This window comes from Paralichthys olivaceus, chromosome 14 (genome assembly GCF_024713975.1).
Source record: "Paralichthys olivaceus isolate ysfri-2021 chromosome 14, ASM2471397v2, whole genome shotgun sequence".
NCBI classification, from domain to species: Eukaryota; Metazoa; Chordata; class Actinopteri; order Pleuronectiformes; family Paralichthyidae; genus Paralichthys; species Paralichthys olivaceus.
The window spans coordinates 22183751-22324136 of NC_091106.1; the positions used below are offsets into that span (position 1 = coordinate 22183751).

Sequence of the window (140386 nt, forward strand, 5' to 3'; positions counted from 1 at the left end):
GTGTCGGAGCCTAATCTGCTGCAGGTAGAATCAGAAGAAGAAGAAGACTGAAGGCGGAAGGAGGGAACTTCAACAGATGTAAACAAACCCGCGCGCGTCACCAACACGATACTTTATTCAAACTTTATTCTTTGTTTTACTTCTCGGAGCTTTTCACCGGAGATTAAACCAGAGGTTCGTATGACACCAGCGCCACTTTGAGATACAACAGCTAACGGAGTGAATTCATATCAGGTCCAATCAGACTCAAGCTAATGTCGAGAGGAAAAATATTCAAGGAGATAAATCAAGACGTTTCACAGTTTGTGTGTTTAGTTAATAACATATAATATGTGTTCCAGTAAATATCGTGTTGGTCGTAGTGTCGTGGTTGTTGAATGAACGTTAGTGGCGAATACACTTTTCATGTTTAGATAAATTCTCTATTTTTACAGAAGCTCGATGATTTTCAGTCTTTTTCTCTACTTCTTACTCTGTTGATTGTTTTAGGAAACCAATGAGTGGAGAGGGATCCGGTAGAGGCTCCTGGAGGGGGGGTGGTGGAGGATGGAGAGGAGGAGGAGGTGGTGGTGGTGGAGGAGGAAGTAGTGGAGGATGGAGGGGAGGAAGAGGAAGTAGTGGAGGGGGAAGTGGTGATGGTGGTGGAGGAGGTGGTGGAAGATGGAGAGGAGGAGGAGGAGGATGGAGGAGTAGACCATGGAGAGGAGGAGGATCAGGGGGAGCAAGAGGTTCAGGAGGAGGAGGGTGGAGAGGTGGAGGATCAGGGAGCAACAGCCTCAGCAGTCAGAGAGGTGAGTTCCATTCATCTTTTCATTTGACACATATCCAGTAACTGTGCTGCTGGTTGGTGCAGATGAGAAGTTCTGAGCTGAGCTGAAAACAAATCAAATAATGTGATATATTAAAACTATAACATTATTGTATGTATATTGATATTTGATTGAATGAAAATGAAGTTGAACATGACACGATCACTGCTAACTGACTGTCCCCCGTCTCCTCAGCTCTTTGTCAGACCACTCTAGATGCATTGTGTCCGTACAAAGGGTGGACGCTCTACTTCATAGAAGGTACATGATGATGTTACATATTATGGTCGTGATCATGTTATTGTCTTGTATCCATGATGTGTCTGTGTATTAATATGTTTGTTTTACGTGCAGGTTTCATAGAGAGCTCCCCTAGTGTGGGGAAGATCAAAGTGTTTGAGAAATATTTTACTTCCAAGATTCACCTGTATGACAAGGTCTGTCTGCCTGTGCATTTTTTATTATTCTATAAACTCACTTTTGGGTTATCATGTCTTAATATAGGCTACTATATCGACTGCTTACCTAAATACTCACGTATCTGTCTCATATCCAAATCTTCATGACAGTCGACTGGAACTTTTTATTTGGGTGCCAGTCAAAAGGAGTATTCCTTTGTGTACAGGATGAGATTGAGCGTCAGGGCAGTGTTCTGGTTGATTATGCAGACTTGATTGAAGACAAGACTGTACGTAAAGCAATTCCTGATCTAACCACAGAGCTGAAGGAACAACCAGAGTTGATACTCAACTGTTTGGGGATGGCCATTCACCAGGTACGTGCAGTTTTTCAGAATGTTAACATACCAGGAATCTTTAATAAGCAGCCTTTTGATAAATTCATATTTAATGTTAAAATGTAAAAGCAAAACTAGTTCTTGACATGCTTTTACTCTATTACATAATATTAGCAACTCTCTTTAAATATAAAAACCAAGTGAAGCCAGTCTGTCTGTCTGTCTGTTTGTTTGCGTGTCAGGTGTTGGCTATAGATTTGGAGAAACAGGCGGCTGAGTTGCAAGAGGAAGAACTTCCTGTTGCTACACCAATCATCAACATCCCTCATATTAGCGCAAGGTAATGCACACAGTGATTCACAAGTACTTGTTTGTATGACTAATGTATGACCACTACAGACTGAGTGAATGATGTTTTTGTGTTAATCATCCACAGACTGTACAACTATGAACCACTGACTCCGCTGCGGATGTTGCGTGCCAGTGTGTTTGGACGGCTCGTGTGCGTGAAGGGAACAGTGGTCAGAGTCAGCAATATCAGACCTCTCTGTACCAGGATGGCGTTCAAGTGTCAGAGCTGTTCGCAGACAATGTCTCTGCCACTGCAGCACGGGAAATACGCCACACCTACCAAAGTACATACATCTACACACTGTCTTTCAACCTTCTGTCTCTATAGTTGTATTTCCAAAACTTATGATACAAAATTAATACTGTATACTCACATACTTTCTCATTTCAGAATTTGAATATGATTATCTTTGACTGCATTCTATTATGATGATTTCAATTTGTGTGTATTTGTATATCTCTTTTATTTGATGAAGTGTATCCAGCCGGACTGTCGCAGTCGTTCCTTCACCCCCAGCCGGAGTTCTCCTCTTACACACACTGTAGACTGGCAGATCATCAAGTGAGTATATCATGTGCACATGGATGCAGTCAAGAAATAGCCAACTGAAATCCTAGTAGCAGTTGTCTGTGTAGGGCTGGACTGAACAAACTTCATCAGCTCCAGCAGTGATCTGAAAAAAGTAATTCTTTATGAGGAAACTCTAGAAAAAACTGAATGAAATGTCTATAAAAACTTGTTCTCTGATCATTAGATACATTTCTCCCTTGTTTTTTTATTTCTTTGGTAAATAAATAAATGCAGCATTGTGAGCGGTCAAGCTTTTACCGAAATATATTCTGTTGTAAAAGCACATCTTCAACATTTGCTCTGTTTTGCATTTCTTCAGGGTGCAGGAGTTGATGAGTGGAGAGCAAAGGGAGACCGGACGAATCCCACGTACCGTTGAGTGTCACCTGACCTCTGACCTCTGTGACAGCTGCGTCCCTGGAGACGCTATCACTGTGACTGGGATAGTTAGAGTTACCAACGATGGTAAAAACATATGGAGAAGCTAACTATCTGTTTAACTGTGGTATAAACTACAGTATAACTATGGTATATAAACTACAGTCAGGAGGAAGGACACTGACCACAAACACAAATCACCCACTTACTGTTTGCAGGTACTTCCCGGGGGAATAAGGATCAGTGTATGTTCCTCCTCTACCTTGACGCCACGTCAGTCAGTAATACTAAAGGTACTGTTGCACGCTTACCCTTTTTTGACTTTTTAATGCAACAGAGCAATGAAGTGTCTTCTTCACGTGTAGGTCAGCAGTCCAAGTCAGGTCAGGGATCAAGAGGGTCGCTTGAAGATCGTTCTGCGGGGGAGGAGTTCACCCTGAAGGAGCTGTACGCCATCCAGGAGATCCAGTCGCAGCCTCACTTGCTGAGACTCATAACGCAGTGAGATATTTATTACCTACAGTTCCACCAGTTTACTGTGAAAACGTTTTCAACCTGTAGATTTAATGGATTTAATGATCTAAATAGTTAGTTCATTTATTTTAACACTGTTGTCTTAACTCATACAAAGACTAAACTCTGCTCTTCTTTCCTCTGTCAGCTCTTTGTGTCCTGTCATCTACGGCCATCTTGTGAGTTGTTCAACGCAACGTTCCTTTTGACAAACTTAGGGGGAAGGACAGGTCGTTGTCATAGAGACAATAAATGAGTATTACTCTTGAATGTATCCTAAATCCAGTTCTGTCTCGTGTGTCTCTCGAGCTGGTGAAAGCTGCCCTTGCCTTGACGTTGTTCGGCGGCAGACAGAAACACACAGACAAGAACAGTGTTCCAGTTCGAGGAGACCCACACATCCTGATGGTGGGAGACCCTGGACTGGGAAAGAGTCAGATGTTACAGGTAACAGACGGAACGCAAAACACTTTGAATCTAACAAGTGATGGTTTGTCAGTTTGTGATCTTTTAGCTGAGGTTGTAATTTTAATTCATTTCTGCTCTTCAAATTGTGGATTTAGCGCTCTGTTTGTGTTGTTCTGTGTAGGCAGTGTGTAATGTGGCTCCCAGGGGAATTTACGTTTGTGGCAACAGTACCAGCACCACAGGTAACCTGTCAGCACCACTTCCCCTAAATTCTCTTGCATATGCTCACTCACATATTGTGATATTTAGATCTGTAACAATATAAAATGGGATTATGATATTACCTTCCTTTCTTTTAGGCTTAACTGTGAGTTTATCCCGAGATGCAGGAACAGGGGATTATGCTTTGGAGGCTGGAGCCTTGGTGCTGGCTGACCAAGGTAGGACAGAGCATCAAGTCTCGGTGGAAAGTCTATTTGTCTGTGTATATAAGTCATGTTAATGGATTTATTGTGTCTTTGATTACAACATTCAGAAATATTTGTTTGAAGTTGTCTCAGTCCTTTTCTAAAAAGATTTGATAGAAATCTTTGTTAATGTTTTTATCAAGAACTCCCACTTGAATAGTTTGGTTTTTAAAACGACTCAACTCAAAAAGGAATTAAAACAAACCATTAATGAACAGTCTCGTGCATGTTTTTGTTTCTTTCTCTGATTAATTTTCTTCCTCTTCTCTAGCTTTTGTCCTCCTCGACCGTTCTCATTCCCTTGTTATTCTCTTTCTCTATCTGTTCTCTTTAGGTCTGTGCTGCATCGATGAGTTTGATAAGTTGGGTAACCAGCAGCAAGCTCTTCTGGAAGCCATGGAGCAGCAGTCTGTGAGTCTGGCTAAGGCTGGAATCGTTTCCTCCCTTCCTGCCAGAACGTCAGTTGTGGCTGCAGCGAACCCAGTAGGAGGACATTACAACAGAGGCAGGACTGTCTCTGAAAATCTGAAGTAAGTTCGCTCTGCAGTCGCTCAGTAAATTTACTTTTGTTTTGGCATTGCTGCAGGTCTACATACTGTATGTCTGTGTAAGTAAGACTTACAGTTAAGTGTTCATCTCTTTAGATTGGGCTCAGCTCTGCTTTCTCGCTTCGACGTTGTCTTTCTCCTCCTGGACATCCCAGATGAGTCACATGACCGCCGCCTGTCGGAGCACGTCATGGCAAATAGAACTGGAAAAGGCAGAACGAGCAGCGCCACGGTCACCAGGGCCGACAGCGGGCTGAACACCTCCATCCTCCTGGAACACTCAGACATGCCACTGTCTGAACGTTTGCAGGTAAACATAGATCATCTCAGCGCTGTGCAAAAGATTTAGAAACAGTCAAAAAATCTAAATTAATATTTATGCATTAACATGTGTACGTTTTAAGATCCCTGCAGGTGAAACTGTAGACCCCATTCCAGCCTGCTTGTTAAGGAAGTACATCAGCTATGCTCGTCAGTACGTCCATCCGAAGCTCTCTCCTGAAGCAGCAAAAATACTTCAGGTCTTCTACCTGTCTCTGAGATCTCAGGCTCACACTGCGGACTCTACACCCATCACCACACGGCAGCTGGAGTCTTTAATTAGATTAACCGAGGTAGGTTTGTGTCTGTGGCATCTGCTTTTCATGCTGTAGTTTCAGGCGAACAGAACAAAGTTTTCCACCGGTGTTCCGGTACTTACAGTATGTGGTTGGATTCATTTTGTGTAGGCAAGAGCCAGGTTGGACCTCAGAGAGACGGCTTCCAAGAGTGATGCTGAGGATGTGGTGGAGATCATGAAACACAGGTGGAGTCTATGGTCCAGAAAATGTCTATTTCCAAAACCTATGATGAATTCATGATTTTCGTTTTGCCGTCACACAAGACAAAGCAAAGCAGCGAGTGATTTTGTCAGAAGCTGGAAGTGGTGTTTCCCTGGAAAAAGGAAGGAGGACTACACAGCACAGAAAAATTATGATCCTTGCAGAATAATTAATGTGACAATCAACAGAATGTTTCAGCAGCATTTAAGTGTCACCTCAAAAAAGTGAATTCAAGGAGAGGACACTTGGAGGAAAGTCTTAGTAGTTGTGTTGCTCTGGCTTCACTGTGGGGTGTAAATGTTTCTGTGTGTGTGTGTGTGTGTGTGTGTGTTTTGCAGTATGGCTGATACATATTCAGATGGTCTGGGCAATCTGGACTTTGAGCGATCTCAACTTGGCTCGGGCATGAGTCAGCGTGGCGCAGCAAAGCGTCTGATCAATGCGCTGCACTCTCACGCACAGAGGACCAATCAGAAGCAGTTCGACATGCAGATGCTTCGAAGTGTGGCCGACAGACTGAACATCAAGGTGAAAGCATTTAGATTCACTGAAATACACAAAATAAAAACCTCCAACACTTCAAAACCCTCATTTACCCAGTCGGGGACAGGGACTGTCTTCAAGGGTGTAGATCAACAGAGCCTCCAAAACTAGAATATTACTCCTCCGAGGCCCAACAGTGTCTTTAATTCACTACATACAGATGTTATACACACTGATCAAAACCTCTCTCATCTTTAGGTGATGGACTTTGAAGGTCTGGTGAGTTCCCTGAATGAACAAGGTTTCCTGCTGAAGAAAGGAGCCAAACTGTACCAGCTGCAGACAGTGTGATCCCTGACCTCTGTAACAGAGCCAGAGATCCTGCCCCGCTCTGCAGACCTCACTACGAGGTCAGTGTGTGGGATCAATGAAAAGGAAAAACAGTACCTGACGACTGTTTCATCTGTAGCTAAATCTTTCAGAAAAATTCAGGGGATATTTCATTGGTGAGAGTTTTGGACATTTTGTTTTCCACACAGGTGACTTTATATTATATTTATTTTTTACAAAATACAGTTGTAATGTACTATTTATGTGTGGCTTTTTTTATGTATGTTATATTATATTTGTGTAAATGTGTGGTATTCAGTAGCTTTCTGAACATCAACTTTTTGGGGACAGCAGCTTAACCTGCAGGTTCAATTCTGGACAATTGGAACAGGAAGCTTCAGACAAGGAAAAACTTTGTCTCTGGACATTTTGAGTCTCAAGAGTCCAGTATTTCTTGACTGTAGTGATATAAAAAGATGCACATGTACAATACTAGCTTCTCAGTTTTGTATTATACTTTGTTTATGATTTGCACTTTATTAGTTCACATGAAATGTTCAGTGAATAAATACATTTATTTTTATGTAAGTAGCAGCTTTGTTTTTTACAGTATTACAAAAACAGGTTTGGCGGTAAAACGTTTATTTCACTTAAATAAAATTACAACAAAACATGAAATATTTAGGTAAAACTTGCATTTTAACAATAATCATCCAGTAATGTCCGAGGACATTCACCGGAACAAAGTGGTGTAAAACTAAAGTACTAATTGAACTACAGCCTGGTTCATCTCTTTATTTGGTCCCCTGGAAACATTGCAGGTGTCGTTTGCACTGTTGCGTTTCTTATTTACATTTTTTGTGAGTTTTTGCAAAACAAGTTGATTAAGTAGTTTTCTTAGTTTGCACGTGTTTTTCTATTTGCGTGTTTTTCCTGTTAGCTTGTTTTTTCTGTTTGCGAGTTTTTTCTGTTTGCGTGTTTTTTCTATTTGCGTGTTTTCATAATGATCAGAGCTTTGATCTCTCTCGGACACCGTACATTGGATCCTTCAAAATAAAAGTCCTCAGATTGTGTTGCTGTTGTGAAGGAGAAGCCTCGTTGTCGGTTTTACGACGTCGTGCGTCGTGTCGGTTTCCGGCAACATGGCAGCCGGCTGTGCCGCTGTGTGATCCTCCCTCCTCTGACCGTGTCTCTCTCTAACTTCACCATGGAGCCGGACACCGGCAGCGCGAGGCCGGTGGCTCGGTAACGGAGGCTCGTGCATGTGCCGGTGAGGATGATTTGTTGTCGCGGGATCGCGAGTTTCCGCTGCGTGGTGTCCGCGCGCTGTGCGGGTGTGTGCGGACTCGAACCTGCGTCATGGCGGCTCTCACTCACACCTGTCACCAAGTGCGCGGGGCCGCGGCGGCCTCAGGTGAGCGGCGCGGGGCTCGTGAGGCTCCACGTGACGGACAGCCGCGCGAGCCGCTGGACCGGGCTCCTGCAGCCGGTCACGCCGAGCCTCCGGTACCGGCCCGGGGCCCCGTGTCTCCACCGGGGAGGTCAGCAGAGGTCGGCGCTGATCTCACTGTCCGCACCGCCTCCCGAGGCCCGGGGGCTCTGCACCGGGAAAGCGAAGGAGACACCGGACAGCCCCGCCGCGGCGGACCGGACCGAGGCCAGCACGGTACCGGGACAAGGACTGTTCAAGTTCAAACAGCTGGTGAGCTCACATCTGTCCCACACACGTGAGGACAACTCCACAACAACAGAAGAATGTCCTCCACCTCAGATCAGTTCTTGTTGAGTCTCTTTATACATTTTTGTTTTCACATCTTAAACAAATGCATTTGATCCATAATTGAATCGAGAAGCTTTCAGAGTTTAAATCATCGTCCTGTGATATGGTTCATACTTCGGCTGGTGTGACTGTCACTCACGTGTCGATAAAGACAAAACGAAAGTATTGAAATAAACTCGGTGAACTCTGCAGACAAGCCGAGTGTGTGTCAACAGTCAAAAGTAAAGCATTGCTGTCAACACGCGCATTTAGAGCAACATGGAATTGATGTGCTCGAGTAGTGAAGTCAATAAATTAGCCTCCAGAGTCATCAGCTGATATCAGCCCATCAGAAAACAAGACAGACATGTGAGACATGATGTGAGGGAATTCAGAAACAGTTGCTGTTACATGGTTTGTCCACTGGAGAGCACTGACAAGTTAGAAGTTTCCTTCTGTGTCTTGTCTTTGTTTAATTTTTAAAAAATACCACCAGATGTATCATCAGCATTTTCTCAATCACAGACATCAGTGTTCCAAGTGTTTTAAAAAATAAGTTGATTCTTTACCAACCTGCTGCATCGTGTGTTTGTGTTGATCTGCAGTAACACGTGTATTTACATTTTTTTTTCCTGCAGTACGAGAACCCGTGGACGATCCCCAACCTGTTGTGTGTGTGTCGTATTCTGCTGGCTCCGTATCTGGGTCACCTGATCATCCAGCAGCACTTTCACCTCAGCCTGGCTCTGTTTACGCTGGCGGGGGCTACTGACCTGGTGAGATATCTACAGCTGGTCCAGCAAGGAGGCTTCATGTCTGTGCTCAGGTTTCCCCTCAGCTGCACGAGTTCAAATCATTTTCAATATCTTGTATAAACTTTTATAAGAATCCAGTCTGGTTCTTAATCAGGTGCAGAATCCAAACTGGTGAAATCATTCATTTGTAAATCAGCACACTCACCCAACTCTTTTTATTTAATTGTCTCTCTCTCTCTCTCTTTCTCTCTCTCTCTTTAGTTGGACGGTTACATTGCCAGAACGTGGCCCACTCAGAAGTCGGCGTTGGGCAGCGCCCTTGACCCGCTGGCTGACAAAATCCTCGTCAGTATTTTATACGTCAGTCTCACCTACGCTGACCTAATACCAGGTACTGCACTGAATGGGTCTCTTGTTTTAATTCTCTACTTGTTTATTACTTTATTTAATTAAAAACAGGGAATCACGGGTTTCTTTTGAAAAAAAAGTGTAAAATCCAATAGTTTTCTTTATACTGATCTTCTCATATGTAGCTGCATTTTTAATTCTTTTAGTGTTTTTCTATATTATTGCATTTCATTGGCAGTTGTGATGATAACAGATTCTAAATTAGTTCTTGTTTTCTTTTGTCTTAGCTCCATTGACGGCTCTCGTGATCTTCAGAGACGTTGGTTTGATCGCTGCTGTTTTCTGGATCAGATACAAAACGGTTCCTCCACCGGTGAGACGCTTGAACTTTCTCAACTCACATGGACGCGTGTTTGTGTTTCTTTAATTGAACTTGTTTGAACACTGAGGCTTGAAGTTAGTTTGCACCAGACTTTTTAAAAAGTTCTTTACAAATGTTTTGAATTTGTTTTTTTTTTTTTTTTTTACAGGTAACGCTGGGTAAATTTTTTAACCCTTGCTACACAACAGCCCAGCTCAAGCCCACACTTTTCAGCAAGGTAAGAAACCATCGCACACTGACACACACACACACACACACACAGTGCCGTGAACTTTGAACTAAAGAGGAATTACGGCAACACTACAGCCTGTTTGTGTCGAGCAATTTCTTTCTAAGTCACTGTCAAAATGTTTCTTCTTCCACCGGGATCATGAAGAATTTGATTTGAGTATTTACAATAATCTTTGTGTTTTGCTTTAGCTGCAAAAAGCTCCTGGGACGTGTGTAACAAGTCTGTTATTCTGACTGTGTGTGTGTGTGTGTTTGTGTGTGTGTGTTTGTCAGGTGAACACAGCCATCCAGCTCCTCCTGGTCGCATCTTCTCTGGCTGCTCCAGTCTTCCAGTACACAGACTGTGTCCTGCTGCAGTGCCTATGGTAAACCACAGTCTATTACACACACACACACACACACACACACACACACACACACACACACACACACACACTGGAGCTGCTCTCCCGACCTTAATATCCATAATGTTCTCGTGGTTCCAACAAAGACATGTTTATAACGTGGAGGGATTTTGAATGCAAATGGTTTCATCTCAGTCAAGCACATAAATGCTGTTTGTTCCAGCGGAGCGTTGAGGTTAAGAGCGCTGACTCATTTCAGTCTACGACGCAGAGCGTTGAAGTGGAAATCAGACTCGGGACAAACAGTTTGCGGCGTCACGGTGACCCACATTTTTATACAAATCTACCTCGGCAGATTGTTGAACCGACTGACACGTGTCTTTGTCTACATTTGAACTGATTTTCAACATGTTTACTGTGAGAATCACAATTTAATGTTGGTGGTGAAATTTATTTCAAAACTGTAAAGCTGAGTGTGGTACATCAATGGATGCTCTTATTGCGTTCATAATGATAATGGCCTTAAATCTGTGAAACAACAAATATAAACCTGCTGATGATGGATACATGAAATTAAAACTTTTACGGCTCAGAACATTTGTTATTTGACCATTTTTCTGCAAAGCTGCCGACACAATCTGCTCGTCATTATTAATTCATATAAATTTAAATTGCACGATTAAAGTTTGTGTTTGTAATTCACACGAGTCTAAAGAAGGATTAACAAACCAGTAGCAGGAGGATTGAATAACTTCTCACTCAACACAATATGTGGTGATGATGCTTCAAAAGTCATTTAGCAAAACTCTAAAAGTCAATAACGACTCTGACGTTCCTTCTGTCTCATACTAGACACAGGTCTCAGATCTGCATTGACCCTGGAATGAACAGTGTATGTTTCCATTGCAGGTATGTAACGGCGGTGACGACAGCGGCGTCGGGCTACAGCTACTGGCATTACGGCCGCAAAACCGTCCAGGTGCTGAACACCAGGTCGCCATGACAGCCGCGCCATGAAACGGCCCGAAGGCAGAGCGAGGCAGAACAAAAGCAGCGAACAGCCGCTGCACAGACACTGATCGGCCGTGGCCAAAGTCGGACAGACAGCTGGACGACTGCCAGGAGCACTGAAACAAGTCGCTGTGACAACCATTAACGGGTCGCCATGGGAACGACGCATGCAAACCAAGCGAAGGTTGGAGATGGTTTTTACTGCAACACACACTACAGGAACACCTCTGGAGCGGCTGTGGACACGAGACACACGCTCTGATAGAAACGGCAAATACCAACGACGACCGTCCGCATGGTTCACGTCAATTCATCTAGCGAGAGCTTTTATTTTAGCTTTTCAATCAGGAGCCTTAGATTTCATCCCAATCAGTCACATGATTGTCAGTTTTGTAAACCAATGATTTATGATTAAAAAGAAAAAGAAAATCTCCTGGTTTGTGTTTTATTTATTTTTTTTTGTTTTATGCACGTGACCGTTTTGGATGCAGACACAAATGTTTTATCTTGCGAGACACAAAACTGACAGCAGATCCATTTGTAATCAGCAGTCAGAGGATTATTATTCTGCATGTAAAGAAAAGAAAAGCTGACCAGGGCGAAACAGGACAAGCACGTCCTCCTGATTCCACAAGAATAATGCTAGGACGTCTAAAATGAATGCTAATGCTGACGTCCTGAACAGTCTGGTGTCTGCACTTCAAAATGATCTTTTTAGCAAAATCACATTTGCATGACACTCAATAACTTGAATAGAGCCCAACAGAGCTCTTACCTCCGCCAAGGCCCAGTTGTCCTCTTCAGTCCTCATCGTGCTGAACCTTTAATATACACGTTTTTTATTTATCTGGAAAATGTCAAACAAATCCCGTCACTTTTAACGTTAGAAAATATAAATCTTTTTTTTCTTGTTTACAAACCAACATAACTAACACAACGTCGGCTGAGCTCATCAAACCCGAAGCTGCTCAGATATAAATGAATTATATGAATTCCTCACAGATTTGTAGTTGTGTTAAACCAACTACTTCTGCTGAGAAGAAAGTTTGAAGTGAATGAGGATCTCTGATGTTCCGTAAATCATCTGTCAGTGAATAATCTGTGAAATTATTAATCAGTTTATTGTTTCAGTGATGCTGATGGTCCATGACTCAGGTAAGAGAATCTTTTTATTTCACTGTTAAAGGAACCTGAAGCGCTGCGGAGCGTCTTTCCACTTCCTCCAGTCTCAGGATCAATCAGCTCAATAAGCCACAGGTTATGTGGAGACTTTTTTGGAGAACGTGAATCGAACCTACCAGCGACTCCGCTGCTTATTTTCTCCCTGAAGAAAACTAGTGCGACGAGGATAAAGCGAAGCAGCGTCACCTTTTCAACTGCTCCGTTTATTTGCCGGCGGTTTCCTGCACCACTTGGCTGATGTTGTTTCATTAGCGACTGTGTGCCGATGACTGCCAGGCTTTGTGTGAGTTGTTTTCGTGGCCCTGTGTGGGACGTCTGCTCATTATCTCTTCGCTGAATCGTATAAAGAGTCTCGTTCTGAAATGAGAAAACATTCATCGGGAACAAATTTGTAGACACGCTTATTAATGGACTGTTCAAATAAGTTCTGGGCTGTTTTTTTTTTTTTCTCTTAAGTCCATAATTGATAAAACAAAGTGTTTAAGTGTTGGGTGAGTTCTCACAGGCTGCTCCTGTACGTGTTTGGGAAAAGGGCTTTAATCCTCTTTTCACGCTCACAGTGGTGAACTGGTGAAAAATGAAATATCCCAGAGTCCCTTAAATCTGATGATTCATTTTCATCAAGATTGTTCTCTGGGAAATTGATGAAAATATCCAAAAGAAAGTCCGGACCCACTCCAAACATTAACGAGTTCTTTCTCATCCTTTCACAAAGTTTGGTGGAAATCCAGAGACTCGTTTCTGCGTAATCCTGAGAATATAAACAAATCCACGAACAAAATAATCTCTGCCTGGGTAAAGCTGAAGCTGCTGTTAACCACAACTGTGGAAATTCATCATTCACTCTTGTAGAAATTCTTCCATAGTCTAAAATCATATTAGGTCGTAGTAATGAGGAAACCAGGGGCCACACAGATCATAGTAAAGTTCTTCTCTGGAATCTGTGCCCTCGTCTCAGGAAACGACTCCCACTCGCCTCTTCATGTTTCTGTAAATTGAATGAAAATGAAGTGGAAGGGAAAACGGATGAATTTCTACAAGCTCTGCTGAAACTGTACGACTCCGACCGGGATGATCAGCATGTAGCGTAGATAGTACATAACGTGGGTACCTGTAAATACTTACAACAAGAAATACTGTGAAGTAATATGCAGTTGATTTAATTATAAATGACACAGAAACGTTGATTTATTACTTGTTGTAAAAACGTTTAAAGACATCGATTATCTGCTGAATATCAGCGAATGGCGTCAACGTTGCGTAATGCGACAGAGGCCACGTTGTATATCTTTGTTGGTTGTGTTCCTGATCTGTGTCCGTTTCCAACACTGCGAACAAAGACTCCAGAGACCAGCGTCGTTTTGAAGAACATGAGAAAACTGTTGTTCTTCTTCAGCTGCTGCAACAACAAGCGGTAAAAAGAATGCGTGTGACCGTGATACAGGTGATTTAGTGTCGGAGGCGAGAGCAGCCAAATGGGCCTTCACACTCCAGAACCCACAGACGGGGCTGAATCACACTAACAAGGACGAACTCTGTGTCTGAGAGACAAGATATAGTTCATATGCTTCTGTTCTATAAAGATGTTTTTTTTTCCAGCTCACTCTCTGTTTCCCCAGTTAACTTAAACCAATCTAATTTGGACGTCTGTTACCTGGTTACCTCCTCAGATCAGGTTATGTTCTCACCCCTGTCCATTTGTTTTCCTTGTTTGACGGTTGCTTGGTTTGATTTTCGGCCGGGTCCAGGGATTCTGTTCTTACTTTCTTTAATATTGTGAGGTAGCACGCAGGGAATGAGAAACTGATGAGGACTGGAGTTGAATAAATCAGAGGAATTCACAGCTCCGAACAAGTATATCAACAAAACGTGTGTTTTCAGACTCTGTGCCCATTGTTCTGTATAATCCACAGCGTGGAAACACTTTCTCTTCAGCAGGAAGTCGTGCAGCGGCCGTTTAAAAATGTTTACAGGAAATCCAATGTGCTTTTTTTAGGGGAGAAAACTGCAATTAAAAGAAAGTCTTTGGAAAGGCTCTCATCAGAGCCGCTGGGGAACGGACGCTGCTGCCACAACATCCGGGTGCACTTGACATTGCAGCAAGTAAACATGTGGGCATTTCCCATGTTGCCGTGCAGCTCGACGGGATTGCAGCTTTTTTAAAACGAGGGTGTGACTGAACACGACGTAGGCACAGAGGCGCTCCGAGCTGCCAGAGGTTCTGAGCCAAGCTTCACTTTAAACTTGACTGGTTATGAAACCCACTGATTCAGAGTCCTTACAGTCCTTCCAGCAGGCCCACACACACACACAGCACCAATACAAATCCATATGGGTGCACTTTCCATGCACGCACACACACACACACACACACACACACACACACACACACGTACGTCTTTTCTGGTCCTGAAATAGCTCTCAGCCTCCCACTCTCCCTTATATAAGCTGGCTCCCAGCACGGTGATCTGCTGGTGAAGACTAGGGTGTGTGCAACTCTGTGTGTGTATGCATGCATGCGTGTGTGTATGCATGCATGTGTGTGTGTATGTGTGCACGTGAGCACCTCTGTCTGTGTGAGTGCCAGTGTGTGGGCAGTGGGAGTGTCTTGAGTCGTGTGTTTGTGTGGAAGCGTGTACGTCTCATCAACGTGGAGCTGATCAGTGAAACACGTTCACAGGTTAAAAGTGAAGGACAACACATTTTGATTATAGTATGTTTATCCAGGGCGGCACAGTGGTGCAGTGGTTTGTCACGTCACAGCAAGAAAGTTCCCTGTTCGGATCCCGACTCGAGGAGTCGGCTTTGAATGTTCTGTGTGGGGGGGGGGGTTCTGTGATGTCAGCTGATCGGCTCCAGCTCCCTCAGAAGAATACGCGCTATAGAAAATGGATGGATGGAAATGTTTCTAAAGCCCCGTCTGTATTTTATGAAATCATTATAATTGAACATTACATTAGGATTTGACAGTCATTAAAAACACGTTTGACATTTTTGCGCTCTGACCTATTTTGGGTTTTTTATTTCAGAAAAGAATATTTGCTGCATTTTTCAATTTTCAGAATAAGGTGAAATCCCCTGATTGAAAATTTGTGCAGCTTCGTCTGGGACATCGTTGAGTCTGAGCTGTTCTGTGTTTGAACGTTGGCCTGGATTTCTGTGACCTTCTGTCTTCTCACTGCAGCTCAACAGTTTGTTCTGTCAGGCAAAGACTCTATGGTTCTATGATTAAACTGAATTGTTTATTTTTATTGCACAACCTGTCTGACATCCTGAAACAGACAGAAGACCCCAGGTGTGATTGTGATATTTGTTCTGTATTTTTACTCATTAAATTAGTCTTAAATTATTCAGGTAGAAAAGAAATCAGGAGGATTTCTTTGCCCTGAATCCTCCATAAACAGACAGTTCTTGTGTTTACCTCGTTCATTGGACTTTTCTCTGCTAATTCAGAGGGAGCTGGTGAACTGAATCCCTCAGAGACCAAACCCTGCTGAGCTCCTCGCTGCCTCTCATCTCACCGTAACACAGAGAATCTGAGATGTTGAATCCTTCCCCGGTGTTTACTGAAGCGAAGCACCTGCTCTGTTTATCCTGTGAGGTCTTTTCTTCTTGAACGCTCACACTTCCATCTTTAGCCTTTAATTAAATGTTCATTTAGGATGTTTAACTGTATTTGGGTTCTTGATGAATTTGGCTGTGGCGCTGACCAACAGTAGCAGGTATGAACTCATAGTATCATGGCAACATGAGTTTGCAGTGTGAGAGTGTGTAGGAGGCGGCAGGCTGATGACGTGGGCCTGAGAAGAATGTGTATCAAAGATGTGGTGCAGTACATCTGTGAGGCAGAAGGTCACAGGGTCGTTCTGCTGGAGTACTGTGAGCTCTTCTGCCTTCAAAAGTATAAATGTGGGAATCTGTTGTGCTGCAGAGTGTAAAGGTGTTTATCCAGCAAGAGCCAAAGTGTCTCTGCTTTCAGCTTTCACATTATTTACATTTATAGTTTTAAATAACTGAATTGTTTGTGTTTGGATTTTGGACAAAGTTAGTTGAACGAAACAAACTCTTTATATTATATTATTTTATTATATCATATTATATTATTGGCGTAACAATCAAGTAATTAATGTCAAATTGTGCTGCCACTTGAAATAGATTTCAAGTGGACATTTGGACTTTCACAGTTAAATTTATCAGATATGAAGTAAACGATTTGGATTTGTTACCTCACAGTTATGATTCCTTATTTGTCTTTGACATACAATTATTATTTTCCACCTGTAATGTAATAAATGCAGTCGGAGACGGTTTTACAGAAAGCAGCTGGATTGAAATGTGACCGTCAGACACAACACACGGCGTCGTGTCCTTTAGAGTCTGCATCTCGTTCCTCTGAATCATTACACGCAGACTCTCAAGCACAATAAGAGAACGATTGCTCAGAGCGTTGTGTTTGTTCTTTTACGATATTGTTCCAATATCCAGTTATTCAATCTCCACTGTCTCGCCCACTCTCGTCTTTCCTCTGCTGTAATCGTGTTTGTAAACATGAAAGAAAATGATGCCAGTCTGGATCATTTAATTTACGGCCAAAAGTATGAGGACAATCCTGTACAAGTGACCACAGTGTTTAGTGAAGAGACATCAACTGCACACGATGATATGATGGATAATAGAGGGACTAATAGAATAATAAGGGTTGGTGATGATATCAACTTTGGGTTTATTCGTCTGCAGGATTACGCGAAAACTACTAAATCAATTTCCACCAAACTTGGTGGAGGGACGGAGCCTGGGCTCGGAATCAACCCATTCAAATCAAGTGCACTCTACCAAGTGCCGCTCAGGTTATTACCTCCGCCAACGTAAAGTCATCTCTGTCTGTTAGTCAGCAGGATTACGTAAAAACTACGCCAACAGTTTACCACAAAACCTGGTGGAAGGATCCGTGAAGAACTCTTTTCATTTTTGGTGCAGATCTGGATCCGGAGTGGTTCCAGGAATTTCAGATCCAGGTAGAAAATCAGCATCGAGAGAATTTAATTGTGGTCTGATAATGGGACTGGTGTGTCTTTAACGTTTTATTATGTCGGGAGAATCATCCATCATCTTTACTGCTTATTGTTTTCGGGTCACAGGGAGCCAGTCCCGGCTGACGGGGGACAGTCGTGAATTATCGCAGGTCACAACGTTAATTGTCGATTGTTCATCGTGCATGTTTTCTGTGCTAACAAGGTTGTGATAAACGCACACAACCGCAGCAGAGAAGCAACAAGTCTGTGCACTAACAGGATGTGATTCACACCCATGTGATGGATCGTATTGATGCTGGAATCAATACTGGAAACGAGACAGCATCACCGATTTGATCCTTACAATCCGACACATTCGTTTCCCTGTCGATGTCCACCTGCAGCCTCGTTGTCATTAAAATCTGATGGAAAATCTGAACTTGCTCTGAACCAGGACGTTAAAGCAGCAGATCAATGCAAATAATGAGAGTTGTGTAATTTTTGGTGTCCACATACTTTCGGCAATGCGGTGTCTTTATTCAAAAGTGGCCTAATTTGACCGTAATCCTGGTTTGGTCTGATTCAGCCTTCACTAAATCGCCCACACTCTTTCCCTTTCCCTCCCACTCACTCTTTTTCTCTCTCTCTCTCTCTCTCTCTCTCCTTTTCCCTCTGTCCTCTTCTTCACTTCTCATTTCTCTCCATCTCTCCCACTCTCTTCTTTCTCTCTGTCTGTCTTCTCCCCATCGCTCTTTTCTCTCTTATCCCTCCCCCATCTGTGGGAAGCTGCCATTGTGCGCATGTCGCCGATGAGTCAATTTGTAGAGGCAGTGCACACACACACACACACACACACACACACACACACACACACACACACACACGCACATGCATCCTGTCTCCCACGAAGGCATCTGTTTCAGTCTGTCTCTCTGTGAGATGCAGAACCAACTGAGGAGCGAGGGGGAGATGAGCAGAGGGAGGGAGGAAGAAGGGAAGAGTGAGGGATAAGAAAGAGGAGGGAGACATAGCAGAGAGAAAGAGGAGAGAGAAGAAGAAGGACTGACATTAGAGAAAGAGTGAACAGAGGAGGGGGAGGACGATGCTGCTGCAGCCGAGCATCACTGCCTGACTTCTGCTGGAGTTTGGAGCTGGACATGACTGAGTTGGAGCATCCAAGTGTCTGAGCATCTCCAGGTTGTGCATGTGAGAGTGTGTGTCTGTGTGTGTCTGTGTGCGTGTGTGTGTGTGAAGCCATGGCGAGCGCTCAGCCAGGGGTCCATGCATTGAAGCTCCAGACTCCGTCTGTCTCTCACACACTGAGGAACGGAAGCAACTTCATTAAATGGGACGAGGTAAGGACGATGATTTTTCCTCCAGTGAGCAGAAGCCAAACATCTTCTATTATTTTTATTTCATCTGTCACTGATTTTCGTCTTTTTTTGCGATCCATACATAAATTCTGGCAACAGAGTGAAATTCTCATCGTCGTGTGTATTTGAGTGGAGTCCAGTTAAATTGAATTGCAGCGAGAGACGAAGAGGAGGAAGAGGAGGAGTGTTGCCATGTTGTCAGACGTGTTTACTATTCATCTGTTGATTGAGCTCTGGCAGCGAAGTACCTGTGGATTAGACGCCAGCATGACAGCGAGCTCACAGGCGATGCATGTGTATGTGTGAGTGCGTGCACGTGAAACGCCATCGTGGTCAGTTTCCATATTGCCACCTGTTGGTGCAGAATCCAAATGCATTGTGTGTGTGTGTGTGTGTGTGTGTGTGTGTGTGTGTTTATCAAACGTGTACCAAAGACACACATGCACATCTCCTCCGAACATGTGTCTCATCCAAAGCATAATTGTAGGTTTTTGCCGAGTTGTGTGTCTGTGTGTGTGTGTGTGTGTGTGTGTGTACATGCACAGGCTGCATGTGTGTGTGTTGGTATGCCAAAGTACGGAGCCCTGACAATGAGAAACATGCTGTCCGGTTGCCATGGTAACTGGCATGGTTACCACCACCTAAACAGATCTGATGTGTGCAAAAAGAGCAGATGTTTCTTCGGCTCTGTGTGTGTGTGTGTGTGTGTGTGTGTGTGTGTGTGTGTCATGAATCTTACATACTGTTCAAGCTACTTTGTGTGTTTGGATATTTGAACGTCCACATTAGAGCTGAGCTTTATGAAATATAGAATTGGTTGGTTGCCATGCCAACAAGTGACAACCAGGGATTGCGTTAACCGTGCCTTTATTCCATGGATGTCGGTTGCTGTCAGTTGTTGTGACGGCGCCTCGACGAGTTGCTTCGCTCGTGATTCGTTCCGCTAATTTTACACGTTAGATCATTGTCGCATGTTTAATTGTGACAAAAAAAAATGGAGCGCTGGTATTTTTGCATGATTCTTCTGGTCGAACCTCAGGGAGTCAGGATTAGAAAGACGTTAACGTTGAGCACATTTGCGGTTGATTACTGAATGCATGTCTGAGCCCAGAGCATTTCAAGAAAGTGTTATCCCCCCAAAAATATGCAGAAACTACATACAACAAAACATGTTTTACATTATTAATAAGGTCAAGTAACATTACAGGGAAACCATTTGTCGATATTGTATTTCCCAGGATAACAGAGTGAAGACAACGAGTACGAGCCAGTCCGAGTACAGCAGGTTTACGCATCAGAGGAGATTCAGATATGAGTAAACGCATATATGCCGTGTTCCTGTGTGGACCCTGCAGTGCATCATGGGTCACACTCGTCAGAGGGAAACAGCTCAGACAACAGAATCCACGACATTTTCAAACACATGCAACAAAGTGGGACCCCTCGCGGAAATAATGAAACCACCAAGCACAGTGGTGGACAAGATACTGACACGTGAAAGCTGCTGTCGTGATTGTTGTGCTTTGTGGTTTTTTACCGGTTCCACCTGTGTCTCCTCAGGATCTGTCCACGGTTACTCCAGTGACTCTGTACGTGGATCCACATGGATTCTATCTCTACTGGACGGACCAGACCAAGGTGGACACACACTCCGACACTGATCTGAGTCACCTCCACATTTAGATCTGCTGTTTTGTTTAATGGACAGATGATGAGGAACAAACTTGTAAAAATAAAAAAATAAAAATGAAATCTTTCTCTTGACTGAAACCTGAAGAGGGGAGGTTCTTATTTTGGTTCAATCTCCCTGAAATTCCTCTGGAGGCCAAATTCCAATTTGAATTTCATTTAATCAGCTATTGACATATTGGTAAAAATTTACCAGAGCCATCATCATTAGTTTCATTTATCATTTATTTAAAGTCTTACTTTTCAAATTTCTTTCTTTGTTTTATCTCGTGTAACTTTGAAAATGTGTCATGATGTAATTAAAACATTTTCTTACTTATTGTTTTATATGAGGATGTAACTGCACAATTTACTCGCAAACGCTCTTCTAGTATTCTGATAAAACATGACCCGGATGTGTGATTGTGCGTAAACGTGTGTACCTGATGAAAGTCTGCAGGAACTACTTCGAACGGGGGACGTGTGCAGCAAAGACGACATGTGATCAATGATTGTCACAAACACACCAGCTCACTTCCCATCTTCCTCTGCAGGTGGCCTTAAATCCGTAGCTGGAAACCGGATGGAGTGTTTAGATAACAGCTGACTGTGTGTGTGTGTGTGTGTGTGTGTGTGTGTGTGTGTGTGTGTGTGTGTGTGTGTGTGTGTGTGTGTGTGTGTGTGTGTGTGTGTGTTGCACGTGTTTCCTTTAGGACACAGAGCTGCTGGACCTCACCCTCGTAAAAGATGTCAGAACGGGTCGAAGCACCAAGACACCCAAGGTACGGTCCCCTCTGTTCTGTCCTCGCCCGGTGTGTAGTGTGATATCTCCGTCCAGCAGTAACACTCCCCTTAGAGACGCTAATCTATTCTCCAGTTCCTCCCCCGTGACCTCGTGACCTCTCACTGATGGCGGCTCCTCGTATGCACAACAGCTAACGTTTGGTTTTCACTGTTGCATTAGTTTGTCTTGTATTATCTCCTCTAGCAGGTGTTAGTCTTTAATTGTGGATTTGGCTTTTTTTGTTTTTTTTAGCTAATTGCTTGAGATGTTCATATGTTTCATGTTATTGTAGATTAAACAAGTTGATTTCTTTTTTTGATTTAGATATATGTTTCTGCCTGGATGAATATGCCCCTCCTCACGTTGCATGTTAGAAATACAACCTGTTCACACAGGATGGAAACTTTGATTGTCTGTGGGACATGTTATTTTTCTCTCCCCTCGTCTCGTCCGCCTCTCCTCTCCGCGGGCGTCAGCTCTCTTTCTGTGTCGTCCAATAGGAGGCCAAGCTGCGGGAGCTGCTGGACGTGGGAAACCTGGTCGGCCGTCTGGAGAACCGCATGGTTACCGTGGTTACAGCTTCAGACCTCGTAAACGTCAACCAGCTCAACTTCATCGCTTCACAGGAGGACGAGGCCAAGGTGCTGAACCCTGGTGATGTCAGGGACGGATGAAGATGATGATGATGATGATGATGATGATGATGATGATCTTATTTTGGCAGGTGTGGTGTGAGGAGCTGTTTTGTCTGTCTTCCAATCTGCTAAGCCACAATCTTAATAGAGACCGCAGTCTGCTGAAAGCGTGAGTACACACACACACACACACACACACACACACACACACACACTTGTGTCGCTTGAGCTCTTTAGAGTTTGATCGTGGAAACAAAGATTTGTTGCCAGATTGGTCTCATTGTTTTTCACTCTGTGTTACAGGTACGTCAGGTTAACGCTCCAGCCCAACGCAGAGGGGAGAATTCCCATCAAGAGGTAAGTAACTGATTTCTTCCTTCCTCGTTTTCAATCGGCGGTTCTGTCTGAAAGTTAACTTTGAGGCACGTGTTACAGTAGACGGCAGAGGATGTGAGAAAATAGCCCAATGAAATCTGCAGAGACGCGCACAAACTTAAACTTTACTCTTTCCTGTCCCTCGCTTCCTAAAATAAACTTAATTCCATGTGCACTTGGGAAAGCAAAAACAGGGACAGGATTCGCGAAGGTGCTTAATTCAGCACTGACCTGGTAATCAACCACTGCCGGAGCATGAGACGGATGAGTCAGTTATGATGGAAAGCTGTATTTTAGAGGGAAACCAGGAGCTGAATCAAGGTCAGTGGATGTGTGTGAGCAGGGAAGGCAGAGGTCTCAGGATGGAGCGATGAGCTGACGGTTGCAAGGTCAAAGGTCAGGGTGAGGGGTTCATTGACAGGGGGAGGTGTTTTAAGAGGTCACTAGAATTACCGCCCTGTGGCTGTGCGCCTCCACCGACCAGAACAGTTTCAGTCTGCATACACTTATTTCCCAGACTCTTATGAGGTCGTTGTGACCTTTGACCTCTGAAAGCGAAGCGGTTCATCTTTGAGTGACAACCAGTCAGATGTTGAACAAATCCCCTGATTCAGACCTGAGATATAAATTTTAGTTTTGTGAAGCCACTGTGACCTTTGACCTTTAAATTCTAATGAGTTCCTTCTTGAATCCAAGTGCATGGTTGTGCCAGATGTAAACAAGACCATGAGGTCACCACGACCTCGACCTTTGACCTTCTACCACAGAATTCTAATCAGCTCATCTTTGAGTCCAAGTGAACGTTTGTACCAAATTTTGAAGAATTTTCCTTTGAGGGCTTCTTGAGATATCGTGTTCACATGGACGACGTGAAAACAGATTTCCTCCGTCCACGCCGTCCCTGCACCGGAGGCATGAGAACGTAGGTTTGTGGTTCAGGACGAGCTGATGACGGTTGTGATGTCGTCGTCTGTTGCAGCATCGTTCGACTGTTTTCATCAGAAAGGAAGAAAGTGGAGAATGCCTTGGAGAACTGCAGGCTGCCCTACGGACGGGTAAACTTTGTTTTATCAGTAGCGGCAGTAATAGTACACACACAGAAGAGTATTTGAAAACCTTTCCTCATATTTGACACACGCAGTCTTTTTCAACTTTATCCTTCTTATCTCCTTAATTTGCCGTTCAGGCTTTTATCTGCTGTAGTTTTGTTTTTGTTCGGAATGAGTCACAGTGCACGGAGGGGTGAAACCAGCTCAGATATCTGGGTCATCAATTTTTGAAGCAACCAGTTGAAAGCGGGAAAATGCAAAGACTGAATCTTACATCGAATATTCCTGTGAGCAAAGAAAGTTTTATTTGAAGAGAGAAGATTTTTTTTTGTTTTATAACTTTTTTTTTTTTTTTTTACAGCAAGTAGGAGGAGGATAAAAGAGGAGATGCTGGAAGTTCAGAGGACGTCTCTGACACTGTCGGTTTCAGTTGTTAACCATTTTATTTTTATTTTTATTCGTGCACACATGAAATCACGTACAAACACACAAAACAAACTCTTCAAACTCATCTTCATAATTGTGTTTTTCAAGATTTAATCCCTCTAGAGGCAAAATTGTGAATAAACTGGAAATTTGCTTCTTCGTCCTTTAAAAGGCAAATGTCTTCATCTATATATATATATTTATTTATATATGTCTTTATGTGTATTTGACAGGGAGACAGTATCAAACTGGAGGACTTCACACACGAGGTCTACAGGAGTTTTCTGGACAGTTTGTGTCCTCGTCCTGAACTCGGCAACATCTTCAAACTGCAGTGAGTGTTTTAAAAAGTCCTTCACCTGGTTCACAGCTTCACTGAACGTCTCATGAACTCGGAGACTTGTTACTGTTGAAGAAGCCGCTCCGCTCAGTTAGTTTTATTCTTAAGTGTGTTGTTGTTTGCTTCAGGCCAAGTTTCTTTGATATCAGAAGAATGATGAAGAATGATGAAGAGCGATTCATCGCGTGTCCCACTTGTTCCCAGCAGACGATTAAAGAGAGAAGCTGTTTGTGTGTTAAAGTGTTAATCAAAGTCTTGACTCTATTATGTTTTGTTGATTAATTAATGCTTTATTTTTAATTAATAAGTCGGACGAAAGAGACAAATTGCTTTCACACGTTCTGACTCTAATTTGTCGTATTCTCTTTAATCATTTCTGTCTCAAAAACATTTTTAAAAAACTACGGTTGTTTTTGTGATTTTGATGAATTGACTGTCAACTGCATGATTCATTGTTTCAGCTTTAATTTGAAAAGCTGTGGTAATTAAATAAATTGATTTTTATTTTAATTTGGAAAACAGCAGTTTTATGTTATTTGACTTCAAGCTACGCTTTGCAACTCTTCAGCCTTGAAAGTTAAAATTGCAGCTTTAAAATAAGTTGATGGTTCACTTTCTTTCCCGATCACACTGGATCACACTCCCACAAAAAAAAACGTATAGAACTTAATTTAACAGTTACGTGCGACTAACTTTTACTTGTATTGACGTGTTATCTTGCTCTGGCTTCACGCGTCACTAGAGGAAATGAAAGGTCTCCTCTGGTTCAGGAAGCAGGGGATCATGGGTAATATCAAGCGTATGATCGCAGCAGAATGAATCACCACGTGCGGCTGCAGGGGGCGCTGTAGCTCAGTTAGAGTTACGAAGTGATGCTTTAATTTGAAGTGTTTGATGTGAAGCGGTTGTCGTGTTGCCGTCCTTCACTGGTAAAGATCTTTCCTCCCTCTGACCCTGACTCCTGCTCTGTTCTGCAGAGGAGGGGATGATGGGAGTTTGTCAGTCGATCAGATGACAGAGTTTATCAACAACAAGCAGAGAGACCCGAGGCTGAACGAGATCCTCTACCCGCCGCTCCGTCCGGCACAGACGCACACTGTGATGGAGCGGTACCAACAAGACCAGGCTCAGCTCAAACAAGGTGCACACGCACAAAACACGCAACACACACACACAACACACAATAATGCTAATGCTAGTTTTCCAACATGTTCCCACAGGAGTAAACGTGTCATCAGGTTGTATTGTCTGTTGGTTGATACTCTTGTACCCACAAGTTTACAATAAAAGATGTTAATAATTGTATTTTAAGTCCTAAGGGATGTTAAGGAATCAACTTATGACACGTTTGAACTGTCAGATTTAAACTCTAAACTGTTTCGCTGCCTCCGCGCCCTGATATGTTTCCTTCTTTTATCTCTGACGGATGTTTTGTGTGTCTGTGTTGCACAGGTGTGATTTCTCTGCAGGCGTTCTCCAGCTATCTGTCCTGTGATGACAATGGAGTCATTCCACCAGAAAAACTGGATCAGTCTGAAGACATGAGCTTCCCCCTGTCGCACTACTTCATCAACTCCTCACACAACACGTACCTGACAGGTAGACACACACACACACACACACACACACACACACACACACCACATTAACACAACTCCTTCTCTAGCTCACGGCCAGAAACGGATGCTTTACTTTCAGTGAACAAACTGATCCAACATCTGTCGGAAACACTGAAGAAGAACTGAAACGTTGTGTTGTGTACATGAAACAAATACAGTCGGAGCAGACAAGCTGTTGCTCTGTGTACATTTCATGATTGTGTCTCCACGTGTCAGCGGGCCAGCTGGCCGGCAGCTCCTCTGTGGAGATGTACAGGCAGGTTCTCCTGGCCGGATGCCGCTGTGTGGAGTTGGACGTGTGGAAAGGACGGACGGCTGAGGAGGAGCCTGTCATCACACACGGGTTCACCATGACGTCAGAAATCCCTTTCAAGGTGAACACAGACCGTTTTCATACCGAGTTCTGATTGGACCTTCACCTTCATCATCCTGTTATTTACTGGTCTCGGTTGTTTTTGTGTCCGGTTCTCCAGGAGGTCATCGAAGCCATCGCGGAGTGCGCCTTCAAGACTTCGCCGTTTCCCGTCATCCTCTCCTTTGAAAACCACGTTGACTCGTGAGCATCTCTGTCGTCAGTTATCTCTTTATTCATCAGTGTGAACGGATCCAATAGAAGATGTTTGTCCGTCTGTCAGTTTGAAGCAGCAGGCCAAAATGGCGGAATATTGTCGGTCCATTTTCGGAGACGCGCTGTTGATTGACCCTCTGGACAAATACCCTGTGAGAACACACACACACACACGCACAAAAAATGAATAAATATGTATATATTAAACATGTCAACATGGCAACCTGCGTGTAACTAGTCGAATAAAACTATTGTGCTGCCATGTCCATTGTGTGTGTGCGTGCGTGTGTGTGTGTGTGTGTGTAGCTGGAGTCTGGCGTCCCTCTGCCCAGTCCTCAGGAGCTCATGGGAAAAATTCTCATCAAAAACAAGAAATCGCACAAACCCCCCAACAACACGGACACCAAGAGACTGACGGACCAACCTGCCAATCAGAGCGTCGAGCCTGTGTCTCCTAGCAACAACACGGGAGGTAAGACACAAAGACAAAGAGGACTTCTTCTTCCTTTTTTTTTTTTCCAGCCTAGAAATCCATGTGAGATGTGTTCAGCTGTGACACTCGGGCGCTCTTTGTACCAAAACACAGAACAGACGGTAAATAATTCTGTCTGACTCAGACGAGGCTCCGTATGGCTGCAAAATATTAATGCAGAAGAATGTTCAGCCTCCAATTACAGAAGGAACGAGTTTTTCAAAGTGTCTCCACACGGTACCGTCCACATGTGGATTATAGAGACACAGGAAGTCTTTACAAAACCAGTGCAGAAGAAAAGAGCAGCTGCAGCAACGGACAGTTTGAGGAAAATTATGTTTTCAGAAATCTCCTTAAAAGTCATATTAACATATTTCAAATGAGTCGAGTCACAAAAATTACTGTTTATATTTAATGAATTCAAAAAATTCAAATATAATTTCGGAAGACGAGAATGTTGACGCTCCCATAAACTTCTTTTACCGTCCAGCTGTCGTTTCCTGTTACGTACCTGGGAGGTTAAATAAATAATTTAGTCGGAGCATCACTTCTCGTCTTCTGATTTCCGTCTCCTCTGGTTTATCAAGTTTGAATGTGTGTGTGTGTGTGTGTGCATCCTGACCTCAGCCACAGTGTCAGGTCCGTTCACGCTGGATTTTGCTCTGCAGTCGTCTGCACCTCATCAGGGACGTGTCAGTAATGAGCGGCACATCCCAGAAGAGGTTGGCAGCTAAGAACAGCAATTACACAGCAGTGCAGGGGGAAATTAGAGATCCTTATTGACATGCCTGACGTGCAAATCCTGGAAAACAGGTCTGGGACTGAGAGTCTGGCCTCAAACACAAAGATCAGCTGCTCTGACGTGCACACACACACACACACACACACAGACTGTGGATTCCTGAGTGGGCTGAATAATCACCTGCAGAGAGTTAAAGCAGCGGCTTATTTACAAAACCACAGGATTCTGTTCGCTACATAACAACCGCTGCACAAATTTGAGTCGGTCTGGTGTTGCTCAGATATCGTGCATGATAGTCCACCGTTTAACTTTCGCTGATTGACAGTAGAGCACATTTCTTGAAAGTAAACGTAAATAAGAAAATATATGTGAAGTGTTTAGTTGCATTTTAATTTACTAAAGTGTTTTACCAAACGTTCTTGAGCAGAAAAGATAATCAGTTCATGTGTTTTCCTCATTTCTACAGTTGTACGATAGGATTTAATATCTAATGCATGATATGTGATTGTCGGTTTGTGGCTCAGACAGGTTTCAGTGCATATTTCTATTCTTCCATTATATGAGATATTGGTGAATGAGGCTCATTGACTCTTCTCCGAGTGTTTTTTTTTTTTTTCTGGTCTTTGACATTTTGCGGGGGAATCAGATGAGGTGATGAAGAGACGAGCGGGATGAAGACGTGTTTGACTTTAATTTTAACAGAGATGGAGGCTGAGAGTGAGGAAGACGATGATGACGAAGATGATGATGGTAAAAAGGTCAGTGGTGACGTCACTCGGAGCCGAGGGTTGTGAACGCACTCTCACCGCCGTCGCCATTTGTTTCTGAAGTTTCTTTTCATCGTTTTTTTTCTTCATGCCATCGTCAGTCTGGTTCTTCACCCTGAATGTTACTGCTGTGTTTTCTTTTGGCTGTTATCTCTGCAGTGTTGTCGTTGTTGTTGTTGTTTATTAATGTGAACTGTTGATCTTGTTTTTCTTGTCTTTAACGATCATCATGACTTCAGCTTCAGTCGCTGGGTTTTTATTAAGTTCATCTGTACAATATGAACACAGTCAGCTGAATGTGGGGGGGGGGGGGGGGGGGGGCAATAAAACCTCAACCATTTAATGAAAATGTGTCAACGCACAAAAATAAAAAACATAAACAGATCTCGAACATTCATCACAGAAAGAAATCACAAATGTTACAGAGGCTTTACTGGGACCTTGCTGCGCACTCATCTGTTTTACTATTTCATGTTTGTGCTGAAAACTCTCGGCTTCAACATGTTGGATTTCAGGCCCGAGACGATTAAAAAACGTCTGTGTGTCGACTCTGCTGTGATTCCAAACACTCGCCCTGTTCACACGATCTGGAGACGAAGCCTCCCTGACTCCGTTAGACGACGGAGGAATCTGTGCTCTCAAACTTCACTCCTGCCGTCGTCTATTTCAGGGCTCAGCAGAGCGCGAGGCAGTGGCCACGGAGGAAATGTCAACTCTGGTAAACTATGTCCAGCCGACCAAGTTCAACTCCTTCGAAGCATCCAAGAGTAAGTGAAGCGGATCAGAACCCGACACTCTGACACCCTGACACACACACACACACACACACACACACACTGTCTTTTCCCTGCAAACAGGTTCTCGTCGTAGCGCTCACGTCACAGAGCGGCAAGATCCGTCATCGCCATGTCCAATGTTTCATCTTCAGGATAATAATGAAATAATGATAATGAAGCTTTGTTCTTAAGATGAGAATGTTTGAACGTGTTGTGGCAGGAGGAGCGGAGAGTTTGATTATGAGGAAATTATCTGAAAGGGAGAAATTAATGTCTCGAGTAGGAGCAGGAATCATGTAACAGAAATAATTGATCTGAAATGTGTGTGTGTGTGTGTGTGTGTGCAGAGGCAGCCCGCTGTTACCACATGTCGTCTTTTGTGGAGACCAAAGCTTTGGAGCATCTCACAAAGTCACCAGTGGAGTTTGTGGAGTATCCTTGGCAACGGTTACCACAGCTACTAAAACGTACCATGGCAACTGCCTCCATACTTTCTGTTCTTTTCTGTCTTTTGATGTTTTCTTCTGTCCAAACCTTAAAAAAAATAAAATAAAAGGAAATCTCAGTCACCAAGCAACTTCCGATATGAATTTTAATTCACGTAACAGCGTCTTCATCTTTGATGAAACCCTCTAGGGTTGAAAACATCTGTACATGAAGAAGCACGTGTTCGAACAACGAGCGACCGGAAATGTTTGAACTAACTCTGACCAGTTGTCCTGAACTTTTTATTAACCAGATATAATAAATCCCAGCTCAGTCGTATTTACCCCAAAGGAACCAGAGTCGACTCGTCAAACTTTATGCCGCAGCTCTTCTGGAACGCTGGATGTCAACTGGTGGCGCTCAACTACCAAACCATCGGTAACACGCTGCGGAAATGTGTATTTAAGGGCTTATAACACAAAACAGTTCAAACGTCCTGGAACATTAATTTAACAGAGATCTGGTTCTAAATTTTAAAACAGGAAAATCATGATTTTTTTTTTGAAATATCTCGAGCTTTCTCTTCCAGATTTGTCGACGCAGCTGAACCTCTTCATGTTTGAGTACAACGGTCGCAGCGGCTACAGACTGAAGCCCGAGTTCATGAGACGGCCGGACAAACACTTCGACCCCTTCACAGAAAACACGGTGGACGGCATCGTGGCCAACACGCTCTCTGTGAAGGTACAACCGCAGCAGAGTCCTGCGTGTGGATACGAGATGAGGTGATCCTCTTTCGTCCTCTTCCACTCTGTCTCTTTCTTGTCCTGCAGGTGATTTCAGGCCAGTTCCTGACTGAGCGGCGGGTGGGTGTGTACGTGGAGGTGGAGATGTTCGGACTTCCCGCAGACACCAGGAGGAAGGCGCTGAAAACCAAAACCTCCCAGAACAATAACGCCATCAACCCGGTGTGGGACGAAGAGCCCATCGTCTTCAAGAAGGTGAGACGGAGAGACGAGAGGGAGCAAACAAGTCAAAACACGAATGTGTCCTTTAACATTGTGACCTCGCCTCTGTCACAGGTGATTCTTCCCACTCTGGCCTCTCTGAGAATCGCTGCTTTTGAGGAAGGAGGAAAGTTTATCGGTCATCGGATTATTCCAGTGTCGGCCATCAGACCAGGTACCTTAGTTTATCTGATCCTGATCCGTCTGTCTGTGAGGTGGCCAGTTTTTCACATGTGATAATAATGATAATAATAAATCACCTTTCAAAAAATAAATGCAAAGATAGCAACTCGTAGAAAAGTGCAGAAGATGTTCACTTTTCTTCACAATGTGAAAAAAGGATGTTTTGCAACATTTTCATTTATTTCCCACTGAATCATTAATTTATAAGCGTTTGAAATTTTATGCAGATCCAAATAAAAATCCTGATCTTGTGAATTTAAATGTATGAGACGATTGTTGATGAAGATCTAGTCAGTGTGTTTATTCCAGTAGTTTGAATTTCTACGAGGTTTCATAAAAACGTTCCTCATAACTTTAACTTGAAAGATGAATATGTGCATGTTTCTTTTCCTGCGTCGACTGTAAATCCACCGATGGATCCCTCACTTTATTCTCCGCTCACCCCCCTGGGAGACTCATCCGGTCGCCCACCCGTGTGAAAAACCCATTTCAAACAGCTCGCACAGACACGCTGCCGCTTTCAAAAAAATGTCATTCACCACTTTGAATGAAATAACTGGTAATTTCTCCTTGAGAATCTTGCAATTACGTGACGTGCTTGAGAGATCTGCGTCCTCCTCTCTTGTAATTTTCCTGACAGATTTATTTTCACCCTGAATAATTCAAACAAAGGTCACATCCGACTGTGTGTTGCTTCATGTTTCCTGTAGGGTATCGTTACATCGGCTTGAGGAACGAGAAGAATCAGTCTCTGATTCTGCCGGCTGTGTTCGTCTACATCGTGGTCAAAGACTACGTCCCGGACACATTTGCGGGTACGAATGTCGGACATTTTGTCGCCATCTCTGGATGTGGGAGGAATGTTGTGTTCATGTGTTTCTTCATATTTCTTCTCCAGATGTGATCGAGGCTCTGTCCAACCCCATCCGATACGTCAACCTCCTGGAGCAGAGGTCCAAACAGCTGGCGGCTCTGACGCTGGAGGACGGGGACGAGGACACGCAGACCGAGGTCACTCCTGCTTCTGCAGTTTCTTCAGTTTCTGTCTTTGTGAACACGTGACTTTAATTCACGGTCGGTCTCGTTCATCAGGACGAAGCTGACACCTGCACCGAGCGTAAAAACGACGTGAAATCAGCTCCGCTGGAGAACGGACTCAGCCCCGCCTCTGGTCCTGCCGGACACACCCCCGTCGCCATGACGCCCAAAGCTTCCGCAGCAAATCAGCAAGCAGCTACTTCGGGTAGCATCCACCTGTTCGAACAAACACTTCCACTTTCACTGTCGGACGTTTTGCCAGATAGTTCTCAGAAGTTAAGTCTGAAAGTTTTTGACTTTTGATGTTTTCTTTCCTCTCTGTATTTCAGATGCAGCAAAACCAGCAGCCAAGAGTGAAGACCTGGTTTCCAGTGTTTTAATAGGTCAGCAATGACCATGATACTTTATTAATTTACTCACGTGAAGACTTTATTAATTTACTCACGTGAAGTTGATCAGTACTTCCTGCTCTAACCGATATTGAATACCGTCACGTTTGAAATTATGTTTTAAAATCATCAATTTGCTTCAGTGAAAACAAAACAAACATGTTCTGTAGAAAAATTGGGGGAAAGATGAAACCAATTTAGAAACGAGTCGTGAAAGTACGAGAAGAAGGTGAAAAGTACGTGAACAAAACAACACGTTATATTAAAATCTATGAAAATAAGAGTCAAAGTATTTATAATATGAGAAAATGTGCAGTATGTGACTTTTATGGATGAATTGTAAGTTTCAACCAGTTATATAATTACACATCAAAGTTTTGCAGGAGATTTAAGTAACTTTTCACTGGTATTTGCCTAAAACTTATATTAATAATGTAAAAAATAAATGACATTCATAAACCTCTCGGTGACAGAAGTGACAAAAAAACTCGAGTGAAAGACGCCAGAGTTTGAAGTACTTCTGATAATACTGTCTCTTAATATTCTGTCTGCACACTTGTGGGAACAGACGTCCCAGTGTGCACGGTCGACAGTCTGCAGCAGTCCAAAGTTTATCAGAAGGAGCAGAGACGTCAGTTTAAGGAGCTGAAGGAGTTGGTGAGGAGACACCAGAAGAAGACGTCCGAGCTGCTGCGAGAGTTCAACAACAAGTACAAGAAAACAGCCAGACAGTGCAGCAAGAGCCGGTACTTCGTTATTTCACTTTCAAACTCACAGGAAACATCGAATTGTCATCGTGATTTAAATTCAGGAGAAAAATCTGTAATTTTCCTGTTTCTGTTTTTATCAGGGGTTCACGTTCGGACGGCGAGAAAGACGAGCGTCTGCAGCAGCTGAGGGACGAGCAGCAGCAGCAGCTTCTGGCTCTGAGGCAGGAACAGTACTACAGTCAGAAATATCTGCAGAGAGAACATATCAAAACGGTAACGTCTTCGTTAAACCTCCCACCAACAAATAACTACAATTACTATCATACATTTTGATTACAGTCAAATCCCAGCACTCTTTTGTTTTTACAACACAAAGTTTAGTATTTTGACTGTTTGTGTTTCCTCCAGCTGACGGAGCGACTCAGCAGTTTGGCCGAGGAGAGTCACAACGCCCAGATGAGGAAACTCAAAGACATCTGTGACAAGTAAGAAAAACTAAAATGAGGGAAAACTCGATACCGGGGTCGTGAGCTGTAACCTTTCTCCTGCTGCTCCAGGGAGAAAAAAGAGCTGAAGCGACAGATGGATCGAAGGAGAACGGAGAAGATCAACCAAGCGAAGACCAAAGAGAAACATCTGGCCGAGGAGTACGATCCACAAACACACAGATATTTATCCACCGCACCCTCGACTCCTGACGTCTACTTCACAAATTCACGCAGCTGGTTTAATCAGACTCAAATCTTAACGGAGCTCAACTCCTCTGTGTGTTTTCTCAGGGAGAAGATCGAGATCAATAAGTCCTACGTCAACGAAGTCGTCCAGAACATTAAACGGGTGAGTGGAGGGTGATAGATCTGGATGAAACAAATTCTTTATGGGCTTTTATTCTATACACTGAAAACCACAGAGGAGGAGAGAGATATTTTGATGAATAAAGTTGAAATGCGAAGAACAAATATGCTTCAAACATTTATTCTTGACATTTCGACTTTATTCTCAAAAAGTAAAATCCGCTCGGCCCTGATAGTTTTCTGTTCCTCATGAGACTCTTTGACTTGCGTCTCCAGCTGGAGGAGACTCAGACGAAGCGTCACGATCAGCTGGTGGAGCAACACAACGAGCTCCTGCAGGAGATTCAAGACCTCAAACCAAAGGTAAGTCCTGTGTCTGACTTCCCATCATTCCCTGCTTCTGAAGTCCGTTTGTTTCTAGCCCTGATCCAGCTCCTGCTCTGAATATTGTCCCTCTGGGGCGTCTCTTTTTCTTCTTCATGCATTCACATCGTCCTCTCGTCCCTCTCCAGCTGCAGGGCAACGTGGAGGCGGAGTTCCAGGAGAAGTTCCAGTGTTTGCCGGGAGAGATTCGAGACTTCCTGCAGGACAGGAAGACGGAGGTCAGAGGTCACAGCAAGTCCCGACCGTCGACCCCTCACGAAGCTCTGTCAGAGGAGGACTGAAGAGGAGGACACATGACGAAGGGATGAGAGCAGGGAGCGAGGGAGGAAACAAAAGAGGAGAAATCCAGATGAGAAAGACTGTTACTTTTCTTTTAATGGAAGAATGCTTTAACGTTTTTTATTTCCATCCTCGCATGCACTTTGTTTTAATCAGCTTTTAATCAGAATCCATTTAGTCTGCAACTGAAATCCAATTTGTACTGCATGACAACCATATCTATCTATCTATCTATCTATCTATCTATCTATCTATCTATCTATCTATCTATCTATCTATCTATCTATCTATCTATCTATCTATCTATCTATCTATCTATCTATCTATTTATCTATCTATCACTCTTTCTATCAGTCTATCTATCTATCTGTCTATCAGTCTATCTATCTATCTATTTATCACTCTATCTATCTATCTATCAGTCTATCTATCTATCTATCTATCTATCTATCTATCTATCTATCTATCTATCTATCTATCTATCTATCTATCTATCTATCTATCTATCTATTTATCTATCTATCACTCTTTCTATCAGTCTATCTATCTATCTGTCTATCAGTCTATCTATCTATCTATTTATCACTCTATCTATCTATCTATCACTCTATCTATCTATCTATCTATCTATCTATCTATTACTCTATCTATCAGTCTATCTATCTATCTATCACTCTATCTATCTATCTATCACTCTATCTATCTATCTATCTATCTGTCTATCTATCTATCTATCTATCTATCTATCTATCTATCTATCAGTCTATCTATCTATCTATCAGTCTATCTATCTATCTATCTATCTATCTATCTATCTATCTATCTATCTATCTATCTATCAGTCTATCTATCTATCTATCTATCTATCTATCTATCTATCTATCTATCTATCTATCTATCTATCTATCACTATCTATCTATCTATCTATCTATCTATTACTCTATCTATCACTCTATCTATCTATCTATCTATCTATCTGTCTGTCTATCTATCTATCTATCTATCTATCTATCTATCTATCTATGAGTCTATCTATCTATCTATCTATCTATCTATCAGTCTATCTATCTATCTATCTATCTATCTATCTATCTATCTATCTATCTATCTATCTATCTATCTATCAGTGAGCGTACATCCTTCCTGTCTCGCTCATTTTATTTTGTATCCGTATAGAAACATGTTAAATATCCAAACTACACGTTTTATCTTCTTAGTCACTAATAAGACGTGGTCACCATGGCGACTGGGTCTACAATCGTAGAAACCCAGCAAAGGCGGCGTTGTTGCTCAAGGGCAGCGGCAATGAGGGAGGAGCGGGCGCTGCTCGTTCATCCGTCTCATCTCTCTCTTTCAAATCTGAGAAGATGAGGGAACATTTCAAATATTGTTGCACGTAAAATAATACGGATACTTCATACTGTTAATGGAGTGAGAGGTTACTCTGAATATATCTACATGTATATGTATACATGTATATATTCAGAGTGGGGACGTAAACTCCATCACCTTCTGTTCTGGCTCCCCTGTCTTCCCCCTCACTCTCTCTCTCTCTCTCTCTCTCTCTCTCTCTCCATTTCACACCTTCACTGTCCCGTCAGTGGTTTTTATATTTGTTTTATTTTATTCTCTTGTTTTCACGCTTCTTCGATATGTCTAATGTCATGTGATATTTCAAGAAGACATTATCGAGCCCTGTATCATTTTCTTTCTCTATTTTAATTTATTTTGCACTCTACCTTTAGTTTGATTATTCATTGGTCACATCCACACAACGAGTCATGTTCACAATATTTATGCGAGAACGTTGGAAGGAGGAAAAAAAAAATCAGAACGAGTTTAATGTGATGAAGTATCCGTCTGTTCTTTACCAGATTTGAAAGATTTTACAAAATTCATTTCTCAAGATGTCTGGTCAAATGTATTCTCACTAGTTTGATTATGCACTTTGTTTTATTTAGTTGTTTATTTATTGAGGAGATTTGAGGAGAAAATATATCTCAATGGCAGATTCTGTTAAGTTATTGAAATCATATATATATATATATAAATATATATTTATCACAGCATGCCAGTTAACATTAGACTTTTATCGATTTATGCATCATCAGACTTCCAATATGTTTCGAGAAAATTTGAGGATTTGCATCGATTTCATGAATCAGTATTTTAGTTAATTAATTAATTTGTTATTTCTTCTGAAACCAGTAGCAGCCACATCCCAAACGTTCCCTCGGACTCTTGGTTCTCACACTCGTTCGATGTGAAGGAGCCAAAGTTTCTGCAGCCTCTGCATGATTTCTTCATTTTGATGTGAAAGGTGTTTCTGCACATAATAATCTCTCTGATGGATGTTTGTTTATTTATTGTTATATTGATGATCACTAAGCAACAACAGCATCATTTATAAAAACTGTCTCAGAACGAAATGAGTCGACTTTTTTGTAAGAAACTGTAAAATGAACGGAGCTCGTCACTCTTTGCACAGTGATCTTCCAGAAAATTACTTGTTGGAAGCTTTTCCCTTGTTTTTGTTTTTCCTCTGATACTTAAACACCTGAAGCTCGAGCTGCGTTCAACAACCTTTTTTCAGAGAACCTTATTTATCGGGACTTGACCTCATGTGAAAAATATTAGCTTACACCACAGCAAACTCTCAATGTTAACTTTAAAGTACCTCATTATTCTCTAAATGATCTGCTTAGAAGACGCTCGTGTGGTTCTCCTGCAGAACGTCTTGCTGAACGCAGCCCAGCTTCAGGGATTAAACTGAGCATGCTTTTGTTGTCTTGGATTTCTCCACAAATTGTTCAACTGTTTCTTGGTTTTGCTGAATGCTACTTAAAGACTGAACGACTATTAAAATATTTGACCTAAGAATTAGACGTTATCGGTTTATGTCCCTGTGAGATCCGAGTGTAAAGAGCTCGGTGTGGGAAGATGCGAGGCGAAGGAGAGTGAGGAGGAGTCTGGGAGTTTGAGTCTAACGTGTAATTACTGTTGTCAGCCGCATCGTGAGGAACCCACAGCGCTCGTGTTTGCTCTCTGAGAGTCTTTTCTGCGTGTTTGGATGATGTGGGTATTCACACAGAGACAATGAGCTGTATCTGTCAGGCAGGAGTGTGGAGGAGGCCTCTCCAGCTGTCAGCTTCTCTCATTACAATGAAACACACAGTGGAACAACTTTCTGCCTGAAGGGTGTCAGGATCTCCACACACAACTAATATCTGAATCTGATTTCCATGAAAATTATTTGTTTGTTTGTTTGTTTGCAGGATTACGCAAAATCTGCTTCGTGGATTTCAGATTTTTATTTAGATTTCGACCAAATTGCACAGACACAGAAATAACTGAAAAATCCATGAATCCCCAAGAGATGAATAAAGAAACCAGATCACACATTGTTAAAGAAAGAAGACAAACTCCTCGATGCTCCTCTTTGTCCAGATGTGCACGAGGTTCTTCTTGTGGTCCATTCACTGACTTTAATGGAAATCTGTTCAGTGACAAACAAACAAACTGGCAGTTTATCTTATATCTGAAGAAACAATCACCACGAACAGATTAAAGACATGAACTCAAACAGTTTAAATCATGAAAACCAGAATTCATCCTTCTCAAATTTCCATCTCTGCTATGATAAATAAATAAAAAAACTCAATAATATAATTAAATGTTCTGAGAATTCATTATATTTGTTAAACTTTGTGGGTGAATTTAGGCTCTATAAATTCGACATATTCCAACATTGGCTTTAAACATTAGATCAACATATTGAACCTTACATTTCTTTTTATTACAATTCAATCAATCAACGTGCAAATATAACAAACAGGTTTAATCCTGTTGACTAGATTTTGCTAAATAAACACCCACCCCTGCATCACAGTGGTGAGGAGACAGAGTGAATTTACGTTTTTCTCCCTTTAATCTTGATTTATTTTTTATTTTACTTGCACTTCCCTCTCCTGTCCAGCACACGGAGGCATCGAGCTGCAGATGAGCTTCCTCTCTCTCTCTCTCTCTCTCTCTCTGCAGAAGAAGAGCCGCAGCCTCTCAGCATCAGCACCAGACATCATCATCATCATCATCCTCCTCCTCTTCCTCCTCCTCCTCTTCTCTCCTCCTCTCTCCACTGCGGATCCTCGGCCTGTTTTCTCCCGGACCTCCTCCAGCGGCAGACCCCGGCTCGTCATGGACAACTCCGGCAAAGAGAAGGAGGCCATGCAGCTGATGGCTGAAGCCGACAAGAAAGTCAAGGCGTCCGGATCGTTCCTGGGAGGAATGTTCGGGTAAAGGATGCTGTCCGTGTCTGTGTTTACCCGCCTCTGCCTCTCTCTGGTGGGGGAGGGATTCCTGCAGGGCCCGCCACTCTGCTTCTGCTCTTCTGCACCGACTCAACGCTAAAATACAAAAATCCCCATCATGCGTCTGCAGCATCCAGCGATGAGCTGCAGGGTTCCAGTGTTGCATCAGTAGAATTTAATATTTTTAATATTCACATCATCTGTGTTGTGTATGTGCTGTGACATCATGTCCTTCTGAAGATTATTCTCAGGATTGTCGTTGAGCCTGTGGCCGATAAGGAAGAGTAATGATAATGTGGCCTGCGTGTCGAGGCCTGTCACGCAACACAGATGTAAACGTGGTGATGCGGGATGTGTGCGGGCTGAGCTGCAGCGTGAGGCCGCGCCAGGGCTGAGGGGAGGCGGGCAGCGCAGCGCAGTTAGAGACGGTGCGAAGGAAACAGTGATGATGATGCGGGGGCTGCGTGTGTGTGCGTGTGTGTTTGCGTGTGTGCGTGTGTGTGTGTGTGGGGGAGGGTGAGTGTGCGTGTCTGTGTGAGCGTGTGTGAGTGTGCGTGTGTGGGAGGGTGATGTTTACAAGTAAAATGGAATCATGCAAACAAATTAGGATTTATTTTTTTATATTTATATATTTATTAATGAAGTTAAAGTAAAACTGTGCAGCATCTTAAAAACTATATATTTATATATAAAAATATATCAAAGGAAGAATCAATATGTCGTTTTATCATTATAATCAATAATTGATTCCTCAATTATCAAAATTATTATTTTGATAATCATTTCAATCATGTATGAAGAAAGATTAGTGTTATATATATATATATATATATATATAAAACAAGCTCACAGACTGGAAGTAAAATTACATGACAGTGTAGTTTGTTTTTTTTACCTTATTGATACTTGAGTAATGCTGACTAATGCTTTAGGTTTTATGAAATATTATCAGATGTCAAATCTTCTTCTCTGCCTCCATGTTCAGTCTTTTTCCACATTTTGGAATCCTCCTCGTACGAACTTCTGTGTTATAGATTATACACACACACACTTTTAACTATAATCTGTGTCCTCAAACCCAGAATGGCTCACATCTGTTTTCACCCCACGGGCGGCACCATGTTTATTTAATGAGCCTCAGCCTCAAGTTAAGAGATGAACTAAATTCATTCAGGGTCATTTAGTGGCTCAGTGGGTTGTTGATCCACATATTTTTATTTTTATTGTAGAATCTGTAAATTATCCTTGTTTGGACATAGATTAGAACAATAAACTTCAACACATGGAACCTGGAGATATAAATACAATTATACAAATACTTTGTGAACTAGTTCAAGCTGCAGTCACATGACCTTGAATCTGAATATAAGCTCGATCAAAAGCAGATGCACAAATTAACACAAGTCAGTTTTGATACAGAAATGAAAACTGTGAGAGTTCACAACATTAAAGTAAAAGCTTAGAAACATTGTCAAAAGACAAGTTTTCTGCTTTTTAAAAAGACGTCACATGTTCAAAATTTGATAAAAAGAAAAAGAAATAATAAAAAATGTTTGTTTGTGTAACAGGGGGAACCATAAGGTGGAGGATGCTTGTGAAATGTACGCCAGAGCAGCCAACATGTTTAAGATGGCAAAGAACTGGAGTGGTAGGTGACACACACACACACACACACACACACACACTTATCAGAACATAAATGATTCACCAGCTCACAGAGAATATTTTATGACCATGTTCAGCAGCAAGAGCTTTAAAAAAAACACAGGCACAGTGAATTTAAAAATGAAGCGACACACACGGGAAGCAGCTGTGATCCAGCTGTGCCAATAATAGCTCACACCGAGCATCTCGATCTGTGATCATGTTTCCAGATGTGAGTGTTGAAAAAAAAAAAACAGTCACGACTTTTGTCTGAGAGAAAATTAAGGAAACAGGATTTTGGTTTGGTCAAAAGGTAGATTCAGAACCGCTAGAGACAGAATGTGGATTATATTTGCATTTGTTAAAGCGTGTGTGTGTGTGTGTGTGTGTGTGTGTAGCTGCAGGGAATGCGTTCTGTCAGGCCGCCCGGCTCCACATGCAGCTCCAGAACAAACTGGACTCTGCCACCAGCTTCGTCGACGCAGGCAACGCCTACAAGAAGGCCGACCCACAGGGTGAGTGAGCACTGCTGTCCCACAGACACGCACGTGAATGTGATGCGACATTACACAGCATAAAGTAGAAGTACTCGAGTTAAAGTACAAGTATCTGAGTAAACAGTACGAAGTCACTTCTCACCACTGGACTCAGAATAAACGACGTGAGAGAATCTGGAAACTGACAAATTAAAATTGATTCACGCTAATCTGCTAATCTGTCCATGAGATCTTTAGCTGTCAGTCAGCTGTGGTGATTCCTGCCTCGTCATATATTCGGACACGTTGATCCATCAGATGATTGATTATCGACTAATTACTGACAAACGTTCGCTCTCAAACGCTCCGTCCATGTTTTCTGGTGACGAGGTGAAAGGAGAAGCTTCTCAGTCGGGACCCAGAGGAGGTGTTTCTTTCAGGATTAAACTGTGTCTCGGATTTGCTGGAGGAAAATTGATATTGTGGGTTATGTTTCATTGGATCTCCTGCCCCTCCTGGGAGGAAGCCGAGAGTGAGGACTTTTAATTTGGCTCAGTGAACTCAGACGGCTTCAGCTCAGGTGGTTTTTAATTTCGGTTTCCTCGTAACAGACGTTAAAAAACATCTTATCTTCTGTTTCCAGAGGCCATCAACTGTTTAAACCAGGCCATCGACATCTACACCGACATGGTGAGTTCCGGCTCCACCGCCGAGCTGCTGCCTCCGACCTTTGACCTTTGACTCTGCCATTCTCACCTTATCCCCTGTGTGTGTGTGTGTGTGTGTGTGTGTGTGTGCGTTTTACAGGGTCGTTTCACTATTGCAGCCAAACATCACATCACTATCGCGGAGGTTTATGAATCTGAGCTGGTTGATATCGAAAAGGTAAAGTGAAGCACAAAATGATTCCCTTTTTTTAAATTCATTCTTATTCTGACATGTATTCTTTTTTTTTCTTGGATGAATTGAACATGAATCAGATGTTTGAAACATCTTCTACAGTTTTATTCTGTGCGTTACGTTCTGGTGTGTTTGTGTTTTCAGGGCATTGCTCACTATGAGCAGGCAGCAGATTACTACAAGGGAGAAGAATCCAACAGGTAAATGAAAACCAGCGCAGTGTGAAGGCTTCCTACGAAACCTCAGCCTTGAAGAAATAAATGTTTTTACTCTGAGGTGTTGACGGAAACGAACACGTCGGACCTTCACTCGTGTGTTTCTGTGTTTGTTTCAGCTCAGCCAACAAATGTCTCCTGAAGGTCGGACACTACAGCGCTCAGCTGGAGCAGTACCAGAAAGCTATCGAAATCTATGAACAGGTAACAGCTTCAGTTAATATTACTCATTTAATATTCAGATATTGTATTTATACTTATATTCACACACAGTACTGTAATGCTTGTGTGTGTGATTCAGGTTGCCATGAGCACCATGGACAATCCTTTGTTGAAGTACAACGCTAAAGAGTATTTCTTCAAGGCCTCGCTGTGTCACTTCATAGTGGACGAACTGAACGCCAAGGTAACACACACACACACACACACACTCTAATGCATCCTGACCTTAGTGTTTCTAACTGAACGAGTACGTGTGCACTTGTGTGTTTCAGTTGGCCATCGAGAAATACGAGGAGATGTTTCCAGCTTTCTCCGACTCCAGAGAGCTCAAACTGTTAAAGGTACCTGATGTTTTCTATCTGCTGTCATCACGAGTCTGTGGTCATGTTGAGTCTGTCACTGTGGTCCAGGCTGAAAAAAACGTTTCTTAAAATCTATTGGATGGATCGTTATGAAATTTAACTTCACTGAGCTGCTCCGTCTTATTTTTCTGGTTCTCTTCATTTCTTTTCTCCCACTCTGTAAATACCATCAAGCTCAGTTCAAAGTTCCACTTCAATATAACCAGGGAAGATAAAAAAAAAACTTCAATCACAAAAAAAAAAAATCAATGTTTTTCTTTGTCAAATGCGTCTTGGACCTTATCGAGGTCATCTGCCTCTCCTGAGAAGAAACCTCTCTCTCCTCTGCTGGTAAAAAATATTAATCTTTACATTTCGTTGCATCAGAAACTCCTAGAAGCCCACGAGGAGCAGAACAGCGAGGCGTTCACGGAGGCCGTCAAGGAGTTCGACTCAGTGTCTCGTCTGGACCAGTGGCTGACCACGATGCTGCTCCGCATCAAAAAGACCATCCAGGGAGACGCCGGGGACCTGAAATAGACAAATTTAACGAGGGGGGGTAAGGAGGGAGGGAGAAAAGGGGGAAGAGAAGAAAGACAGAAGATAACGGCACAGGGGGGTTGTTAATTCAAGAAAAGGAAGGGAGAATTATGGGTAAGGAAAGACGTGAAAGGAGAAGGAAAGATGATTCTAGAGGTTTAAACGAGGGACGGTGTGACTGAGGGAGTTTACAGTTGTAGATATGAGTCTGCATGTGACCCCCAACAAACTAAGCATCACCTTTAAAACCACCTCGTGTCCCCCGTCCCCCTGCAGTATTGCTCTCGTAACACTGGACAGAAATGTACGCAAGAGAGAATGGTCAGAAAAAGGTGTGAGTGTGTGTGAGAGAGAAAGTATATGTTGAGATTTAAGGATATATGTTATTGATAAAGGGATAATAATGTTATTTATGAGATCATTGATATTTATTGTCAATACTGAAAATATTATTTATTGTATATTATGGTGCTCAGTGTTACGATTTGTCTTAATATTTTAGGTATTAGCCCCTCAGCTCTCCTCTTCTCTTCCCCTATACTCCCTCTCCTCCTCTTCTTCCTCTGTCTTCCCTCGTTCCTCTCCTCACCCCCCTCGGTCCCATCAATTCAGTGATATCACCCATTTGTGGTTCTTTGTGTTGAGGCCAATCGTTGGTCGGTGCAGTTTGCCGCCAGCGCAGACGCCCCGTCACTGCCTTGTTTGTGCATGTCTGTTGTCATGTGGATTTAAGTGTTCTACGTGTATCGTGCTAACGTGTGAACAACATACATGTAGCCTGGTATCATTTGCGTGAACTCAGTAAATATGTACCTCAGAGTTGAAATAAAAACACCATCGCTCCAGATGTGTGACTGATCTGTTGTGTTCTCAGTTGTAAAACATGGCTGCATACACACGGTGAGAAAACCAGACCATGATATATTTATTTTCAACATGGACACAGAACATGCATCATTGACTCCAATAAATCTCCATGAAATCAGTGTTCATTTGAAATAAATCAACTAATTTAGCAAGACTGACATACATAGTATATTTCATAGTTTGCAGCTTTGAACAAATTAAAAATACAGACTATAAATGTACACAGATGATTTGACTGAGCAGATTTCCACTTGAACACACGATAAATGAATTCATCAAAACCTTGAATCGTTGCTGTAACTGAAGACTGATGAATGTAAACAACAGTTCATGTATTTATTCATGCTTCAAGAGTGCAAGTAGATTCCCAAACCCCTCGAGGACGCTGTTGCATTTCTCTTGTCAATGAGGTTAAATATAAACACGCGGACACATTAAAAGGAGACCGAGATTATTAGAATTAGATTAAGAAGATGTTTGTGTGTGAATCACTCACAAAGACACCAGATTTGTGCGACAGATGGAGAAAACTCAGCTGATTAAAGGCTCAGGCCACAAAACATGTTTTAATCATAATACTTAAGAAATTGACAAACATTTAAAAGCTATAAACTCAATTCAGTGTCTCCAAAGCGTCGTCTTTCCTTTATATATATTTTTATGTGTGCATTATTATTCACAGATAATTAAACATCATCTTTTGGGACTTTTTAACTTTTTTATTTAAAAGTAGAAAAACAATCCACTCGTAGATTCAGGTACCGGTGTTGTGAAGACGTTTGTTCCCCCATCGAATGTATGTTTACCATCCCTTCGTTAGGCTCCTCCGTGTCTTAACAAGTCGGTGATTTAACATCAGAAAGTTAACTGGTTGAATTTTAACCAGTTCAATTAAACACGTGTCTTTTTTTAACTAACTGGTTTAGTTTTTAATCAGTTCGCTAAGTTTAAACAGCGACACTAAATGACGCTGGGGACGAATCTCGCCGTAACACCTGCGGTATATTGCCCACAATGCACCTCGGCGGATTGAACGCTGCGACACCGGTTTCCGGCGGAAGTTGCTTTTGCACGTCCGTAGCTGCCTCGCGTCTGTGTGGACGCCGTCAGTTGTTTGGTTTAGTTTGTTGTCGGTGGAACTCTTCCACTTTATCGTGTCTGTGGAGGAACAGCGGCAGAACCGACCGCAGACATGCCGCGCATCATGATTAAAGGAGGAGTGTGGCGCAACACCGAGGTACGTGTTGACACGGCTAGCCGCAGCTAGCGCCAGGCTAACCAGACACTGTAAAACCTACGGGTCGTGGCTAGCATGAGGCTAGCAGCTAACCTAGCATTGTTTGGCTCCTCGGTGGCGCCGCCGCCAACTGCTTTAGTTTTGTGGAAACGAGATCATGTCGAATCGAAGCTGAACTGTAATTATCAACATGAACTCAGGCTCCAATAATGAATCTGCTGTTCACTCCACATTATTCTGAGCGGTGGAATTCGATTTACTGCAAATGTGTCAGAAACAAACTCGTGTGAAGTCCAGCAGCGTCTGTGGTTCGTCGGTTAATCGAACTTTAGTGATCACACACTGTGGGATTCACTGGTTACTGCAACAGACAAGAGGACACACACACACACACACACATATATATATATATATATATATATATATATATATATATAAAGGCAATACAAATAAAAATGCAGCAAACATATAGATGATATGCATCATTCACTACAGACAGAATATATTTGAAGAGAAAGATACTTGAGTAGGGACAGAAGATTTGCATGGGGATATATACAGTTTATGTGTAAAATGAGTTATTGAAAGAATCCTTAGCTCACGTGCACATGTCCAATCTGAATGTGTCATGATGATATGTATGTGTAAGATGCAGTTATTGTTATTCTGTCGCTCCCTGTCCCGATGTGTTATTTTATTCTGTCTGCCTAAAATAAACAAGAAGAACCTGAATAAACAAATTGATTGGAATAGGTTTTGCCCTCAGAGGTTGATACATGTGAAGCGTTGGATCAGAGACGTGTGAAGATGACTTGTGTGTTTTACTCGTTATTAAAATTTGATTATTTTCCCAGGATGAGATCCTCAAGGCGGCGGTGATGAAATATGGGAAAAACCAGTGGTCTCGTATCGCTTCCCTGCTGCACCGCAAGTCCGCCAAACAGTGTAAAGCCAGATGGTGAGTCTGATACGGAGATGTGTGACGGCAAAATAAATAGAATATATAGAAAGCATCTTAAGTGTAAGTCTTAAACTTGGTAAACAAACTTTGTTCCCTTATTAATAAAAAAAATTACAACAGCTCTAAAACCCTAAAGGATAAATTAAAGCTGTTGTTTTTATTTACATCTCTAAGAACTTTGGTTGTTTCTTGCTGCTTTTTAATGTGCCCGTTATTTCCTCTGTGAGGAAGTTTGCTTTGCACACAAGATCAATGAGATAACTTGATCTAAATGACGGTGATTCACCTTGGATGTGTGTGTGTGTGTGTGTGTGTGTGTGTGTCTGCAGGTACGAGTGGCTGGACCCCAGCATTAAGAAAACAGAATGGTCCAGAGAAGAGGAGGAGAAACTGCTTCATTTGGCAAAACTGATGCCAACTCAGTGGAGGACCATCGCTCCCATCATAGGACGCACTGCCGCCCAGTGTCTGGAGCACTATGAATACCTGCTGTAGGTTTCTATACGACCCGACACATATTTATACATATGCTTAACACTTACAGTTAAACTCTAAGTTAACATGATATATTCCACACAGACGCTTGACCTCTATCATTGTGTAGAGCCGTCTGAATCCTTGTCTAGTAGCTAAGTTTAAAATCTAGTTTTATTTGTGTGTGTGTTTAGAGACAAGGCAGCACAAAGGGACAATGAGGAGGAAGTGGGAGACGACCCCAGGAAGTTAAAACCAGGGGAGATCGACCCCAATCCTGAAACCAAACCTGCCAGACCTGACCCTGTGGATATGGACGAAGGTACATTTTATATCGTCACAGTGATGAAGAGACTGATGTTTCCAGAAAGCTTATTTTAAAAACTGAATTATTTTCTGCAGAAGAATTTTGAGTGTAGAATCATCTGGAAGCTTGTATTGTTTGGAAGCTATATGAGACAACAGTTTAAACCTGACACTTGTGTCTATAAGATTAAATCAGTTGTGTTTGTTTGTCTGTAGATGAGTTGGAGATGCTGTCAGAGGCCAGGGCTCGACTCGCCAACACCCAAGGCAAGAAAGCCAAGAGGAAGGCCAGAGAGAAACAGCTGGAGGAAGCCAGGTCAGACTGAGTCCATACATTTCTGTTTGTTCGTTTGAAAATACTTTCTTGATCAGCTTTTACTAACCTGCTGTAAAAGTTACCACAGTTAACTGTTTAATTCACATCCTGCTGCAGACGGTTGGCCGCTCTGCAGAAGCGTAGGGAGCTGAGAGCAGCAGGAATCGATATTCAGAAGAAGAGGAAGAAGAAGAGAGGAGTGGACTACAATGCTGAAATTCCCTTTGAAAAGAAACCTGCACAGGTAGTCGGAGCTTCATTTACTGTATTATTTAATAATATTAATATTTGTAATTGTTGTTATATAACGGAACAGAATCCACGATGTTGGCTCATTAACTTATTGTGACTTTTGATTTTAAGGGTTTCTATGACACCAGCATGGAGGAGTACAATGCTCAGGAGCCAAACTTCAAACGACTCAGACAACAGCACTTGGACGGAGAACTCCGCAAGTCAGTATCATTATCCTCTGTGTCTTACACACACACACACACACACACACACACACACAGAGTTAAGTAACAACAGCACATGCAAGAAACCGACACTAACAGAAATACAGTTACTACACAGTTATTTTAATACTTTACAACTTCATACTCACAAAACTGAAACACTGCACACCATGACTTAAATGTATGATCTTGATTCACAAACCATGTTGTTTGTTTGTAGTGAGCGTGAGGAAAGGGACAGGAAGAAAGACAAACAGAAGATAAAGAAGAAGAAAGAAAGCGATCTGCCGTCTGCCATCCTTCAAACCAGCGGGGTTGCCGAGTTCACCAAAAAACGTTCCAAGCTGGTTTTACCTGCACCACAGGTACCCGCTCTACTTCACCCTCTCAGACACGTGGAGTCAAAGTACACTCCGTGATTTATTTGACCAGATACTTTATCTATTTATATTTTACTTCACAGATCAGCGACGCTGAGTTGGAGGAGGTGGTTAAGTTGGGTGTGGCCAGTGAGGTCGCCCGTCAGGCCGCTGAGGAGAGTGAAAGTGGAAACTCGGCCTCGTCCACCCTCCTGTCAGAGTACAGCCTCACCAACACCATGGCAACAGGACTGCGTACCCCACGCACCCCTGCTGCCCAGGACAGGATACTGCAGGTAACGAAGATTCACACACTGCATGTGTGCGCAGGGACGCTTCAGTTTCATGTATTTTGTTATTTGCTCCATAATAATATATTTTTCAATGATATTTTTTGTTATTCTGTTTATGGCAACCCGTCACCGATTAATTCAACCTTTATTAAAAGCTCAAAGTGTATTGAAGCTGATTTTTTGTGCAAAAACAAAATGTGTATTTTTGTTTTCCTAACAAATATTAGCAAGAGTAGACATCTTGTTTTCTGTAAAATGTTCATCCTGCACAGTTTCCACACACAGCTTTGGATATTGATCTCCTTTCTCTGTGTGTGTTTGCAGGAAGCCCAGAACCTGATGGCTCTGACCAACATCGACACTCCTCTGAAGGGAGGCCTCAACACGCCGCTGCACGAGAGCGACTTCAGTGGAGTGACGCCTCAGCGGCAGCAGGTTCAGACGCCCAACACTGTCATCAGTACACCATTCAGGTTGGCATTGCTCCACACCACACATGCAAATGATAAACCAGCTGATTCTGTAAATGTTAACGTTCATGGACTTGTTGAACAGAACTCCTGGACCAGGTCAGGGGTCGGAGAGCATGACCCCCCAACCCGGAGGAGTGATGACTCCACGTGGGGCCACAACCCCGGGTTTGACCCCTGCTCGTACACCTCTGAGAGACAAGCTGAATATAAACAGCGAGGAGCAGCTGACTGACCCTGCATACGCTAAACACATGGTGAACTCATTACACACAACACACGTGTTAATATTTGGAATTTAAACATCAGTTCAAGTTTTCTGATGCCAGACTGTGTTTTATATGAACTACAAACTAACTGTTGTTGTTCTGCTCCACACGCAGCAAAGGGAAAGCCTGCAGCAGCTGAGGCAGGGCCTGATGTCACTTCCTGTTCCCAAGAACGACTTTGAGATCGTACTTCCAGAAAACGCAGAGAAAGAACTTGAAGAAACAGAGGCGGAGAGCGGGTTCATAGAGGACTCCGCTGACATAGAGGCGCGCAAACAGGTAAACAAGCACTAGTGTTGTCTGTGGGGGGGGGGTGATAGGAAGTGTTTATAAATATCTCTGTGACATGAAATCAAATTTATGCTCCTATAGTTTAAATAAAGTTTCCAACCCGACAGTTTAACGTTGGTGTTTTTGTGTTTCAGGCTCAGCACGATGCAGAAAGAGAGAAGGAGCTGAAGCTGCGACACACGTCTGTTCAGAGAAGTCTCCCCAGACCCACTGAGGTAACAAACACACACTTCCTGAAGAGATTAAATATGAGTGTCGTGTTCTTTAGACAAAAATTTTAGGATTTTGATGATGTCGCCACTCGTCTCCGCAGGTGAACGAGTCCGTCCTCCGTCCCGCCTCCATAGAGCCGCTCCCTGACCTCCAGTTGGCCGAGGAGATGATCAAACAGGAAATGATCACCATGCTGCACCACGACTGCCTGCACCACCCGTCGGCCAACGCAGGGAACCAGCTTCAGCGCGGCAAAACCAGAGGCCCCACGTCCACGTCCAACAACGCGTCGCACATCGCTTTCCTGGAAACACACCCCTACAAGCCCGTTAGCACAGAGGATATGGATCAGGTAACACTCACAAACACTGATTGCTTTAGTTTGAGTTATAAAAATATAATGTGTGTGAGACCGGCACTAGAATGTTGACAGAGCTGTATGAATCTGTAGATGTCTGTGCACTAGAGGTGCTTGTTACTGATGACGTGAATCTGACGTGTTAACAAACAGGCTAAAGTGATACTGGCAGCAGAAATGGAGGTGGTGAAGATGGGAATGGGCCACGGTGACCTCAGCATGGAGGCCTACAGCCAGGTGTGGGAGGAGTGCTACGGACAGGTGAGACCGAATCCAAACGTTTGCTCTTTCCCTGCGGCCTCGTAGACACGTCATGTCATCAGCCTTCGTTCTTGTGTCTCCCTCTTTCTGCAGGTGTTATATCTACCTGGTCAGAACAGATACACCCGAGCTAACCTGGCATCAAAGAAAGACCGAATTGAAAGCTTCGAGAAAAAACTAGAGGTGAGGAACCAGAGTTCATTGTTCATCTGTTAAAACTCCTACTGAAATCACTCCAGGAGCAGAACACAACACAAAACCTTTATCAAATCCTACACAAAAACTCAAAACACTGACGTCCGTGTGTCCGTCTCCCTTCAGATGAACCGTGGTCACATGACAGCGGAGGCCAGGAGAGCGGCTAAGCTGGAGAAGAAACTCAAAATCCTGCTGGGAGGGTTTCAGTCCAGAGCGCTGGGGCTCCTGAAGCAGCACAATGAACTCTGGGAACAGGTACAACAAACACAAATGAATAGAACTTATTCTGCACTCTGCGTCATATTTAACTTGAAGATGGTTTATTTCACTTTTCACATTTTCATTTCATGTTTGAACTCATGCCGCTTAGCAGGAGTCACAGCTGCTGAGACGACTCGTGCTACACACACGTTATAATATGAAACTACTAAACACTTCACACATGAATGTTTTATTTCGATTTCATTTGACAGAACATCTCAGTTGCTTTTTATTATTTGCTAAAAGATGTATTATTGATATCTGATAAACAGATTCAGTTAATCGATAATCAGTATTTTTAAAATGATCAGTTCCCTTTGCAGACTTTTAAAAGGATTGTGTTGACTTTTATACTGTAATAAAAAAAATAATACCCACGTGGTGTCCACTAGGTGGAGCAGGCAGCCACGGAGCTCCAGACCTTCACTCAGCTGAAGAAACAAGAGGATACCGCCATCCCCAGGAGACAAGAGGTAACACGGTTAACGTGCACACGCACCAGAACAAGTGTAAAATCAAGTAGTTGACGCCGATTAATTTAAGACGTTTATCAAACAAGAAATACGCGACAGCTTTTGTTTTTCGAATTATGTGGAATTCCTGTTCTTACTGGGTTTTCTTTCACGTGACATTTTCTTTAATTCATTGACTTGAATTCTAAACAGACTAGAGGTTAATGCACCTGGTAAATATTGTTGCTATCGGTGTTGATAATTAGGCAGAAATGTAATAAGATTTAAATGAACTCCACTGTAGAAACACAAACAATGACCATGAGGTTCAGTTCACACCTATAACAGTTTAACCAGGGGTACCCAACAATATGCTACCTGAGTGCAGATAAGATAAGTTTTATAGTATGTTTGATGAAACAGTTTAAAAATTATGAAATAAAATGCAGGAGTATTAAACCAATCATCGGTGCTGTAGGGCCCCCCTCCCCCCACAGCCTTCTGCTCTCACCCCTCGAGCGGGGACTTTTTGCACCGTTGAAGAAAAAAATTCCCTAAAACTTAAATTAGACCCTGATCCCTGCGGTGGAAACGCATGAAGTTCTTCCAAAGGCTCTTAAGTTCCTGCAGCAAATTCCTGCGGAATTAGAATTTCTAAATGACCTCGAGTGACTTAATCTGAAAAAATGTTTTCTTCATAATGGACATTACATGTGTCAGTATGTCTGCAAACGATCAATGAGTCACTGTTAAAGTTCTGTAGCTTTGTGACGACACGGTCTTCAGAGCATGAATGGCTCATTTCATTAAAACCATCGATTATCATTAGAACCATCAGAAGATTCAAATTTGTGTGAACTCGTACAAAATCTAATCATCACACTTCTCAAGATGATGCTGTCGGATAAACTTTTGTTGCAATACTGTGTTGATGTAGCGTGACCAGGGCCTGATCAATATCTGACTCTGTGTGTGTGTTGCAGGCTCTGCGGGAGGACGTGGAGAGGCAGATGGAGAGAGAGAGGGAGCTGCAGCAGAGATACGGAGAGTTGCTGATGGAGAGAGAGTCGCTGGTCAACAGTGCTCAGAAGTACTGAGCAGCACACACGCTAACACACATTCACACAAAGTACACACGTACAAACACTGATGTCAGAGCGACAGCAGCGTTCAGAAACAAACAGAGACGTCATGATTAACATTTGTCATTTTCAAATTGTTCAAACATTATGGCAGTTCCGTGGATTAGCCCCGCCTCCATGTGCTCATGTTGCTATGATGTCACGAGTCGTGTTTCTGTATTAGTGACCAATAAAGTTTCTTTTCAACAATGACAACCTCTCAGTGCGTTTTTCAATCTGGTGAATTTTTACAAAGACTTAAAAACAGGTGGAACTGAAAACTCTTTATTGAAGCAATGGAACAAAAATAATCTGTGCAGGCAGAAACGTGTCTGATGATGATCCTCAGCAGGCGAGGAACGCCATCCCATTCCTCCTGTAGGAGCTCTACGGGACAGGAGTCGTTATATAAAATAGTTTCATACACAGATCTGACATTTTATAACAAGTCTGAATCTTTCTCCCACAGATTTAGAGATAATTTAGTTGCTGGTAATAATTTAAATCGGGAGGTAAAATCAAAACACTGAGACGAATAACGTGGGAATGTTTGAAAGGGGAAATATTTTTAGAGCAAACTGCTCGGAGGTTCGTCGACAGAACAAAGAAAAGTCTAATTTAAGTCTTGATGGTTTCTAGCCGGGAGCAGCTGGTGGTGATAGTCACTCACTGGCATTAACTTCTTAACTTCAGGTCTGAAGTCTGATGTTAGTGCTGATGCTGCAGCGTAAATACAAATCTTAAAAGTTTGGAAGATTTCAGCTAAACTTTGGACAGTTGGTTTAGAACCGAAAAAACATTTAAGAAAGAGAAAGTTGTGCACGTACTGTGTGTTTGTAGTTGTATCTTCTTATGGCCTCTCTGATGTGACAGGGCTGGATGGCTCCGCTGGGAGGTTCCACTGTGGCCGGACAGCTCTGAAACACAATCCAGCATTTAAGGAATGAAACAAGGGAAAGTACATCAGGTGTAGAAGTGACGACTCATCCCACAGCGTACAACTTCACATGACAGCTAAAGAAAGTCCTGAGTCAAACCTAAAAACAACTAGCACACAAACCTTTTTGCGTTTCCTTTGTCTCGCTCGTCCGTCCAGACTGCCGTTCCCCTGTGGGAGGGGTTTTGATGAGTGGGAGGAGCCTGGAGTGGAGGGTGGAGTTGCCTCAGGTGAGTCTGGATCCTTTTTGACCTGAAGGAGAAACAGACGGTTCAGCACAGACATTACATGGTGCCGCAGTGTGTGTGTGTGTGTGTGTATACCTCTGTGTGTGTGCTGTAGTGAATATAACTGGCAGAGATCACATGACTGATGGGATTCGTCTTTGCTGCCATTTCCTGTTTTACCAACAGAGACAAATCCACGATCTGAAGGAAAACAAAAGAGAAGTGTTTGATAAATGAAGCGACGCAGACACGACACATAAAGACGACATGAATGAACACGTTACCTGGGCAACCGTCTCATAGGCCAGGTATGACACGATCTCCATGGCGATGTTGTTTGGCTTCAGCTCCAAACCGCTGCAGTCGAGCCAGTCCCGAAACTTTGAGGCTTTCTTTGCTGTAATCACGTTTACACGCAGACACGAGCAGGACATCAGGATTAGCTCAGTGGAGTTTAACTCCGGTAAGTAGGTCAGACGTGTCCCGAAAAGATTTTTTTAAGAACCACAAAGAACAACTTTCATACTATTAATCTGGTTAAATGACTTGATTTAAATCGCACCAAAGCTGAGCTGTCGACTCTCACAGAAGTCCGAGTACTGGGCCTGGTCCATCGATCGAGTCTGACGCTCCAGACGCTGGAGATACAAAGACAAAACACACGGTTAATGTTAATCAGTTGTAACTAGCATAAGTCGATAAGAAGATGTTAAATGTGTTTTGTGTTCACATGGACGACTCCTTTGACTTTTGTTTGTGAACGTTTGTACCAGATTTGAAGAAAACTCCCTCAAGCTGATCTTAAAATATTACAATTTTCTTCAGTAAAAAATCAATTTGTGACGGACACAAAAAACTGTGAAGAACAAAGTGAACTGAAAACGCGAAGATGACCTCTGACCTCCATCCTCTCCTGTTTGACGGCGTCGACTTCTTGTCTCTCAGCCAATGACAGGAGTTCACCGGTCTGATCCATCCACACCAGAAAGTCCTGGGCCAATCGCTGCCTCCGCTGGTTACCGCCGGCAACGCCGCCTGCAGCTCCTCCCTTATCTCCAAACACAGCAGATGAATAAAAACCACCGTCACCACAGTGTTCGATTGTGTAAATGTAGAAAATTTAACAGAAACAAAGATGAAAGCTAAGGGAAGAAACCTGTTTCCTGCTGCGTGTCGTCGTCCTCTAGAGCTTTGAGTAGTTTGGATTTATAATCTCTGAACTGAAGATATTTTAATAATCTCCCCACCTTCTTCTGTGAGAGAGACGCAAAGAAAGAGCAGAACAAGAAGGTAAATACATTTTAGTTGTAACTCAAAGGGGTTCCTGATATTTATAATATCTTAAAATACTTGAAGGACTTGAAGTTTTGTGAATGTATTTGGTTTTATCTTGTTTATTTATTTTTTTGCGTACCTTGTCTCTCCTCATCAGGAACAGGATGTCCTCAGCAGAAATGACCCTGGACCCTCGAAGAGCCGCCCCCTCGCTGGCCTGATGCAGCTGATCAATAAACCAATCACATCAGAGAATTTAGCATCGCAGAGCATTTGTTAAATTAATCGTTATATTAATGTTCATTCACTAATTTCTTCTGTTGAAAATTCAATAAAAATATTTTAAAAATCCCGATGAAGGTCTAGATTTTGAATTTTCAGTTGATACAACATCGAATGTGCAGAATCATATAATGTAATATTTAAACATTCAATTATTTATGAGTTGTTGTTGTTTTGCATTTGTTTTTTCTATTTATCAGCTCAGCACTTTGATCAACTTTGGTTGGTTTAAACTTCCATTAACATAAACTCTGACTGAAGAACTGAGTCCAGTAAATATAATTTACATTTAACTTGCAAAGTTCCCATTTTGTATTTTTCTGACATAAAGATAAAAACAAAAATATGTTAAAATCCCACAAACATATGTAAAACATTTGTAAATCTTATAAATCCTAATTTGTAGATTAAACAACGGGTTTGTCACTGAGCATTTTTTTTAATTCTAATTTTTATTATGAGCACCATCGTGTCTGCGTACAAGCATAGGTTACCATGGTAACGAGCTGTGTGTGAACGATATCCTCCACCAGTGCTGCGGTCTCGTGCAGAGGCCTGCGAGCGTCTCCCAGAGCGAACCTGGACAACACACACACACACAATAATAAAATATTAAGAGTAACGCAGAGACAACAAGTCAATTAACTGATCAATCCCAATAACAATTAACAAAATATACAGATAATAAATGTACGAGAGTATAAATGATTTAATTGTTGTAGATTATTATTACTTTGTTTACATATTCTTTGAGTTACTGACTTTATTGAAAATTCTCATGATTTTAACTGGATGTAATTTGACTTATGTGCAGCAGCATGTTGCATTAAAACAACATTTTAGTTTGAGTTTTTTCTTTTGTTAAAATATAAATACAGAAAAACAAGTTTAGAAAGAGAATGAAATGCATCGTTTCAGCTTTACTTTATTCTTGATCCACACTTAAGTTAAGTTTGTGATCAGTTAGTTATTTAGTGAATTGACATAACATCCGTGCACCCAACCTCCTGCAGCTCAAAACAGGAAAACATCTCTTTTAAACTGATTAATACAATTTTCGTTAGAGTCAGTGTTGAAAACTTGAATGTGTAATATCTCAGGCAAGACACAGACACACACAGACACACACAGACACACACTGACACACACAGACACACACAGACACACACTGAAGTCGACCGGACACACGCACTTAAACCACAATTTGGTCAAACCCCAATTTGCATTTCCAGAGAAGCCACTTCCATGATGACTAACTAACCTAAAGCCACATCCTGAAGCTCTTTCCTTCTCTCATTCCGTCTCTTACTCTCCACCCCCCCCCCCTATTCTCTGTCTGTCACATACAAACACCTGACAACCCCCCCCCCCCCCTCTCTTCGGAAGCAGCTGATTGGCTGTCGGTCCCACAGGTGAGACTGGCTTTGGTTTGAGGTTGTGGGAAGGTCGGCTTCAGGCTGAGCGTTGGTTTTAGGTTTTGGGGTTTAGTTTGGTTTCAGCCTCTCTGACCACTGACATCACGGCTCTGCAGCCCACACACAACACAAGGTGAGTACCCCAAAGCACACACACACACACAAACACACACACTTGTCGACACGTCACGGCATTTACGCAGCCTCCATCTAAATGTTACTAATTTCATCGAGTAAACAGTTAATTTTTTTGCCCGTGCAGATGAAAACAAACAAATCTTGACACTTGCACTTTGTAAAAATACACATTTCATTAACTTCCTGAATGTTCTGTTGAAATAACTGAAATTCTGCCGCTGCCTTTGAAGAGGATTTGTGACTAATCCTTTTTATTTTTTCCTCTAATGAAAATGTTCGATAACGGCTTTGTGAAAACCGATTTCCTCTTATTACCATTCGGTAATTTTAGTTTCCTCTATTGCGAAGGGGAGCTGAAGTTTTAGTTTCATGAATGATAATGATTCTTATTATTTTCTGAATGAATCGATTCATCATCTGATTTGGAAAATGTCTTAAAGTGTTGGAACATGTTGACCAATGATTCCAACCATCGTTCCACACTCAGGTCGCTGTGACATAAGATGAAGAAAAGCCCAAAGTCCTCATAACTGAGAAACTGGAATATGAGATATGGAACAATAAAATACAAGCTCATCTTTGTGTGAAAAGATAATAAGTCATTAACAGATTATTAAAATAGATGCAGATGAATTATAGACAAATTGTTTCAGATAATTAACTTCATATAAATTGCCTTTTTGAGACAGAGTCCTCTTCTCTGTTGTTAAAGAATTTTAAGAATAAAAATGCAGATTTTATTGAACATATGTTCTCGTTCTTTCAATCTCTAAATGTTGACTGATATTTGCAATTTGCCGTGAGAACCCCAGAGGTGCAGTGTTTTCACTTTTGTTATAATTTTCTTATGTTTTAAACACTAAAAAGATATATTTAGTACTTCAGCTAATATTCTGCAGAGTAAACAGACTTTTACTCTTATTCTTAATGTGGTTTTAGTCAAAACACGTCACCCAGTCTGGTTTATTGTGTCATTCTGTCGTTTGTTCAACAGGTTTCTATGGCTTCAAACAGTCTGTTCAGCACCGGCAGCCCCCCCATGCTCTACTGGGGTGAGTTTCACTCTGTGTGTGTGTGTGTGTGTGTGTGTGTGTGTGTGTGTGTGTGTGTGTGTGTGTGTCTCACATCATGCTCTGTAGCTCTGGGATGAAACTGGTCCTGGAAACTGGACGGTCTTTAGAGCTGGAGGCCATGGGACTGCTCATAACCACTCACACCTGATGACGATGTGAACAAAACAAAGAAATAAAGCTGCATTAATTATTTTTCTTCAACATCTCATGTTAATAATCTTTTAAAAATACTTTTTACTTATTCCACACATAAATAAAACACACAGATGCAGACAAGACGCATTTATACCAGCTTCAGTCTCACAGTTCACTCTCAGAACAAACCTTCATAACGTACATTATCAATAATATAACAGAAATCTGACTACATTCTCTGATCCTGCTTTTTAATATTCTGGTATCAGCTGTGATTTCCTCCATAATAAAGACCTTTCTCACTCTGTGGCTTTGACCAGGAGACTGGAGTCATTTCCTTTGTGATAAAAATCCAGATTTTTAGATCTGATCTTCAGGTTGTAACACGCTGAACAATGTGAAACTCTTGAGTTTGATCCCTGGAGACAAACACAACTTTTTTCAAACAAACAATTGATGTATTATTATTAATTCATAAAAATATAGAGCTTCATTATTATCTTCATTCATCTGCCAATTACTTTTACTTCTTCGGGCGCTGGTGAGATTATTTTCAAACCACGAGAGTTTAGTGTCACGTGCGACAAAGAAAAGCAGCAAAGTCAATGAGGAGCTGGAACAACGGAGAATAAAATAAAACTTAAATAATAAAGATTTCAAACACCGAAGAAGCGAAGCAACAAAAACTGAGTCAGACGGAAACAAACGATCATTAGAGCTCAGATCAGAAGCTGAAATAACAAGAGAGCAGGACACACAACACACACACAGAGACACACACACAGAGACACACAACACACACAGACACAACACACACACACAGAGACACACACAGAGACACACACACAGAGACACACACACACACAGACACACAGAGGCACAACACATACACACAGAGACACACGCAGACACACAGAGACACACACAGACACACACACAGAGACACAACACACACACACAGAGACACACACAGAGACACACAACACACACAGAGACACAACACATACACACAGAGACACACAAAGACACAACACACACACACACACAGACACAACACACACACACACAGACACACACAGAGACACACACACAGACACACAGAGACACACACAGAGACACACACAGACACACACACAGAGACACAACACAACACACACACACAGAGACACACACACAGACACACACACACACAGAAACACAACACACACAGACACACAGAGACACACGCAGAGGCACACACACAGAAACACACACACAGAGAGACACACACAGAGAGACACACACAGAGAGAGAGAGACACAACCACACCACACACACACACACACACACACACACACACACACACACACACACACACATACACACACACACACACACACACACACACACACACACACACAGGTGGGCTGACCGCAGTACCTTCCGCTCCGGCAGTGACGTGAATGAAAATATTCAAACACTGCGGTGAATAACAACAAAGAAGAAGAGAAGAGGAGGAGAAGAGGAGGAGGAGAAGAGGAGGAGGAGAAGAAGAGGAGGAGAAGAGGAGACAGACGCAGAGAAATAGTTTAAAGAAATCAAACTCACCTCCGTCGTTGAGAAACATGCGACCGCCTTCACTACTTCTCATGTTTTGATCGATTTCCCGCGCGATTTGATGACGTATTATAATCTCAGACCCGCGGCTTTGTGGGGCTTGTAGTTTTTTCAACCTTTCCGCTCACTCGTGTTTTTAGGTGAGAGGCTTCCGGGTTTATTTCGATGACAAACTTCACACAGGAGAGAAAAGATGGATCACAACTTTTAAATAAGTTCAGTAACTTTAAACACCAACATCAGTGTTCTGTCCAGTCTTTTTAAACTGACTCCAAATTACATTTTTTATAAATTAAACATGTATTATTATTATTAGTAGTAGTAGGATTAATGATAATAATGATATTTATAAAGGTATAAATATAATTCCTGGTGTTTTTTAACTCCATCAGATCCTGTGGTGAAGCGTCGGCCGGCACCATCGCCCCTGGACGACCAGGACGTGCGGTCCCTCCAGCAGCACAGCACAGCGCCCCCCAGAGGCCTGGTACAGACTGACAGCCCTAACTTCCTCTGCAGCAGCGTCCCGCAGCACTGGAGGTGCAACAAGACCCTGCCAAGAACCTTCACTGTAACCAATCACTCACGTCACCACCCGTCCATCTGTCCAGCAAATGTCTTCTGCCATGAGGACCGACCCAAAAAACTCTCTCCTTCTTCCAGGTGGTTGCCCTGGGCAACGACGTGCCAGATGGCGTGGTTGTCACGGTAATGGCCGGCAACGAAGACAACAGCAGCGCTGAGCTACGCAACGCCACGGCAACCATGAAGCAAGGCTGTGCCCAGTTCAACGACCTCCGCTTCATAGGCCGCAGCGGGAGAGGTACACGAGACAGATACTGTACAACGTTAATATATTCTGTTATATTATACTACAATATTTATACACGTGAGGCCTGAGATGACATCAAATCCTCCTTCACACAGAACTTGTGTTTTCTAACCTGCAGTTTGAGTTCTACTAACTCATATTTGTTGTTGACTTTAAATTGATGTCTCTATAATTTCTTCTTTTATAAAATGTGGTTGTTTTTTTTTTTCCAGGTAAGAGTTTCAACCTCTCCATCAACGTGCTGACGTCGCCCCCCCAGATCGCCACCCTGCACAGAGCCATCAAGGTCACTGTGGATGGACCGCGACTGCCGAGACGTGAGTCGACACCAGAGGTCGTGATGTTTTCTTTCCAGGCTTTCAGTCGGACTCATGCTCTTCTTCTCCCTCAGGTCAGAGACAGAAGGAGGTGAGGTCCGGGGCGTTCAGGTCTTCTCACAGCAGCACAGCTCCCTCAGGTACGAGAGGCATGGAGATGTGATCCACGTGTGAAGATAGTTGTTAAAGACTGGATTTGTTTCCTCAACAAACCACGTCAGTATTAACTTTCACTTAAAGGGTTTAAAACATAAAAACATAAAATAGCATTAGTATGATACACACTCAGTTTTCTGTGTTAGGATTTATTATCCTCTACAGTTGTCAGGTTTGTTTAAAAGTTAAAAAACCAACACGACTGACCAGAGAGCTGAACAGGTTTAAAACTAAAATAAAATAATTAAAAATTAATGTGTAAAAAAACGAGAATTAACAGAAAGTTTCTTTCTCTCAGCTGACTGCAGATCCTTCTCCTCCGCTCTGTGGACCAATGAGCCGTCGTTCTTGGGCCACATGACCTCTCTGACCTCCTCCTTTAACCCAAGTCCCAGAATGCACCACCTCCCTGGCCTCCACTTCTCCAGCCAGCCTCCCCCGTACAGCTCCTACCTGTCCTCTCCTCCTCCGCCTCCTCCCCCCCAGCTCAGCCACAGTGGGGCGTTCCAGCCCGGAGGTTTCTGCTACGGGCCGAACCATCCTCTGCCAACCGCGGGGGAGGACAGGAACGTGGTCGCAGCACTGACCAATCACATCGAAGGGGCGTGTCTTTCAATTAGAGGAGATGAGCCTGTGTGGAGACCTTATTGATGATTGGATGTGTCTTTTTGACCAATCAATCAATCAATCAATTAAATTTCCACTTTAGTTTTTTCTGCGTAACGTCTTCGTACTGCAGTGATTCTGATGTTCTCATGTACTGGACTGTACATTTATTTATTTATTTATTGTTTTTGTATATAAACCTTATTAAACCTCCGCTCCTCTTGTCTTCCTCTTCTTCTCCTCCTCCTCCTCCTTCTCAAACATCCTCCTCTACCTCACGCTCTCCTGAAATAAACATGTCACAAGTAAAAACACATGAGGGTGTGTGTGTGTTGATGTATCTGAATGTGTGTGACTTCAGACCCAGTTTCCACGAGTGCACACACACTTGTTACACTCCGACTTTGAGCTCCATCTTTAAGAACGAGACTTATTCTAACCTGAGCCATAGTTACTACTCGGCTGATCCTCATCTTGACCTAAAAACACCTTCAAATGTAATGGTTTACATTAAAGGGATCTGGGTTTTGAATAATTAATAATTAAAGCAAAGTCGATGCACTTTACCATTATATAAAATCACATTGTCGTTCAGTATTACTGCATTTAAACTTATTTTATTCATTTAAATTTGAACATACGACAAAATAAAGCCTGTCTGAAAACTCTACCACACTGAGGCTCTATTTGTGTTCGAGGAATCTGCGTCCTTTGTCATATGACTTCCAGACACTGGTTTATTCTCACATCCTGTATAGATGGTTTACAGTTGACCTTTAACGTGCTCTGTGGAAATTTAACAGCTCATGTGGTTTATAAATAAGTTCACAAGTATTAAACCTACATTTTTAAAACACTCTTCACAGGAGGTCACAGGTTTCTGCATCTCTCAGTCAATCACAAGATACGCGACTCAAAGCACAAGATGACATGTTTCTAACTCATTATACTTTTAAATATTGTTTACACGATGGATTTCGTTGAGAAAAAAAATGTTTCCTTTATAATTTGGTTGCGTCTTAATGATTATAATTGAATAAAATCTGTATAAACGTCTTCAAATTCTTTAAGATATAAATTTAACAAGAAAAGTGAGACTTTAGATGTCTCGCTTGGAAAAATCCCCTTCAAGTCCAGCACAGCACAAAGTATCTTGATATAACACGTGAGAGTGAAACATGTAAAATTAACCTTTGATAAAAATGACTCCCTGAGGCAGAGTCTGAAAACTGTGACACTTTAATAGTATATAAAAAATGAAAACTCCCATTGCTCCATGGTGAGTTACTCCAGATACGTAACAGATGAAATAGTTTTTTCAGCTGCGTTGAACAGAAGCTGCTGTGAAAATCCATTACTGCATTATTATATAATACAATAACACCAGTAGACTTTGGCTAACGTTATTATTATTAATAGTATATATATATATATATATATTAATGTATTGTATATTGTTTGAGTTTCAATTTACCGAAATCAATCTATTACATATGACTCAGTAAGAGAAGACATATTTTAGTTTTTATTCACTAATGTTTATAGAAACATAAAATGATTTTTAAAAACTTTTAATAGATCATTCTCACAAAATGACAAATCTTTTCCTCTGAAACATCCTCACAAACACATTCATGTTTTATTAATCTCAACACAACAATGTAAGATCTTTATTGTTTTCTTGCCTGTGCAAATAAAATAAAGTTACTAGGAGGACGCTCCAAATGTAACGCCCCAACCCGATATCTGTTCAGTAACGTTTGAGAAAATCTGCTGACAGACAAACAAACAGTGATTAAAAACGAAATTCGAGGTAATTAATTAAAACAAAACAGAGAGAATCTGATGCTTAACAGATAAGTGTTGGTTTCCTAACAAGTTTTGATGATCAATGAATGTCAAGAATCAAACCGAATGATTTGTCATGGATCAGAATCGAATTACGACCACGAATGGGAAAGAGAACCGAGATCAGATAAGATAATTCTTCATCAGTGCCACAACAGGGACATCTTCAGTGTCAGGGCAGCAGAGCAAGGTCAAGAAGTAGACCTCATTAAAGAAATAAGGGAACATGCAGTATAAACTCATCTCAATGATAAGCAACTCTTCCAAAAATGGACCAGACTCCCACTTTAGATTGTTTTTGTTGCTCAAATGTTGTTAAATCTGCACAATCACAGTCGAAAAACACGAAAAATTAAAGTCTCGTAAATCAAATCTTTTCAAATTCGCCAAAATTCACCAGACAGCTCTGAACAAGGTTTGGTTGTGATGGTGTTGGAGGATTTGGCACAAGCTCTCATCACCTGGAGCGGTTTGGAACAAGCTGAAGCCTTGTTCAACGTTTTCTTTGGTGTCACGCAGACTCTGTGCGGAGCCCAAATCACTGTGTAAAAGTTCAGCTTTGATGAGAAGGTCATGTGTTGCAAAAATAAAAACTCTTTGACCAAAATCAAAAAACCAAGTTATGGCTCCGAGAAACCAGGGTTTTTATTATCCCTGCTGAATCCACAGACGAGTCATTATGCTCACATCAGGTCATTGTCTGAGAACGTCAGCGTTCGGCACCAATTTCACCAAAGTCCTCGTGATGTGGAGCTGAACGGCGTCCCGTCACCTCGCACGCAGCACAGCAGTCGTTTCGCTCACTGTCGCTGCGAAACCCGGACGGGAAATGGTTCAGCTCAGATTCTCGTCCATTTGGTGGAAACTGAAGCGCTCGTGGTCGTGCAGCTGTGCTCACCACCATGTTTTTAAGTGTCACATGGTGTAACCACTGCAGCACATTAATGAGGGGAACTCTGCTCCTCACAACACACACACACACACACACACACACACACACACACACACACACACACACACACACACACACACACACACACACACACACACACACACACACACACACACACTGATATTGGCCTGGAGGAAACCAGAGTGCATTTGACACTATCACAAGGTCTCTGGAAAAATCACACAGCCTCGACTAATTTCGACAAAATACATAACCCCTCTGTCATCCTGCAGTCACTGCTGGTGTCGCTTCACTGTGCGGTACCACTCAGGTCTGGGCCGACATGAAGGGCTGCGTAGTTTAGTTTAAATTGATCTTATTACTCTGACAATGTCACTTCACGAGTTTCAGGCAAATAGAGGTCACTTAATTGATCTCGAATTCACATTAACAGAATTGAATCGAACTGATTAAACTTTCAAAGCCAAAGAAGCTGGAACACAAGTTGCTGCTGGGAAAACATCTGTTTTCACATCAATATCTATTTCTCTTTTTTTTTTCCCCCCACAATAAAAGCTCTGTGTGATTCGCTGCAGTGTCAGTGAAGACGAGATGTGATGAAGACGGACAGGAGCGGGACTTCTGGAACAGAACGGGACGTTAAAGGAGCTGCTTCTCACTCCTGTCCGCTGAAACCGACTCAGCTCGGTTTCAATGATAAAAGCTCGGGATCCAAAGCGCTCGGTGCAAATGCACTCAAACTTCTGCAAGTTTAACGAGATCTAGATGTTTGGACGTTGACTCTTAATGAGTCCGATCTCCTGACGTCTCAGCCAAGGAGCTTTTGTTTTCATCAACATGTTTGTGTGTCTGTTTGTGAGCAGGATTACACAAGAACAACTAAACAGATTAATGAGAAACTTGGTGGAAAGATGCGGTAGGGGTCAACGAGGAAGCCATAAAAGTTTGGCTTGGATCTGGATCAGGGGGACGGATCCAGCAGTTGTTGTCTTTTTCTCTTTAAGATTGTCAGATAGGACGATTTTCGATGTTTTCACATCTGATATCTGGGCTTGTTTGGAATTTGGTGCAGCTTGATTGAGCTGAAGGGAACAGTTGGGCCTTGTTGGAGATATGAGCTCTACTGAGTGACACTGAATGTAAATGAGGTTGATTCACATGCAACAAACCAATCAGAGCTCTATCTCTCATTCCCGTAAAAACAGACGAGCTTTCACCTTTGCAAATAGAACAGAAATCTCACATGACAAAGACAGTTGAAACACACAGGCAGAAATATACATATATATATATATATATATACACAATTGTAATTCCTCTTCTCTGGGCAACAGATAAATCAATAATTGCGTCATCTGTGTGTAACAAGCAGATTGTATCCACGTGGTAAACTGATGCATGTACACAGCGCTTCATCACATCGAGCGCTCAAAGTGCTTTAGGTCACACTCACCCGCTTCTCTCTCTATCACTACCTACACATATACAGGCTTCACACTGTTCTCACACACTCGACGGTTCGGTGTCTCGCAAAAGGTCATTCCGGCCTGAAAAACTAAAGTAGCCGGACAAATAGATAGATAGATAAATAATATTAAAATGATTATTATCTTGATAATGTTTCCTAAAAATAGAACAGTAACTTTCCCACTGTTTGTTAATCGATGATTAGAATTGGAATGGAAACAACGAGCTATTTACTGGCACAGGGTGGTTTTAATCCACTCACAGCACACGGACGTATTAACAGTTGTTTGTGGATTTAACTTTGTTCTCACAATGGAGTTAAGTCACTGATTGGAGAGCGAGAGAGGGACAAAGAGATTGATGGAGAAGAATAGAGTGACATGGAGGAATGCAGGACTCAGACCTGCAGCCATTGTGTCCTAGTACAATATCTGACTTCCTCTAGATGCCAGACACCACAAACACATACATGCACATACATGAGAGCTGAATAGAGGAGGCAGGCAGCGGGGCACCAGGCCCACTTCCTCTGGAGATGGAGACTAGGGAGGGAGGAAGAGAGAGAGAGAGAGAGAGACTGGAAGAGGGAGAGAGAGAGAGAGAAGGAGGCTGGTTCAAACTTCAGTCTGAGACGTCTTATCTCCCGAGACTCAGTCTGTTCTCTCGTCTGTTCACTGGTGATCTGACCGTGTCTCTGACTCTCTCAGTTCAGCTGGACAAACTCATCCGTTCCTTCATCTGTCTATTCGACTCTCTCTCTCTTTCTCTCTGCTGAGAATCTGAAGCTCTCTCAACTTCAGTTGGGCTTTGGACACAAACTGGTGACTAGACAGCAGCCGAAACTACTGGAAGAGTCTTTACAGCCACATCAGGAGCAGACTTCTGCCGCCACCGGCTGCTGAGGATCAGTGGAAGGGGAAAAGGTGCCTTGCTCAACGGGACTTCAACAGCAGCTGCTGAGGAAGACGAGAGCGCCGACTTTGCAGCGACTGTCTTATACATTAGCTCGGCAGCTCCCTGCCTCTGCATCCTAGAACAGGTAAAGTGAGTGTAGTACGTGTTCATGACTTGGTTTTTAACTTTTAAACTTTAATTCTAAGTCAAATATTTACAAAATCATACATTTCAAGTGATTGTATTTTATTCAGTTTTCATCCTTATGCATTTTATCCCCCCAACAATGACGCCTCTTCGAAAGCACTGTTTTCTCGTGGTTCGGTTTCAGGCCAAGAGACTTTTTACCCCAAAATAAGTTTGCAAACACACGAGGAAGACACAGCCCAATATTCTCTCGTTGTGATTCAACGTAAATTAGATGAATCTCCAATATCAGATATTTCATTCAAAATCAAATTAATTTACAGTTAATTAAGACGGTGACACATAAGTAGATGGAGTTTCACATGATTTAAAAAGTTAAATAAAGGCTCCATTAGAAAGTCCTCAAAACTATGTGGAGATTAATTAATCTTTGTTTCCATCAATTTACCAATGTTTCTGGCTATAGTGTAAAATAAACCGTTTATTTCTGTGTTTATAAAAGTGTGTAAAGAGCATCACAGGTTCATTTTCACAGCTCAAACACTGTAAAAGAAGAATTATTATAGTTAACATTACATAAAAAAACAATAGAAGAATCAGTGTAAAAGAGTCTTAGTCTTTGATTCTCCTGCTTTTGATGTTGACAAAATAGTAACAGTGCACGTTATAAATAAAGTTTATTATCAGATTAAAAACATCCTGAGGTCTGAGCGATGTCAACGAATAATCATTTATTATGTTAAAACCACCAGTGGTGTGTGTGTGTGTGTGTGTGTGTGTGTGTGTGTGTGTGTGTGTGTGTGTGTGTTATCAGCGCAGGATGCAGAACAATACTGAGTGCTGGATAATGGGTGCATACACAGAGACACACATTTGTCTGTCTTTAGATGTGAGGACACTGATGTGATGCGTTCCCGCTCCGTTACACTAACCATCATAAACTTAACACTGACCACGAGCCTCGAACCTCAACCCCAGGAAAAAATAGTATTTGATGAAAATGATGGTTTCAATTCAAAGTGTGTCCTCAACAATCGAGAAACATGCACACACACACACACACACACACACACACACACACACACACATACAGTAACACAAAGGTCAAGTGAAAGTCTATACAAGGAAGTAATATTGTTATTAATGATGCTGGGAGCACTTTAAAACAATGTAAATACACACACACACACACACACACACACACACATACATACACACACACACACACACACACACACACACACACACGCACAGAGGTCGGAGCTTTTTGGGTTTTACAAAAACAGGAAAGGAGGGGCATTTAATGGAATATACTTTAGAATAAATCTGTGATCTGATTTAAAAAAAACTTAAAAACTGTGGTTTTTCCCTGAAGGCAGATTTTAAGTTCAGCATCTGAAATTTGGGGCAGTTTGCACCGAGCGGCCTCTGACACCGGGTGGGATGATGATAAAACACGAGATGATGTTATTTATAAATGGAATGGACATGAAACAGACAGAAGCTACAGGCCGGAACAGTGAAACGATGAGTGACACGTGCTCTGTGGTTTGAGAAATGACGAACTCACCCTCTGCTGGAAATGTGTTTCGCTTATTGTGACTGTGTCAACTGGAAGATTGACCTTTACCAGTATAATCATTTTCCACTGGCTTACGCAGCATGTTACGACCCGTTAAGTTTCATGTAGCTGAATAATATTATTGCATGTTAGCTTTACACTGGTTTGGATGAAAAAAAAAAAGTTGTTAAATCCATGACACGATGGTCAGAGTCGTATCAAAGACTCCGTCTGGCATGACGGTAAAATCGCAGAGGTCAAGTCAGACGTCTGTGCATCGAAATATCAGGAAAATCTTTTTATCTCTTGGTCCTAAAAAAAAAGGACAATAATTACCTTGGTGCTCAAGCGGGGAGCAGCCTTTCTGAACCGTTAAAAAAAGACATGCACTCCAGAAAATGTTCCAAAGAATTGGGTCAGCACATTTCCCGAGGTTTGCCGTTCACGTGAAGAACGCAGCGGTAGATTTTCAACTTCACAACAACAGGAAAATATCCGGAACATTCAGGCGAGGGACAGTGACTGGGTTGGAGATCTTCATCTTCTTTTCTCAACTTTGACACAATGTGAACGTCAGATTGTTGATTTCAGAAAGTTACTAAACTTTTCAGACACAACTCTTCATGATCCAACGTTAGAAAGACACAAGATTTCATTGAGGGAGTTTCTCGTTGACGACTGTTTTCATCAAAAGCCCTTGAATCTTTGTTGTCATCTTCCGTGTGTGTGGCTCCGTCACGCGTTAGACATGTCATCAACACGCCAACTCGCTCGCTGTGAATTTTACGTGGATTTTCCTGCTGTATTTTCATGTGGGCTCAAACAAACATTTGTCCACACATGGAAAAGTTCTGGAAAATGTTGACGTTCTCACCCCCTGCAGGAAAAGTTCAAGAACATGTCCAGACTATTGTGCTACTTCAAGTTACTACCTCAAGCACCGAGGCGGAACATTAAAACTGATTCAGCTCAAACGTCTGTAAAACAGACTCTCATTATCTCAGAGGCGACATTAAAAGAGCACATTTTCCTCGGGGTAAAAACAAAGTTTGTCGCTGGATCTTTTTTGGTCGCGGCAGCAAAGTGAGCTTCAAAACGTCTGTTTGTTGTCAGGAACAATGTCGGAGTCTTTGCTCCAGATCAACATCAGCACCTTTAGACGTGGTTAGTTCAGCACGAGGAGTCACTTTGAAGCTGATTACTGTGTCTTCGATTTTACACACGTTCAGTGGGAGAAGAGAGTCATTGCACCAAGATGCTAATTCATCAACCACAGACTTGTGATGCTGTGCCACCGCTTCAAGGAGACTGAAGAGTCATCTGAAAGGACAATACCGTGTCTGTTACTGTGGCTGCTGCGACAGTCGGTGATGTAGAGAGACCAGGGGAAGAGTGCAGCCGACTGGAAAACAACTGAAATGTCTAAAAACCAACTTTTATCAAAGATGAACGACCTGATCATCTTTAGAATTAGGGATTTAATGCTCAGCAGCCAAACCTGGTGGATCTACTACGTGTCGTTCTACTTTTAATCTGAAAATTCCACTATGTTTGACCTAACCTTCTCATTGGTGGGTGTAGTGAACACTGTTGGGAGTACCAGACGCATAGTCTTGTTTGTACTATTTATATATGAGTGTGTGTTTGTGTGTGTGTGTGTGTGTGTGTGTGTGGTAGGCAGCAGTGTTTACAGTAGACGTCTACGTTTTCCTTCCCCAGAGACAGACTGAGAGGGAGTGTGGGAACTGAGAGTGAAGCCAAACTGAGACGTGGGCACAGACATTTTTATTAATGGGGTCAGGGCCGTGGTGCAGGGAGGGTCACAGGATCACGATAAGAGACACACAGACACACACACACACACACAAAATCAAGATTCAGATTCTTCTCTGGTTTCCTTTATGTAAACGTTTAGTGAAAACTACATACTACTACAAAACTGTTGTTCAGATCGAACAGGGGTAAATAATAGGAGTTGGGTGCAGTGGGTGATCCTACGTCTCTTATCGGATGCCAAGTGTCATAAATCACCTTTACGTTACGTTCAAACATAAACTTATTTGAGCGAATGCACCTTTTTTCCAGATTTCGGGGGATTTTCATGCAGCGTTTTTTCAAAGTGAATTGAATGCAAACAAGCTTTGAGGTAGAATCTGTTCTCTGAAAGAGGTCGTGTGCCGTCTGCTCCTCAGGTGAGTCTGGCGTCTGTGTTCTGCTGAGAGATCATCGGTTGGGAAGTAAAACAAATCTGTGCTGATCTATAATCGGTCATGGCCGACTGGAGCCTACTGGGAAACTTCCTGGAGGAAGTACAGGAGCATTCTACCTCTGTTGGCAAGGTATGACACACACACACACACACACTCCACATGTTTAAAGTAGAGTTAGACAGACATATACACAGTCAATATAAATAAAACAAAGAGCAAAGAGTCAGTAGAGTCGCTCTGACTTCTCTGAAAGAAGGGTAATCTTTTTAAATCAAAGTAAAATGTGCTCAACTTTTTCTGAGCTTAATTTAAAACTTCCTGTATAAAGTTAGATCCTTCAAATTAGAATGATCTTCTATCCCATATTGTCGGATGTGACAGCTTGATAAAAGTCTCGTCTCCGCAGGTGTGGCTGACCATCCTGTTTATCTTCCGCATCCTGGTACTGGGGACGGCCGCTGAGTCGTCTTGGGGAGATGAACAGGAGGATTTCAACTGCGACACTGAACAGCCCGGCTGCGAGAACGTCTGTTACGACCGAGCGTTCCCTATTGCGCACATACGATACTGGGTAATTTACTACCCGACCTAATGTCAGTCTCTGCCAGTGGCTTTTTGTTTCCCGGTTGTTCGTCCATTCTTGTGAACAACAGACACAGAGATTCAGGCCAGTGTGGACAACAATTAACTCAAATTTAAAATACATCGTCTCCAGTGCCGCGTGCTTTATTCATGTTTGTGGATATCTTGACTTTATCCCAGTAGAAATATTGGTTGTTGACGTGTACAGTGTGTTCTGTTGGACTTGTATAACATTAGTTTTAAGATTCATTTGCTTCCTTTCCTGCAGCCACTGGTTTCTGATCATTTCGGGACAGTGCTGTTTTTTTCAAAGTTAAACCTGCAGCTAAGACATTGAACTAAACTCACTGTCCCCCTGGAACAATAGAAAATGGGGATTATAGTTAATAACCTCATGCACTAAGGTTGGGTTGTTCCTTTAATTTTGGTGTCAATTGTAAATGTGGTTGATCTCCTCCCAGGTGCTCCAGATCGTGTTTGTGTCCACTCCCAGTCTCATCTACATGGGCCACGCTATGCACACTGTCCGCAGAGAGGAGAAGAGGAGGAGCAGGGCGGAGGAGGAGGAAGATGAAAGTGATGGAGACGAAGACCCGGGAGGAGGTGAAGGAGGAGGAGGAGGAGGAGAGAAACAGAGGGGTCGAGTAGAGAAGGAAGAAGAGGAGGACAAAAGAGACGGTCCATTGGCGGGTCGAGTTCGTCTGAGGGGAGCGCTGCTACAGACGTACATACTGAGTATACTGATACGAAGCGTCATGGAGGTAAACATTACTTATTACTACTTTATCTTGGAGCTTTTAAGACTCTTCTAGGTCATTGTTGTGAGTTTTCTGTCCACAAATAGCTACAAATAATAATTAATGAAGTTTTAAATGTGCCTTGTCAAAGTTTTCTTCTAAAACACATTCCAGTTATGTTTATATTGTGTGTGACGTCTAAGAAAAACCTCCCGACTGCACTTTTTTCCTCATAAAACACCAACAAGGTTCAATTTTAAAGTGTTAAAAAGAGACGTTTGAAATTATCAGCTGATTACAGACATATCTTTCATAAACTCTCAGCATCAAACTTTATTCCTTTACTCACCGAACACTGTCTCTTTTTTCCTTCTGCCATAGATAAACAATAAACCACCATAGAAATGCAGTTAGTCTTTAATTACTTAATCAAATAATGTTGTTGCAGAAATAAAATTACGATAAAATCAATTATATATAATAATAATTAATTGGTTTACATATTAAGCTTAATTCAGTGTAAAGTGACGAATTCTGCTTTCAATGTCTTTATAGATGCTTGTTGAAGAATTGCCTTCTGTGGCCTAATATGAAAATATATCACACTGCATGATTTACTATGATAGTATTTAACTATGGAAGAGCTGTGTATTTCTACTTCTCATGGATCAGAACTCACTGTGACTGTTCTCCACCCAGGTGGTGTTTCTGTGTCTCCAGTACTTCCTGTATGGAATCTTTCTCAATCCTCTGTATGTCTGCAAGGTAAAAACACAAACCTGAATCAGTTTGATTTAATTCTATGATAAAAACACATTTAAGCCTACACTCACTCCTCCCTCCCTCACTCCCTCCCTCTCTCCCTCTCCCCCTCCCCGCCTCTCTCTCTCAGGCGTGGCCGTGTCCACACCCCGTGAACTGTTACGTGTCCAGACCGACAGAGAAGAACGTCTTCATCGTGTTCATGCTGGCTGTGTCGGCCGTCTCTCTGGTCCTCAGCGTGCTGGAGCTGCATCACCTGGCGTGGAGACACTGCTGCAGGTAGGAGCGTTGTGTACTCACACACTCACACACTCACAAACCACTGAGGGCACACAAGTCTTTTCCAGCAAGTTAGCTCTGGTTCTTGAGCTGGTTCTAGTCAGGAACCAATCAAAACATTGTTGACGAGGACGTTTTCTCAACGTTACACAACTTAGGCAATATGGAAGTAAACAGGGGCATCACTTCACTCTGTTGTTGTGTTGTGCCCACGTGTGTGTTTTTTTTTCAGACTGTGGCCCCGAGAAGTCATGGGCCCTGTAAGGTTATGCATTCAGTAACAGAAGCATGAAGTCAGTCTTTGTATTACACAACATGAGAAGTACAATTGGATGTGTGTGTCGCTGGCAGATCTTTTTAAGTCAGATAAAGTAAATCTGATGATGTAATCAGGGTTATCTTAGACTTGGGCTTGAAGACATAAACTCAGAACAGAACGCCTGTGTCACGAGCAGGGAGGACCGACAGAGAACATCGAACAAATAGGTATATTGATTTTAACTAGTTCTGCAGGAGCACATCACACAGTTGTTCTTAAATACACTATGACGTCTTGATTCAATCTGTATCTTTCAACTAAAAAGGCTCAAACTCTGTGTTTTAGGCGGTTGCGCTTCACGAGGAAGGCCATCACTCCAGCTAAAACCTCTCTGGCCCAGCAGCTCTCTCTGTCTCCTCCACCGCCGTCCACCCCTCTTCCAGACTTCACCCAGTGTATGATTGGCTCCTCTCACTTCCTGCCGCTGCCCTTCCCAACACACCGCCTGGCTAACCAACAAAACTCGGAGAACATGGCCACGGAGAAGAACAAAATTGCTGCCGCGGTGGAGGAGGTGAACATGCTCCAGATGAGCTGCTACTCGCCCGGGTGGCAGCCGGCGAGTAAAACTCAGAGCCAAGATGGAGGATACCTGAGGGCCGACACTGACTGCTACAGCCCCGGGAGCAGGGACATGAGCTGCCCTCGCAGATTCAGTAAAACCAGCGGAACAAGCAGCCGGACGAGAGCAGACGACCTCTCGGTTTAGAAAACAGAAACAGACAAATTCAACTTCTCATAAACCAACAGATATATTTGAAACCTGCTACCACGCTCGCCATACACTAGCTTCTCATACAGAACAGCTGGAAGAGTCAGAACCTTCCTGTTTACCGTGAACATTAAGTCTGTGTGTTTCTGCTTTGTCGCTCAGATGAGAGAGACTTCACTCTGAGACTATCGGACCTCGTGCTGCGATTCAAGTCCGAAACAAACCTGAAAACTAACAGAAATCTGCAGACGTTTGACAAAAGACACGTAAAGATTGTTTCTAACGATGTGCACAGACAGACAACGTGGACAATCTGACGAGAACATCAACTGGGTGAGATCCTGGATGGACACGTGTGGACAAGATGACACACGATTCCTCCTTCTTTACTCAAATGTCGTCATTGGGAAACACACAAGTGACGTCTCTGTCGAAATCTTCACGAGCGCGAGCGACTGAATCTGAAGACTCATGTTTTAAATATGTATATCACACACACACACACATGACTTGACCTTTAAAAATACTCCAGGAAGAAAGTTTCCTGAGAAGAATCATATGATTTACGACAAAGGCTTCTTGACAGAGCGCTTCATATTATGAGGCTCCTAAAGTCACGACAGGAGATTTTTCTTTAGCTTGTGAACAAGTTATGTTAAAAAAGATATGATGAAGATAAGATAATTCTGCATTTAAAGATATTAAAGATATCTTAATGATCTTGAGTTATTACTCATCACAGTTCAAGTGAAACCTATTAAATGTTAAAGGATTTTCCAGAGTCATTGCTGATGTTGTAAATCAAACAGTTATTTCTCGGCTGTTTGGTTAAATCTGATTGATTTACTTTTCACCTTCACAGAAGAGATTTATCATCATTTCCACAAGGTTTAACTGTAGTAATATCATTTTTCAGTGGATATGAATCATCGAACAATAACTTTCATTCAGTTTTAAAGAGATGTTTGACTTCCTCTTGTGTGCTACGACGTTTTGTGACAGTTGTGATGATGACAGTGAATTTCTACTTGACTGTACTATTTCTCCTAAGGTCCCTGGACATCACTGAAGAACAGGAAACTACAATCTACAGTCTGAAATGAGGGTTTTCATATTGCAATATTTACAAAACTGATGTTTATTACTATGAATCCTGACTTCAAATCGTTTTAATTTCCTATATTGTGGTTTTATATTTATTATTCAACTCAAATAATGAGAATGTGTTTATGTATAAAAAAGCTTTGCAGATAAAATAATACAAAAAAACCCTGTTTGTTCATTCTGTCTCTGTTTATCATTGTAAACACAGAAATGCACTGTTCATACGATCGAGTTTAGCCTTTACTAGCTTTATATAATCGATAAAGTACATTATTAACTTAGCCGAATTTTCCACAAGCAGTTGCTGTTTTTAAAATACTACTGTTTGAGCTTACAACTATCAGAGTATTAACGTAATGCCGAGGAGAACTTTAAAATCTGATAATTCACAGGCAGGTTCGGGGGGTCTCAAGTAAGGTCTACTTTCTACGACTTCTACGCGGGTTTCTTGCGCATTTATTCGCAACGGACATCGGAGAAAACGACGCGTAACTCCCCCTGAATGTAAATATGTGTGTAGCACGTCTGTGCGTTGAGATATGACCGAGTGAGGAAGCTAAATGACAAACCTGCACGTCCTCCACAAGAAGCGCGTCCGCCTCTGCTGCGCGTTTAAAAAGCCAAAAGCACCTGCTAACTCACTTCCTGTTGTTTTTACAGTCAGGTGATTCAGTCCAGTGGTTGCCATGGTGACAGGGAACTTCAGTGATGGCGTGTGTAAATGAAGATTTGGACAAAGTCATTCTGGGAAATAATAAAAATAAATCCTGCCTGGTTCCCACGGTGAAGTTTTCCCCAATGAGATCATCTGAAAATATCAGGAATGTTTGGAAACTGAAGCACTGGAGGTTTTTTTTTTTTTTTTCTGGATTCTTTCTCAGCCACGTTCAGACACACACTCGTGTTGTTTGTCTGAGAAATGAGCTTTATAATTTTTTAATATGTTTAATAAATTAGACCTCAAAGTAAATCAAATCCGAAAATCAATTACATAGTGACAAGCGTATAAATACGCGCGTGTGTGTGTTGTACCATATTTTACAGGCTGTGTTAGTCTAATGCACAACTTCTGTATTGTTTCATTTATTTATCTTCAAATCTGTATTTATATTTAGTTGTGTGACTGCAGAAGAAAAGAACAAAAAGAGATGGCGATGACCAGGATGAGCATATTTGGAAAGGTTTAAACTTAGAACTGAAGTTGATCAGATTAATGAGGACATTTGCAAGAGGACATTTGAAAGACAACAATCTCCAACTTAGTAATTGAATGAGGAATTTTTGAACAAGTACCTCAGTGAGATTAAAGATTCAATGAAAACGTGTGCTCTGTGCTGCAGTGGCTGAAAAACAGGATCCACTAAATGTCAAAAACTCAACTATACTGAGGACAACAGTTCTCTCTTGTGGCCAAATATATTATTGCAACCCTCCAAGATCCAGGATCAACACGTAGTATATCTCTCTCTCTCTCATATATAGTATATTCTGTTTATACCTCAGAAGACCTCAAACACATACTGAGGTCTGTGTTGTCAATGCAAACTGTGTCATGTGACTGCACACACACACACGCACACACCTGTTTATCATTCAGACATGTTTCAGGATCATATGTCAGCTGTATTTATATCTCACGGTTTGCACATGCGCATGTGTTCGTACTTGTCTCTCAAACTTTGGTATTAAACCATCGTTGTGAGGACATTTTGACCAAGTGGTGACGACATGTATGGACTGACTGATGTTTCAAGCTTCGGGTTAGAATCAGGTCAAGGTGCGGGTATATATTTGGGACGGTTAAGGTTTTGGTATGTGTCACTTTCTATAAATGTCCCCATGTTATGTATTGTCGTTAAATTCCACGAGTTTCCAGCACAGATAACTTCATGTCCTCGGCTGTGTGTTGTTAGAGACGCAGATTCAGGTCTCAACAGGTCTGCTGACCGGACTTTGATCGAAGGCAAACGTGACACGAGCACGAGGCCTGAGCTGCCCTCAGCCGCTTCACTTCCTAGAAAGACTTCACGAGCAGCAGAGGACGATTATGTAACACTGCCACTATATCACTACGCGACCTGGAGTGGCTGTTTGACCCGTCAGCCTCAGGTGATGAAATCTGCTCCACATTGACTACGTTTACACACGAGGGCAGAAAATATCCAGGACGCAGCAGCGAGCGAGACTCAAAGTGTTTTTAAACCGGAAGCAATGAAGACTTTAAAGTGTTTTGTCCTGAAAACAGACGTTAGAGGATCAGTTTTACCTCCTAACACTGAAAAAAACATGATGTGATTTCTTGAGGGGGGGTCTCTGAGCACCATTCTGGTTCTCTAGGAGATCAACAAAAATATAGAAAAACTACAAAATTTTGCAACATTTAAGAAAGCTTAAAAACGAGGATCCTCACTAACATTTAATGTTTTTTTCTTCGGGTTATGTCCGACCCCTCCACAAACTTTCATGACAATCGGCGGAGCAGTTTGTGCATAGTCCTGCTAACTGTCAAACAGACGAAAACAGAACCTCCCTCACAGATGCTCAGCACTTTGTGTTTCCCCAATAAATACAAACATCGGTTAAAAGATGTCGAGAAATATTAGTGTTATTAACTGAATCTGACTATTTAAAATATTTACACAAACAAAAACTCAACCAGTCGTGTTCGCATTTCTGAACGTCTGCATTTAATTGATCCTCCATCCATCCTTTCCACAGCCACACAAAATCACTACCACATGGTCATATGTATGTGCATATACAGTATATTGCTGTGCGTACACTGACAGGAAGCAACCTCATTAAAATACTTTACATATTCAGGTCTGTCAGGTTACAGTAAAATAAGTTAAAACAATTTCCTTCAGGCCTGTGAAACCAGGTAAATAACAAAATCCTTCCTTCGCTCTGGATGTTGACTTTTCCAATAGAACACAGTAGCTCCACAACATTTGTTCGGCACGGTGATCGTATGCCGGCTGATTTCACACAGCAGGTATCGCAGCACTGTGGGGGTGGTTTTAAAGAAATCAATATACACAGCATTTATATTCTACAATTCTTAGCTGTAAATAGTTTCATCTTCTAGGGGATAAAATGTTGAATCCTTGGAATCTGGGGAGAATTCATGGCAAGTGGGAGTTTCTGACAGCTGCGGTTTAAGGAGAGACAGAACTGATAAAATTCATTCGGTCATTGTAAAAGGTCGGAAACTCCACCTACCACGAATACAGGGGGGGTAGAACAAGTGTCAGCACCAGTTTAGCAACAAAACCTCAAGTTTCCCTCTCTTTATCACTCTGATGATAATCTTAGATGATTTGTGAGTTTCAAAAATTGAGTATGGTGGGGGATGGCTCTGCTCGCATGAAAGTAACATATATATCATTTCATGGCAAACAGAATGAGAGACAGACCAGGCGACTGATCTTAGCTAGCAAATTTAAATAGTTAATAATTAGTTTTAAGTTAAGCTTCGATTCACACAGAAAATAAAATAAAAACAAGAAAAGTTTTATGTTTTGTCACTTGAACAATTAACACCTGTTGTGAATTCACTGGCTAACAGGAAGTCCCACTTTTCTAACTGTACACAACATAAAATAGGTTATTGCAAATGACACAACATAAAACCATTTTTCAACCATGGGCAGGCCTACAAATGAACAAAAAGACATTAAAATGGCATTAAATATTCTGATTTTTGTGACTGGTTCATGACGTCGCAGATTTCAGGTATGCAACGAGGTCCTGGCGCTCTCCTTTCTTCTTGATGCCAGCGAAGATCATTTTGGTTCCAGGAATGTACTTCTTGGGGTTTTCCAGGTACTGCATCAAGGTCTCTTCGCCCCACACGATACCTGGAGAAAGACGGACAATCAGTGATGACCAGGAACGGGATAAATTATTCATTCAGGGTAACCAGAATCAGAATACTTTATTGATATCAGGGGGGAAATTGTGTTTGTTACAATTGCTCCAAGTAAAAGATAAAAATATAGCATATAAAAATAAAATATGAAATATATACAATATATGGTGAGTACTGTTCATTGAATATTTAGTGCAAATGGATAAGCTTGTAATGAGTCCAGTCTGTTGACTGGGAGGAATTGTAAAGTAGGATGGGCACAGACAGGAATGACTTCCTGTGGCATTTTTGTGATCTAAGAGATCAGAGAGATTTAACTAAGAGAGACCAGAGCTCGAAGTGAGGAGGAAACAGATATCAGTGGTGGAAGTTCAACTAATTGGCACTTTTAAAGCAAACGAGTACAAACTGATAACGTCAGTGCAGAAATGAAAGATCTAAGAGCAGGACTTTAAACAACAAAGTTTGTAACTAAAAGTAATCAGGTAACATTTAGCATCTAACATGGCAAACATTAATTAGGTTCAGCTTCTCATTGGTGAATATAAATATATAAATATAAATCGTCAAGTGCTGTGTTTGAAAAACAATTCACTATCATGCCTCATCTTTGAGCTGCTACAAACAACAAATGTCACATGTTGCTTAAAAGACTTAATTATAGATTATCAATTAATAGTTAATAAAATACTGACTACTTGATGAGCTAACTTCATCATAAAGGTATTTTAGAGATGTTCCATAGTTAGTAGTTTTCATTAATTCACAGCAAATTAAAAAAATCTTTAAGCCAATTTCAGACGATGCCTTCCTCCTCTTCACTCGCTCCGTTTCCAGGAGATAAGTGGGTTATTCGTGTGAACTGACCTTTACTCTTGTTGGCATCTGTGTACGAGTAGCCCTCTGCCTGGCCGGTCTTGCGTCCGAACAGACCCCAGAGGTTGGGGCCAACCTTGTGCTTGCCCCCGTTCTCTACTGTGTGGCACTGAGCACACTTCTGGACGAAAGCCTTCTTTCCCTTGGCAATGTCTCCCATTGTCAGCTGGATGGAAACAGAAAGATTAAAAAGATTAAAAAGCAGAAATGAAAAGTGTGCGTCTATTATTCATAGAGCCTGGATGAGACAGGAAGCTCCTCCACTGCTGCAGTTTGACCGAGGCCTCGCTGTGAAGGTCGTTTGAGGTGAAGACTTTATCTGCACCTGTAGCTCCACTCTCTTTACTTTCAAACACTCCTGACTTTAACCTTTGAGCTGGTTGGCATCAGGCAGAGGTCGTTTCAAAGAAAGGGACAACACCCTTACCTTCTTACCTGCACAAAGGAAAATGCTCGAGTGGATAACAGATTTAAAAAGAGGGAATATGTGTAATGAGCAGCTAACACACAAGTTTAAAATGAGTCATGACAGTGATATGAGTGTTACAGTAAAACATGCTCCCCCTGCATAGTCTGTCCTCACGTAACCTTAAGTATGACTCATCTGCTATGTAATGAACCTGCACTACGTCAGCTTGTCCTCCATCTACACTCCCAATGTAAAATACAAATAAAAGAAAAGAGAAAAGTGTAGTTGGGGAGTTCAGATGGGTGATGAATTACATAAGAGGGACCGTTTTAGCAGGGGTACCGGTTTTCGGGCTCAACACCACCTGAGTGTCTGTCTTCTCTCGACCTCACCCGCTGCAGGAGGACGTGACACACGACACGAGAGGAGCCCTGCGTCTGAAACCCGTTCACGACACGTTTCATACGCAGAAGACGTGTTTTTAAACACGTCTTCATTCACACTGAAGCAGCCACGGAGCTGCTAGCACGCACAGAGCTAACGTCAGAGTAGGAAAGCACCACCATGAGCCCCCCCGCGCTCCTCCTCCTCTCCGTCTTAACATGGCGGGCTGCTCCTGCACCAAGGACACACAGCTTCTCCTCCTCACTGACTGACAGCAGCTGTCACCGAACTCTGATTCACACACGTGGTTCTACACGGTTTCTGTTCGACGCGGCTAACGAGGCTGGAGGTGGGGGTGGGGGGGGGGGGGGGGGGGGGGGAAGCTAGCTTAGAAACCCGCCGCCGTTAGCCGGGGGATGTGTCACCCATCCCGGGGTCAAGGATGCCTCAATGACGGGGTGTGGATGTCGCTCCTGCTTCAGCTTCACCGCGTCCGAGAGGACAAATAAGTTGAACTAGGTTTAAACACACAAACCCCGAAGAGGAGGAGGAGGAGGAGGAGAACAACGACTCAATTAGATAACGAGCTCGGAGCGCAAACGGAGCAACCGAGCTATTCCCCAACATGGCCGTTAGCTCCCACTGCGGCGCTCCAGCATCGTTTCCGGGCGTGAAAGTCACAAACCCTCCGCCGGCAGCCGGAGAGGAGGACGAGGAGCTCACCTGTGAGTTAGACTCGGTGTCGGTGAACAGGCTCCGGGGTCGAACGGCGGCTCCTCTCTGCGGCTCCTCTCTCCGTGTGACGGTCGTAAAGAAGGTCACTGCGCTTTACGCTCACCGGCTCATGACGTCATCCGCCGGTCACGTGCCGCGCGCTCTCCTCTGCACCGTGACGTAGAGCACGTAGTCACCGCGTCTCAATTCTGTGAAGACTCGTTCCCTTCTCTCTCTCTCTCTCTCTCTCTCTCTCTCTCTCTCTCTCTCTCTCTCTCTCTCTCTCTCTCTTTATATTAATTTAATGAGCGGATCAATGAACTCCAGGAGATTTAACCCTCGAGTGCACGTGTCAAAGTCAAATCACTGAACCTCGTGTTTCCTTCCTAGCTCTGAGGGAGCGGAGTTAGGGAGCTAGGAGCTAGGGGAGAAGGTGCCATGCGTGTTTTGGGACGCGTCCCCGCTTCTCGTCGCGTGACCAGCTTCCATTGAGAAGCAAAGGACACCTGCTGAAGTGGCCTTATAAGGACGCACGTGAATACTTTAAGCTTTTGTAACTGGTATTATGAAAAATATGAAAGTGTACACAATCTTTAGTTCAACAGTTTCTTTTATTCTATATATTTCACAGAGTCTGGAGATAGAATAGAATAGAAAGCTTTATTGTCATTGTGCAGGATACACTCAGATTGACAGTGCTCCTCCAGTTTAGTTTCAGTTGAGTAAAGGATGTGCTTAAATACAATATTTGTACAATTATACAATAAGACCATAGTTACTGTTCTATTAGTGGAATACATCATCTTTCACATGAATATTTATAGGTGAAGTACCCTCATAACAAACAAGTCACAAGACTCTGATGATAAATGTCCTCACATGAACCGTGAAACTTGAGCTTCCCTAGTAACAGTGACAAATGACAATCATACTGTACATACGTCAAATGTGCATACCTGTCGTCTAAAGAGCACATTGTGTTTATATTTTTTACACTGATCAATACTTTTATATGTTTGTATTTATTTATTTGGGTGAATTTGGGTAATGTGGGACATTGGTTAATATTGTGGGACACCTAAGCTTTAGTCTAGTGTATTTCCTGGTTGAACAAAATCTAGTCGACAGAACTTTGACTATAGTTTAGTATCATGTGACTGAAATCAATGTGGTGATGTCACAGAAGCGGGCAGGGCAAGTATCAATCAGAAGTCCCGCCCCTTGGCTCTGCATGACAAGGTCAATGACATAAGATTGTGACGAGATTAATGTTGAGGATAAAAATCTTTCATAAATAAGACAATGTTACTTATTGACCTTGACATGCATAAAGGAAGGTAATGGAGACCTTTTTTTAAAACCCTGATATATGTGTCCCAGTTTACAAAGTGACCTGTCCAAGATTATTTGATTCAGACAGAATTTTCTTTTTTGGTACAGAGAACACTAAAAGCTTTGCCCTGTCTGAGAATGATATCTGCATTCTATCTTCTGGTGTGGTCAGTAAACATCTTAAGGATTACAGAAACGTATGATATGTTGATCTAATGTCCAAAACAAATATTGGAATATGTCGCAGAAGTCAAAATTGCACAAATGTCCCAGGTTACCAGAATTCACCCGATATGTTGTGTTTATGCTCAAACATAACGCAGCAAATTCCTTGTATGTGTTAACCTACTCGACAATAAACCCAGATACTGATTCTGATTTAAATCATTTTTCTTCAGTAGGTTTTATTTTCGTCTCGGCTTATTGTATTCTATTTTAATGAGAGTCCGGTTGCTTTAGTTGGTGATTTAATCATAGAAACATCAGTGTTTATGTGTTCATTTTAAAAGATCTGTATTTATATTCACAAACAAATCATTTTCTTAATTCAAGTCCTACATATTGGGTTGAATGTGTGTAAATAAAGTTATTTATAATAAAGTTAATCTGTTAAACATCAAATGTATGTATCTTCTCCGAAGCATCCTTGTGCATTGAGTACTCCCAGACACTAGATGGCAGTAAACGTTCCCTCTCTTTGCAGTTTTTCAGCTCTAACTATTGAGTGTGTTGACTTAATATTAACCACAAACGATATAAATAAATAAAAAATAACAACTGAGTGATTAAAACCCGCTTTAGGTTTTTTTCCCCTGGTTGTTTTTGATGATTGTTAAAGTGAATCACCGACCACAGGAAACAGGAAGTGCCGGGGAGCAGTTAAAGGCAGCACCGACAGCCGCGGCTGCACCGAGCTCAGACAGGAAACAAACATGGAGGAGTACCCGACCAAACAAGCCACCGAGAACCTGGACGACCCTCCCAACAGCCGCCTGTTCGTCGTCACAAGCCGCTCCATGACGGAGGAAGCGCTGCGGGACGCGTTCTCCGTGTTCGGGGACATCCAGGGGGTCTGGGTCGTGAAGGACAAACAGACCAAGGAGTCCAAAGGCATCTGCTACGTCAAGTTCGCCAAGTCCTCGCAGGCCTGTCTGGCCATGGAGGAGATGCACGGGAAGCAGCTGGCGGAGTCGTCGAAACCCGTCAAGGTACCGGACACTGTGGATTAAAGCAGTGGGATGCTAATGGTTAAAAAAAAAAAAAAATTTAAATCTCCGTTAAAACCCATGGAGAGCAGCTCGTTAGCTCGTTAGCATGTTAGGCTAGCTGCGCTGGAGAGAGGAAGCTGTGTTCGAAGTGTGAGTTCACTCCTAATCCCACGTGTTCACGTATAATCTACTGGCGTGTTTAGATTACGTGTGTGTGTGTGTTGTTGGTGTGAAGGTGGATTTAGATTCTGATGAAAACTCCTCTAACGACTTGTTTTTAGTAGAAACTGGGTCCCAGGGTTTCTCGTTTGTCCAGTGACCCCCTGAAACTTCAAACAGTCCCCGAGAGCCACAGCTCGGGAATGTGGATTATCTCGATGATCCAGAACAGTGGAGAAAGTCCTGTGTGTCTGAGTTACTGCAGATTTATTATCTTCCATTCTGGTGTCTGAGTATCAGAAGCAGACAAGCAAAGACATGTAAACTAAGAGAGAAGTAAAAGTTGCTTGTTAAATCGTTCTCTCCTGCTTAATATAATATATAATAACTTTATTTGTATAACACATATCTAAACAAGAGTGCAATGTACCTCACAAAATCCATAGCTGAAATGAATGAATACAAATTAAAGGTGTTCAAGTTAAATTTTAAGCGTCAAATCAAAACTTGATTTAAATGTTAGAAATCAAGGTTGGACAACAAATAAATCATGTAATTGTTTGAAAATCCTTAATTCATTGTTGTCTCACTGTGAAGGTCTTAATGTTTTCCCTTTTAAACTTGTTACCAAATGTTTGTACCGGTTTTGTTTCTTCTTTTCTGGTCATTCAGGTATTCATTGCCCAGTCACGGTCGTCAACAAGACACAGAGATGTTGAGGATGAAGAGCTGACCAGGATCTTCGTCATGATCCCTAAAACCTTCACAGAGGAGGACCTCAAAGACACATTCAAAGTAACGACACCTCCCTCTCAACTTACTTGTTCTGTGCCTCATCGCTGTCATTAGCTGTTTCCAGACATGAACTAAAGAAAAGTATTTCCAGAGTTTGTCTTTCACATATGAAGGACAGCAGGTGATTCTAGAACATTAAATGGGGTTAGGCTATAACTGCCCTCTCTGTTTGTCTTTCAGGATTATGGTGATATTGAATATTGCGTGATCATCAAGAACAAGTTCACTGGGGAAAGTAAAGGGTTGGGCTACGTGAGATACTACAAACCCTCCCAAGCTGCACATGCCATAGAGAACTGTGACAAAGGTGTGACTCCTTTCATTATTTGCAGAAGAAACAGTAGCAGGACATTTACTGAGATGTCTAAGAAACATTTAACAGAATGTTTACTGAGTTTCCAGGTATGATCGTCCCTCTCTGTAAACCACATGTTTCTCATTACTGTGATGATGTCATTAGCTTACAGGGCGATCCTGGCTGAACCTCGCACCAAGGCTACAGCGTCAGAGGATTACAGTGGGGGATCCAGCAGAGGGGATTACATGGGCGGTAATGACACCATGAACCAGTACCCCGTCCCAATGGGTAAACGCTTTTTGTCGGTGCTTGTTCTGTCATATTTGTGTTTAGGTGTTTCAGCACTTTACACTAGGAAATAAACACAGCACTGACACTCAAATCAGATTTTTAGAACAATAACACAACTGTCATCTTTGTTGTTAGAGACTTTTCTATTCTGATTCTTCAAGTGGTTGTTTCTTTCTTCCTGTATTATGTGTGAACTGTGTATCAGAATTGTTAGAACTGTTTATCAGGGTCTGTGACAAGAAGTTTAGTCAATCCAGGATGAGGTGGATTCCAAAGCGATCCAACCATCTGACAAGCATTTCAGACAGAGACACTGGTCCAGTTAGTGTGTCCCTGTCTTCCTGCCAGTGGTTTCACAGGATCCCACTGATCTGTAGGTGGCAGCAAAGCACCATGTGCAGGGTAAAGTGTGTGGAGGGAGGCAGGAAGTCAGTTTTATAACATATATTCGATATCTTCCAGCTTCCGTAGTGTTGATAAAGTTGATGTTTGTCCCTCTACAGGTGACCCTGGGAACTACCAGGCCATGGACTTCCGCTCCGGTGACTTCACGCGGAGTCTGATGATTTCAACGCGGGCCGCACTTACACAGGAGCAGATCTTTCCACTGTTCGACATCATTCCTGGTATGGAGTACTGCGAGCTACAGAGAGACGCTTATGGAATGAGCAAAGGTTAGTGATCTAATACTGTTTAAGGGATTTAAAATAAACCTGATGTGTATTTTATCTAGCAGTCTTAAACAAGTTTTGTTGTTGGGTCTCATGATTCCCTCTAAGTTAGTTACAGAACACAACAGGATACAGGCAAAATCTCTGGAATTCATCTCATCTGTGATTGTTGATGTGTTCAAATTGTTGATTTTTGAATTCAAAGAATAAGCTACATATTTTATAATCTATGCTTTCGGCTGTTTGTCTGCTTCCTGCGCTCTCAGGTCACGCACTGATTCGTTACAGTAACTTGGGATCAGCAGTTTATGCCAAAGAGAAGCTGAATGGATTTGAATATCCACCTGGAAACAGACTGGTGGTAAACTTCGTCGATGATGGAGAGGACCGCAGCAGGTACAGACACACACACATGCACACACTACACATGTCTATCTACTCAATACACAGGACCAGACGTTAATGGAGGCATGAAGCAGAAGTGTCCTTCAAAGTTAATATATCCATTAATTTAAGAACTGGGACCAAAAATGTTAGACCGCTGTTAGTTCTCCAAAGATTTAAAATGACCACAACAACAACCAATCTTTGAGCTGCAAAATGTGGACACATAGTGAAACAGTGTGTGTGTTTCTGTGTTTGTTTCTGTGTGTGTTCTGTGTGTGTTCTGTGTGTGTTCTGTGTGTAGTCCTGTAGGTCGGATGGCGATGCAGTTTGTCGCAGCACAGATGATGTCTTCAGTGTGGAACGGACCCTCCAACAGTCAAGTGATGAAACCTCCTGTAAGTTCAGGAAATCAATGCCTGAGTTATCAACTCGTTTAGATCGACCCGCTCGTCACTTTGAGTCATTTTCCCACTTTTTCATTTGTCACTTGCATCGTCTTTGCGTAAGATTAACACTCACAAACTCCTCTAAAAGCTTTTTTTAATGAAAGAAAATGAGGTTTCTGCTCATTGCTCTTGTATTTCAGACATTTATTGAACCCGCTCCACAGGAATTAACAAAAAAAAACTGCCTGTGCAATTTTTTCAATCTGAAAAATTTTATATTTTATTTTCCTTCGGGACAAAATCAAAACTTCAGAAAACGGCTCACCCTGTAAACAACATTTCAAAGTTAATTACTGTTCTGGGTAATTATTCCCCCAGGCCTCTGACACTTATGACATTTTGCAGGGTGAATAATTGATGAAATAAAGTTGGTAATTACACACATACTTAACCTTGGATGTTTTATACCACCAGGTATAAAAAATAAAACATATTAAAGTTGGTGGGGTTTCTTTTGTATCCCCCAGGGTTTCTCTGCCGTCTCTACAATGTCTCGGGTTCAGACAGACGTCAACTTGCCCCCGCCGAAGAAGCTCGCTCCACCTGACAGCAAAACCAAGGAGCGCTTGTTTGTCGTGTTCTCCCCCTCCCAGCTGCCCCCGGATGTGCTGGAGGACGTTTTCTGGTCAGTTCGTCCTGCGTTGTCTGTTAATTTGAACTATTTGCTCATCAGTAAAATTACATCTTGTGTATATATACGCCACCCAATGCTCAGAATGATGGTCCATTAACCAGAGGGTCAAAGGTTCAATCGATCACAACTCTTAAGCACAGTCAGCGCAGATTTGTCGGGGGCATCAGGCTAAGTGCTCTCTAATAACGCAGCAGACAATCAGCATTAACAAATGTTCCTGCAGTTCAATTAAATGTTGTTTCTTCCCATGGCGTCTCTCCGTCTGTCACTACAGTCGCTTTGGTTCCCTGATCGAGGTCCATTTGGTTCCAGGAAGGAAAGTTGGATACATGAAGTACGCAGAGAAACAGGTGAGAGTCGGGACTGAAGCTGAAGACAAACCAGAGAAAGACACGAAGAACTTCATGAAGGAAGCGTTGCAGCAACAAAACAAACATTGTGCTTTAACTTTGAGGATAACTTGTTAAACACAGACCAGCACCTGTTCTTTCTGTGTCTGTGTCTCGATATGTTGAAATGAAAATTATCGGATTATTTTTTTTTAATGAACCAGGTTCGTGTTAAGTTTGTCTCCCTGAATGAATCCCGCTCGTCTCCCCTCTGTCTGTCCGTCCCTCAGTGCGCAGACGAGGCCATGGCAGCGCTTCACGGTCGGGTCGTTAACGGAGTGAAGATGAAGGTGATGCTGGCTGATCCTCCCAGAGAGGAATCGCACAAACGCCCTCGTACCTACTGAGACCACATGACAGAAACGACCGGTAAGTACCGTGTTTACTGCTTCAGGGACCAGAATGAGTAACAGGACGTGTGGTACCAATGTTACATCTGATATTAATGTGTTTTGGGTGATTTATGATCAGATAGAGCTCAACCGCATGAAAGTACAGATTTAACCCGAGACTCATTGAGGACAGATTGTAAGTCAGGTTTACAATACTCTATCTTTTTTATTCTTTAATAATTTATTTCTCTTTGGCTGCTCATGCAGACTCATTGCCTCCTTTTTACAATCCTCCATTACAGTGACAAAGAAAGCTGGTTAGCATGTTAGCTTGTTTCCTCACCCCTACATTTATATACTTCTCTATCCTCAGCACTTCTTCTTCCATTAGAGGCTGTTAGATGTTCATGAAATACAAAGTACAATCTTCTGCTGATGAAATTGCTCCGTAGTCTGATAAGAAGTCAACAAGTAACTGATGAGTTCTTTCTCTTCCTGTGAATAACACTGCAGCTTCTTGTTCCCTAGGCGACTGTTGTCATGACACAATGACACCTGACCTGACAGACCGACCGACATCAAGACCTCCTCCTGACCCCTGACACGACCTTTGACACCTGTCTGACCTTGCTCTACGTTACATGTCACTTATCTGACGCCGTAATCCAAAGCGACTTAGAGTTGGTGCCTCTGGCTGCAGGACGACCGCTCTGCCCCCTCAGCCTGATACAACAAGAGCACAGGGAGCGTAAACCTCCCAGTGTGTGAGTAGTCGTTTGTCACCAGTGTCAGGATTTTACGCTTTTTTTAAATTTAAGTTCACAGTTTCAGCCACGACTTTGGGTCTGATCAACTCGACTAACTGATGAACAGTAGAACCACAGCAACAGCAGCACCACTTTTTTTTTTTAATCCACAGAAGAAAACATTTAGTTTGGCAACGTTTTGTTATTGAGAAAACTTAACGCAGGTATTGTAAAGCTGGATATAGACAGTTTATCCCAAGAGGTCCTTAATTTTCCTCTGTTGCTATGAACTGTAATCTCATGTTGAGCAAGTGTAAAATTTCCTTTTTGCCTTGACACAAATAAAAATTAGTTCCAAACACCTTCCTGTCCGTCTCACCTCTTCTTCTGGAGCCGTCTGATGGATAACTGGTCCGTTAACTGTTGTTTTATCAAGATTTTCATTATGTGAAATATAAAAAAAGCTTAGTTTCAGGGTTTCTTTAGAGGTTTTAGTTGCTGTAGTTTTTCCTCCTGTTCATTAGGTAATCAATGTTTAATCATTATTTCAATAGTCATTGTTTCAATGTAAGATAATATGCAGCTTCATCATCACAGTACCTGGGCAAACAGGGAATTTCATAAGACTCATGTGAAAGGACATAATAAATCTGACAACTCAAAGTATTTTAATCTTCATATCTTATCTCTATATCTATAATCTTTTTTTTATTGCTATACATTACATGCAGGCATTTGGCACCACTCGACTTTGTTCCTGTTAAATTAGTTAATTTTCATCTTTTCAAATGTGTTCATGTGATTTAATTTCCTAAATGAAAACAGTATATATATATATATATATATATAACCCCAGACCAGTGAAGTAGTGCTGGTTGGTTTCTGTCAAACCACTATAAACAACTTGTGTTGTAATTGTACATTATCCAAGAGGAGACACAGACACACGCTGGATGTACAGTAATCTTTTATTTCTTCAGGAGGAAACTCATGAGAACAATATTTACAAACCAGGATGGTGATGGGATCTTTTGGTTTATCACATTAATCTGCTCTCAGAAGAAACAGCCACTAGTTTAGAAGCTATGTCTGAACTTTTCCTTCAAATAAAAATTCAAAAGAGCTGTAACCTCAGCAAAATCAATTAGTGGAAAAACAATCTCCACCAGAATTAGAATGAAAGTGCTTGAACTACAGCTTTTATTTTGGTACGAGAGCCGGTGACGCCGTGAACAGATTCATTTGACACGAGCTCTCTCTCGACATCCATCGGTAATGATACTAACTTTATTGAAGCTGTTTTGCTCTCAGTCGTGATGCTTTCATTTTCAAACCCTTATATTCAAACTCAGCGGATTAACTATTTATCTGATCAGCTTGAGATGTGCTCGAAGCCTCATTCATCAAAAGTTCAGTTTAACGTCGAGCAACAGAAACTGCACAACAACAACAGCAGCCCAATTCTGATGGTAGAAACGGACACAGGTGACATTCATGTGGAGTTGGCCCTGGTTGATGCTGATTGGCCCTGCTGTGAAAATTTGGACACCCGGTGGACAGAACGTCTGGGAGGCAGAGGGATGCGAAAGGGGCGATAGAGAAAACGGGGCGGAGACGGGCAGTGATGTCATGATATGATCAGGCTTTATTATTGGAGTCTCTGAAATGTTAAAATCATTCAAACATCTGGTCTCTTTGTTGTGTAGCTCCATGCATCCATCAGTCCGTCCCTGTGACACATAGTCCTTCCCAACCTCCACCTCACGCGCTGCCGCTCAGTCCTCCAGGGCCAGTGTGTTGAGTTCCTCGTCAAGCTCCTCCAGGTCTTCACCCGTGAACAGGTTCTCATCCACCGGTACCTCCTCTTCCTCCTCCTCCTCCTCTTCTTCATCCTCCCCTCCCCCCTCTGCGCCCGAAAGACCATTGGCCTCGGCACCGCCACAAGCTTCGTTCAGCTGCTCCTCTACACGAGCGGAGGAGGAAAGAAGAAAGCGATTAAAGTTGGTTCATATGTGCATCAGAAATACTTCATTTGCTCTTAAAGGGGATTTTTCTTACTGGTGTCCTCTTCTGTTGGTTCCAGCTTACTCCGAGAGGTGAAACGGTCCGTGGCTGCCACGGTAATGCCTGTGTTGTCGACCTCTTGTGGAACAAAACGAGATAAGTCTATGTCCTGGATCTGTGAGGTATCAATCTGCAATAAGAAGATAAACAGCAGGTTCAGACAGAGAACGACACAAGAAATCTTTATCAATGTAAAAAAAGAAATTGAATTGGTTCGACGTCTATCTATTTAATCATCACCTCTTCCTGATCATCTTCCTCGTCGTCGCTGGCGTATCGAGTGTCATCGGCCTCAGCATCGTCATCGTCAACCAGCTCTGGGTGGAACTCGAACACCTCACGTCCACTCACCTACACATACAGATATCTGGTTAAATCCTCCATCATTGAATGAAAATGATTTAAAAATATATATATATATCGCCGTCAATCACACGAGACAAAACGTGAACAGGAATCTTTTCAAGAGACAGAAAACAAAGAACTTACTATGAGTGATTTTCCAGCCTTGAAGTCAGCCTTCTTCTTCTCCATCTCCTCCCTCGCTTTGTCCACCTGTGAAACAACAGCAACCAGTCACATCGTTTTATTTCATCACATAGAGATTCATGATTCAATCACGAAGACGTGATTTCCACCGGTTCCCACCTTCTCCTGCCTTTTCCTCTTCTTCCAAGCCAGGAAAGTCTCCAGGGTGATTCGAGTCACGTTGGGACCCAGAGCTGCTCGCTGCAGGAGGAGAGACAGACGTCAGCATGAGCACAGTTATGTTGTCACACGGAGGATTAAAACCACATGTGACAGATCTGGGTGGCAGCCGTGATGTAGCCCTTCACCGTTTGAGCGGTAATAATAAACGGTTTGTGTTTCTTAACATTTGTCCCAGTATAACATTGTTTTCAACTGACCAATGATCTTTCCAGTATTTCTAAGCAGAGAACTTTTCTAGAACTTCTACGACTTGTGTGTTTTATTTTTCCAATTGAATTTCTGCCTCATGCCTCCTTTACCTCATTTTCTACCAGTTCTTCCAACGAAATTTCCTCCTCTTTCTCCTCCTTCTTCTTGTCTTTCTTCAGGACGAAGCCGGGCGGCAGGGCATGTCGGTACATGCATTCGCCGCCGCCTCCAGGGCACATCCAGAACCATCCGTACTTATTGTTCTCTATGGCGTCCAAGAAGTATTTACACACCTGCAGAACACAGAGAGGACGGCATGTTACATACAAATCTATAATTTATTTATCTAATGTTCGTTTTCAAGTATTAAAACAGACTCACAATATGTGTTTTGGACTTTTTCTTCTCAGCTTCTCCGTGTTTTTTGTTGACCACCTCCTCCAGCTTCTTCTCATCCCAGTTATCCATCGTATCTGAGCAGAACACAACAGAAACCACATGCTCAGTGAGCGGTAGGTTGGATTAGCAGCAGGGTGATACTGAATTTTTAAATGACGTTTAAAGTACAAGTGATGATGATCTTCCTTGTTCTCTCGTTTTACTAAAGATGAACAAATTAATTCCATTGACAAACTGGTTTTAATTAGAAATGAAGAGAAAAAAGAAGCCGAGCCGACAGGAAACATGCTTATGTTTGATAATATCGTCTCTCCGCCCGAGGTTAGGTTTTCAGCTCTTTCAGTTTGTTTGAAATTACACCAAATCTTCTCAAATTATTTCCACGAAACTTGGAAGGGTGGGACACGAGCCAAGAAAATAACTTTTTACGACTTTCTCTGACATTGTGGGATGGTGGTGTTTTGACATTTTCACAAATTTCCCAGGGACTAATTCATGGATCTTAATTTACAAAAGACACATTTAGGGGCTGATATCTATGACTGTGTGAAATTTGGTGCAGCTTCAGTGAATGTGAGGGGCCCTTGGCAGGGGTGCTGTAGTCACACTGTGCACTAACCTTTCTCGAGGTCTTCATCTCTTTCATCCACGTAGAGGCTTCTCTTCTCACATTTCCTCTCCATCGACAGGTCGTGGCTGAACTTGCATTTGTCGCCTTTAGTGCACTGACCCTGCTTGAAGAACGCACACAGCACTGACTTCGGGTCGACACCTGCAGAGAAGAGGGGAACGGGTTTTGATCATCTTTTCAGCAAGATTGTTGAAATTCAACAAACACACACAAGAACAATCAATAAAAACACAATGTATGATTAGTTAATAAGTTGATGTTGTGTCACAGCCGTGTGTTTGTTACCTTTGCTGACTTTCTGGGCAGCGACTACAGGTTTAAACAGCTCGTTGAGTTCGTCCAAATCTTTCTTCTTATCAGCTTTCTTGGTGGTTTTATCTCCCTCCGTCTGGGTCATATCACACGGACACACACGTTAAATGAGCAATAAATTGTTGGGCACAGAGAGCAGAACGCACATCAACAAACCAGGTGACTAAAAACTCATTACACTCCAGTCACATTAGACAAGGTATGATCTATAAGGGATGAAGGGGTGGAGAAATGGATGGAGTTGCTTTAACCTTTGCACCCTGTTGTCCATGTTTCACTTGCTGAGTAACATTCTTGATGAACTTCTGCTGTTTGGCCCCCTTCTTGTTCTTCAAGCCAAATGTCTTGTCCTGGGGAGGGGGCGGGGAAACAACAACAGGTCAATTAATCATCAGTTTCATAACTTGACCAAGAAATAACCCAAAAGCAAAGAGATTCACCCGAACAAGACTTGTTCTCCTTCGTTATTACAAACCAACCAAAACCCAGAGGATGAGAGGAAATCTATTTATAGCAGCGCAGAGCTCGGAGGCCTCCACATTGTCTGATCAGCCTCAGATTAAAGTTGACCTGTACATTAAACATTTAAGGGAATCATTGACCTTGATTATTAATCAGTGCTCTGACATCAGCTTTTTAAAATGTAAAGTCTCAACATAGACTCCTTTGGCTGCACATGGAACAAAGACATCGCAGGTGCTAAGAAACAAAACAGTGCGATTTACAGCTGGAGCACCAGTGTGATGCAACGCTGCGATTCTACGTGGTCTCTCGTGTCCAGTAAAAACCACGTCTGCATTAAATCTCACTTTGTGATCTCTGTAGCATCAGTACTGTGGGCAAACTTTATATAAAAGGTACAGCCACGATGGCTCATAATGGTTTTTTAAAGGCAGGATGAATATGACTCTCGTGTCACACTGATATAACATGATAAGAATATCCACTATCACAATACACATCTGTCACAGCAGTTGACCAAAAGTTGTAATAAGTCCGAAGTGACCGTCTTCCTGTTGATTTTCCTCCTTGAAACTTACTAATTAATAACATGTACAGACTCTCATCTCCATGTTCCACTTAACCATGTAGTTATATTCAATTAAAACCTGATTATACTTCTAGATAGAGTCCAACCTGAGCCTGTGCAGAGCTGACAGGTCTGTGTGCTCCCACTCTCAGGAGGGTGTGAGTGTTTGATGATGAGCTGATGATTCCTGAGGACGATTCAACTCAGGAAACTTTTCTGAACGCTTAACTTTTTCCTTCATTGTCAACTCGGGCGCTGGAAGCTAATTCCCTCATGTGTCCCGAGGGCCGGTCAGAAACAGGCCTCACTTAGCTCCGGCTCCTTCACTAGACACCAAACCACCAGGTTTGCTTCAGAAAACAAGAATCACTGAGTGAAGACCACGCTTCTTGTTCTAGCCGCAGACGTTAGGCTCGTTAGCTTCACCGGGGGATCAGAGCCTCTGTGGCGGCTCGGCCCTGCGAGCAGCTCGGCCTCCTGTCAGCTGCTAGCTCGCTAAATGCTAACTAACAGTGATTCAAACTTCTACCAAGAGGAAAGTGGATTGATGATAAAAGTTATAAAACACGTGACAGCTGCTCAGAAACCGTCTCTGACTTCACGGTTCACTCGTCAGCTCCGCTGTTAGCCTCGGCCACAGAGCGGCGAGCTAGCTGCCCGGCTAACGCCGACATGCTAACTCGTGCAGTTTCCGTTTACCTCAATGATCTTTTCCTTTTTCTTCTCCTGGGTCTTCTTGTTTCCCGCGACAGGGACGGGCTTCTTCGGGGGCATGTTGGCTCCGGTTCACCTGCGTTCAACCAGCCGATGTTTATTCCAATGTGCCGTTTCTGAAGGGACGTCGCCTCCACATTTAGCTCCTTTAGCCAGACGTTGCTAACAAACCTCCGCCGAGCAGCTCCGACCACACATGTGAGCCGGTGACGTCCTGCGGCGCCATGACGTCACCCGAGAGGCACGACGGGTACTGTAGTCTGTTCTGGGGCCGTCTGCAAAACACTGATGGAGCTGATTCTCATTTGTTCTTTCATGGAGCCTCAATTCAGATTCTGATCCAGATTCAGATCCAGATCCAGATTCAGATTTAGATTCAGATTCAGATCCAGATTTAGATTCAGATTCAGATTCAGATTCAGATTTAGATTTAGATTTAGATTTAGATTCAGATCCAGATTTAGATTCAGATTCAGATTCACATTTAGATTCAGATTCAGATCCAGATTCAGATTCTGATCCAGATTCAGATTCACATTTAGATTCAGATCCAGATTCAGATTCAGATCCAGATTCAGATTCAGATTCTGATCCAGATTCAGATTCTGATCCAGATTCAGATTTAGATACAGATTTAGATTCAGATTCAGATCCAGATCCAGATTCAGATTCAGATTCTGATCCTGATCCTGATCCTGATCCAGATTCAGATCCAGATCCAGATTCAGATTTAGATTTAGATTCAGATTCTGATCCTGATCCTGATCCTGATCCAGATTCAGATTCAGATTTAGATTCAGATAAAGATTCAGATTTAGATTTAGATTCAGATTCAGATTTAGATTTAGATTCAGATTCAGATTCACATAAAGATTCAGATTTAGATTCAGATTCAGATTCAGATTTAGATTTAGATTCAGATTCAGATTCACATAAAGATTCAGATTCAGATTCTGATTCAGATAAAGATTCAGATTCAGATGACACACACACACACACACACACACACACACACACACACACACACACACACACACACACACACACACACACCAACTCTCGGAGTTTGTTACTCAGGATTCTATGTGACTTCTTTGCAGTTCTGGTGTTTGACCGCTGGATGTCAGTGTTGCAGTGTCTCTCAGAAAGAAGAACCAGAGTTCCAGTTTATTTCCCAGAGAGCTCAGAGTCAGCATGAGAAGAGAAACAAGAGCTTCTGCTAACAAGTGTTTTAACAAGTCAAGTTGACAAATGGTTTATAGAGAGACAAGTGAGACAAGACAATGTTTGTCATAGTGAAGTGTGGAGTTATGAGCATGTGATCATTAAACAGCCACTTAATTCCTTAAAATGCAGAGGGTGGCGACTACCAACTATGTCAAGTTTCATGACATTGTTCTTTGTATCGACATGTTAACGATTGATTGATTATACAGAGAAAATAATAATATAATCTTAATTTGTACAACACCTTCACAAACAGGGTTTACAAAGTTGCACAGACGCATTCTCACTAATAGGAAGAATTAAGAAATAAAAGCAATAAGAAGACAGCATGGCGTAAAAAGCAATAAATACAAATAAAAAGAATAAAAGCAATAAAACTTAATAAGACAACATCAAAATGTAAAAACTTGATTCAACGTGCGGCCGGAAACTATGACAAAAAAGCAGAAAATCATTGTCCTGAGCATAAAAGGTTGTTAGAGAGGCAGCATCTGGCCACTGCACATAAGGCCGCTCTTATTGCCTCTGTTTAACAGTCTGATTGTATAGGCTGCCGGTCAATTAAGATGCCCCTGGTCGGACTTTTATTGCCTGAGTATTGGAGGAAATTTTTGACCTATCCCGAAACCTTGTGGGTTGTTTGTGCTTTGGGGTGGAAATTAGGGGGAGAGCAGAGGATAGAGCAGCAGCAGCAGAAGCAGCAGGGCTGCAGTCGTTTGCAGAACTTCTATTAAGAAGAAAAAAAACCCTTTTTTATACCAGGAGCGTGAGAGCGTGTCACGGCTGCAGGCGCTCAGACGACCAGCAGGGGTTTCACCGCTTCAGCTGCTGATTCAAGTTGATTTCATTAGATTTCATTTAAGTTACTAATGTGATTTCATTTGGCACATTTGACATGTGTGGCCTTCGTCCATATTCCGCTTCGGTTCATCGGCCAGTTCAGGCCGTGTGTGTGTGTGTGTGTGTGTGAACAGTAAACTTTGTCTTTACTGTCACACTATGGGACTAAAGCAAGTCCCCATCATGTAGATTATAACATTTTAAATTGAAGACATGTTTTAAGATTAGATTCAGGTTAGGATTAGGTTGAGTTTAGGTCAGAAAGTTAGGTTAAGGTTGTAACGACGATTAAGGTGAGACCAAGTCTCCAGGAAATTTATGTAAATTAACATAATGTGCTCTGAAGTCATGGAGACACAACTCTCTGTGTGTGTGTGTGTGTGTGCAAACTACTATACGCAGTCACGAGCCAAAATGGGTCACACACGCCTGCTCCTTTCAGGCTCTCATTTGCTCTTGTGTGTTTTAATGAGCTTTGGTTTTTTCGAGGGTATAAGCGACAACAGTTACTGCGTTTTGGTTCCCAAATAATGGCCGTACTAGTGAGCGTGCTCTAATGAGTCCCACAGTGAGACAATGAATTTACCCAGTATCCTCGGCTGCAGACGTGTTACCAGGCAGCGTATCAGCTCGCTCTCTTCCATACAGCGATGTATATACAGTTTTATTTATGACACATTTGTCATGCACGGCGAACCTTCCACTTTGCAGCTCACTTACTTACAGCTGACACATTTGAGTGTGTGTATACTAACCTACATTGACACGACTCCTGACTACATGGCTGAAGGCGAGTTTTAAGACAACAGAGGTGGGTAATATCGCCTGGAGCAACTTTCTCACCGCTCCTCTCTGTCTGTGAGGGCCTTTGTGTGTGTGAGAGCAATTCTAATAAATCACTATCTCTGCTGCAAGACCATTTTTCCCCCATAACCGCCTCCTTCATATAGTCACAAACATCGATCGTTTCTGCAGAGGGCATGCATGTCATGCACACACACACACACACACACATACACACACACACCTGCAGATGGAGAGAAAACACCTCCTGCCTAATTAGCAAAGCACAACAGTTGATCTTCATCCTGTGGTATTGGAGAAAGCTTGAACCTCATCCAGTCCAATTTCATCTGAGGCAGTAACGGAAGGCGTCCTTGTATCTCGTCCTGCTCGTCCTCGTTCAGTTTCCAAGGACAAACTGCAGCACCGTGTCTGTGCCGCTGACGGCTGAGCAGGTCTTCGGCTGTCAACTTCTACCCATCAACCAGAGATCACCTCCAGCCAGGCCCGCCCAGGCCACTGTGGATGGAAAACAAGACCTCCCATCAACTCCCCCTGCACGCCACAGAGATCCCAGCCTGATGGTCCTTGAAACCCAGGAGTTATTATCTGCACCAGTTTTCATTGGCATTTGTTTGTTAGTAAGCAGCATTCCACGAAAACTACTCAACAGATTTCCACAAAAGCGTTTGAGGAAGGATGTGGTACGGGTCAGGGAAGAACCCATTAAATATAGATGTGGATCCTAATCGGGGGGATCCAGGGATTTATTTTTTCACTCACACCAGGAGTGTCATATTATTTTCAGAGCTGCAGAGAAATGCAGGCAAATAGAAACAACCTGCAAAAATATTTCATCAAAAATAAACAGGAGGTGGCAGGAGGTGACATAGAACTGAAACTAAAAGCAGAGCAGGAGACACAGGAGCTGGACCGAACAGACGCGACAAAGACAAAGAGAAGCACAGAGGCTAAATCCTCCAGGGAGGCAGGGATCGTTGAACACAGGTGAAACACATCAGGAACAGGTGCAGACGATCACAGGGGCGTGAAACAAAGAAGCTTCAAAATCAAAATCAAAATGCAAACCAAGGTAAATCAAAAGATCCTCACAAACAAACCAAGAATAATCAAAAAGTCCAAATACAAGAGTTCAGTTTTGAGAAGTAACTTGTTCCTCTGCGCTGCTGTTCTGGAGAAGAGTTTGGAAAGTCCAGAACTTGTGAATTTGAAGTGGTTTCATTACAGGACAGTTGGGCCTTGGTGAAGAGATGCACTCTGCTGAGTGAAGTTCTGGTTTTATTCTGAATTTGATGTAATTCCCTCTTTAATTTCATCCCCACGTTCCCCTCCACCTGCCTTGTCTACATTTGCTTTACACGATTTCCCACAACTCCCAGAGAACAGGTGTGTTGTATTTAGCTTTGAGTTTCATGTTGAGGTAATGAGCAATAGCAGGCGAGGTAGTGATACCGACTGCGGGAGAACACGCTTTTCTCATCTGAGAAAAGGCGGAATCGTATCCTTTTACTGATAACGCAACACAACTCCGCTGGATGCATTGTACTGCAGGTCCCTGGAGGCGACTGTCGGTGGAAAGATTGTTATGTACTCCTCCTCGCCGGGTGGATTTCTTTCTCCTCGTGTGATGGTTGAAAGTCTGAGGAAAATCAAGAGCAGCGCTTTGCTCCACAATCCCGAGGGACAGACGCCAAAACAGGATGTTTAGCCTATTGTTGACGTTTCAGATAAGTCAAAAAAAATTGGTGCTGCCTTTTTTATATCATCGCTGCTGCGCTGGAAATATCTCCTAATGTGAAAAACAGAATGGACCCAGGAAATTCAGAGTTTTTTTTTCCTCAGGTTCTATTTTTAAAACAATGTTAAACTGTTTTCAGGAGGATTTGTCTTTAACTAGCTGTCCCATTATTCACTCAGTGCAGAGAGAAACACATTGACTCCTTCTCACAATTGACTGGAGCTGTTTGTAAACCTTATTACTGTCAGTCATAAGTGCTGCCTCCAATTCATTTCGGTGGAAGCTCTGGCTGCACTGATGATTGAGTTTTTTTATTGCTGTATATTCAGCTATTGACTCCCTGAGGGGCTTTATCAACTCATGCTTGTTTTTTTGTGTGGTTTTCCTTGCGTTCCCATATTTCTTCGCGTACCCACTGAGCTTTTACTCCATCTGCAAACCGTATTCATCTCAGGGAACAATAAAGATTGTATTGAACTGCACTGAGTCATTCAGGGAGGGATGGAGGGTGGAGGTTTACTGGCTGATAACTGGAAACAATGGGAACATTATTGAGGGAGGTCATAACACAACAGAAAACAATCTCGCTGCACAGTCCATTTAGTTGCTGCTCTGGGCCTTCGATAAAAAACCACACGATCGTAATTAGCACACAGAGTCAGCGGGGACGAGGAGTCCTGCAAGTTCTCGGAAAATCTGACATTTGAACACCTACGGTGGGTCTCAACTCAGAGGTCTGCATCCTTCAGAGGCTGCATCCGAAGATCGAAGGTGAAACTAGATTGTAGGTATAGTTGTTATCACACTGGTGTATGTTCAAGAGTGTATCTTTGGTTTTAATCTGTTATTTGATGATATAACGGTGAAATGTCACGATCGAAAGATAAAACTGAGTTTGTTGGTTTTCATTTCATCCTTCGTACACACACTATTTAGTTTTCTGTCCAAAGCTGCTGCTAGAAGTTGACATGAGGTTTGTATTGAAATGAAGGGGAAACCACAACCAAGCTGCACAGAGCTCTGTCGGATTAAAGATGGCGACATTTGTCTTTTCTCTGCAAGAACAACGAGAGTGACAAGACAGGCTCACTGCAGCTGTACGTTAAGAAAGAACTTTGAAGATCATCTGATACGACTGAGAGCTCCGGAACAACGACCGAATGGAGCTTGGCCTGAGGGTGGTTTCTCCACTGGGGTTTCCAAAGTCAACAAATGTATTTAAAGCTCTATATTACAAATCAACAAAGGAAAGAAATGCATTTCTAACATCTACAATTATCTGACAAACTCCATCTGCTGATATCATCGAAAAACACCCGAGCAGCTACCGGCTGGATCTGAGTCGTTCAGGCAAAGTCCCTCCCCCCTGGGTTACATACGTTCTAATAGAAAAGGTGTTCCCTCATATCAGCCTCTTGTCAGGGCTACAGGAGCGTCTCCTAGATTAGATTACGTTTGACAGATAACTAAATCTCTTCACATTAAAAATGTATATGTAGTCTCACTGTTGAATGCAGCGCTCCTTCATTATTGATAGCAAAAGACGCAGTTAAGACTCGTGCAACAAAATCTACTGAGCACCCCCCTTTTGCATTTGGCGAGGGACGTGTTCATGAAACGCTGCAGTGAGAAGGAGAAGAGGTGACGTCGAATTAAGACTCTGCATCACGTTTTTAAATGTTTCAGATTATGAGGACAGATTACAAATGACCAAAGAGAGATAGACTCCTTCTCTTAAATAAAAAATGAGGACTTTCATTCCCAAATTAGACGTCCAACACTTAAAAAGATAAATAAATATATATCTCCCGCCTACCAGCAGATGATTGCTGGCAGTGAAGCTCGGCACCGTTAGAGTTAAGAGTCGTGTCACGTTCGCTTCGGCAAATTGTCACGATTTAAGGACTTAATAAAAACGTGTTTCTGAAATATTAACAGATGAATTTGAGACAGTAAAGACAAATTTACTGCGGCTTGAAATGAAACCTGTAAATCAGCTTCAGATCCGTGACTGAGGCCGAGGTTATTGCCACTTAAAGAACACAGATGAACATTTCACCTGCTGTCACTCACAGCTTGTCGGAGCCTCGCAGGCATGCCCGTCTTTTAATGTTCCTTTGTTTTTATTGAGGCAACGTGGAGGATCATTTACACACATAAACTGTTAGTGGAAACTTTGAGTAAATAAAAGGGGATCGTCCCTTTTGTGGAGTCCAGTCACGTCCTGCGTGAACAGCGTGCAGCTCAATTCAAACTCTTTTGATTAGAGTTGAAATGAACTCCGCTTTAATGATGCGAGCGTTTCAGTTAAGATTTGCAATCAGCCAAATGGCTCAGTTTAGAACAACTGAAATAAACCAAATAATTAATTTGGAGACGTCGGTAAGGCGCTGAAAGATTAATTTTGAGAGCAGCAAAGAAGTAAATGATTCATCTGAGCAGAAGTGGAAGCAGCTTAATGTTGAATGGAAGCAAGTGATTCATTCAAACGAGTCAGATCTAAATGATTCTGAGCCAGTTTCACCCTGAAGTTAAAAATAGACTGTGGTGGAAGACACACACACACACACACACACACACACACACACACACACACACACACACACACTCAATCACTCACTCACTCACTCACTCACACACACACACACACACACATATTCACTCACTCACTCACTCACTCACTCACTCACTCACTTACTCACACACACACACACATATTCACTCACTCACACACTCATTCACTCACTCACTCACTCACTCACTCACTCACACACACACACACATATTCACTCACTAACTCAACCACACACACACACACACATATTCACTCACCCATATTCACTCACTCACTCACTAACTCACACACACAGGTACACTTACTGTCACCATGCACGTGCACACACACACACATGAGGATACAGAGACCTCTGAGTACCACAATTACATTTTTTGGATTTAAAAAAGACAAAGAAAAAAAACTCCCTTACACGCACTTTCTGTCACTCTCTCTCTTTCTGTTCTCTCACTTGCTGACACACAAATACACACACACACGTTCTCTGACACAACCCCACTCCCTCACACACACACACACACACACACACACACACACATACATACACTCTCTCGTGCTCTGGCTCATGAATTAAAGAGCAGAGCTGGTCCAGGGGGAAGAAATTATTCAGGCAGATCTGCTCTCCGACAGAGGAGTGGGAGGGAGGGAGGGAGGAGAGAGAGGGAGAGAGGGGGAGAGAGAGGAAGGGGAGTTGAAGATGGAAGGAAAAAAGAGGAGAGAGAAAACAGGAGGGTAGGAAAGAAAAAAGGCCGTTAATAAGGAATGCACTGATTTGACATAGAGTGCGATCAAACCCCCGATGGCATGCTGTGTGTGTGTGTGTGTGTGTGTGTGTGTGTGTGTGTGTGAGTGTGTGTGTGTGTGTGAATGCACACTTCATTGATTGTGTGTGTATAATGGATGTGGGGGGCATGTATCATTTTCTCTGTGTGTTCATGTTCTCTATTTGCATCTATGTGAGCAGTGAGGTGTGTGTGTGTCTGTGTGTGTGTGTGTGTGTGTGTGTGTGTCTGTGTGTGTGTGTGTGTGTGAGGGAGACACCTTTATGATATTGGATGACAAGCTTCTTTTGTCGCACGTTGCATTAAAACAGGCGATAAAAGATGTTTTCTGTCCAAACCCCCCGATGAGGTGAAACTTAAAGGTGAACTGATAAAGCTGCTGAACATTCATCTTCAGTAATAACAGCACAGACACATGTGTAGACTCTAACGCCTCATTTCAGCTGCTCCGAGTACGAAAAGAGATTTTTATGATGGCATGGTTGTCAAAGCAATTCATCCGCTAGAGGGCACTGCAAAGTTTTTGTCGAAATCCTGATGACGAACAAAAAAAAAAATCAGACGAAAACATAATCTGGTACGAAGAACCAAAAAGACGTCCGGCCTCAGATTCAAGATCTGATTCTGAGTTTCTCCAGAGTTTCTCCAGAGGAAGTGTTCGTGTGAAAGCAAATTAGAGTGAGAGCGTTCCTGGCATTTCTGCGCATTTTCTCGAAAAGGTCTGGACGAGATGAGAACTCAGTTGATTCTTTGCAGGATTCACCGCGAGCAAGCTGGTGAACACGATGCATCGGTAAAAACAAATAAATGATAAATCACCTAATGTTATAACATAAAAATAACCAAAGCAAACGTAAATTCAAATTCTCTATTATGCTGCTTTTTGCAATGGTTAAATAATCAGTGATGGGTCATAATTATTAATGCTAATCTATGTTTAGCTTTTAAAAGTAATTTCTAAAAGTGACTGGTGAAATGTAGAGAAGTAGAAAGTAACACACAGTGTGAATACTTCAGTGAGTTTAAGCCTGAGAGCGACAGTGAGACCCCACCTGAACCAATTAGACTGAATATAAAACACGAGCACAGGACTGGACCGTGACATAGAGGAGGTTAATATTAATATCACGTCAATATTAATATTATATATGTTAATGTTTTACTCTCCCGCTCTCAAATACAATCATTTCATCGTGACCAACACAGATGTGTGACTCATATTTTTTAAATGAACACATAATGGAATAAAAATCTTTGAACAAATAGTTTTTAATATTATATTCCTTCAATACACATGATTGTACCAGAGGACATCATCCCCCTCGTGTTTGAGGTTGATTATATTTCTTATTCTTATTATAAATGTCTCTGTTTTCTTATTTTGTATGAACCAGTTCCCAACGTGTGTTAATTTATCCATGACATCAGTTCATCACTCATCACGAGACAGGCTTTGTTTTTCTTTTCTGACTGGATGACGCCATGTTGGTTTCATTCAAAAGTTTCTGCAGTTGTTTCCCTCTGTTGTGAAACAGCGCCCCTCTGGATTGTAAGCGCAGACATGTGTTATTCTTCGGTTGTGGTGAAAAGGGGTATTGCACGGTGACAGCCGGGTTACCTGCAGGAAACAGGTGAAGTTGATTAAACTGACGACGACGCGTTTTTATTCTTTTATTTTGTACTTTCCTCTGTTTCCTGTGTTTCCTCTGTCACTTCTCAGGCTTTGAGTTTTATCGCAGATTTGTTTGTATCAGTGTGAAGTGGAGATAAAAACGTCTGTGGGAATATTTGACCTGGAAACGTTCTGCTTGACCTCCAGTGAGGAAGCAGGAGGAAGAGCTGCAGCTTCAGAACATGTGAGTCCATCAACCTGCAGCTGTTTGTGTCTCATCTTTAACCTCCAGCTGTTTTTACAGTGTGTGTTGAAATTGAATGATTAACGTTGTGCGTGAAGGTCTGGACTCATTTCTGTAAAACTCCAAAGAGGGAAATTAAGTTAAAAGATAGAAGTTAGAGTAAATAATGTCAGAGCTGCAGAGATCCTGACAGAAACAAATCAATCTTCTAATAATTTCAATTACATTTAATGAGAAGTTCTATTCTTGGTGTATTATTTGCATTTGAACATCTGATAGGATGTTGCACCAATTTCCTGTTGTTAAGGCGGGCAACGATAAATCTTTGATTTACAATCACTGTGTACGCATCTACATCTCCTGTGTGGTGATAAACCTGTTTATTATATAACTTATTTTATGTAGTCTACCAACATTTCCCATGTCAGTAATTCTTTTTTATTGCGGAGTAACATAACACTGGTGCTGAACGATATGGCCGAGAGTGATATCAATACGAAAATGTTCACATTGGTTGATATTGATAATTATTACAGGAAATGTCACACAGATTCACCTTCCTTGTTTGGTTCAGACCTTTTCAGTTCAGTCTGAATCAAATACTTTACATCTTGATGGTACTTTTTAATTATATACTTTTGTTATATTGATACTGATGAACGTTACATATTGTTTTACAAACCACTGAATTAACTGTTAACCGACCACATCACCTGCACCTCACTCACTACAGCAGTAAAAGTACCTTTATAAGTTACTGCTGTAATGTTCTGTATGTATGTGACACTTCAGGACTGACAACAAACAAACCAAACTAAAACCAGCAGCGTTTTTAAAAACTCTGTGACGCACCACGAGCCGGCTTCATGTTTAATGTTTCAGGTGAGAGAGCAAAATGCAAATGCAGCTTTTTGAACAGTTATGAGGAGAGAGAGAGAGAGAGAGAGAGGCAGTGGCTTCCTCCTCGAGCGCCCACCATGAACCTGCTGCTAATGACGGAGTGATCACAGTCAGCGAGCACCTCAGTGTGACAGCTGCGCTCGTCACGTGTAATCAGAGGTGCAAGCCAAAGACAGGGGGTCGTTAAAGTTTGATGCTGACGTCTGAAGACGACAGAAAAGCTTTTCTCCCGTGGAAACTCCACAAGGACAGAGAGAAAGTGAAAATCGAGTGAGTTCTTATTGTCTTTATCAACAAACTAAAACACGGTCGGGTGGGTTGAAATCATTCTGAAACAATCAATGGCGACCTCTCAAACTACAGACCCCTCTGGTTAGTGGACAACCCGCTCTACCCCCTGAACCACAGCCACTCAAGGTCATATTCATCATATATTTGTTTTATATCATATATATATATATATATTTTAACATTTGGAATCAATTTATTTGTAAAAGTATCTTCTGGGCTGTAATCTCAGTTATTTAATGATTAAAAATCAAAATAATTTCCTCACCCGTGAGGACAGTTTTAAAATTACCTCTTTTTGATGAAGCAATAATTTGAATTTACAAGGATATAAAATGAAGAAACGTTGTAAAGACTCGCAATTTGAAATATAACTTGAAATATATCGGTGAATAAATTTGGTTTTAGTTTCAGCACTAATTTATAGCAGACTTTTATTTGAAGAAATAAATGATGGTTGAAATAATAAACCAATATGAAGGGTCTATATGAGATATCTTTATTCATCATGATGAATTACTCTGAAAACGTTAAGACTCGACCACTGAGCTGCAGTTGCACTTAAACTTATTGTCCATTGAGTGTTTCCTTTTTAGTTTTTCATTCGCAGTGTTCACAGACATGCAGCTGCAGAAGTTTCTCAGTGACGGAGGCAAAATTACTTAAAATACATTTTCTAAATGTGGTTCCTCCTGCTCAGAGTGTTTTTCCTACAGAAACTCAAGGTTGGCAGCTTTTCTCTGTAGCTCTCAGAATTAAAATGTGCAGACGGGGGAACATTCCTGTTGTAAAGTATGACCCTGGGCACAGAGTGAAATAATATTACATGTGTCTACTGCGTTTGTGCACAGTATGTCCTGGAAGTGTTGTTTTCTTTCTCCCATGCTTTTAAAATAAATGTAAGTGAGTGCAGGTCCCTAAAGCAGCTAATACAGAGATGATTATTTCCCCCGCTCCCGCAGAGAAACGTTAAAGTGTCCTGCCACTGCCAGACGGAACATTACATCCATTATTGTCTCTTTTTAATCTCCTCTTGCTCGTGTTATTCTCACAGAACCAGTTGTTTGAAACCTCCCCTCAGCTGCTGCGATCACGCCGCCCTGGACGGAGGTATTTCACCTCCAGCGGCTCCACGCTGGGCTGAGCTGGGCTCCGCGTCCAGAGCTGATCTGCACGATCGATATCTAGTGCGCGCTGTTGGCTAAGTAAAGCCCGGCCAAATCAATTTTCACGTGTAACCCAGGTAAAAAAAAAACACCTTTTCTACAGAATTTAAATCTCCGCAGCGCTCGGTAAAACAAACACTCCGGCTTCAAAACAGCATCTGGTGCTTTACGTTGACTTAAGGAAGATCTTTCCGACTGTCGTGAGATGGTTAAGGTTCGGTTTGACTCCGATTCAGCTACAATTAGAATTTAAATCCCCTGTTTCCTTTGATTCATTTTCCCTTTTTTAACTTCCTGCAACTTATGACACTTCATATTTACTCAGGGTTTAAAAATCACAGCTCTTTCATCGTGATGTAATTCCAGTACAGCAGCTTCATCTATTGCATGTCTGTCCTCTGTTGCTCCTCCCGAGGTTTCTTACATTTTTCCCGTGAAAAGTTTCTCTGGTGGACATTTTTTCGTTAAATTATTCAAAGATCTTTTTTCTCTCTCTCTGCATTTGATGATATTCAGTACCGGTATCATCAGTATTTGTGCTTTGACTCACTGTTATAATTAGGGAGAGGTTGTGGTTGTGGTAAATAAACTACGGTTAAAGTTTTGTCAAGTCAGGCTGAAACAGTTTACCATCAACTAACTTCACTGGTAAAAGTTTCCTTCTTGTGATATTTTTGTAAACGTGGCCAAAACAAGGCATTTTAATTTATTACTGAAACCATGAGCAGTCATTGCATTTTGATTTTAAACTAGTAGAACTTGTTTGGTAGGTTGTAGCCGCTGACACGATTTTGCGACTTTTACCCCTAAAAATAAAATAAATAATGATTTCCCGCTCGATGTGGGAAAACAAGTCTAGAGGTGATCAGTTTTCAACATCACCAACATCAGATCAGTTAACGTCCGTGCAGTCTGTACGTCAGAGTTTGTGGTTTGCAAACAGTCGTCAAAGTTTCTCCAAAGCTGAAAGAGAGTCGTTCAGATTCTTCCATGTTTTACAGTCAACCACTGACCCTGATTGATTTATCTGCCAAAGACAAACTTTACAGCCTTTTTCCTCTAACAGGCTGTAATTTTAGACCTCGCCTGTAACCACGAGTGTAATTAACGTGTCTGGTTTATATCGAGGATAATAAAAATAAATATCAGTTGCTCTTGTGGTATAAAGGGGCTCAGAGAGGACACGGTCGGACTGACGTGTGGTTAAATGAGCCGGGATACAAAGGAGAGGGCAGGAGCGAGTAACCCCTCACATTATCATGTCTGAAATTCTAGCAAAGAGGAGAAACATACACACACACACATGCGTGCTCAGACGTGTGCTGCATACGAAACGCGGTGTACGTGGTTTGATCCTGTCAGTACACAGAAGTACGACAGTTGAAGTACATGACAGGTACATGTGCGGGTTCATCCGTTATTCTGGACAAAAGCTTTTTCGCCCGACTGTCTGATTTCATTATTTGTGACTCCACCAGTCCACTCGTCTTTCAGTGTGGTTGTTCAGCTGCTGATGTTGTTTGTGATGATTACTGTCTGGGTGTGTATCCTGGGCGCTGAGAGCAAAATGCGTAAAATTGAAATGATCCCTGTAATGATGTCTGCTACTCCTACCGACAATCTCCCTGAGTTTCCTCGTCGTCGTTCAGACGTGAGGTGGCGTCGCCGGAATTTTCACATTTAGCCACTAATTTTTACTCTCTTCAGATACTTCCCTTCACAGGAAGTAGATCATCGTGAACAGAAGGATGCGGTAAATAGAGATTGTATTTTCCGTGTAACCTCCTGTGCTTCAGATTGTGCAGGGCCGTGCGAATGCTCGTCTCGGCTTTTGTCTCCCTGCTTCAAGTGTGCGAGGTTTTATCTCTCCACCAAATTATTCAAGAAGTAATAAGACAGCAAAGTACATATAAACAAGTTCCTGGCTGCTCGCGTTTCTGTCCCCATCATCACCCATCTCATTACCTGCAGCATTATTCATCAATACTCCCCCTCTCCCCCACCAGCAGCACACGTATACCCCCACTGGGAAGGATGGCAGCCTCTGACAAGCCCCAAGTAAATGGGCACCTCCTTTTAGAGAGTGTGTGTGTGTCTGTGTGTGTGTCTGTCTGTGTGTGTGTGTGTGACAAGTGCTGACAGTCCAGGAGTCTGGCCTCGTACAAGGTCAGCATCTGTGAGCTTCATCAGTGTGTATGAGCGTATGAGTGTGTATGTGTGTGGGGGGGTACAAACAATATACCACCTGTGCCCCCCTGCCATGTCCGCACCCAACAGATGCTCTGAAAGTCAAACCCAGCCTCACACACACACACACACACACACACACACACACACACACACACACACACACACACACCTAGTCATGAGTACCATGCAGAGTTATCAAAGTCAGCGGAGGTTAGTTTTAGTGTTATGAGTGTGATAAATATGATAAAATATGGACCATAAATTCAGCTCATATGGAGGAGGACAGGAACTAAAGTCTGTCTGACACAATCATCTCACACACACACACACACTATGAGAGAATGGGCCCCTGGGCACAGACAGGTAGAAATGTTCCGTCTCTGTGGTCTTCTCGCGTCGCTTTGTGTCTCGTTGTGCTTGTTTTGCATGTCTTTGTCGTCGCCGTGCGTCTCTTGACTGAGCTCCGTGACTTTCAAACAAGAAATGGGCGAGTTCATATCGAGGTTGTGCCCCAGGACGCCCGACCTCCAGGGTCCCGGGGGCCTCTTAACGCCTGCGTGACTCCCTCGCAAAGGGAGAGGTACTGTAGCTGGACGCACCAACCGCAAAGTGACGGAATCACATCTCACTAACAGAACAAATACTTTGTGACTTGCGGACATGCCCGAATGTGAGGAGACCCTGCTGTTGAATTCATGTTCTCATCTGGAAACACCTCGGGATCATACAGGAGGAGATGGAGAGTGGAGCTGGTGGGTCGGGTCTGGTCACACTGGCTGGGATAACTACTTGATATTTTTACGTTGCATGTGCCTGTAATCAGGAAAACAGACTCTCTGTGGGGTTTCTGGTCGGGTTTGGTTATTTTTCTCTCGGGTTCAGAGAGTGGGGAGCAGCCACAACCTGAAAATGAACTCCTGCCACACAACTACTTCAAATCTTTTCTGCATCAGTTATATTTTTATGAATAATGTAAGTACATTGAAAATATCAAAATAGTTTTAAGTTGCGTGAAAGAGTTGTGCACTCTGTATTTGTCTGTTAACCTGCACTAACTTTCATCGTCGTGGCGATTGTTTGACAGCTGTCAACAAGAGGCCGATCGATCGTCGTCAGGTGAAAACTGGGATCACGACACTGTCACATATGAGTCTGTCATCTGAAGTCACTGTGCAGATCACAGTCTTCATCGAAACACCAAAAGAGGTAAAAAAATATATAGGTATAACAAAGACGACTCCAAAAATGAATTAATTACTTTGGAAATTAATATTATTAGATTTAAAACTTCAGTGTTAAAGTGTTGAAGAGATATTTCATATTCTTGAATGACTGTTTAGTTTTTCTGGCAGGTCCGTACAGAGACTCCTCTTATTACAAAAAAGCAAGACCAATAAAAATAATTGATTAGAATTTTATTACCGCCACAATAAAAGCGTTCGGTATGTCAAGACAGAATGTTTGAATTTCAAGCAGGGCGGAAACTGCACAACTCGACAGGAGGCAATACTGTGACAGCGAGAGCCAGAGGGAGGCATTATTGTTATCGTCTCCCTTGGTGGTGACTCGCTTGCAATGTTTCGTTGCTATTAGAGAGAAACATAAAAATAAAATCGGATTAAATGCACATGACAGGAGGCAAACTCTCCAACTGGAGTCAAGTTTATGACAAGCTTCTGTCATTTAGCGTGACTGCGTGATTTATTTGGCCTCGCTGGGAGCTGAGGAGGCAAGCTGGGAGTTTTCTAATTCCTTTCTCCATCATTTCTGCAGCCATCAGTCAAAGCTGCAGAGAGCAGGGTTGAAATGTGAGCGCTCGATAAATGCGTTGTTACGGCCGCCGAGTTACATTTGGAGTCTTTGTTATTTCAAGCCTTGTTCTGTGAGATGCTGAAGGTCCCGGCGTCTTGTTTGAGCCCTTCTCCGGTGAATCCCTCCCCGGGTTGTGGAAGGTCGGTCGGCGGCTCAGACTTAACGACATCAACCACGTCGGTCCAGTCAGCTGATGCAGGGCGGGATGCAGATGTGTTGGTCGGAGTTCACCCTGAACATTTGTTCTCACACGGTTTTCACTCTTGCGTCGATTCCTAGAGATAATGAAGAATCATTAATAAACGGAAATATGTTCTAAAGCAAACTCACAGGATTACAATTTTTCTGTTAATATGCAGAGGAGATGTTAATTGTACATGTGGCAAATCAAAACTAGAGCTTTATCACGTTTGTTTTCGGAGGAACCCATTAAATTGTGGTGCGGATATGAAACCTCCTCTTAAAAACAATGATCAACCCTAATGTGTCAACTGAAATTATTTAAATCTGCTTATTATTTTCTCCCCTAATTGTTCATTTATCGTCTTCGTGATCAAGAATCAAGCAGCAGATTTGTCTCCTTCAGAACAGAAACACTGGAGACGTTCTGCTTTATTCGGAACCTGCCGGATGATTTATTGATCAAAAATAGCTTCTAATATCTTTCTATCATCAAATTGATTATGTGACTCTTTTCAGCTGTAATGCAGTTTGCAGCCTGTAAATCAGTTTGTCTCTGTTTTTTCTCCTTCAAGCAGAAATAAACTTTATAATCACACAATGAGAAGTTCTGTGAATCCGAGACTCTCTTTACATTATTAGTAAACTCAATTTAACAGCATAAATCATTTCTCCTCATTCCTTCTTGCTGTAGAGTATCAGGCACTTCAGTCAATGTATTCAGAAGAATCTCTGTCTGCAGGGGTAGAAAATTAATTTTGGTCTCGTCTGCTTTGCTTTTTGTGGAGAACGTTGAATTTCATGACCTCTGAGTGAGCGCTTAAAGGCCTCTCACGCTAGATTACGAACAGCCGAAGCAAAATTACATCTGAGTAAGTCCTTAATTGATTTATTTTAGTCTTGAATATTAAAATCTTTCGATAGATTTTCATCAAATGTCCGGGAACCATATAGATTCAAGGGCAGGATTAGAGCACGTCCCTGTCTGACGGTCACTAGTTTTCATAAAATCAAACAGAATTTACTTTATTGTTCATATGTTATTATTTTAGACCCAAGTTCACAACTTTTTAAATTCGGTTTGAGTTGTGCTTTTTCTTTGTCGACCAATTCTGAATGTTTCTTGAGAACTGCGATCCACATGATACCGATGCATTTGAAATGAATAGATAGATCGAAGATAGATATTTATCTTTAGCTCTCGTTTGATTATTGTTGTCTTTTTAACAACCGACTCAAAGATCGCAGCCTGAGACTGTTTAAGAACAAACAACAAAATGAAATACTCACCCAGCTGTAGCTGTAGTACTTTCAACTATGGATATTTCTGAAGCGGCTGAGGTAAAGTTTTACTATTGAACCGAGTTCTCATTTACGTCAATTTTGGGTGCACTCAAGATATTTCATCATCACTTGATGTTGAGTCTGTCTCTCTTTTCCAAATGTTGTTTTGGATCCTAAATCACTTCATGCTTCATGCGAATAGTCTGGCGTGTTCAAATGAGCTCTCGAACTATCTTGTGCCATTTATTCGCAAAAAGCCCTTAGTCCTTAATTTAGATTTAAAGATTGTTGTGAATTGGGGCTCGTATGAGATCAACAGGAAGTTTGTTCCATCTGTGTAACATATCAGTGAAATGCAGATTGAACTGTTTGGTTGTACGACTGCAGACACAGACAAATGATCCCACATGATCCAAAACACCCGTCAACCTCCTGCACTGATCCCACACACGGCTCTGACCCTGTCAACCATGTTATACCTGTCACACACACACACACACACACACACACTCTCCTGGTTAAATCCCCTTGATGATCAGATTTATCTTGTCAAACAGAAAAGTCTTAAGTGTTATTCCGGTGTAATTTGTGAAGGTAAGCAGACGAGGAGAAGGTGCAGCACTAACGTCTGTAACACACTGTGTCGCTCTGGTATTCTGTTTAAACTCTCAGATTTCCTGACATCTCTTCGTATATCTCACTCTGACTTGACCTCATATCAATAATTAATCTATCCTGGAAAAGAAAATCTCGCTCATGAGCTTAAAACTCTTAGTTCCAGCGTTGGCACTTCTGCTGAGGCCAAACTTTAACTTTGGATAAGCAATTTTCTTTCCTTCTTGCGTCAGGTGCATGAACTTAGGTTCCTGTTTTCTTTTTCCCGTCTTCTTATTCCTTTGTGTACAGATAAAATAAACTGTCCACACTGGTCGGAATCATTAAACTCTGCTTTTTCAGAAATAAGAGCAGAGTTTCTGCAAAAGAGGATGTTTGCTCTCTCAAGCCGTCGGTTTAACTTTCAAACCGTTATCCCGAGGTAGCAGATCTAATGGGCCATCAGAAGATACTGTAAACTGTAAACCTTCTTCGAACACTGTTTTGGCTTCTAAAGAAAATGGTAGCTCCAGTTTTCTCTGAGTGACGACGAGAGGAGAAATGTTTGTGTGAGGAACGACTGAAGATAACAACAAGCTTCCTCTAAGATTTGTGTCTCATGCTTGTTCGAACTCCTCATCTGCGAAACTGTGGCTTCACCTTTTTTTTTAAATTCAAGCCTTAACTTAAAACAAAGGATTAAAGATTTAACCGTGTCGGGTGACGGTGTAATTATTGGCATCCAGAGTTTCGTGGAACTACACAAGGACCCGGCAAAGGCCCTTTGATGAAGTTTCAGTTCAATGTTAATCAAAGTGTCTCGTGCTTCACTTTTATTGTGAAAGTTTTAGATATGAAATCAAAACCACAATCTTGTGACAGCAGAGGAGAGAACACACACACAGGTGAAGGTACGAGAGACTTCACTGAGGCTCAGCCAGGTCATACACGAAACATTAGATGAAACACAAACTCCGACAAACCAAGAAACAAGTGTCTTCAGTCTTAAGACATGAACTCTGGAAAATGTCCCTTAAATTGCGTCTGGACATTATCAAGAGATTTCATTTTACAGACGAAGGACGCAGCAGCAGATTGTCATCGTAACGAAGCCTTCACAAAGACAGGAACATGTTCAGAGGGTTCAGAAGAGAAGTGCATCCTGGGTAGAAATGCGGAAATCACATTTAGTTTACAACCCTTATCGGCAGAAGCTGTTCCCTTTCCACGACGACGCCTTCAACTGCGTCTTCGTATTGACTCGCAGCAACTGACTCGGACGTTTGCGTTCTCACGTGCAGCTCGTCGGGATGATTTGTGGAGATACCTTATTTATTTATTGTTCTTCCAGATCAGGATCTATACCCCTGAGTCTTTTTCAGTTGTTAACAATGTTCTCTGGTAATTGGGCAGAATGGACAATACATCTAAATAAAGAAAAACTAACTGCAGGAGCTCCTGCTTCTCCACCACGTGTCCCCACAAACGTGGTCAAATCTACATTCGAGGATTCGACTGAAGGTTGAGGACGAAGGTTCAGGTGTTTTTGTCCGAGACAGAATTTTGTGTCCAAGGTTTTTCAATGACACAGAGTCACAGATACAGGAATGCACATTCCTGCATTTTCCTCCCTCTCTCCCTCGTGTGTGTGTGAGAGAGAGAGAGAGAGTGTGTGTGTCTGATTGAGTGTGTGTGTGTGTGTGTGTGTGTGTGTGTGTGTGTGTGTGTGTGTGTGTGTGTGTGTGTGTGAGTGTGTAGGTGTACGACAGGGCAGCATATGGCTAACCCTGCATGTAGTGAAATATTAAAAAGCAGTGTCAGCAAGAAGGACAGTGTGTGTGTGTGTCCCATGGGGAGTAGAAATCTGCCGGACATAGACAACTGGGCATGACAAGCTCCCACTGTGACGTACACACACACACACACACACACACACACACACACACACACACACACACACACACACACACACACACACACACACACACGCACACACACTCACTCTCCTCTCTCTCTGCCAACTTGTCCAGTTGGCCTTATCTGCTGGCGAGACTAAATGCCATCTCTACCACACACACACACACACACACACACACACACACACACACACACACACACACTTTCCTCCACATGTCAAGGCTTTCATAAACACACCGTGCCTGGGATCACAAAGTCTTTATCACAGTGAAGATGTTCAGTTTCCAATAAGACGAGTGTGTGAGAGAGTGATCCAGGTTTTTGTTTCCCTCCTGCTCTTCACCTCCGACGCTCCCCCTCTGAATCTCCTGCCTTAGAAGAAAATATTTAAAAATCTGTTTTCATCAATTTTGGGGTCAAGGGAGAATTTTATCTGTATTTGTTGCCTGATCCTGAGAGACGTGACGCCACGCCCCTCATGTGTGTTTTCATGTTGATTCAGTTGCTGTAGTTTTATTTCCTTTTCATTTGTCCGACTCATGACTGTTTCATGAAACGTGCTTCCATCGTGTCCGTTTCTTCTGTGACGTTCGAGCGTACAAACCGTATAAAACAATCGGTGGAACACACGCGTCCACCAAGGCTTTACCATCTGTTTGCATGGTTCTTCTGTATGCGATGTCCCACCCCTCCACAAAATGTCACGGATATCGGTTCAGTGGTTTTTGCGTAATTCTGCAAAATTGACAAACAAACTAATCTCAATGAAACATAAACATAATCTCCTTAGCGCAAATAATAATTTGGTTTTATGGCCGAGCAGGCTGTGGTGTATTTGTACGAGTATAAATACTGGAAACAGAATAAGAAACTCTTTCACATGAAAGTTTGTTGTGCGTCTAAAACTGGAAAAAGGTAAAAAAAAAGGGTTGAGCATGAATGTGCTGCGTATGTTTCAGGTCACTCAGCAGATTTAAGTGAAATCTTTCTTGTGTAGAAGTTGAGATTGTTGGCCTGACGTTCCGAGGGTCAGATGGTTGCTTCAATCATTAGGAACCATCCTCTGGGGACTGTGAATATTCAGAGCAAACGTAATGGCAACATGCCTTTTGGGGACATCTCGCTCTGGACCGAGGGTTGACAGATGGACCCAACAACTGACAGTGACATCTGTAGGCCCGTCTGCTAGCAGCGGCAAAACATGTTGGACTGGCAAAAATAGAAACATGGAAAGAAGGGGGGGGCAGAGATGATGACGGGAAGGTGAAGAAGCATTTCTGTCACTTCTCTTTCTGTCGTTCACCGTGTAAAACTAAAAAACATGAACCCGTAACACTCGGTTTCCATTATGATGGATTCTGAGTTATTTGAGCCTCCGTGTTTTTTTTTATATTCCCCGTCCGCTGGAGTTTCAGACAGAATGTGACAGGTCGAGCAGCCCAATTAGCTCTGCACACGCTTTTTATAGTGAAAATGTCAAGAGTGTCGTATCGATTATATCAATAGACTTCCTGTTTTGCAGGTCCGAGAGCCCCGACAGAAACTGAAGGTTAAACCACAAGCCACATGTAAGTGACAGTGAAATGAATCAATCACTTGCATTAACAACATGATGATCGATGCGTATCGCACGTGGACCTCGTTATTTCTGTCTCACTGTGCGCGTGCAGGTTGTTTGATGTGCTCCGGACAGTTTGAGCTTGTTTTTGTCCTTTTGTACTTTACAACAAAACACAATTAAAGCTAATAGAAATAATTTGAACAGAATAAATAGTGTTTCTGGCTAAAGATGCTTAAAAACAAAGCTGTAACTATTTGCAGCCCCTGTCGCAGGTTGTGCATGAGAAAAGTTTGGTTTTAAACTTTGATTCAAGGAGGTCGGATTTAGAAAATGCCGTTTCAACCGGGAAGATGGAAATACAACATACACACGACTCCTCCTACGTCATCCAAGTGAGGAGAGCCCGAGAAAAATGAAAAATTCTCCCTTTATCTGCTCTGACTTCAAACAATCGAAGGTTTATTATGAGTTTTTTAAGTTTTTTATCTCACGTATGAACACGAAAAAATACGTAACCATGGAGTCGAGCGTTGAGCGACCAGTAGCTGCTGCTGGATCCAGTGTTGGGATTCTATAAGCATAGTTTACAGGCAGCAGGAGTCTCTCTCTCTCTCTCTCTCTCTCTCTCTCTCTCCACTAATGGTAGCAATAACTCTCTCTCTCTCTCTCCCCCCCCACACACACGGCTTAATGGCTTTTATAATGAATAGCCCTAGATAGTGGGCTAAATGGTGGTTGCCATGGTGATGGGTCCAATCGATCAGAAGTATTGATCAGCCATCGATAAGTTCCAGACGGCGAGCTACTGGAATAGCGAATGAGTTGTGTGCGTGTTTAAGTGTGTGTGTGTGTGTGTGTGTGTGTGTGTGTACTGTACGTGCACATGTGAATAATGTGAGTTAATTCTGTGTGTGTGTGTGTGTGTGTGTGAGAGAGATATTTCTCCGGAGTAGTTAGGATTGCTGTAGCCTAATAGATTCATGTGCCATGGCGCCTCCTCCCGCACCCAGAGTCTCGGTGATGTAAGCAACTGAACAAACCTGAATAAACATTACAGCAGCTGAAGTATGTTTGACCTTTGCATAGTTTAATATTGAACATAATAAAGTAGAGAGACTGTTTTTTGCAGGGCGGCCTCCTGATATCTCAGAACATCGGAGAGCCTGTTGATGAAATAAAGCTCAACTGCTCATCCGATCAAACTTGGTCCGGCGTGTTGCTGAAGTTTTTGGGATGAGAGTTTCTCGACAAAGCTTCAAACATCATTTTTCTACTTATTATTTAAAGACACCGGAACACAACCACCAATTATTTGTTGATAAAAGTTCCGATTGAATCAATACAATAATCTTTTAACGTTGAGTTAAAGTAAAGGCTCATAAAATAAAATTCAGATGACAGTTTAGTATTTCTTATTGATCAGAAGAAAATGTGATCAGAGAGAAGACTCTGTCAGAAGGATGTTTTAGCTTTTAGGATTTTGTAGGAGATGGAAGCTGACGTCTGTGGGTGAGGAGTGGGTGCCCCCTTTTTTTCCAGCTTTGAGCAAGAGCTCAGATCTAATTAGATTTTAAAAGAGGAAAACGTAAAAGGACACATGCGGCACTTGTAGACGGGAGAACTCCAGAGATTCACTTCAGAACTCGAGGACATCGCTCAGGAAGGGATTTCAATCACAGGAGCGAGTTCACCGAACAACAGTAGGTAATTATAATTAATGCTGTGGAGTGGGAGAGAAAAATTACCTACACACGATCTTCATAGGATTCAAATCACTGACCAGTGCAGGGATGTTAAAATCATCCCTTCTCCCCCCCCCCAGAGAAATCAATCCAGTCTGAGCGAGGCATAAATCTGAAATCGCTGCTTTCAAGAGGATATAGATTATTTTATGTTCTGAGTAACTGAATGAATTAGGTGGATGAACGTACTCATGTCCACAATAGTTCTGCAAGAGGTTATTTACTGCTTGTTATTTGTTTAACTGGGAGTCTTTCCTCAGTCGTGACCACGTAGAGCAGCATGTGTCCGTTTTGTAATAATTTATAATATGAAATATTTATTTTACTGTTTTGCAGTAACAGCCTCTTGCCACTAGGGTGCTGAGGTACTCCCAAACCCCTTCAACATCACAATCAACATGGTGCTAGCGTTAGTTGGAGTTAGTCGCCATCGAGCCACGTCATTACATCTCTTAATTTCCCAGAAGCCCTTGCGCCGTCATAAAGCACAATATCACCGATTAACGGATTACAGCGTCTTGTTTCATTAACTGAATTAATTAATTTCAGCCTTGCGGTTAATCCTAAACAGATCATCTGCTCGGTTCTCACATGGGCTCAGTCGAACATCATCTGGAGTTTTAACGAGGGGGCCGGCAGGAGAAACTCCGGAGAACGTCCTCAGCCACTGACATCGGACATTTGCGTTCTCTCGCACGTCGAGGAGATTGTCCGGGCTTCAGTGTGCGTCTGAAAGCAAATTCTGTCATTGCAAAGCTTTGACTTAATATTCATGTGTGGGTGAATACACCTGAAACCTATTTCCATCATCATCATCATCATCATCTCTTTAGCAAATCAAATGAAAAGTCAACCTCTGCTCCTGCTAAATGTCACTCTGTAATATTCAACGTGTTCCAGGAGTTATTCTGTCGCTCTGTAATTAACGCTGAGAGAAGAAAACACTTTTATTTCCATAGAAACATTACAAATCATTAAAACAAACCTGGATGAAACGTTAGCGCCGTTGCATAATGTTTCCTGTGGGTTTGTGACTCCGACCTAATGGTTTGAGCCGAGGTTTTTAATGGTTTCCATTACAGGATGCATTGGTCACTAATGGTTGTGATCATTTCTTGTCGATAACAACAAACAAAGTGACAAACCATTGTGCTGCCAGAAACCAGCACTTAACCTCTGAACCTGTTAAAGATGACGTAACACAGAGACAGATCCTTTTTATAATTTCATGAATAGACAGAGAGGACGTACCTGAGTGCCAGAATGTGTGGACACTTGGGTCCGGACATTCTCTGGAGTTTGTCTTTCATATAAGAAGAACGCAGCAGGAGATTATCAACAGGAAAATGTCCGGAGCATCAGGCATCTAACGTGAGAAATGATTCCACCGAGATGATCTTTTGTTTCGTGAACATTATCACGAAAAGCTCTCAAATCTTTTTGTCTTTCCAAGTCGAGGTGTTCTTCAGCATCTTCTCTTCCTGACTCCTCTCTTTCATCCTGAGATATTCATATTCTTTTATTTCACTTTCGTGTCCATCGCATGTTAGAAACCTCGCTGCTTCGGGGGAGGACGGAAACATTTGTCGGTTGCATTTGTCGTGGCCCCCCCCCCCCCCAGATTGAGAAGCAGCTAAAACCAGGCAAAGGAAGAACGAAGACGTTTCAGTGTGTTTCAGACAGAGGCTGAAAGGAGGAGCTGCAGCAGTTTGTGGGCAGTGATGTGTTTTCTGAATTAATATTATAAACCTGACTGAGCAGAATGTTTCTTTACGAAGTGAAACACAAGACGATACGACCCCGAAGACGCTTTGACGATCAGTTACTGGTTCTGCAGTGATGTCGTGTTGCACCACGCCACAACTCCACATCACAGCTGGACGTGGCCGAGTGTGATACCCAGACTTACACTGCTCCACCTACAGAGGTCAGTGCAGCAAAGCTTTTCCTCCAGGTCTTCCTCCTCCATGTAGCGGAGTTGCTCTTTAATCTGAGCACCGGACACATCTGCTCGTGCCCTTGACTCTCTCTCTCTCTCTCTCTCTCTCTCTGTTTCTCGTCATTGCAGCGCCGTCAAACTGATCAGTCGTGTAACTGGAATTAAGTCTTGGCTTAGTGGAGTCTCGGCCCCGGTCCTGCCTCTCCACAGAGAGGCCTGAGCATTGATCCATGATCAGGTTCTGCTCATCAGCTGTTTTGTTGCTGGCAGGGCAGGCGGCAGCAGAGCAGCAGCTCATTTAATTAATGCAGATTTGACTGGTCATGCTGCTGCTGCAGACTCGCAGCTACCTGCTGCCCCCGGGAAAAAAAAAAGAACCTGCAGCCGTGTCACAACATCACATCAAAGAGGTTTCAGAATTTCTTATGTAATTAACTGGGAGGCTTCTCTCAGTGAGGCCATCACGCAGCTCATCATGCAGCTGGCAGGAGAGTTTTGTCGTGTCCCGTGCGGACGGAAGAAATTACCTTGGTCCTGTCGGTTTTGACAGCTGCCTCGGTTTCAGCCACTTGTACGATAATTGTCATCTGCCATGTTTTAATATGGACACAGACGTGCTGGTGCTCGGTTGACTTGTTGCCCATCGGACCGTCTGCGTTCACTTGGTACCGGTCTGCACAATCATTTGCTTATAGGCACCAGTGATTCTAGAATCACATTAGTGCAGCTCCATAGAAACTGTAATAGAAAAATTGAAAAGGAGAAAACGAGAGAATAAAGGAGACATGAAGAGATTGGAGATGAAAAAAGTAAAGTGTAGAGACAAAACAATTCTGGTCACGTACGATAAGTTTTTAATTCTCCGTGAATCTGCTTAATAAACCTTCCTGAGTTGCACATTGTTTATTTTCTCGACACAAGTTTTCAACATCTGCTTGGAGAACTCTGTCGAGTGCTCTTTCCCTCCATAGGTCACCATCTTTCCCTAACAGTCATAAATATTCATTCAAGTCTGCTGATGCAAACATCCTGTAATTTCTTCTACTGTATTAAGTATATATAGATTAATCTATATCTCAGTTTGTGTGGGAGCGAGCCCACGCCATATTGCATGTTTGATTTCTCTATCTGCTGGCACCAGCTGTGAAACTATTGGGGATTTAAATATTTAACATCTTGAGATATCATTTTCTCTCGCTCCTCTCCACCATTACTCCTCCACACATGACTGCTGCGGCTCAATATCTGCTCCGTGTGTGTGTGTGTGTGTGTCTGCATGCAAACATATGTGCTTGCTCTGCTCTCTTGGTTTGTTTTTGTTTACATTAACGTCCGCGAGTTCGGAATGACAGTATTTGTACAGCTACGCATTTTATTTTGATTTTCAGCCTCTGTGCTTCAACTTGAAATACAATAATGTGTGCTACTTTAGGTTTCAGCTCTAATTCAGGTGGTCTTTTTAATACATTGTGCCCCAACTGCAAGAGGTCAAAAGTAATCGGACACTTGCCCGCTGAAAGTTTTTTGGGGGCAGCTGCTTTCAGGATTAGTTTAAAAATAAAAGTTCATGTGGCATCGAAAAGTTTTAGAGATTGAGACTTCTCTATCGATGTGAGGACGCAGAAGCATCAGATGTTGGTTTGGTCTTAACCTGTGTCTCAGAGGTCTCTTAAGCAATCCACAAAATCTGCACTCCCAAGTTCACAACTTGACCCAGCACCTGCCGTTACCCTCAGCTTCCTGTCGTTACCCTCAGCTTCCTGCCCTTACCCTCAGCTTCCTGTCGTTACCCTCAGCTTCCTGTCGTTACCCTCAGCTTCCTGTGGCTGCGGCAAACAATCCAGACTCTGTTAGGAATTCTGGATGTTTCAGTATTAGAATAAAGTTTTGTCTCAAATGACCATGATCTTTCCCTCCCCTGTTAATGTCTGGACGTCTCCACACCAGACTGAATATTAGCAGCCTTCACCTTTGGATTGGTGTAACGTCACAAACCTATGAAGAGAAAGAGGAAAAGAACAGAATCACGAGCAAACATTAAAAAAACGGTTAAAATGAGCAGTGAAAGGAAGAAGTAGAGAATATCACCACAGATATAACAGTGTGCTGCCTACACATGCGTCTAGAAGCATATACATATTTATTGTCATCTTACGTTTCACATTACTGCAGCCGGGAGGTCTCTGTCTTTATTCAGAATATTTCTTTTTCCTCCTCCTCTCTTTCTCTCTCTCTCTCTCTTCTCAGCCATGAGATTACCTGAAGAGACAGTTAGCTGTCAGTGTGACGCACACACACACACACACACACACGCACACACGAGCAAGAACAATCATGCATCCATTTGAACAAGCACATGTACATGAGTGGAGATTGAAGCCCCCCCCTAACACACACACACGTGCAGCGGCAGGCGGTCGTCGCAGTCAGCAGGGACATTTAGTTGAATAGCACTCATTTAGACGGAATGGCCATTTTACCCTGCCTGTGTGTGTGTGTGTGTGTGTGTGTGTGTACGTGCATGTTTGCACCGTGCAGAGCTTTGGGAATAAGACACTATTACCTGGGAAAGTCTATGAGAAACTCTGTAAATATTGACAGAGAGAGGGAGAGAGGGGGAGAGTGGATGAGATGAGGTGGAGATATGAACCCTAAGGGGCTGTGGATTGATAATTTAATGGTTTCACTGGGAAAGAAGATTGGATCGAGAGGAGAAGGGAAGGAGGGGAGGAGATGGGAGGAGGAGGAGGAGGAGGAGGAGAGGTGGGATTTGAACCCTCGCTGTTGCCATGGCAGCATTTGGCTGTAAGACGAGCCAAATGGCCACGGCTCCAAATAGTTTGTTCAGAAAACACTGCAGAGGGTCTCATCGCGTCGCTGTCATCGACTCAACCTGAAAGAGGACGTCGCGGAAGGAAAAAACCTTTTAACTGAAAAAATAATTAACTTTTCTTCATTTTAAATCAGCCTTTGAGTCACCTCCTCTATATGAGGAGTGTCACAGCAGGACTTCAGGGCAAGTCGCATTAATGTCGGGGTGAAAAGAAGAATCAGCGCAAGAGAAATTATTAGTTTTAATCCCACAAGAGGATTCAGAGAGGTCACAGGAGTTAAATAGGAATTATTATTATTGACATGGTTTAAGAAATATAAATAAAATAAATGTATATAATCAGCTTAGTCATTTTATAATTCAAAACTGTCAATTAAGTTAATTCCCTGACCTGTATTAACCTCTGCTATAAAGAGGATGGGCCAAGAAACAACCCAGATCTAGAATCTTGTCTTCTTTTGATTTCAGAGGACTGTTCGGCCTTAAAGGAGGAAAATGTGATATTGTGCAGTATAAACATTCAGTTTCTCATTATTTATTAGTGACAAACTGATTCTCTCTCTTTAACTATATCTATATATATATACAGTATATATATATATATATATATCAGCATAGGTACGGAGTCTTGTTGTGAAGTGTCTGATGTTTTTTGCCGTGTGTGTTGATTTGAAAAACAGCCAGTGTCATTAGTGAGTGCAGTGGGTGGAGATCATTATTGATTTTATTGAACATCTGTGACTCAGCTGTTTTTGTCATTGAGACCTGCAGCGATCTAAACAGTGCAAACCAGACAGATGTGCAGCAGAGGTGGATGTGCATCCAGATGTAGTGGATTTGTATTTAGCCTGCATGAATGAAAGAATGAAGTTCACGATGGTATAAAAGAGATAACATAAGATTCATGGGAAAAAAAATTTCTGACCATCAGCGTACAGACGATGCAAAGATCCTGAAACAACACAGCAATAAAAAAACCACTACTTCAAATATTCATTGGCCTCTGAAGTACCTGATGCTGCGTCTGAGTAGCAAATACTAGCATTAGCTAAAGTGGGCCGACACGTCAGGGGCCGTAAAACTGTGCCATAAAAAAAAAGAAGGGAACATTGTCTCACGCTCAGCAGAACTGATCCGTTCAACACAAGTTACACGTTCGATACCTGCTCATGCCCAACACAGGATTCACAGCGCTCAGGTGTTTGTTATCAAGTGGTTGAGCAAACAAATACAGAGCATTTTATCTAGATGTGTATTTTTAATTATGCAGTTTGGTCATATAATATTTAAAAATAAAAATATATATGAACAATAAAGACATTAAACGAGCAAAGTATGAAATGATGAGGTGTTTGCAGGTTTGGTTTTATTTTAATGTTTAACTTTATTTAGTGTTTTCAGATCAGTTTTATTTTCTTGTAGGTATAAGAAGGTTTTTTTCTTCTCGTATCGTCTCCTGACACGTTGAGCTGGTTAATGTTGAAGCTGGATGTTTTTGGACATTTACAGGATTTTTTCACGCTCGTTGCAAATCGAACCAAATCTTTTAAAACCGCTTCCCTTGCAGATGTGTCTGTGTGCAACACCGAGGCACATGCGTGTGTCATGTTTTATTGTTTCATTAAAAAAAGCAATAGCTCTCACTCCTCTGCAGTTTTATAAGGTGTAATTACCTGGCGAACAATGAGAGGAGCACATCTGTGAAGTCTCCTCTTCCACTCGCTGTAGTTTTAACGATTCACGTCTCAGTGCTCGTCTCACACCGACCAGTCAACAGGCCGGTCGGAGTGTTGTCTCACATCAGCAGCTTCTCTGCTAATGAGCCTCTGCTGTGATTGTCAGACACAGCAGAGGCTCAGGAGTTACAGTAAGTTAGAGCTGAGTGGTCGATTTCAGGCCGGTCCACACTCCAGTTGCGACGAAATCACAACTGAGGGTCGAGGATGTGCGGTAGTTTGAAGAATCGGCTTATTAGCTCTCAGGATCAGGTTTTAGTCTCTCGCTCGGTTTCTTTAGTTTCTCGTCAAACGATAGCCGAGGGGATTGAGACTGACGAGCTGCTGACGTCGTCATTTAATAAACCAGTGACAATATTTAAAAATCAGCTCTTTTAATGTGAACTAATGTATTGTGCAAACTGTTAGTCCGTCTCTGAGCTCCTAACACCACGGTTTAGCCAGAACGTGTAAACGCTTTAGATTGATTATTTGCCTGTTTCTTGTTCCTTTGTCTTTGCTCTTTGTTATCATTCAAATATTGGACGGACAGCTCCCTCTGTTAATCGAACCCTCAGAGGAGCATGTGGCTGCACAGTAACTGTATCTGGTGGCTTCATTTAAGACGTTTGCCGGCTCCTCAAACACCACAGATTTGTTTGTATCATATTTCACAGTAAAATGAAAAATGGTTTTTGTTTTGAAATGTCACTCAGCTAAAACATTAAATTCCATGACTCCACTTTGGGGCCTTGAGAAGATCTCTGTAAATTTTTAGATGTTTTATACAAAAAATTATTTTTTTTCAACAAAATAGTTTAGCAAATGAATAAAAAATAACCTGTTAGTCGCAGCCCTTGAAAGAAAATACTCATTCATAAGTAAAAGTCCTTGTCCTTGTGAAATGTGTACTTCAATTGCTCATCATGCAGAAGTATTTGCCTTCAGTGTAATATTATTACAGAATGATTCTTTTTGATTCATGCATTTACTCTATGAGTTTCATTTTTAATTACTGCTTCATGATTTAATCTATAAAAATGTATTTTCTGAACTTGTCATATAGGTTAAATATGTAAAACGTAGAAGCTCTATTAAGTTTCAAATTAAGTTTAACAAACATTTCTGCTGTAAATGGAAGAATATCAAATGTACAGTAAACCTTTTAAGATTCTGTCTCCACATATTTATGGAGAGAAACTGAGCAGGTATGAAAAGCAAATGTTAATTATTAGTCACACGGTGAGACGTTAAAGTAAAGCACACGTGGGATATTATGTCACATGTTGGTGCTGAAACAGGATTAAATGGTTGATTTGACTGAGAAAATGAATCATTTTACACAAATGTCACTTTCTGGCTTCACAAACAAAGATCTGCTGCTTCGTGTCTGATTCGTGTCGATGTTAATGGGAATTGTTTGTGCAGCGTGAATAAAACTCACACTGAGCACTGGGAAGTTTTTTGGACATTTTTTAAACCAAAAAAAGAAAATAATTGCCTCAGTTGACACGTGAAGGAAACGACTGCAGACACACAGCCGAGCAAACGTAACACAGCTTTTCTCTCTGTTTGTTTTTCATTCAGTGTTGAATCTTTACGTTTTGGACGAGTGAAGTTAACGTCCGACGTTGAATTAGCCCCTTGGAGCAAAGGACAGATATTTTGGGGCTTCGGGTGTAGACAGTGGAGATCTTGTCCCCAAATCTGTTTATAGAAATGTGACATTTCCCAGTCCAGAACTAATCTTTCCAGTTATTGGGACACCAGATGGATGCACAACTAGGCTGCATATGACATGACCTCATAGGCCTTGTGCAGCGGGTTCGCTAGTTCGATTCCCCGTCGGTCGTATCACTTACTGAGCCTCTCTCCCTGTTTCCTGTCTTTACTTCACTGAATCAATCGGGAAAATAAATGCAGAAAAAAGACGACTTGTCGTTTTAGGTAAATTCTCTTTCCCTAGTCTATCTATCTGTCTATTTATCTATCTATCTATCTATCTATCTATCTATCTATCTATCTGTCTATCTATCTATCTAAACCTTCAAGATGTGAATTGTTCATCCAGCTCTACATGTTTTGTTTTGTTATCCTGGAGGAAGAGAAATGCTTTTCAGTGTGTGAGATCCAGACCAGTCCCTCTGTCCAACACATCCCACAGGCCCACTTAGCATTCTGGTCGGAGATGCTCGGCTCTATCTTGACTCAGACATATCTTGGTGGACAGACGCACAGAATGAAAGTCATCTCCATGGAAGTATGATGGAATCAACATTGTTGATTTGTCATTCGGTCGGTACACTGCGGGCGGCTGCCAAACAGCCACTGATACGGTTGCCATGGAAAGAGCGCTGGTTTGGTGCATGCGAGGCAGAAAATCTGATGTGCTGCCATTCTGAGTGTGTTTTTTGTGCGTGTGTGTGATTGTGTGTGTGTGTGATATTCACTCTGCAATATCAAGCACATGCACAGAACGTTGTACATTCCTCATCTGCCAGCATTGAAAACTTATCATTTCCTGTCTCTTCACAGAACAGTTGACACCAGGAGATGGGGGAACATGTAGTTGCTGTAGCTGGAAGTCTGATAAGCAAAAGAATCAGATCTCACTCACTGTGAATCCGTCCATCACAACACTGTCACTCTGCATTTCACCTTCTCATAGTCCACTGCATAGTTTGCTCTGATATTCAAGTCAACATAGAAACCAGACTTGAAGAGAAACATTTTCAGCTTTGCTCCCTGAATGTCAATTATTCTTGTTTCGTCCCCTTAGTCGACAGAAATAATTTATTTTGTGCAGATGCTTTTATATATATATATATATAAATTGGTGCCAATACTTAGAGAAGATGTTTGTGCACAAGCAGCTGGACCCAGTGTGAGTCTGAGAGAACAATTTTATATAAAAGAGTCTCTGGCTGTTTGAAATCTGCTGTCAGCAAAAAACGTTGTCACATTTCCAGTCTGTTGTTCGCAAGTCAGCAAGAACTCGCTCAGCAGAGGATGAAGCCAAATTATTGTTCGCTCTGAAAACAGCTTTAGAGAAAGAACGGTTTGATGTGTACTTTGAGTTTGGTATGGCCCAGCCGCTAACATGGAGGAGGTGGGGCGCTATACTGCACCCAGCCACCAGGGGTGCAGTCTGTTTACTTTAAAACATAGATGAAACTCATTAGGAATTAACTCAATAACACGTTACTTGATAATTTATTCATGTTGAACAGACAAATCTGATTCAACAAACTAATTCTTTCAGCCTTCAGACTTTCTCCTCAACTTGTTTCTCCTACTTTACATTTTCCAGGAAACTTTGTGACGAACTTCCAGAGCCGACTTGTTGCCTCCAGGTTTCGCAGGAGGACATGAGAGCATCTTCTGCTCCTTGTTTGTCTTGTAAGGAAAAGTGAGCTTCACTCAGAACACAACTTGTCATGTGGCAGCATTGTTGCTGCTGAGGCGACTGTCAGTGGAGGAGTTTACTCTGCTGCCTGTTCTTTCATGGATTTCTCCCAGAGCGACTGTTGTGTAGGCGATTTGTGTAACACAGCGAGGTACAACACAAGCTTTTTGGTGGGTTCCTGTTTGGATTGTGAAGAAATATCTTATCTTATCTGGATTTTCATGTGTGGATGGAACCATTATAATAAAACATCTAGATTTATCACAGCAGAGTGAAATATATATATATATATATATATATATATATATATATTACTTCATCCACACCACAACACTGACAGTCATGTGTGTAGACCTAAAATAATATTATATAACATTTCTTTTATTATATTTCAAGGATAAATATTGAAGTTTTGTGTATGTATATACACAATATATACAGTATATATGTATATTTATGAATCAACATTTAAATTAACTAGATCCAGATTTTTATTTGGATCTTGACCAAATTAGACACATTCATAAAATCCATGAAAATCCAAGAATTATCTGAGAAATCAAGGGAAATGTGGAAAAGCTGTAATAAAGAAATCTGAAGTAGTTTTTGCTTAAATGTGAAATCTAACAAATGCAAGAGGAAACAAAACCTGTTTTCTTCGTCACACAAAACATTCCACAGAATTTCTAAACTGTTGTGAGAGAAAAACAAGCAGGACAACTTTTTCCATTATTTCCATCTCACTTTTTCTTTGACATCAGGATTAATTGAGAAAATAACTTGCAGATTGAACAATAATTGTTTGTTACAGGCAGAAAAACATCACATGCTGAATTTCCTTGTTGGTTGACAGACATAATTTCCCGTACTCGTTGTTATTGATTGCTTTCATTTACTGAAAGGAAACGGTCATTTTGTCCAAACACAGAAGGTTGTGATCTGAACAATGCCGACATCACACCGCTCTGTGCTAAACTGCACAATTACAAGAATGTCTGCAAATGGCTTTCTGAGAAACAAACAGAAAAACAGCAGAGACAAGCGGCAAAGGGAAATTATGAAACAGCAATAAGGAATAAAAGAATTTCACGGCTCATTAACGTCTGATTTCTATCGGCACGGAAACTCGTCCGCGAGCAACTCCGAGGCACAATATCAGCGTGAGGAGGAGGAGGAGAGGCTCTGCACTTTGAGGAGACGCACAACCGCATGAAAACTACATCTGTGCAACAATCTCGTTAACACTTAAACTTCTCCATATTGTCGTCATGACAACACGAGGACAATGTCGGTCAGGGTTCAAGACAACAGACGGCGACGGCAGAGTCGGAGAGGAGGAGACAGATGGAGGCCAGAGAGGAGTCAGATTTGTTTGGAGGAGAATTTTATGACTAGATCCTGAAATCATCGTAAAAAGTAAAGTCGATAAACTCAAACAGAACCGATGGGCTTTAATGAGGATGGGTGAGCTATAAATAGAATCACACCTAAATAATTTAGAGTAATTATATATAAGCTTGGTGATTATATTAGCAGGATGTACTGCATAATAAAAAAGAAAGTACACGGGTGTCCAGTGTGTGCGGAGGTCAGGCGGAGTGAGGCCCTGTCCCGTTTTTTTGATTCCCGCTGACGAAAGCACAAAGTTGCATAAACTTCTCGAGTGAGTTGTAAGGGTTACGGAGCATTATGCATAATTCCTGAGGCAGTAAAATGGCACAGTGAGCAAACGCTGGGGTAATGTGAGGTTGTGCACACGCAGAGAGTAAAGCACAGTGAAATTGTGCCGTCGCTGCCTCAATAGCAGGAAACAGCAGGGGAGCACTTCTACAGGGGTCGGACCCGATAACACAAACACGCGTTCAGTGTAATGTATGATACAACAATGCAACAGCTGTGCGGCAAATACTCACAGTGCAGGGCTGTAATGTCGGGGTTCGGCTGGAGTCACACAGGTGATGAAGACTCAAAGCTCATGAGCTGCAGGAGCGGGTTTGTGATTTTTCTCTCGCACATGATGTTAAAATATAAACTTCCCTCTAAAGCGAGAAGCAGTTTATGAAGCTTTAGATGTTATTCTGGTGCTGCGGACGAGCAGGAGTGAACAAACCTCTGCATTAAAGAAGACGCACAACGATGCTTTTAAGGTCTTCAGTTGAAAGGAAGCAGCTGCTCTGTAGCCACAGGTCGGGTAACGCACCCTGACGTTGGTTAACACCCGTCAATAAACCAAACGGAGAAGAAGAAGAATCCACAGGTCAGATGTTTGCAGATTCATCAGCTGTGATGAGTCGTCTCTCTTGAGACGTTCTTAAATTCTTTTTATTTGTAGGTGATGATTTGAGAAGTTAATGTGAAATGTCATTTAAATAAGTGTTTATCTGTTCACATGTTTGACTTATATCGTTTTTCAGTTCATTATATCAAAATACTATTGAACACAGTAGTATTTCTACATTCTTTATTTTATGTTTCTTCTTTTCTGTTTTCACTGGAAAATTAATTAATTAATTAATTTTATTTATTGGAAGGGTTAGGGTTGTGATTAGTGTTTGATTTTTGGGTTGTGATTAGGGTTAGGGATGAATACCCATTGCAGATCAAGATATTCTTCAATAACTTTTTTTCTGAAGGTCATAGAGACTTGGAAGTTGGTTCCATCTCCACTAATGTGGCTCTGCCCGATCCATTGAAACTATCCCCGAGCTTCTACGACCTTCGGAAATGGTGAAACCACCAAATCTAAACAAAAAAGTACGAGATATTTTCGAATAACTTTTTTTCTGAAAGTCCTAGAGACTTGGGCATTTCATGATTAGTAAAGGGTAGCCTTCCACGCAACCACACCGAATTTCAGCACGTTTCGAGCAAGCAGCGCAGAGTTATTCACCCTATGGTGAATATGGGTTAGGGTTGCAATTAGGGTTAGGGTTGTGATTAGGGTTAGGGTTAGGGATGAATACCCATTGGAGATCAAGATATTCTTCAATAACTTTTTTTCTGTAGGTCATAGAGACTTGGAAGTTGGTTCCATCTCCACTAATGTGGCTATGCCCGATCCATTGGTACAACCCCTGAGCTTCTACGACCTTTGGAAGGGGTAGGGTTAGGGCTGTGACTAGTGTTTGATTTTTGGGTTGTGATTAGGGTTAGGGTTAGGGATGGAAACCTATTGCAGATCAAGATATTCTTCAATAACTTTTTTTCTGAAGGTCATAGAGACTTGGAAGTTGGTTCCATCTCCACTAATGTGGCTCTGCCCGATCCATTGAAACCATCCCCGAGCTTCTACGACCTTCGGAAATGGTGAAACCATCAAATCTAAAAAAAAAAGTATGAGATATTTTCGAATAACTTTTTTTCTGAAAGTGCTAGAGACTTGGGCATTTCATGATTAATAAAGGGTAGCCTTCCACGCAACCACACCGAATTTCAGCACGTTTCGAGCAAGCAGCGCAGAGTTATTCACCCTATGGTGAATATGGGTTAGGGTTGCAATTAGGGTTAGGGTTAGGGTTGTGATTAAGGTTAGGGTTGTGATTAGGGTTAGGGTTAGGGTTGTGATTAGGGTTAGGGTTGTGGTTAGGGTTAGGGATGAGTACCCATTGGAGATCAAGATATTCTTCAATAACTTTTTTTCTGTAGGTCATAGAGACTTGGAAGTTGGTTCCATCTCCACTAATGTGGCTATGCCCGATCCATTGGTACCACCCCTGAGCTTCTACGACCTTTGGAAGGGGTAGGGTTAGGGCTGTGACTAGTGTTGGATTTTTGGGTTGTGATTAGGGTTAGGGTTAGGGATGGAAACCTATTGCAGATCAAGATATTCTTCAATAACTTTTTTTCTGAAGGTCATAGAGACTTGGAAGTTGGTTCCATCTCCACTAATGTGGCTCTGCCCGATCCATTGAAACCATCCCCGAGCTTCTACGACCTTCGGAAATGGTGAAACCACCAAATCTAAAAAAAAAAGTACCAGATATTTTCGAATAACTTTTTTTCTGAAAGTCCTAGAGACTTGGGCATTTCATGATTAATAAAGGGTAGCCTTCCACGCAACCACACCGAATTTCAGCACGTTTCGAGCAAGCAGCGCAGAGTTATTCACCCTATGGTGAATATGGGTTAGGGTTGTGATTAGGGTTAGGGTTAGGGTTGTGATTAGGGTTAGGGTTGTGATTAGGGTTAGGGTTGTGATTAGGGTTAGGGATGAATACCCATTGGAGATCAAGATATTCTTCAATAACTTTTTTTCTGTAGGTCATAGAGACTTGGAAGTTGGTTCCATCTCCACTAATGTGGCTATGCCCGATCCATTGGTACCACCCCTGAGCTTCTACGACCTTTGGAAGGGGTAGGGTTAGGGCTGTGACTAGTGTTGGATTTTTGGGTTGTGATTAGGGTTAGGGTTAGGGATGGAAACCTATTGCAGATCAAGATATTCTTCAATAACTTTTTTTCTGAAGGTCATAGAGACTTGGAAGTTGGTTCCATCTCCACTAATGTGGCTCTGCCCGATCCATTGAAACCATCCCAGAGCTTCTACGACCTTCGGAAATGGTGAAACCACCAAATCTAAAAAAAAAAAGTACGAGATATTTTCGAATAACTTTTTTTCTGAAAGTCCTAGAGACTTGGGCATTTCATGATTAATAAAGGGTAGCCTTCCACGCAACCACACCGAATTTCAGCACGTTTCGAGCAAGCAGCGCAGAGTTATTCACCCTATGGTGAATATGGGTTAGGGTTGCAATTAGGGTTAGGGTTAGGGTTGTGATTAGGGTTAGGGTTAGGGTTGTGATTAGGGTTAGGGTTGTGATTAGGGTTAGGGATGTGATTAGGGTTAGGGATGAATACCCATTGGAGATCAAGATATTCTTCAATAACTTTTTTTCTGTAGGTCATAGAGACTTGGAAGTTGGTTCCATCTCCACTAATGTGGCTATGCCCGATCCATTGGTACCACCCCTGAGCTTCTACGACCTTTGGAAGGGGTAGGGTTAGGGCTGTGACTAGTGTTGGATTTTTGGGTTGTGATTAGGGTTAGGGTTAGGGATGGAAACCTATTGCAGATCAAGATATTCTTCAATAACTTTTTTTCTGAAGGTCATAGAGACTTGGAAGTTGGTTCCATCTCCACTAATGTGGCTCTGCCCGATCCATTGAAACCATCCCCGAGCTTCTACGACCTTCGGAAATGGTGAAACCACCAAATCTAAAAAAAAAAGTACGAGATATTTTCGAATAACTTTTTTTCTGAAAGTCCTAGAGACTTGGGCATTTCATGATTAATAAAGGGTAGCCTTCCACGCAACCACACCGAATTTCAGCACGTTTCGAGCAAGCAGCGCAGAGTTATTCACCCTATGGTGAATATGGGTTAGGGTTGTGATTAGGGTTAGGGTTAGGGTTGTGATTAGGGTTAGGGTTGTGATTAGGGTTAGGGATGAATACCCATTGGAGATCAAGATATTCTTCAATAACTTTTTTTCTGTAGGTCATAGAGACTTGGAAGTTGGTTCCATCTCCACTAATGTGGCTATGCCCGATCCATTGGTACCACCCCTGAGCTTCTACGACCTTTGGAAGGGGTAGGGTTAGGGCTGTGACTAGTGTTGGATTTTTGGGTTGTGATTAGGGTTAGGGTTAGGGATGGAAACCTATTGCAGATCAAGATATTCTTCAATAACTTTTTTTCTGAAGGTCATAGAGACTTGGAAGTTGGTTCCATCTCCACTAATGTGGCTCTGCCCGATCCATTGAAACCATCCCAGAGCTTCTACGACCTTCGGAAATGGTGAAACCACCAAATCTAAAAAAAAAAAGTACGAGATATTTTCGAATAACTTTTTTTCTGAAAGTCCTAGAGACTTGGGAATTTCATGATTAATAAAGGGTAGCCTTCCACGCAACCACACCGAATTTCAGCACGTTTCGAGCAAGCAGCGCAGAGTTATTCACCCTATGGTGAATATGGGTTAGGGTTGCAATTAGGGTTAGGGTTAGGGTTGTGATTAGGGTTAGGGTTAGGGTTGTGATTAGGGTTAGGGTTGTGATTAGGGTTAGGGATGAATACCCATTGGAGATCAAGATATTCTTCAATAACTTTTTTTCTGTAGGTCATAGAGACTTGGAAGTTGGTTCCATCTCCACTAATGTGGCTATGCCCGATCCATTGGTACCACCCCTGAGCTTCTACGACCTTTGGAAGGGGTAGGGTTAGGGCTGTGACTAGTGTTGGATTTTTGGGTTGTGATTAGGGTTAGGGTTAGGGATGGAAACCTATTGCAGATCAAGATATTCTTCAATAACTTTTTTTCTGAAGGTCATAGAGACTTGGAAGTTGGTTCCATCTCCACTAATGTGGCTCTGCCCGATCCATTGAAACCATCCACGAGCTTCTACGACCTTCGGAAATGGTGAAACCACCAAATCTAAAAAAAAAAGTACGAGATATTTTCGAATAACTTTTTTTCTGAAAGTCCTAGAGACTTGGGCATTTCATGATTAATAAAGGGTAGCCTTCCACGCAACCACACCGAATTTCAGCACGTTTCGAGCAAGCAGCGCAGAGTTATTCACCCTATGCTGAATATGGGTGAGGGTTGCAATTAGGGTTAGGGTTAGGGTTGTGATTAGGGTTAGGGTTGTGATTAGGGTTAGGGATGAATACCCATTGGAGATCAAGATATTCTTCAATAACTTTTTTTCTGTAGGTCATAGAGACTTGGAAGTTGGTTCCATCTCCACTAATGTGGCTATGCCCGATCCATTGGTACCACCCCTGAGCTTCTACGACCTTTGGAAGGGGTAGGGTTAGGGCTGTGACTAGTGTTGGATTTTTGGGTTGTGATTAGGGTTAGGGTTAGGGATGGAAACCTATTGCAGATCAAGATATTCTTCAATAACTTTTTTTCTGAAGGTCATAGAGACTTGGAAGTTGGTTCCATCTCCACTAATGTGGCTCTGCCCGATCCATTGAAACCATCCCCGAGCTTCTACGACCTTCGGAAATGGTGAAACCATCAAATCTAAAAAAAAAAGTATGAGATATTTTCGAATAACTTTTTTTCTGAAAGTGCTAGAGACTTGGGCATTTCATGATTAATAAAGGGTAGCCTTCCACGCAACCACACCGAATTTCAGCACGTTTCGAGCAAGCAGCGCAGAGTTATTCACCCTATGGTGAATATGGGTTAGGGTTGCAATTAGGGTTAGGGTTAGGGTTGTGATTAGGGTTAGGGTTGTGATTAGGGTTAGGGTTAGGGTTGTGATTAGGGTTAGGGTTGTGGTTAGGGTTAGGGATGAGTACCCATTGGAGATCAAGATATTCTTCAATAACTTTTTTTTTGTAGGTCATAGAGACTTGGAAGTTGGTTCCATCTCCACTAATGTGGCTATGCCCGATCCATTGGTACCACCCCTGAGCTTCTACGACCTTTGGAAGGGGTAGGGTTAGGGCTGTGACTAGTGTTGGATTTTTGGGTTGTGATTAGGGTTAGGGTTAGGGATGGAAACCTATTGCAGATCAAGATATTCTTCAATAACTTTTTTTCTGAAGGTCATAGAGACTTGGAAGTTGGTTCCATCTCCACTAATGTGGCTCTGCCCGATCCATTGAAACCATCCCCGAGCTTCTACGACCTTCAGAAATGGTGAAACCACCAAATCTAAAAAAAAAAGTACCAGATATTTTCGAATAACTTTTTTTCTGAAAGTCCTAGAGACTTGGGCATTTCATGATTAATAAAGGGTAGCCTTCCACGCAACCACACCGAATTTCAGCACGTTTCGAGCAAGCAGCGCAGAGTTATTCACCCTATGGTGAATATGGGTTAGGGTTGCAATTAGGGTTAGGGTTAGGGTTGTGATTAGGGTTAGGGTTAGGGTTGTGATTAGGGTTAGGGTTGTGATTAGGGTTAGGGATGTGATTAGGGTTAGGGATGAATACCCATTGGAGATCAAGATATTCTTCAATAACTTTTTTTCTGTAGGTCATAGAGACTTGGAAGTTGGTTCCATCTCCACTAATGTGGCTATGCCCGATCCATTGGTACCACCCCTGAGCTTCTACGACCTTTGGAAGGGGTAGGGTTAGGGCTGTGACTAGTGTTGGATTTTTGGGTTGTGATTAGGGTTAGGGTTAGGGATGGAAACCTATTGCAGATCAAGATATTCTTCAATAACTTTTTTTCTGAAGGTCATAGAGACTTGGAAGTTGGTTCCATCTCCACTAATGTGGCTCTGCCCGATCCATTGAAACCATCCCCGAGCTTCTACGACCTTCGGAAATGGTGAAACCACCAAATCTAAAAAAAAAAGTACGAGATATTTTCGAATAACTTTTTTTCTGAAAGTCCTAGAGACTTGGGCATTTCATGATTAATAAAGGGTAGCCTTCCACGCAACCACACCGAATTTCAGCACGTTTCGAGCAAGCAGCGCAGAGTTATTCACCCTATGGTGAATATGGGTTAGGGTTGTGATTAGGGTTAGGGTTAGGGTTGTGATTAGGGTTAGGGTTAGGGTTAGGGTTGTGATTAGGGTTAGGGATGAATACCCATTGGAGATCAAGATATTCTTCAATAACTTTTTTTCTGTAGGTCATAGAGACTTGGAAGTTGGTTCCATCTCCACTAATGTGGCTATGCCCGATCCATTGGTACCACCCCTGAGCTTCTACGACCTTTGGAAGGGGTAGGGTTAGGGCTGTGACTAGTGTTGGATTTTTGGGTTGTGATTAGGGTTAGGGTTAGGGATGGAAACCTATTGCAGATCAAGATATTCTTCAATAACTTTTTTTCTGAAGGTCATAGAGACTTGGAAGTTGGTTCCATCTCCACTAATGTGGCTCTGCCCGATCCATTGAAACCATCCCAGAGCTTCTACGACCTTCGGAAATGGTGAAACCACCAAATCTAAAAAAAAAAAGTACGAGATATTTTCGAATAACTTTTTTTCTGAAAGTCCTAGAGACTTGGGCATTTCATGATTAATAAAGGGTAGCCTTCCACGCAACCACACCGAATTTCAGCACGTTTCGAGCAAGCAGCGCAGAGTTATTCACCCTATGGTGAATATGGGTTAGGGTTGTGATTAGGGTTAGGGTTAGGGTTGTGATTAGGGTTAGGGTTGTGATTAGGGTTAGGGATGAATACCCATTGGAGATCAAGATATTCTTCAATAACTTTTTTTCTGTAGGTCATAGAGACTTGGAAGTTGGTTCCATCTCCACTAATGTGGCTATGCCCGATCCATTGGTACCACCCCTGAGCTTCTACGACCTTTGGAAGGGGTAGGGTTAGGGCTGTGACTAGTGTTGGATTTTTGGGTTGTGATTAGGGTTAGGGTTAGGGATGGAAACCTATTGCAGATCAAGATATTCTTCAATAACTTTTTTTCTGAAGGTCATAGAGACTTGGAAGTTGGTTCCATCTCCACTAATGTGGCTCTGCCCGATCCATTGAAACCATCCCAGAGCTTCTACGACCTTCGGAAATGGTGAAACCACCAAATCTAAAAAAAAAAAGTACGAGATATTTTCGAATAACTTTTTTTCTGAAAGTCCTAGAGACTTGGGAATTTCATGATTAATAAAGGGTAGCCTTCCACGCAACCACACCGAATTTCAGCACGTTTCGAGCAAGCAGCGCAGAGTTATTCACCCTATGGTGAATATGGGTTAGGGTTGCAATTAGGGTTAGGGTTAGGGTTGTGATTAGGGTTAGGGTTAGGGTTGTGATTAGGGTTAGGGTTGTGATTAGGGTTAGGGATGAATACCCATTGGAGATCAAGATATTCTTCAATAACTTTTTTTCTGTAGGTCATAGAGACTTGGAAGTTGGTTCCATCTCCACTAATGTGGCTCTGCCCGATCCATTGAAACCATCCCAGAGCTTCTACGACCTTCGGAAATGGTGAAACCACCAAATCTAAAAAAAAAAAGTACGAGATATTTTCGAATAACTTTTTTTCTGAAAGTCCTAGAGACTTGGGCATTTCATGATTAATAAAGGGTAGCCTTCCACGCAACCACACCGAATTTCAGCACGTTTCGAGCAAGCAGCGCAGAGTTATTCACCCTATGGTGAATATGGGTTAGGGTTGTGATTAGGGTTAGGGTTAGGGTTGTGATTAGGGTTAGGGTTGTGATTAGGGTTAGGGATGAATACCCATTGGAGATCAAGATATTCTTCAATAACTTTTTTTCTGTAGGTCATAGAGACTTGGAAGTTGGTTCCATCTCCACTAATGTGGCTATGCCCGATCCATTGGTACCACCCCTGAGCTTCTACGACCTTTGGAAGGGGTAGGGTTAGGGCTGTGACTAGTGTTGGATTTTTGGGTTGTGATTAGGGTTAGGGTTAGGGATGGAAACCTATTGCAGATCAAGATATTCTTCAATAACTTTTTTTCTGAAGGTCATAGAGACTTGGAAGTTGGTTCCATCTCCACTAATGTGGCTCTGCCCGATCCATTGAAACCATCCCAGAGCTTCTACGACCTTCGGAAATGGTGAAACCACCAAATCTAAAAAAAAAAAGTACGAGATATTTTCGAATAACTTTTTTTCTGAAAGTCCTAGAGACTTGGGAATTTCATGATTAATAAAGGGTAGCCTTCCACGCAACCACACCGAATTTCAGCACGTTTCGAGCAAGCAGCGCAGAGTTATTCACCCTATGGTGAATATGGGTTAGGGTTGCAATTAGGGTTAGGGTTAGGGTTGTGATTAGGGTTAGGGTTAGGGTTGTGATTAGGGTTAGGGTTGTGATTAGGGTTAGGGATGAATACCCATTGGAGATCAAGATATTCTTCAATAACTTTTTTTCTGTAGGTCATAGAGACTTGGAAGTTGGTTCCATCTCCACTAATGTGGCTATGCCCGATCCATTGGTACCACCCCTGAGCTTCTACGACCTTTGGAAGGGGTAGGGTTAGGGCTGTGACTAGTGTTGGATTTTTGGGTTGTGATTAGGGTTAGGGTTAGGGATGGAAACCTATTGCAGATCAAGATATTCTTCAATAACTTTTTTTCTGAAGGTCATAGAGACTTGGAAGTTGGTTCCATCTCCACTAATGTGGCTCTGCCCGATCCATTGAAACCATCCACGAGCTTCTACGACCTTCGGAAATGGTGAAACCACCAAATCTAAAAAAAAAAGTACGAGATATTTTCGAATAACTTTTTTTCTGAAAGTCCTAGAGACTTGGGCATTTCATGATTAATAAAGGGTAGCCTTCCACGCAACCACACCGAATTTCAGCACGTTTCGAGCAAGCAGCGCAGAGTTATTCACCCTATGCTGAATATGGGTGAGGGTTGCAATTAGGGTTAGGGTTAGGGTTGTGATTAGGGTTAGGGTTGTGATTAGGGTTAGGGATGAATACCCATTGGAGATCAAGATATTCTTCAATAACTTTTTTTCTGTAGGTCATAGAGACTTGGAAGTTGGTTCCATCTCCACTAATGTGGCTATGCCCGATCCATTGGTACCACCCCTGAGCTTCTACGACCTTTGGAAGGGGTAGGGTTAGGGCTGTGACTAGTGTTGGATTTTTGGGTTGTGATTAGGGTTAGGGTTAGGGATGGAAACCTATTGCAGATCAAGATATTCTTCAATAACTTTTTTTCTGAAGGTCATAGAGACTTGGAAGTTGGTTCCATCTCCACTAATGTGGCTCTGCCCGATCCATTGAAACCATCCCCGAGCTTCTACGACCTTCGGAAATGGTGAAACCACCAAATCTAAAAAAAAAAGTACGAGATATTTTCGAATAACTTTTTTTCTGAAAGTCCTAGAGACTTGGGCATTTCATGATTAATAAAGGGTGGCGTTCCACGCAACCACACCGAATTTCAGCACGTTTCGAGCAAGCAGCGCAGAGTTATTCACCCTATGGTGAATATGGGTTAGGGTTGTGATTAGGGTTAGGGTTAGGGTTGTGATTAGGGTTAGGGTTGTGATTAGGGTTAGGGATGAATACCCATTGGAGATCAAGATATTCTTCAATAACTTTTTTTCTGTAGGTCATAGAGACTTGGAAGTTGGTTCCATCTCCACTAATGTGGCTATGCCCGATCCATTGGTACCACCCCTGAGCTTCTACGACCTTTGGAAGGGGTAGGGTTAGGGCTGTGACTAGTGTTGGATTTTTGGGTTGTGATTAGGGTTAGGGTTAGGGATGGAAACCTATTGCAGATCAAGATATTCTTCAATAACTTTTTTTCTGAAGGTCATAGAGACTTGGAAGTTGGTTCCATCTCCACTAATGTGGCTCTGCCCGATCCATTGAAACCATCCCCGAGCTTCTACGACCTTCGGAAATGGTGAAACCACCAAATCTAAAAAAAAAAAGTACGAGATATTTTCGAATAACTTTTTTTCTGAAAGTCCTAGAGACTTGGGCATTTCATGATTAATAAAGGGTAGCCTTCCACGCAACCACACCGAATTTCAGCACGT

The 140386-nt window shown here is 42.2% G+C and overlaps 11 protein-coding genes across 14 annotated transcripts; 8 read left to right on the forward strand and 3 right to left on the reverse strand.

Annotated features, from left to right (window-relative positions):
- The first annotated feature begins 73 nt into the window (after positions 1-73).
- On the forward strand, positions 74-6998 carry mcm8 (minichromosome maintenance 8 homologous recombination repair factor). Its single transcript, XM_069538901.1, has 21 exons — positions 74-614; positions 651-791; positions 1005-1070; positions 1164-1246; positions 1435-1584; positions 1788-1885; positions 1982-2180; positions 2373-2458; positions 2787-2932; positions 3064-3138; positions 3211-3346; positions 3507-3537; positions 3668-3805; positions 3948-4008; positions 4126-4206; positions 4568-4763; positions 4878-5091; positions 5186-5395; positions 5510-5586; positions 5941-6130; positions 6344-6998. The coding sequence occupies exons 1-21, from the start codon at positions 497-499 to the stop codon at positions 6434-6436; spliced, it is 2589 nt and encodes an 862-aa protein (XP_069395002.1). The 5' UTR covers positions 74-496; the 3' UTR covers positions 6437-6998.
- A 479-nt stretch (positions 6999-7477) lies between these two features.
- Positions 7478-11674, forward strand: crls1 (cardiolipin synthase 1). Its single transcript, XM_020086768.2, has 7 exons — positions 7478-8117; positions 8813-8950; positions 9191-9320; positions 9565-9650; positions 9808-9876; positions 10164-10255; positions 11144-11674. The coding sequence occupies exons 1-7, from the start codon at positions 7692-7694 to the stop codon at positions 11235-11237; spliced, it is 1035 nt and encodes a 344-aa protein (XP_019942327.2). The 5' UTR covers positions 7478-7691; the 3' UTR covers positions 11238-11674.
- A 6874-nt stretch (positions 11675-18548) lies between these two features.
- On the forward strand, positions 18549-34377 carry plcb1 (phospholipase C beta 1). The gene is made up of 32 exons (XM_069538332.1): positions 18549-18794; positions 20373-20450; positions 21194-21262; positions 21765-21905; positions 21989-22068; positions 22203-22256; positions 23254-23329; positions 23983-24083; positions 25067-25230; positions 25542-25688; positions 25925-26082; positions 26182-26264; positions 26344-26428; positions 26583-26748; positions 28193-28248; positions 28928-29024; positions 29381-29465; positions 29773-29897; positions 30049-30203; positions 30293-30460; positions 30542-30641; positions 31360-31464; positions 31548-31660; positions 31742-31892; positions 32017-32070; positions 32645-32822; positions 32927-33059; positions 33195-33271; positions 33344-33433; positions 33566-33623; positions 33857-33943; positions 34093-34377. Exons 1-32 carry the CDS (start codon positions 18696-18698, stop codon positions 34243-34245), a joined length of 3486 nt encoding a protein of 1161 aa, XP_069394433.1. The 5' UTR covers positions 18549-18695; the 3' UTR covers positions 34246-34377.
- A 3907-nt stretch (positions 34378-38284) lies between these two features.
- Positions 38285-43736, forward strand: napba (N-ethylmaleimide-sensitive factor attachment protein, beta a). Of its 2 annotated transcripts, XM_020088099.2 has the most exons (10): positions 38285-38536; positions 40120-40199; positions 40594-40710; positions 41315-41361; positions 41479-41556; positions 41716-41771; positions 41906-41990; positions 42088-42192; positions 42281-42349; positions 42737-43736. In XM_020088099.2, the coding sequence occupies exons 1-10, from the start codon at positions 38439-38441 to the stop codon at positions 42887-42889; spliced, it is 888 nt and encodes a 295-aa protein (XP_019943658.1). In that variant the 5' UTR covers positions 38285-38438; the 3' UTR covers positions 42890-43736. The 2 variants fall into 2 exon arrangements, with proteins under 2 accessions (XP_019943658.1, XP_019943666.1); XM_020088107.2 differs by lacking the exons at positions 38285-38536; positions 40120-40199; positions 41315-41361 and having other exon boundaries at positions 40603-40710; positions 42737-43036.
- A 1046-nt stretch (positions 43737-44782) lies between these two features.
- On the forward strand, positions 44783-52267 carry cdc5l (CDC5 cell division cycle 5-like (S. pombe)). Its single transcript, XM_069538333.1, has 19 exons — positions 44783-44993; positions 45848-45951; positions 46284-46445; positions 46623-46750; positions 46951-47050; positions 47168-47294; positions 47414-47505; positions 47729-47873; positions 47972-48163; positions 48485-48633; positions 48716-48887; positions 49014-49178; positions 49325-49405; positions 49504-49755; positions 49915-50022; positions 50116-50205; positions 50344-50475; positions 50874-50954; positions 51917-52267. The coding sequence occupies exons 1-19, from the start codon at positions 44949-44951 to the stop codon at positions 52028-52030; spliced, it is 2439 nt and encodes an 812-aa protein (XP_069394434.1). The 5' UTR covers positions 44783-44948; the 3' UTR covers positions 52031-52267.
- Positions 52268-52323: 56 nt separating this feature from the next.
- Positions 52324-59253, reverse strand: supt3h (SPT3 homolog, SAGA and STAGA complex component). 2 transcript variants are annotated; one of them, XM_069538335.1, is made up of 12 exons: positions 59124-59253; positions 57454-57545; positions 55270-55354; positions 54633-54719; positions 54375-54471; positions 54120-54271; positions 53781-53856; positions 53503-53615; positions 53315-53419; positions 53115-53243; positions 52882-52971; positions 52324-52441 (listed from the first exon to the last, which is right to left on the reverse strand). In XM_069538335.1, the coding sequence occupies exons 2-12, from the start codon at positions 57531-57533 to the stop codon at positions 52400-52402; spliced, it is 1056 nt and encodes a 351-aa protein (XP_069394436.1). In that variant the 5' UTR covers positions 57534-57545; positions 59124-59253; the 3' UTR covers positions 52324-52399. The 2 variants fall into 2 exon arrangements, with proteins under 2 accessions (XP_069394436.1, XP_069394435.1); XM_069538334.1 differs by having other exon boundaries at positions 54120-54280.
- On the forward strand, positions 56081-61357 carry runx2a (RUNX family transcription factor 2a). Of its 2 annotated transcripts, XM_069538336.1 has the most exons (7): positions 56081-56323; positions 57323-57380; positions 59525-59703; positions 59796-59955; positions 60177-60281; positions 60356-60421; positions 60736-61357. In XM_069538336.1, exons 2-7 carry the CDS (start codon positions 57329-57331, stop codon positions 61086-61088), a joined length of 915 nt encoding a protein of 304 aa, XP_069394437.1. In that variant the 5' UTR covers positions 56081-56323; positions 57323-57328; the 3' UTR covers positions 61089-61357. The 2 variants fall into 2 exon arrangements, with proteins under 2 accessions (XP_069394437.1, XP_069394438.1); XM_069538337.1 differs by lacking the exon at positions 56081-56323 and having other exon boundaries at positions 57197-57380.
- A 4488-nt stretch (positions 61358-65845) lies between these two features.
- LOC109630150 (gap junction alpha-5 protein-like) lies at positions 65846-74734 on the forward strand. Its single transcript, XM_020088176.2, has 7 exons — positions 65846-66310; positions 70066-70212; positions 70490-70654; positions 71127-71426; positions 72102-72167; positions 72295-72443; positions 73048-74734. The coding sequence occupies exons 2-7, from the start codon at positions 70144-70146 to the stop codon at positions 73469-73471; spliced, it is 1173 nt and encodes a 390-aa protein (XP_019943735.2). The 5' UTR covers positions 65846-66310; positions 70066-70143; the 3' UTR covers positions 73472-74734.
- A 2508-nt stretch (positions 74735-77242) lies between these two features.
- LOC109635887 (cytochrome c) lies at positions 77243-81306 on the reverse strand. The gene is made up of 3 exons (XM_020097363.2): positions 80842-81306; positions 79317-79491; positions 77243-78438 (listed from the first exon to the last, which is right to left on the reverse strand). Exons 2-3 carry the CDS (start codon positions 79483-79485, stop codon positions 78293-78295), a joined length of 315 nt encoding a protein of 104 aa, XP_019952922.1. The 5' UTR covers positions 79486-79491; positions 80842-81306; the 3' UTR covers positions 77243-78292.
- Positions 81307-83038: 1732 nt separating this feature from the next.
- rbm45 (RNA binding motif protein 45) lies at positions 83039-88881 on the forward strand. Its single transcript, XM_020086980.2, has 11 exons — positions 83039-83372; positions 84204-84326; positions 84507-84633; positions 84787-84912; positions 85419-85589; positions 85853-85982; positions 86275-86368; positions 86887-87044; positions 87328-87403; positions 87673-87811; positions 88303-88881. Exons 1-10 carry the CDS (start codon positions 83097-83099, stop codon positions 87787-87789), a joined length of 1398 nt encoding a protein of 465 aa, XP_019942539.1. The 5' UTR covers positions 83039-83096; the 3' UTR covers positions 87790-87811; positions 88303-88881.
- Positions 88882-89470: 589 nt separating this feature from the next.
- Positions 89471-94806, reverse strand: zc3h15 (zinc finger CCCH-type containing 15). Its single transcript, XM_020096791.2, has 11 exons — positions 94556-94806; positions 93078-93176; positions 92800-92902; positions 92503-92655; positions 91866-91957; positions 91595-91777; positions 91233-91313; positions 91074-91139; positions 90825-90935; positions 90579-90714; positions 89471-90483 (listed from the first exon to the last, which is right to left on the reverse strand). Exons 1-11 carry the CDS (start codon positions 94628-94630, stop codon positions 90296-90298), a joined length of 1287 nt encoding a protein of 428 aa, XP_019952350.1. The 5' UTR covers positions 94631-94806; the 3' UTR covers positions 89471-90295.
- Positions 94807-140386: the final 45580 nt, after the last annotated feature.

What these genes read in the sequence shown, in the direction of transcription:
- napba (XM_020088099.2), top strand. Translation starts at nt 38,439, where the DNA reads ATGGACAACTCCGGCAAAGAGAAGGAGGCCATGCAGCTGATGGCTGAA. An exon ending in TCGACATCTACACCGACATG is followed by an intron (nt 41,362 to 41,478) that starts GTGAGTTCCGGC and finishes TGCGTTTTACAG; the next exon opens with GGTCGTTTCACTATTGCAGC. An exon ending in AGCTGGTTGATATCGAAAAG is followed by an intron (nt 41,557 to 41,715) that starts GTAAAGTGAAGC and finishes TTGTGTTTTCAG; the next exon opens with GGCATTGCTCACTATGAGCA.
- plcb1 (XM_069538332.1), top strand. Translation starts at nt 18,696, where the DNA reads ATGGCGAGCGCTCAGCCAGGGGTCCATGCATTGAAGCTCCAGACTCCG. An exon ending in GGGAGAATTCCCATCAAGAG is followed by an intron (nt 22,257 to 23,253) that starts GTAAGTAACTGA and finishes CGTCTGTTGCAG; the next exon opens with CATCGTTCGACTGTTTTCAT. An exon ending in TCAGCAAGCAGCTACTTCGG is followed by an intron (nt 31,893 to 32,016) that starts GTAGCATCCACC and finishes TCTGTATTTCAG; the next exon opens with ATGCAGCAAAACCAGCAGCC.
- mcm8 (XM_069538901.1), top strand. Translation starts at nt 497, where the DNA reads ATGAGTGGAGAGGGATCCGGTAGAGGCTCCTGGAGGGGGGGTGGTGGA. An exon ending in ATGGAGGGGAGGAAGAGGAA is followed by an intron (nt 615 to 650) that starts GTAGTGGAGGGG and finishes GTGGTGGAGGAG; the next exon opens with GTGGTGGAAGATGGAGAGGA. An exon ending in ATCCCTCATATTAGCGCAAG is followed by an intron (nt 1,886 to 1,981) that starts GTAATGCACACA and finishes AATCATCCACAG; the next exon opens with ACTGTACAACTATGAACCAC.
- LOC109635887 (XM_020097363.2), bottom strand. Translation starts at nt 79,485, where the DNA reads ATGGGAGACATTGCCAAGGGAAAGAAGGCTTTCGTCCAGAAGTGTGCT. An exon ending in AGATGCCAACAAGAGTAAAG is followed by an intron (nt 78,439 to 79,316) that starts GTCAGTTCACAC and finishes GTCTTTCTCCAG; the next exon opens with GTATCGTGTGGGGCGAAGAG.
- supt3h (XM_069538334.1), bottom strand. Translation starts at nt 57,533, where the DNA reads ATGAGCAGTCCCATGGCCTCCAGCTCTAAAGACCGTCCAGTTTCCAGG. An exon ending in CGACACGCAGCAGGAAACAG is followed by an intron (nt 54,281 to 54,374) that starts GTTTCTTCCCTT and finishes ATTCATCTGCTG; the next exon opens with TGTTTGGAGATAAGGGAGGA. An exon ending in GACAAAGGAAACGCAAAAAG is followed by an intron (nt 52,972 to 53,114) that starts GTTTGTGTGCTA and finishes ATTGTGTTTCAG; the next exon opens with AGCTGTCCGGCCACAGTGGA.
- cdc5l (XM_069538333.1), top strand. Translation starts at nt 44,949, where the DNA reads ATGCCGCGCATCATGATTAAAGGAGGAGTGTGGCGCAACACCGAG. An exon ending in TGGTTTTACCTGCACCACAG is followed by an intron (nt 47,874 to 47,971) that starts GTACCCGCTCTA and finishes TTTACTTCACAG; the next exon opens with ATCAGCGACGCTGAGTTGGA. An exon ending in GGGAGGAGTGCTACGGACAG is followed by an intron (nt 50,023 to 50,115) that starts GTGAGACCGAAT and finishes CTCTTTCTGCAG; the next exon opens with GTGTTATATCTACCTGGTCA.
- runx2a (XM_069538336.1), top strand. Translation starts at nt 57,329, where the DNA reads ATGGCTTCAAACAGTCTGTTCAGCACCGGCAGCCCCCCCATGCTCTAC. An exon ending in CCCCCCCATGCTCTACTGGG is followed by an intron (nt 57,381 to 59,524) that starts GTGAGTTTCACT and finishes TAACTCCATCAG; the next exon opens with ATCCTGTGGTGAAGCGTCGG. An exon ending in TGGACCGCGACTGCCGAGAC is followed by an intron (nt 60,282 to 60,355) that starts GTGAGTCGACAC and finishes CTTCTCCCTCAG; the next exon opens with GTCAGAGACAGAAGGAGGTG.
- crls1 (XM_020086768.2), top strand. Translation starts at nt 7,692, where the DNA reads ATGATTTGTTGTCGCGGGATCGCGAGTTTCCGCTGCGTGGTGTCCGCG. An exon ending in ACAAAACGGTTCCTCCACCG is followed by an intron (nt 9,651 to 9,807) that starts GTGAGACGCTTG and finishes TTTTTTTTACAG; the next exon opens with GTAACGCTGGGTAAATTTTT. An exon ending in AGCCCACACTTTTCAGCAAG is followed by an intron (nt 9,877 to 10,163) that starts GTAAGAAACCAT and finishes TGTGTTTGTCAG; the next exon opens with GTGAACACAGCCATCCAGCT.
- LOC109630150 (XM_020088176.2), top strand. Translation starts at nt 70,144, where the DNA reads ATGGCCGACTGGAGCCTACTGGGAAACTTCCTGGAGGAAGTACAGGAG. An exon ending in ATTCTACCTCTGTTGGCAAG is followed by an intron (nt 70,213 to 70,489) that starts GTATGACACACA and finishes TCGTCTCCGCAG; the next exon opens with GTGTGGCTGACCATCCTGTT. An exon ending in ATCCTCTGTATGTCTGCAAG is followed by an intron (nt 72,168 to 72,294) that starts GTAAAAACACAA and finishes TCTCTCTCTCAG; the next exon opens with GCGTGGCCGTGTCCACACCC.
- zc3h15 (XM_020096791.2), bottom strand. Translation starts at nt 94,630, where the DNA reads ATGCCCCCGAAGAAGCCCGTCCCTGTCGCGGGAAACAAGAAGACCCAG. An exon ending in ATGGACAACAGGGTGCAAAG is followed by an intron (nt 92,903 to 93,077) that starts GTTAAAGCAACT and finishes GATATGACCCAG; the next exon opens with ACGGAGGGAGATAAAACCAC. An exon ending in AGGCTGGAAAATCACTCATA is followed by an intron (nt 90,936 to 91,073) that starts GTAAGTTCTTTG and finishes CTGTATGTGTAG; the next exon opens with GTGAGTGGACGTGAGGTGTT.
- rbm45 (XM_020086980.2), top strand. Translation starts at nt 83,097, where the DNA reads ATGGAGGAGTACCCGACCAAACAAGCCACCGAGAACCTGGACGACCCT. An exon ending in ACCTCAAAGACACATTCAAA is followed by an intron (nt 84,327 to 84,506) that starts GTAACGACACCT and finishes TTTGTCTTTCAG; the next exon opens with GATTATGGTGATATTGAATA. An exon ending in TGAAGTACGCAGAGAAACAG is followed by an intron (nt 87,404 to 87,672) that starts GTGAGAGTCGGG and finishes TCCGTCCCTCAG; the next exon opens with TGCGCAGACGAGGCCATGGC.